At 44.5% G+C, this 144,179-nt stretch overlaps 3 protein-coding genes and 1 long non-coding RNA gene across 4 annotated transcripts; 1 reads left to right on the forward strand and 3 right to left on the reverse strand.

Annotated features, from left to right (window-relative positions):
- Positions 1 to 2,177: 2,177 nt before the first annotated feature.
- Positions 2,178 to 5,742, reverse strand: LOC138675178 (E3 ubiquitin/ISG15 ligase TRIM25-like). Its single transcript, XM_069763200.1, has one exon. The coding sequence runs from the start codon at positions 5,729 to 5,731 to the stop codon at positions 4,124 to 4,126; it is 1,608 nt and encodes a 535-aa protein (XP_069619301.1). The 5' UTR covers positions 5,732 to 5,742; the 3' UTR covers positions 2,178 to 4,123.
- A 1,514-nt stretch (positions 5,743 to 7,256) lies between these two features.
- On the forward strand, positions 7,257 to 88,734 carry LOC138673909 (uncharacterized). Its single transcript, XR_011320366.1, has 3 exons — positions 7,257 to 7,337; positions 85,466 to 85,549; positions 88,541 to 88,734. It is a non-coding gene; the product is annotated as an uncharacterized lncRNA (long non-coding RNA).
- On the reverse strand, positions 78,111 to 80,516 carry LOC138675179 (E3 ubiquitin/ISG15 ligase TRIM25-like). The gene has a single exon (XM_069763201.1). It carries the CDS (start codon positions 80,162 to 80,164, stop codon positions 78,557 to 78,559), a length of 1,608 nt encoding a protein of 535 aa, XP_069619302.1. The 5' UTR covers positions 80,165 to 80,516; the 3' UTR covers positions 78,111 to 78,556.
- Positions 88,735 to 97,858: 9,124 nt separating the features above from the next.
- LOC138675180 (E3 ubiquitin/ISG15 ligase TRIM25-like) lies at positions 97,859 to 100,388 on the reverse strand. The gene has a single exon (XM_069763202.1). The coding sequence runs from the start codon at positions 100,371 to 100,373 to the stop codon at positions 98,775 to 98,777; it is 1,599 nt and encodes a 532-aa protein (XP_069619303.1). The 5' UTR covers positions 100,374 to 100,388; the 3' UTR covers positions 97,859 to 98,774.
- Positions 100,389 to 144,179: the final 43,791 nt, after the last annotated feature.

Raw genomic sequence — 144,179 nt, forward strand, 5'->3', positions numbered from 1 at the left:
TGACTATGGGGTGCATTATACTGCTATATATGACTATGGTGTGCATTATACTACAATAGATGACTATGGGGTGCATTATATTACTATATATAACTAGGTGGTGCATTATACTACTATGGGGTGTATACATACACGATATAAAAAGACACAAATGCATGTTTTTCTCAATATCTGACATGAAATCAGAATAAACCTTTCCCGTTTTAGGTCACTTAGGATTACCATAATTATATTATTAATATTTGCTAAATGCCAGAAAATGAGAGAATGTTTTAAGGTATTTTTATTACTTACTGCAAAGTCAAAAGTTTACATACACTAAGATTACTATGCCTTTAAACAATTATTATTAATAATAATAATTTTATTTCTATAGCGACCACATATTCCATAGCACTTTACATTTTAGCAATTCTGGATTGTCCATATTGTCTGGCTCATCCTTGTGTAGAACTTCAAGATACTTGAAGGTACCTCGTTCATCAGTACAAACAATTATATGCAATTGCAAACAAGATGGGAATGTCCAGCCATGATACCGCTCAGGAAGGAGATGGGTTCTGTGTCCCAGAGATGAACGTGCTTTGGTCCGATATGTACATATCAACCCAAGGACAAAAGCAAAAGACTTTGTGAAGATGATGGCGAAAGTCGGTAAGATTGTTTCAATATCCACAGTGAAACGAGTACTGTATCATCATGGGCTAAAAGGCCTCTCTGCCAGGAAGAAGCCATTAATCCAAAACAATGATTTGGAGCGGCCATCACAAAGCCCTGATCTAAGTCATATTGAAAATGTATGGGCAAAGCAGAAAAGGCCGGTGCAAGCAAGGCGACCTACAACCCTGGATCAGTTACACCAGTTTTGTCAGGAGGAATGGGCCCAAATTCCGACCAACTATTGTGATGAAGCTTGAGGAAGGAAATCCCAAACGACTGTACCAAGTCATTCAGTTTAAGAGCAATGGAACCAAATTGTAATGTGTATGTAAACTTTTGACTTTGCAGTAAGTAATAAAAATGCCTTAAAGGGAACCTGTCACCCCGTTTTTTGAGATTGAGATATAAATACTGTTAAATAGGGCCTGTGCTGTGCGTTACTATAGTGTATGTAGTGTACCCTGATTCCCCATGTATGCTGAGAAATACATTACCAAAGTCGCCGTTTTCGCCTGTCAATCAGGCTGGTCAGGTCGGGTGGGCGTGTTCACAGCGCTCTTTTCTTCCCCAGCTTTCCGTTGGTGGCGTAGTGGTGTGCGCATGTCCAAGGTCCCTGCGCCCACGTGAAGACACAGCGCGCGATCTGCGCTGTCATCCCTTTCATCGGTGGGGGCGGCCATCTTCCTGGGGCCGCGCGTGCGCAGATGTAGTGCTCTGCTGCACGGGGGTTCAGGAAAATGGCCGCGGGATGCCGCGCGTGCGCAGAAGAGATCGCGGCCGCCATTTTCCCAAAGCCGAGATGCAATCTCAAAAAACGGGGTGACAGGTTCCCTTTAAAACGTTCTTTCTCTCATTATTCTGGCATTTGGCAAATATTAATAATTATGGTAAACCTAAAACGGGAAAGGTTTATTCTGATTTCATGTTAGGTATTGAAAAAAACATGCAGATGTCTCTTTTTATAAAGTGTATGTAAGCTTCTACTTTCAACTGTATTTGCATATTTATATATTTATTTATCTTGAAGTATATTTCCTTGGAAAACTATGTGTAAGTGACATTGCTCTATATAAAAGCTCATGTTAAAATCTCACTGCAATTGATTAGCATTCGCATGGAAATCGGATTGTACTCGCATGAAAATCACATGACACTCGTCCCACTTTTCTAGACAGAAATTGGACCGTTTTTTAAGGGTGATGGGTATGAGTCCTAAAACTACACGTCCCACAAGTATGACACGCATCCCTGATAACACTGGTTTTTCCAGTACTGGTAAAGTCAGAACTTGTGAAATTTGTCAAATACACAGCGATCGCTTTACTGCACCCCTTATTGGTAGGATATATATATATCAGTAACATGCTCCATAACGATGAGGCGAGAACTGTGCATGAACCATAGATGCATTCAGCAATGACGCTGTATAATCAAAGTGTGCAAAGAGAAACAACGTAATGTAACAATGAAGCACAATAAAAGAAAATAAAGACAGAAGAGCAAATTGATTTTATTATAATTATATTTTACTTACGGTAAATCTCAAAAATATCCAGCAGATACATATATAGATCTGATGTCCCCAAAAGTGATACAAAGTAGCATGAAATAAGGTACAGTCATTTGATTGCATCATTATGAAAACAATAAAAAATTTACACCCACAGTCGGGTTCAGGTGGTCAGAAATATCTGAGAATATATAATTCTGTTGTACAGGATAAAGATGGGGATCCAAATTTATAATGAGGAAATAGGAAATATACAATGTGGCTTCAATGAGAAGACCCCTATACACATCCAGCACTGCAAACAGAAACCAATAAACCCTTATTCCTCCCTATTGTAATTTTATGACCTTGGAATAAATTTGCTAATATTTTACGTCTTGGCGAGAGCTGGAAATTTCTCCTCTCTGCTCATAAGTATTCACTCATATGACTTACTCTGTGATCACATCCTGCACAATGACCTCTATGTATGAGAAATGTTAGAATCTGCAACAATGTAAAGTACAATGTAAGAATAGTATATTAACAATCACAATCTACTCACAGTATAGAAAGGTTTTGCATCAGATACAAATCTGCACAGCGCAGAATCTGTTGCAGAAATGTCACATTTTCACAGCAACTTTTAGGCTATGTGCCCGCGTTGCAGAAATGCTGCGGAAATGTCCGCAGCATTTCCACAACTCTCTGCCACGGGTAAAACGCATGCGGAATTCGCATGCGTTTTCCTGCAAAACACAAGCGTTTTTAGCTTGCAGATTGCTTGCGTTTTCCAAGTCATTTGAAGCATCGCTTGGAAAAGTGATTGACAGGTTGGTCACACAGGTTATCAGCATAGTGCTTGACAAGTGTGACCAGCTTTTCACTATTGATGCTGCCTATGGAGCATCAATAGTAAAAGATAGAATGTTAAAAATAATAAAAAAAATTAAAAAATATAGTTATTCTCACCTTCCGATGGCCCCCGATCTCCTCAGCGGTGCTCCTAGTACGTTCCGTAACCCAGGGATGCTTTGCGTGAAGGACCTTTGTGACGTCACGGTCGAGTGACCGCGATGTCATCCCAGGTCCTTCTTGCAATGCATCCCTGGGAACGGAAGCCGCCGAGTGCACAACTGAGAGGCGGGAGGACTCCGGGGGCCATCAGAAGGTAAGTATATCCCTATTTTTTATTTTAATTATTTTTTTTTACAGAAATATGGTTCCCAAGGGCCTGAAGGAGAGTCTCCTCTCCTCCAGACCCGGGTATCATCCGCACACGAAGCGCTCACTTTACGCATGGTGGGCATAGCCATATGCGTAAAGTGAGCGTTCAATGCAATCCTATGGCTGCAGAATCGCCGCGATTCCGCAGAAATAATGTACATGCTGCGGATTATACCGCTATGCGATTCCGCAGCGGGAAAATCCACAGCATGGGCACAGCAACTGCGGTATCCCATAGGATTGCATGGGAATGCGGTTTTTAAGCATTTACGCTGCAGGAAAAAACACGGCAGAAACGCATGAAAAAAAAAAAACGCAACATGGGCACACAGCCTTACTCACTGCTATGGAAAGACTAAGGTCCGCAGCCATACCTGTCGCAGTATTTGCAATAAAACACATTTTCAGGCAGATTTTCATGAACCTTTAGTTCAATGCGTAAATTTACCCTCATTTCAAAACATGTTTAAAATATAGTTTGTTTAGTACTCGAGGTATTACTAGGAATAATGGCTATGACACACAGGTAAATTATCCACAAGGACTATAAAGCCGCACATTGGCATCAGTCCCCAAACTTCCAATATCATCTCTAATATACAGCTAAATGTAATCACCAAGGGCCTACACAACAGATAATCCACCCATGTGATATAGTCATAGGGCCGCAGTCATATAGGGATCATCAAATGTAATCCTTTATATTAATCCCATTAGAGAATAATCCAGCAGTCTCTGGTGGAAATTTTAGATCATGAATGATCGTTTCTTCCAGTTTCTGCTTCCCCCCAATATCGTTATAGAATGATTAGATACATATAATGCAGCATGGAGGGGCTCAGAGAAGGTGGCAGTGAAGGTGTGTAAGTGTCTGATGGGGTCACACAGCTCATAAAAGGACAACTGCCCGGCCTCATAATCCAGACATATCCTGACTCCATCACTGGAGATCTCATCAGGTAACAGAATCTCTTCACTGTCATGTATAAATGAATACTTATTATCATAGCTCTCCAAACCCCAGGACTTGTTATTATTCCCAAGCAATGACTGACGCCCCCTCCTGTCCATACTGGGATAACACATCCCAACCCTCCACACCACTGCTCCACTGTCCTCCACATCCCAGTAATGTCGTCCTGAGGTAAATCCTCTCCTGCTCATCACCTGATTATCCTGGAATCTCGCTGCTGTTTTTGGACGTTTCTGATTCTCTCCTAGCCAGGTCGCAGTTTTCAGGTCGTCTGATATATGGAGATTATTATGAGCTGTGGTTACATCCAGTAATATGTCTGCAGGACTCACCACATAGATCCCGCTCCTTATGCCTGATATTACCTCACATAATGTGTGTAATGTGTGTGAGATCACAGCCACATCCAGGTCATCTCCATCATGGAGCTGTTTATCATGTCCTCCTGTGTCCTCATCACCTCCCTCCTCCTCAGGATCACACAAGTCACCGGTGTGTGGATGCTGTAAGACAGTCAGTGGATCCGTCATGTTACACAGCTCCTCAATGTGTCTCATCTTCCTGGACAGCTCGTCCTTCTTTATTTCCAGCTGATGGATCAGAGCAGACAGTGACAGTGACTCTTCCTTTTCCTGCCTGGAGATCTCACTCAGGACCTTCTTCTCCAGGTCGTCCACTCGTCTCCTGATGTCTGTACACAGGGCAGTGACTCTCTCGGCTTCTCCAGCTGCTTGTTCTTGAGCTTTTCTCCTGTGCTTCTCCAGACTCTGGACTTTCTCATCGATGTCATTGGTCTTTGTGATAAGTTTCTGGAGGACATTTCTCAGTTTCTTCTTTTTCTTCTGAGAGGCCTCATTCAGCATCTCTACTCGATGTTCCCGATGTTCTCCTGCTGAACAATAGACACAGATACAAGCCGCGTCCTCAGTGCAGTAATATTCCAGGATCTTCTTATGGACAGAACATTTCCTTTTCTCCAGAGAAGTGCTGGGATCAGATAAGACGTGTTTTGGTGATTTGCTGTGAACTCTCAGGTGTTTATCACACAGAAAAGCCTCACAGTGTAGACAGGATCTAACAGCAGGTACCGGAGAGTCCACACAGTAAATACAGAAGACCCCATTTTCCATCTGTGTTGGTGGAGTAAACAGCAATTTCTCCATTACTTTTCGCAGAGCTATGTTCCTCATCAGTGCCGGTCGCTCCTGAAACTCTTCTCTGCAGTCAGGACAGGAATAAACTCCAGACTCGTCCTGTGTATCCAGCACACGACCAATACAGACCCGGCAGAAGTTGTGTCCACATCTCAGCATTACAGGATCTGTATAAGTGCTCAGACAGATGGAGCAGTCCAGCTCTTCTCTCAGATCAGCAGACGCCATGGCTGACAGAGGAAGTGAGAAAATAAACTACAATTCTCCCGCTCAAAAGGGTGGGCTTTATATTGTGTACACAGGGGAGGGCTGAGGAGCAGGAGGTCACTTACTATTAACCTGTTAATGGACACTTGTGAAAATCACATCTTATAGCTGCTGTAAATTTCGTGTCTACATTGTGGTCACATGTAAAAGGATTGGATATATTGAAAGCCGACATGGACAATATCGATAATACATGCAATATGAATGACCGAACTCACAATTTGATCCACAAACACTGGATAGCACTAAGGCTATGTGCACACGTTCAGGATTTTTTGTGTTTTTTTCACTATAAAAACGCGATAAAACCACGAAAGAAGCGCATACATTAAGCATCCTATTATTAGAATTCAATCCGCAATTTTTGTGCACATGTTGCGTTTTTTCCGCGGCAGAATCGCGTTCCCGGAAAAAATGCAGCATGTTCATTCCTTGTGCGGAATCGCTGGGATTCCGCACACACAGGAATGCAATGATCCACTTACTTTCCACATGTGGCTATGCCCCCACATACAGTGACACACACACAGTGCCCCCACATACAGTGACACACATACACACACAGTGCCCACATACAGTGACACACACAGTGCCCACATACAGTGACACACACAGTGCCCCAACATACAGTGACACACACAGTGCCCACATACAGTGACACACATACACACACAGTGCCCCAACATACAGTGACACACACAGTGCCCCTACATACAGTGACACACATACACACACAGTGCCCACATACAGTGACACACACAGTGCCCACATACAGTGACACACACAGTGCCCCAACATACAGTGACACACACAGTGCCCACATAGTGACACACACACACAGTGCCCACATACAGTGACACCACACAGTGCCCCCACATACAGTGACACAACCACAGTGCCCTCACATACAGTGACACACACACAGTGACACACACAGTGCCCCCACATAGTGACACACACAGTGCCCTAACATAAAGTGACACACACAGTGCCCACACATAAAGTAACACACACAGTGCCCCACATACAGTGACACACACAGTGCCCACACATACAGTGACACACACAATGCCCACACATACAGTGACACACACAGTGCCCCCACATACAGTGATATACACAGTGCTCCCACATACAGTGCTGCCACATACAGTGACACGCACAGTGCCCCCACATAGTGATATACACAGTGCCCCCACATACAGTGATATACACAGTGCTCCCACATACAGTGATATACACAGTGCCGCCACATACAGTGACACACACAGTGCCCCAACATACAGTGATCAGGGCCACCATCAGGGCCTTACTGGAATATGCGGCCCGGCGAGTAGAGGGGGCCAGCAGCGGGCTCCCTCTCTTCTGCTCACCGGGGCCCAGCGGCAGAATCCTGCTGCTTCAGTTACTGATCGTGCAGTAGATTCCGCAGATTCCTCCCGCACAGCAACAGTTAACAGCCACCAGCCAATCACAGGCTGGCAGATGATGTCAGCTCGCAGTCGCTGAGAATGACGGTTCACATCTCAGATGAATGTAGCAGAGGACACAGTTGGACCTCGGCCAGGTAAGGAGAAACTTTAAAAAAAGCTGTACTATGGAGTGCATTATACTACTACTAGATGGTGGCCCGATTCTAACACATCGGGTATTCTAGAATATGCATGTTCACGTAGTATATTGCCCAGCCACGTAGTATATTGCACAGCCCACGTAGTATATTGCTCAGCCACGTAGTATATTGCACAGCCCACGTAGTATATTGCTCAGCCATGTAGTATATTGCTCAACCACGTAGTATATTGCCCAGTCACATAGTACCGTATATTGCCCAGTCACTTAGTATATTGCCCAGTCACTTAGTATATTGCCCAACCACGTAGTATATTGTCCAGCCACGTAGTATATTGCCCAGACACGTAGTATATTGTCCAGCCACGTAGTATATTGCCCAGACACGTAGTATATTGCCTAGTGACGTAGTATATTGCCCAGTCACATAGTATATTGCCCAGTCACTTAGTTTATTGCCCAGTGACGTAGTATATTGCCCAGACACGTAGTATATTGCCTAGTGACGTAGTATATTGCCCAGCCACGTAGTATATTGCCCAGTCACGTAGTATATTGCCCAGTCACGTAGTATATTGCCCAACCACGTAGTATGTTGTCCAGCCACGTAGTATATTGCCCAGACACGTAGTATATTGCCTAGTGACGTAGTATATTGCCCAGTCACATAGTATATTGCCCAGTCACGTATTATATTGCCCAGTCACATAGTATATTGCCCAACCACGTAGTATGTTGCCCAGCCACGTAATATATTGCCCAGTCACGTAGTATATTGCCCAACCACGTAGTATATTGTCCAGCCACGTAGTATATTGCCCAGACACGTAGTATATTGCCCAGTGACGTAGTATATCAGGGGTGTCAAACTGCATTCCTCGAGGGCTGCAAACAGGTCATGTTTTCAGGATTTCCTTGCATTGCACAGGTGATAATTTAACCCCTTCACCCCAAAGCCTGTTTTCACCTAAGTGACAGGGCCAATTTTTACAATTCTGACCACTGTCACTTTATGAGGTCATAACTCTGAAACGCTTCAACGGATCCTGGTGATTCTGACATTGTTTTCTCGTGACATATTGTACTTCATGATAGTGGTAAAACTTCTTCGATATGACTTGCATTTATTTGTGAAAAAAACAAAAATTTGTCGGAAATTATGAAAATTTAGCAATTTTCAAACTCTTAGTTTTTATGCCCTTAAATTAGAGAGTTATATCACATAATATAGTTAATAAACAACATTTCCCACATGTCTGCTTTACATCAGCACAATTTTGGAAACATAATTTTTTTTTGCTAGGACGTTATAAGGGTTAAAAGTTGACCAGCGATTTCTCATTTTTGCAACAAAATTTGCAAAACCATTTTTTTACGGACCACCTCACACTTGAAGTGACTTTGAGGGGTCTATATGACAGAAAATGCCCAAAAGTGACACCATTCTATAAACTGCACCCCTCAAGTTACTCAAAACCACATTCAAAAAGTTTATTAACCCTTCAGGTGCTTCACAGGAATTTTTTGAATGTTTAAAAAAATTGAACATTTAACTTTTTTTTCACAAAATTTTTACTTCAGGTCCTATTTGTTTCATTTTACCAAGGGTAACAGGAGAAATTGGACCACAAAAGTCGTTGTACAATTTGTCCTGAGTACGCTGATACCCCATATGTGGGGGTAAACCACTGTTTGGGCACATGGCAGAGCTCGGAAGGGAAGGAGCGCCATTTGACTTTTCAATGCAAGATTTGCTGGAATTGAGATCGGAGCCCATGTCACGATTGGAGAGCCCCTGATGTGCCTAAACAGTGGAAACCCCCACAAGTGACACCATTTTGGAAAGTAGACCCCCTAAGGAACTAATCTAGATGTGTGGTGAGCACTTTGAACCTCCAAGTGCTTCACAGAAGTTTATAATGTAGAGCCGTAAAAAAAAATTTATATTAATTTTCACAAAAAATGATCTTTTTGCCCCAAATTTTTTATTTTCCCAAGGGTAAAAGGATAAATTGGACCCCAAAAGTTGTTGTGCAATTTGTCCTGAGTACGTCGATACTTCATATATGGGGATAAACCACTGTTTGAGCGCATGGCAGAGCTCAGAAGGGAAGGAGCGCCATTTGACTTTTCAATGCAAAATTGGCTGGAATTGAGATCGGACGCCATGTCGCATTTGGAGAGCCCCTGACGTGCCTTAGCAGTGGAAACCCCCCACAAGTGACCCCATTTTGGAAAGAAGACCCCCTAAGGAACTTATCTAGATGTGTGGTGAGCACTTTTAACCCCCAATTGTTTCACTAAAGTTTAGAATGTAGCATTGTGAAAATTAAAAAATCATTTTTTCTTTCCACAAAATGATGTTTTAGCCTGCAATTTTTTTTTCCCAAGGGTAACAGGAGAAATTGGACCACAAATGTTATTGTCCAATTTGTCCTGAGTACGCTGATACCCTACATGTGGGGGGGAACCACCGTTTGAGTGCATGGCAGAGCTCGGAAGGGAAGGAGCAACGTTTGAAATGCAGACTTAGATGGAATGGACTGCAGGTGTCATGTTGCATTTGCAGAGCCCCTGATGTACCTAAACAGTAGAAACCCACCACAAGTGACCCCATATTGGAAACTAGACCCCCCAAGGAACTTATCTAGATGTGTTGTGAGAGCTTTGAACCAACAAGTGTTTCACTACAGTTTATAACGCAGAGCCGTGAAAATAAAAAATATTTTTTTTCCACGAAAATGATATTTTATCCCCTATGTTTTTATTTTCCCAAGGGTAACAGGACAAATTGGACCCCAAAAGTTGTTGTCCAACTTGTCCTGAGAACGCTGATACCCCATATGTTGGGGGGAACAACTGTTTGGGCACACAGGAGAACTCGGAAGGGAAGGAGCCCTGTTTTACTTTTTCAAAGCAGAATTGGCTGGAATTGAGATCGGACGCCATGTCGCGTTTGGAGAGCCCCTGATGTGCCTAAACAGTGGAAACCCCCAATTATAACTGAAACCCTAACCCCAACCCTAACCCTAGCCCTAACCCTAGCCCTAATGGGAAAATGGAAATAAATACATTTTTTTACATTTTATTATTTTTTCCTAACTAAGGGGGTGATGAAGGGGGGTTTGATTTACTTTTATAGCGTGTTTTTTAGCGGATTTTTATGATTGGCAGCCGTCACACACTAAAAGACGCTTTTTATTGCAAAAAATAGTTTTTGCATCACCACATTTTGAGAGCTATAATTTATCCATATTTTGGCCCACAGAGTCATATGAGGTCTTGTTTTTTGCGGGACGAGTTGACGTTTTTATTGGTAACATTTTTGGGCAGATGACATTTTTTGATCGCTTTTTATTCCGATTTTTGGGAGGCGGAATGAACAAAAACCAGCTATTCATGAATTTCTTTTGGGGGAGGCGTTTATACCGTTCCACGTGTGGTAAAATGGATTAAGCAGTTTTATTCTTCAGGTCAGTACGATTACAGCGATACCTCCTTTATGTAATTTTTTTTATGTTTTGGCGCTTTTACACAATAAAAACTATTTTATATAAAAAAATAATTGTTTTTGCATCGCATTATTTTGAGAGCTATAACTTTTTTATTTTTCTGCTGATGATGCTGTATGGTGGCTTTTTTTTTGCGGGACAAGATGACGTTTTCAGCGGTACCATGGTTATTTATATCCGTCGTTTTGATCGCGTGTTATTCCACTTTTTGTTCGCCTGTATGATAATAAAGAGTTGTTTTTTGCCTTGTTTTTTTTTTTTTTTTTTTTTGCGGTGTTCACTGAACGGGTTAACTAGTGCGATAGTTTTACAGAGCGGGTCGTTACGGACGCGGCGATACCAAATATGTGTACATTTATTGTTTTTTTTTGTTTTTTTTACATAAATAAATGGATTTATTGGGAAATGTTTTTTTTTTTTTATTTGGGGATTTTTTTTTTTTTTACTTTCTAACATTGTCCCAGGGTGGGACATTTCTGTATTAGATCAGATGGTTGATCTGACACTGTGCATAGCACTCTGTCAGATCAACGATCTGACATGCAGTTTAGCTGGCTTTCCAGCGCCTGCTCTCAGCAGGCGCCGGCTAGACAGGTCACTTCATGACCCGGAAGGAGTCCGGCGGCCATCTTGGATCCGGGGACTCCTTCCGGGTCACCGGAGCAACGCGATCTCATTGCATTGCTCCGGTGGGAGAGCGCAGGGAGCCCCCGTCCCTGCGCGATCCCCCTCTATGCCGCTGTCACTACTGACAGCGGCATCAGAGGGGTTAAATGCCCGCGATCGGTGATCGGTGATCGGTGATCGATCGGTGCGCCGTACTAGTACTGCTGCTGGCACTAATGCAGTGCCGGCAGCGCAGTACTAGTACGGCGCATGTCACGAAGGGGTTAATCACCTGCAGAGAATGATTCCAGCACCTTGTGCAATGCTAAGGAAATCTTGAAAACACGCATGGTTTGAGGCCCTCGAGGAATGCAGTTTGACACCCCTGTAGTATATTGCCCAGTGACGTAGTATATTGCACAGTCATGTAGTATGTTGCCCAGCCATGTAGTATATTGCCCAACCACATAGTATATTTCCCAGCCACGTAGTATATTGCCTAGTGACGTAGTATATTGCGCAGCCACGTAGTATATTGCCCAGTGACGTAGTATATTGCCCAGTGACGTAGTATACAGCACAGAGCCACGTAGTATATTGGCCAGTCACGTAGTATATTGCCCAGTTACGTAGTATATTGCCCAGTGACGTAGAATACAGCACAGAGCCACGTAGTATATTCCACAGCGAAGTAGTATACAGCACAGAGCCACATAGTATATTGGCCAGTCACGTAGTATATTGCCCAGCCAGGTTTGTCACAGGTTAAAAAATAAACATATACTCACCTTTCCGACGGCCCCTTGTAGTCCACAGCAGCTTCCGGTCCCAGGGTTGGTATGAGCGCAGGACCTGTGATGACGTCGCGGTCACATAACCGTGACGTCATGGCAGGTCTTTCTAGCGCAGGTGTGCAGGGCCTGTGATGACGTCACGGTCACATGACCGTAACGTCATGGCAGGTCCTTCTCACATACCATCTTTGCCACCGGAACCTGCAACAGAAGATGGCGGCCGGCGCGAGCGACTACGGAGGGTGAGTATAGCAGGTTTGTTTTTTTTAAATTATTTTTAACATTACATTTTTTACTATTGATGCCGCATAGGCAGCGTCAGTAGTAAAAAGTTGGGGACGCACAGGGTTAATAGCGGCGGTAACGGAGTGCGTTACCCGCGGCATAACGCGGTCCGTTACTGAGGGCGTTAACCCTGTGTTAGCGGTGACCGGAGGGGAGTATGCGGGCGACAGGCACTGACTGCAGGGAGTAAGGAGTGGTCATTTTCTTCCGGACTGTGCCCATCGCTGATTGGTCGCGGCAGCCATGACAGGCAGCTGCCGAGACCAATCAGCGAATGAATAACCGTGACAGAAAGGAAGGACAGACGGAAGTGACCCTTAGACAATTATATAGTAGAAGTAAGCTTCTACTTTCAACTGTATTTGTATATATATATATTTTTTTTTTTTTTATCTTGAAGTATATTTCCTTGGAAAACTATGTGTAAGTGACATTGCTCTATATAAAAGTTCATGTTAAAATCTCACTGCACTTGATTATCATTCGCATGGAAATCGGATTGTACTCGCATGAAAATCACATGACACTCGTCCCACTTTTCTAGACAGAAATTGGACCATTTTTTTTAAGGGTGATGGGTATGAGTCCTAAAACTACACGTACCAGAAGTATGACACGCATCCCTGATAACACTGGTTTTTCCAGTACTGGAAAAAAGTCAGAACTTGTGAAATTTGCCTAAGACACAGTGATCGCTTTACTGCACCCCTTATTGGTAGGATATATATATATCAGTAACATGCTCCATAACGATGAGGCGAGAACTGTGCATGAACCATAGATGCATTCAGCAATGACGCTGTGTAATCAAAGTGTGCAAAGAGAAACAACGGAATGTAACAATGAAGCACAATATAAGAAAATAAAGACAGAAGAGCAAATTGATTTTATTATAATTATATTTTACTTACGGTAAATCTCAAAAATATCCAGCAGATACATATATAGATCTGATGTCCCCAAAAGTGATACAAAGTGGCATGAAATAAGGTACAGTCATTTGATTGCATCATTATCAAAACAATAAGGGCAAGCCCCCAAAAATTTACACCCACAGTCGGGTTCAGATGGTCAGAAATATCTGAGAATATATAATTCTGTTGTACAGGATAAAGATGGGGATCCCAATTTATGATAAGGAAATAGTAAATATACAATGTGGCTTCAATGAGAAGACCCCTATACACATCCAGCACTGCAAACAGAAACCAATAAACCCTTATTCCTCCCTATTGTGATTTTATGACCCTGGAATAAATTTGCTAATATTTTACGTCTTGGCGAGAGCTGGAAATTTCTCCTCTCTACTCATAAGTATTCACTCATATGACTTAAGGTACCGTCACACTTAGCGACGCTGCAGCGATACCGACAACGATCCGGATCGCTGCAGCATCGCTGTTTGGTCGCTGGAGAGCTGTCACACAGACAGCTCTCCAGCGACCAACTATGCCGGTAACCAGGGTAAACATCGGGTTACTAAGCGCAGGGCCGCGCTTAGTAACCCGATGTTTACCCTGGTTACCATCGTTAAAGTAAAAAAAACAACCACTACATACTTACCTACCGCTGTCTGTCCTCGGCGCTCTGCTTCTCTGCTCTGGCTGTGAGCACAGCGGGCGGAAAGCAGAGCGGTGACGTCACCGCTCTGCTTTCCGGCTGCCCGGCGCTCACAGCCAGAGCAGAGAAGCAGAGCGCCGAGGACAGACAGCGGTAGGTAAGTATGTAGTGGTTGTTTTTTTTACTTTAACGATGGTAACCAGGGTAAACATCGGGTTACTAAGCGTGGCCCTGCGCTTAGTAACCCAATGCTTACCCTGGTTACCAGCGAAGACATCGCTGAATCGGTGTCACACACGCCGGTTCAGCGATGTCAGCGGGACGTCCAGCGACGAAACAAAGTTCTGGACTTTCTGCCCCGACCAGCGACATCACAGCAGGGGCCTGATCGCTGCTGCCTGTCACACTGGACGATATCGCTAGCCAGGACGCTGCAACGTCACGGATCGCTAGCGATATCGTCTAGTGTGACGGTACCTTTAGGCCGGGATCACACATGCGAGAAACACGTCCGTGTCTCGCATGTGAAATCCAAGCTCTGGCGCCGGCACTTGGGAGCGGAGCGTGCGCCTCCATGTGTTGCTATGCGGCCGCACGCTTCGCTCCCAAGTGCCGGCGCCAGAGCTTGGATTTCACATGCGAGACACGGACGTGTTTCTCGCGGTGCATACTAAAACCCTATGTGCCAAATTAACCTATACCTATGCCTATGGTAGATATTTTAGTCGTATTCATCTATACCTATGCCTATTTTAGATTTTTTTTTACAGTTTCATTTTCTTAATTTAGTTTTCTTTTCCACTTCACTCTATTTGAAGCAGAGTAACCAATTTATTTACATATGTATTTATTTTTATTTTATTTGCTATACATGAATGTAGGGGTTAAATTTTTTGGAAACGTAATAACGGTTTTAAGCTCCGTTTTTTTTAATTGGAATTAGTTCATATTAGTACAACAAGGTTATCTTCCAAGTTTCGTTAGGATCTTTTTAGGGATTCAGTCTTTATGCGCCATATTCTGCCATACCTATGCCTATGGTATTTTTTTTTCTAAAGTTGAATTTTTTTAATGTATTCTTTCCACTTCACTATATTTAAAAATAAATTAGCGGAGGTTAAACTTTAATTGCGTTTTCAACAAGGCAAACCCATACATTTCTATATAGTAACTTTAAATTTGAAATAAACACTGTATCCCTAAGAAGATCTTGATGCAACTTTGAAAATAAGTTTGTCATTAATATGAACTTTTTCCAGCAAGAAAAACAGAGCTTAAAAACGTAATTCTGTTTTCAACAATGTTAATTCATATATTCCTATATAATAACTTTACATTTCAAATAAACAGTGAATCCCTAAGTAGATCTTTATAGAAAAATTTTGCCTTTGGCCGGTCTCACACTAGCGAGTTTTACGGACGTTAGAGAGGTGCTGAAAATACGGATTGCATACGGTACATTAATTCTCTATGCCCCCTGCTCCTATCAGCCATATTTTACTGATCCGTATTATAAGGTCTTCTACGGCCGTAGAAAATCACAGCATGCTGCGTTTGTAACCGTATTGTGCAAAAAATACGCCAATGAAAGTCTATGGGGGCTAGAAAAATAAGGATTACACACGGACCAGCAGTGTGACTTGCGACAAATACGCAGCGGTGTTCTATAGAAAAGCCAGCAATTCAGTGCGGTGTACAGTAAAATCACACTGACAGGTTAGAATAGAATAGCTAAAAGAAATGTCTACACATAGTATAGGGGTGTGTATATATATATATATATATATATATATATATATATAATATATATATATATATATATATACATACACACACTAGATGGTGGCCCGATTCTTATGCATCGGGTATTCTAGAATATGTATGTAGTTTATTTCTGAAGATTTTAGAATAATACATTGAATACACAGGATTCGGCCGGGAGCGACCAATTAGCGAAACGTGGTTCAAATTCTGCGCCTATTCATGGCCGGACTGCGCCTGTCGCTCATTGTTTGCGGCCGGCCACGTAGTATATAGCACAGCCACGTAGTATATAACAGCCCACATAGTAAATAGCACAGCCACATAGTACTTAGCACAGCCACGTAGTATATAGCACAGCCCATGGAGTATATAGCACAGCTCACGGAGTATATAGCACAGCCATGTAGTATATAACACAGCCCACAGAGTATATTGCACAGCCACATTGTATATAGCACAGCCCACATAGCATATCGCACAGCCACGTTGTATATAGCACAGCCCACATAGCATATAACACAGCCACGTAGTTTATAACAGCCCACGTAGCATATAACACAGCCCACGTAGAGTATAACACAGGTCACGTAGTATATAACAGCCCATGTAGTGTATAACACAGCCCACATAGTATACAGCACAGCCACGTAGTAGATTGCACAGCCACGTAGTATATTGCACAGCCCACGTAGTATATTGCACAGCCCACATAGTATATTGCACAGCCCACATAGTGTAATGCACAGCCCACGTAGTATAATGCACAGCCCACGTAGTATATTGCACAGCCCACGTAGTATATAACACACCCTACGTAGTATATTGCACAACCCACGTAGTATATTGCACAGCCCACATAGTATATTGCCCAGTTACGTAGTATATTGCCTAGTGACGTAGTATACAGCACAGAGCCACGTAGTATATTGCACAGCGAAGTAGTATACAGCACAGAGCCACGTAGTATATTGGCCAGTCACGTAGTATATTGCCCAGTGACGTAGTATACAGCACAGAGCCACGTAGTATATTGGCCAGTCACATAGTATATTGCCCAGCTACGTAGTATATTGCCCAGTTGCGTAGTATATTGCACAGCGACGTAGTATACAGCACAAAGCCACGTAGTATATTGCCCAGTGACGTATACAGCACACAGCCATGCAGTATATTGGCCAGTCACGTAGTATATTGCACAGCGACGTAGTATACAGCACAGAGCCACGTAGTATATTGGCCAGTCACGTAGTATATTGCCCAGCTACGTAGTATATTGCCCAGCCAGGTTTGTCACAGTTTAAAAAATAAAAAATAAACATATACTCACCTTTCCGAGGACCCCTTGTAGTCCACGGCAGCTTCCGGTCCCAGGGTTGGTATGAGCGCAAGACCTGTGATGATGTCGCGGTCACATGACTGTGACGTCATGGCAGGTCCTTCTCCCATACCATCATTACCACCGGAACCTGCAATGGAAGATGGCGGCCGGCGCGAGCGACTACGGAGGGTGAGTATAGCAGTTTTTTATTATTATTATTTTTATTATTATTTTTAACATTACATGTTTTACTATTGATGCCGCATAGGCAGCGTCAATAGTAAAATGTTGGGGACACACAGGGTTAATAGCGGCGGTAACGGAGTGCGTTACCCGCGGCACAACGCGGTCCGTTACCGCCGGCATTAACCAAGTGTTAGCAGTGACCGCAGGGGAGTATGCGGGCGACAGGCACTGACTGGTAAGGAGCGGCCATTTTCTTCCGGACTGTGCCAGTCACTGATTGGTCGCGGCAGCCATGACAGGCAGCTTGCAAGACCAATCAGTGAATGAATAACCGTGACAGACAGACGGAAGTGACCCTTAGACAAATATATATATATATATATGTATGTCAGTGAGACACATATATGTATATATATTAATATTTCATACAGCGCTAGATAGGAGAAAAGCCGGTAATTCAATTGCCGGCTTTTGCTATCTCCTTCCCAAACCCGACATGATATGAGACATGGTTACATACAGTAAACCATCTCATATCCCTTTTTTTTCTTGCATATTCCACACTACTAATGTTAGTAGTGTGTATGTGCAAAATTTTGGCGCTCTAGCTATTAAATGAAAGGGTTAAATCGCTGAAAAAATTGGCGTGGGCTCCCGCGCAATTTTCTCCGCCAGAGTGGTAAAGCCAGTGATTGAGGGCAGATATTAATAGCCTAGAGAGGGTCCTTGGTTATTAGCCCCCCCCCTGGCTAAAAACATCTGCCCCCAGCCACCCCAGAAAAGGCACATCTGGAAGATGCGCCTATTCCGGCACTTGGCCACTCTCTTCCCATTCCCCTGTAGAGGTGGGATATGGGGTAATGAAGGGTTAATGTCACCTTGGAATGTAGGTCAATGACCTGTAGTTACCTTCAGTCGCGGTGATGCGCCCTCTGGATGTCCTCATATGAACTCGAGCGTGGAAAAATATTCTGAAAAGTTTCCAGGCTCGAGTTCATATGAGGACATTCAGCAGAGGGCGCATCACCGCGACTGAAGGTAACTACAGGTCATTGACCTACATTCCATTCATTCCCCGGGGTTTTACAGGCAGGAGCACAGCTGCATTAGCAGAGCTTCTGCTTATAAAATTAGTTAACCCCTTCAGATGGATTTACACCGTGGGACGTGACAGAACGACGAAAGGTATGGGATATTGTTGTTTTTTTATTTTACCTTTTTTACAGAACAAGGGTCTTCAGGTGGATTACCAGTATAATAAAATATTACAACAACCTGTGTATTTATTTCATTAAAATACTTTGTAATAATGTGTGTGTGTTTTTTAACCATTTCATACTATTGGATTAATAATGGATAGGTGTCATAATTGACGCCTCTTCATTATTAATCTGGCTTAATGTCACCTTACAATAGCAAGGTGACATTAACCCTTCATTACTCCATATCCCACAGCTACAGGGGAGTGGGAAGAGAGTGGCCAAGTGCCAGAATAGGCGCATCTTCCAGATGTGCCTTTTCTGGGGTGGCTTGGGGCAGATGTTTTTAGCCAGGGGGGGGGGGGCAATAACCATGGACCCTCTCTAGGCTATTAATATCTGCCCTCAGTCACTGGCTTTCCCACTCTGGTGGAGAAAATTGCGCGGGAGCCCACGGCAATTTTTTCCGCGATTTAACCCTTTAATAGCTAGAGCGCCAAAATTTTGCACATACACACTACTAACATTAGTAGTGTGGAATATGCAAGAAAAAAAAGGGATATGAGATGGTTTACTGTATGTAACCATGTCTCATATCATGTCGGGTTTGGGAAGGAAATAGGAAAAGCCGGCAATTGAATTACCGGCTTTTCTCCTATCTAGCGCTGTATGAAATATTAATATATATACATATACAGTATGTGTCTCACATATATATATTTGTCTAAGGGTCACTTCCGTCTGTCATGGTTATTCATTCGCTGATTGGTCTCGCAAACTGCCTGTCATGGCTGCCGCGACCAATCAGCGACGGGCACAGTCCGGAAGAAAATGGCCGCTCCTTACTCCCCGCAGTCAGTGCCTGTCGGCCGCATACTCCCCTCCGGTCACTGCTAACACATGGTTAATGCCGGCGGTAACGGACCGCGTTATGCCGCGGGTAACGCACTCCGTTACCGCCGCTTTTAACCCTGTGTGTCCCCAACTTTTTACTATTGACGCTGCTTATGCGGCATCAATAGTAAAACATGTAATGTTAAAAAAAATAATAAAAATAAAAAACTGCTATACTCACCCTCTGTAGTCGCTCGCGCCGGCCGTCATCTTCCGTTGCAGGTTCCGGTGGCAAAGATGGTATGGGAGGAAGGACCTTCCATGACGTCACGGTCATGTGACCGCGACGTCATCACAGGCTCTGCGCGCCTGCGCTAGAAAGACCTGCCATGATGTCACAGTCATGTGACCGCGACGTCATCACAGGTCCTGCGCTCATACCAACCCTGGGACCGGAAGCTGCCGTGGACTACAAGGGGCCTTCGGAAAGGTGAGTATATGTTTATTTTTTAAACTGTGACAAACCTGGCTGGGCAATATACTACGTAGCTGGGCAATATAGTACGTGACTGGCCAATATATTACATGGCTCTGTGCTGTATACTGCGTCACTGGGCAATATACTATGTGGCTCTGTGCTGTATACTACGTCGCTGTGCAATATACAGTACTACGTAACTGGGCAATATACTACGTAGCTGGGCAATATACTATGTGACTGGCCAATATACTACGTGGCTCTGTGCTGTCTACTACGTCACTGGGCAATATATTACGTGACTGGCCAATATACTACGTGGCTCTGTGCTGTATACTACTTCGCTGTGCAATATACTACGTGGCTCTGTGCTGTATACTACTTCGCTGTGCAATATACTACGTGGCTCTGTGCTGTATACTACGTCACTGGGCAATATACTACGTCACTGGGCAATATACTACGTTACATGGGCAATATACTACGTGGCTGCGCAATATACTACGTCACTAGGCAATATACTACGTGGCTGGGCAATATACTACGTGGCTGGGCAATATACTACCTGACTGTGCAATATACTACGTAACTGGGCAATATACTTCGTGGCTCTGTGCTGTATACTACGTCACTGGGCAATATACGTCACTGGGCAATATACTACGTCACTGGGCAATATACTACGTGGGCTGTGCAATATACTACGTAACTGGGCAATATACTACGTGGCTCTGTGCTGTATACTACGTCACTGGGCAATATACTACGTCGCTGGGCAATATACTACGTCACTGGGCAATATACTACATAACTGGGCAATATACTACGTGGCTGGGCAATATACTACGTGGGCTGTGCAATATACTACGTGGGCTGTGCTATATACTACGTAGGCTGTGCTATATACTACGTGGACTGTGCTATATACTACGTGGGCTGAGCTATATACTACGTGGGCTATGCTATATACTACGTGGGCTATGCAATATACTATGTGGGCTGTGCAATATAGTACGTGGGTTGTGCAATATACTACGTGGGTTGTGTAATATACTACATGGGCTGTGCTATATACTACGTGGGCTGTGCTATATACTACGTGGGCTATGCTATATACTACGTGGGCTATGCAATATACTATGTGGGCTGTGCAATATAGTACGTGGGCTGTGCAATATGCTACGTGGGTTGTGCAATATACTACGTAGGGTGTGTTATATACTACGTGGGCTGTGCAATATACTACGTGGGCTGTGCAATATACTACGTGGGCTGTGCAATATAATACGTGGGCTGTGCAATATAATACGTGGGCTGTGCAATATAATACGTGGGCTGTGCAATATACTACGTGGCTGTGCAATATACTACGTGGCTGTGCTGTATACTATGTGGGCTGTGTTATGCACTACATGGGCTGTTATATACTACGTGACCTGTGTTATACTCTACGTGGGCTGTGTTATATGCTATGTGGGCTGTTATAAACTACATGGCTGTGCGATATACTCTGTGGGCTGTGTTATATACTACATGGCTGTGCTATATACTCTTTGAGCTGTGCTATATACTCCATGGGCTGTGCTATATACTACGTGGCTGTGCTATGTACTATGTGGCTGTGCTATTTACTACGTGGGCTGTTATATACTACGTGGCTGTGCTATATACTACGTGGCCGGCCGCAAACAATCAGCAACAGACGCAGTCCGGCCATGAATAGGCGCAGAATTTGAACCACGTTTCGCTAATTGGTCGCTCCCGGCCGAATCCTGTGTATTCAATGTATTATTCTAAAATCTTCAGAAATAAAACTACATACATATTCTAGAATACCCGATGCGTTAGAATCGGGCCACCCTCTAGTGTGTATATAAATATATATTATATATACAGTATATATATATACACACACCCCTATTCTATGTGTAGACATTTCTTTTAGCTATTCTATTCTAACCTGTCAGTGTGATTTTACTGTACACCGCACTGAATTACCGGCTTTTCTCTCTAACACCGCTGCGTATTTCTCGCAAGTCACACTGTTGGTCCGTGTGTAATCCTTATTTTTCTGGCCCCCATAGACTTTCATTGGTGTATTTATTGTGCAATACAGTGACACACGCAGCATGCTGTGATTTTCTACGGCCGTAGAAGACCGTATAATACGGATCAGTAAAATATGGCTGATAGGAGCAGGGGGCATAGAGAATTAATGTACCGTATGCAATCCGTATTTTCAGCACCTCTCTTACGTCCGTAAAACTCGCTAGTGTGAGGCCGGCCTAAGGCAAAAATTTTCTATAAAGATCTACTTAGGGATTCACTGTTTATTTGAAATGTAAAGTTATTATATAGGAATGTCTGAATTAACATTGTTGAAAACAGAATTACATTTTTAAGCTCTGTTTTTCTTGCTGGAAAAAGTTCATATTAATGACAAACTTATTTTCAAAGTTGCATCAAGATCTTCTTAGGGATACAGTGTTTATTTCAAATTTAAAGTTACTATATAGAAATGTATGGGTTTGCCTTGTTGAAAACGCAATTAAAGTTTATCCTCCGCTAATTTATTTTTAAATAGAGTGAAGTGGAAAGAATACATTAAAAAAATTCAACTTTAGAAAAAAAAATACCATAGGCATAGGTATGGCAGAATATGGCACATAAAGACTGAATCCCAAAAAATATCTTAATGAAACTTGGAAGATAACCTTGTTGTACTAATATGAACTTATTCCAATAAAAAAAAACGGAGCTTAAAACCGTTATTACGTTTCCAAAAAATGTAACCCCTACATTCATGTATAGCAAATAAAATAAAAATAAATACATATGTAAATAAATTGGTTACTCTGCTTCAAATAGAGTGAAGTGGAAAAGAAAACTAAATTAAGAAACTGAAACTGTAAAAAAAATCTAAAATAGGCATAGGTATAGATGAATATGACTAAGGCTGGGTTCACATTGCGCTAGGTGTGTCCGTCTAACGGACTCGTTTTTAAGTAGTAAAAATGCAATGTAACGCACATACTAACGCGCCCATAGACATGCATTGTCTGACGCATCGTGACGCATCCCTAAATTGGTATGCGTTTGTCACATAACGTTTTTTTTCTGACGGACCTTCAACGCGGCTTGCAGCATTCTCGGGTCCGGCCAAGCTAACGCACTACTAACGGAAGCGTTCATTCTGCCATAGAAGGCTATGGCAAACGCAGTCAGACGCAAATCATGAAAAATTTCCAAATAGGACCACACGTTTTAATAGCGTTTGAGGGTGGTCACATGTGGTCATGTGACAGGAAATGTGATTTCGGCCATTAAAGGAGGAATATCCCACCCACACATTTAGGTCTACTGCACGTGACAGAGTGTTGCAATAGCTCACCGGAAATGTAAGTACATTTCTATATATATATATCTCTGTATACATCATGGGATTCTGTAATGTCCGTCGGATGTGTGTGTACTAAACATGTATTGCTTTGTTGCACACAGATGTCGGATACAGATGTCAGCAGCAGCAGCAGCGTGTCTGCGATTTTTTCGTCACAGTCGGTAGGCTTGCACTTTAAAAAACCACAATAATGTTGTGTGAAACTCCATTGTATTGAGCTAGGCATAACAATCCTGTTTATTGTTTTATTGTGAATAGGAGTCTTCTGAGCCCGAGGCTGCTAGACCTCCCCCCAAAAAACATGCTAAAACCACAAAGGTACATAGCACACATGTTGAATTTTTCAGGCATAAATTTATTGATCCAATGAATGTTAACATTATTTAATGTTAAAATATTTTTTTTTACATTTTACATACAAAATAGGTTGTGGCACACGGAGGACACAAAAGAAAAAAGGTCCCTAGACGTCTGTCGTCGCCACAACTGCCAGTGGTAAATATAAAACTAGAAATATTCTATCCAATATTTACCAACAATCTATCTATTCACTTTCTATCTACAATACTTATAAACTATCAACTATCTATCGCTCCATCTATTTGTCTATCTATATCTATGTATCTATCTATCTATATCTATGTATCTATCTATTTATCTATCTATCAATATCTATGTATCTATCTATATCTATCTATCTATATCTATGTATCTATCTATCTATATCTATGTATCTATCTATTGCTATATCTATGTATCTATCTCTGTATATATGAATATGGCCATCCAGTGAAATTGACACTATCAACATAACGTTTTGTGTTTACATAGTCCAAGTCAGCGACCAAAAAAAAAAGGATTGTCGTTGACGAAGAGCCATTGACTATCCACAACGAGACACTGATCAACCTTGTGGAAGCCAACCCCTCCATATGGGACCAGAGCGACAGCTCCCACCATGACATCGTGAAGAACCGGAAGTTGTGGGATCAAATAATTTGTCACTTTGATCCCCGATACATGGAGAAGTCGACAACCTCAAAGAAAAAAATTGGAAAATGTTAAAAAAAAAAAAAAATTTCTATCCTATCAACCTATCCACTTGTTGTCTATCTCTCAATTATCAACTATCTGTACACTATATATCTATCTATCTATACACTATTTCTAAACTATTTCTTATCTAACAACTATCTATCTACTATTTATATATCAACTATCGTAGCAAACTATGAACAATTTTTCCTATATCTTAAAACTATCTATCTACTATTTATATATATACAGTGGGGCAAAAAAGTATTTAGTCAGTCAGCAATAGTGCAAGTTCCACCACTTAAAAAGATGAGAGGCGTCTGTAATTTACATCATAGGTAGACCTCAACTATGGGAGACAAACTGAGAAAAAAAAATCCAGAAAATCACATTGTCTGTTTTTTTATCATTTTTTTTGCATATTATGGTGGAAAATAAGTATTTGGTCAGAAACAAACAATCAAGATTTCTGGCTCTCACAGACCTGTAACTTCTTCTTTAAGAGTCTCCTCTTTCCTCCACTCATTACCTGTAGTAATGGCACCTGTTTAAACTTGTTATCAGTATAAAAAGACACCTGTGCACACCCTCAAACAGTCTGACTCCAAACTCCACTATGGTGAAGACCAAAGAGCTGTCAAAGGACACCAGAAACAAAATTGTAGCCCTGCACCAGGCTGGGAAGACTGAATCTGCAATAGCCAACCAGCTTGGAGTGAAGAAATCAACAGTGGGAGCAATAATTAGAAAATGGAAGACATACAAGACCACTGATAATCTCCCTCGATCTGGGGCTCCACGCAAAATCCCACCCCGTGGGGTCAGAATGATCACAAGAACGGTGAGCGAAAATCCCAGAACCACGCGGGGGGACCTAGTGAATGAACTGCAGAGAGCTGGGACCAATGTAACAAGGCCTACCATAAGTAACACACTACGCCACCATGGACTCAGATCCTGCAGTGCCAGACGTGTCCCACTGCTTAAGCCAGTACATGTCCGGGCCCGTCTGAAGTTTGCTAGAGAGCATTTGGATGATCCAGAGGAGTTTTGGGAGAATGTCCTATGGTCTGATGAAACCAAACTGGAACTGTTTGGTAGAAACACAACTTGTCGTGTTTGGAGGAAAAAGAATACTGAGTTGCATCCATCAAACACCATACCTACTGTAATGCATGGTGGTGGAAACATCATGCTTTGGGGCTGTTTCTCTGCAAAGGGGCCAGGACGACTGATCCGGGTACATGAAAGAATGAATGGGGCCATGTATCGTGAGATTTTGAGTGCAAACCTCCTTCCATCAGCAAGGGCATTGAAGATGAAACGTGGCTGGGTCTTTCAACATGACAATGATCCAAAGCACACCGCCAGGGCAATGAAGGAGTGGCTTCGTAAGAAGCATTTCAAGGTCCTGGAGTGGCCTAGCCAGTCTCCAGATCTCAACCCTATAGAAAACCTTTGGAGGGAGTTGAAAGTCCGTGTTGCCAAGCGAAAAGCCAAAAACATCACTGCTCTAGAGGAGATCTGCATGGAGGAATGGGCCAACATACCAACAACAGTGTGTGGCAACCTTGTGAAGACTTACAGAAAACGTTTGACCTCTGTCATTGCCAACAAAGGATATATTACAAAGTATTGAGATGAAATTTTGTTTCTGACCAAATACTTATTTTCCACCATAATATGCAAAAAAATTATAAAAAAACAGACAATGTGATTTTCTGGATTTTTTTTTCTCAGTTTGTCTCCCATAGTTGAGGTCTACCTATGATGTAAATTACAGACGCCTCTCATCTTTTTAAGTGGTGGAACTTGCACTATTGCTGACTGACTAAATACTTTTTTGCCCCACTGTATATATATATATATATATTTTTTTTTTTAAATTTAAAGCCGATGCTGTCCATACCCGTTGGAAGTCCATTCGCGATCGCTTTGTCCGTGACTACCGGAACAGTCAGAATGCACCAAGCGGATCAAGTGGCAAACGGGTGACCCCGTATGTGCATTACGACTAACTGCTCTTTTTTCAAAAAACAGTGTCTCAGCGCTCGGAAGTACAAATAGGTCTGTGTGCGAGACAAAATTGTTTAAAGGAAAATAATTAATATTGCACGATATGCAGTACCGCTGCTCCTAGACCGACAGAGGAACTGGAGCCTTCTCCAGTGAAACCAACGCAACCTGAAGATGTGTCTGGCATCAGCGAGCCACGATCTGCGGATAGAAGCACTGTTGCTGCAGGTGTGAGTGCCCGGTTGCAATCACAGCGTGGACGCAAGCGAGCATCACAAAAAGATGAAGCTGATGCAATTATCGTGGATGGACTCCAACGGGTAGAGGACATGTGTCGCAGTGAGCTCAAAGACCTGAGGCGAGAAATTACCGAGCTGCAAGCACGCGAGTCTGTATACTCTGCTAATGAGTGGAAGCTACTTTTCTTATCCTATGTGCCTGTAGCACAAAATATCCCGGCACATAGAAACCTTATGTTTAGACAAAGACTGAGCGAGCTTCTAGAGGAGTTTGTGGGCCCCCAGGAACCCGCTCCATCGGGAACAAGAAGAATGGACATGCCGGCCTACAACCCTCAATATAGAGGCCGGGGTGAAAGGAGCGTGGAACCTCATAGACAATGTAGCAGTCCATCATATAGTTGGGCAGACAATACTCCCGTGCAGTACCAAAGTCTTTAGTACCGTTCACTGTCCCCAGCCAGGTGCAATTACCGCGTTGCAAGTTTTTTTTTTTTTAATGTTTTTTGTTGTAAATTTCTATTTTCCTTTTTTTTCATCCCTATGGGATATCATATGTTAAACCTGTGTACCAACAGTTTGTTGGAAAAATCCATAAACATTTAGTAAACTGTTTCAAATTTAAGATTCTTGTATGACTTTAACTTTTAACACAACATAACTTTTTACACGACATAAGGTAACTTTTTACACGACATCAGGTTAAACAACTTTTTACACGACATAAGGTAACTTTTTACACGACATCAGGTTAAACAACATAACTTTTTACACTACATAACTTTTTACACGACATCAGGTTAAACAACATAACTTTTTACACGACATCAGGAAGACTTTAAAATATTTTCACACGTATCTGTCTTGCCATGGAACCTGGCCTTCATGTGTGAAGTAATGTGCAAATTGATCACGAATCCTCATTATTTGTGATGCAGACTGAACTGCATTCGATTCAATGCTACTGAGGTTCGACTCACAATCATCGGGGTCTACCACCTGGGGTTCATGTCTCGCCACAAAATTATGCAGACAGATGCACGCCTTCACAACACGGTCCACATTTTCTGGTTGCAGTTGCATGCAGGTTAGTAAAATCCGCCATTTTAATGTCAAAATCCCAAAGGCACACTCCACATAACGTCTAGCCCGACTCAAGCAATAATTAAAAATGCGCCTGCTGGAGTCTAGACTACGGCTTGAGTAGGGCTTGAGGAGATTTTGTCCTAGTTGGAAGGCCTCATCACCAACTAAAACATAGGGCAAACTTGGGCCTTCGGTCCCCGGAAGAGGTCGTGATGAGGGTATGTTTAAACTTTGGCTGTACAAACATCGGCCCATGTTGGAGTCTCTGAAGACTCTGGAATCGTTAGTCCGGCCATAAGCACCGATATCCACAGCAACAAATCGGTACCTGGCATCCGCCATCGCCATCAATACTATAGAAAAGTGTTTCTTATAGTTATAGTAGAGGGAATCACTATGCGCAGGTTTCTGAATCCGAATGTGCTTTCCGTCCACGGCACCAATACAATTGGGGAAATTAGCCACATCCTCGAACTGTTGGGAAATCGCTAGCCACATTTCTGATGTTGGTGTTGGTAGCACAAGTGGTTGCAAGTTGTTCCAAATGGCATCACAAGTTTCCCGAACCAGTTGACAAATTGTTGACTTCCTAAGTCTAAACTGATAATGCAGTGACGCAAAAGTTTCTCCGGTAGCCAGATATCTGTCGACATTCAAAAACAAAAACAAAAAAAATTAGGATTTTAATGATCATCTAAAGGCTAGTTACAATAGAATATACAATTGCTAAATGAACATTAGGCCACACGATACCGAGATCTAGTCTTTGTCAATAGAATGATAAAAAAATGTATAATTACCTCACAGTCACTACTAAACGTTGCTCCGCACTGATGCTTTCACGAAAAGTGCTGCGATGATGATATATCTCATCCTTCACATGTGAGAGCAGAACATCAAAGGTCTCAATGGACATCCGTAGATAGCGTTGGAATTTGAAGGGATGATCCCGAAGCTGCACATACAGGGTGTGAAAGGCACCATATGTACTCCGCAAGAAATTCACTTCGTGGATCCAATATCTCCTTTGCGAACTACGCTTTCTCTGCCGAAGTCGCAACCGCATCAAGCGAAATCTGACGAGCTCAGACACAAAGATCTTGCTAGCAGAAGTTCACTCATTGCTTTCAAAATGGAGAATGAGTCTGTGCCCACACCCGACAATGACAAAAGGGGGAAAAAAAAAAAAAAAGAACAATTTTATTGACAGTGACAAACGCAGACAAACGGATACTTCGTAAACGGACATCAAAATGAAAAAACGCGATCACATGCGTTAACGCTAGCGTTACCGTGACGACGAATTTCACATATTTTTGCTCCTTTTCTGTACATGCGTTTAACGCATCCGTTTAACGCCATGTACTTGACGCAATGTGAACCTAGCCTTATAGGTGCACAGAACAATTGTAGTATCAATCGTTTTGTGTGAATAGATGTGCAGTCTGAAAACCAGGAGGCAGCTAGGGAAGTGTTGTCAGGCATTATTGCTCGGCTCCAGATGAAACACCTTAGGCCTCCTTCAGATGGCAGTGTGTCAGGTATGTGTGGTGAGAGTTTTCACACGTAGCGGAGACACTTACACACATAGATCTGTGCACGTGTCAGTGTTTTCGTGGACCATGTGTCCGCTGCAAAATATGCTGACTTGTCAGTTTTTTAACAGCAGCAGGGATCGCAAAACATCCCGCACACTGATGACACAAGGATGACATCCGTGTCTCATCAGTGTGACACGTACCGGCACCTGGGAAGCAGCGGTACTTTTAGTGCTGTACCCCAGTGCCGGTGCTTAAGACGGCTCTTATCATTCTCCCCTGCTCTGCCAGTGATCAGTGGGAGCAGGGAAGAATGTTGAAAGTTGTATTCAACTGATAATAATGACAGCAGGCAGCGGCTGATGGGACTACTACTCTCATCAGCCTACACCTGCTCAGGCTAATAACAGTGAGAGCAGACGCCGCCTGCGTTATAAATAAATAAATGTAAAAAACAGTGTGGGTTCCCCTGTATTTTTGATAACCAGCCATTCTCAAGGTGATTTGTGGTGAACTCACTGAGCTGATCTGTCGCTAACTCAATTACTTTTGTCACAGTGCTGAGGTCACTGCTGTTTAGTCTGGCTGGGATCACAGGCTCAGTGACCAGATGAAACCTTGATGATGTCACCGCTGATCAATGCTGGTGCTCATTCCTCAGAGGTTTTCAGCCTGGACGGTCGCAACTTGGAACAGAATGTCAGACAGGTGAGGGATGTTGTTTTTTATTTCTGTTTTATTACAGGAGACTAGGGCTTCAATGGAATGGGAGTTATGCGAGTATTACTGTGTTTGCTAGATTTAAATAAAAATGGAAAAATGTGTTTTGTTTTTATTTCAAATAAAAGACGTTTTACTCAAAGTGTCTTTATTTACCATACAACTATAGGATTAGTAATGGAGAGGTGTCTTATAGATGCCTCTCCATTACTAATCCGTGGGCTTGATCAACCCCACAAATATGAACCCCGCTTTTTATTCCCACAGTGCAAGTGGGAAGAGATGGGCAAAGTGCCAGAATTGGCACATCTAATAGATGACACTTTTCTATGCAGCTGCGGGCTGCTATTTTTAGGCTGGGAGGGGCAATATCAATGGCCCTTTACCAGCCTGAGAATACCAGCTTGCAGCTCGCTCACTGTCAGTGCAGAGAAGCACAGCGCCGGGGGACAGACACGGAATGTAAGTATGTAGTGTTTTTTTTTTTTTTACGTTTACGCTGGTAACCAGGGTAAACATCGGGTTACTAAGCGCGGCCCTGCGCTGAGTAACCCGATGTTTACTCTGTTTACCAGTGAAGACATCACTGAATCGGCGTCACACACGCCGATTCAGCGATGTCTGCGGGAGTCCAGCGACGAAATAAAGTTCGGGACTTTCTGTGCCGACCAACGATAGCACAGCAGGATCCTGATCGCTGCTGCCTGTCAAACTCAACGATATCGCTAGCCAGGACGCTGCAACGTCACGGATCGCTAGCGATATCGTTCAATGTGACGGTACCTTTATGGTGCCCCACTTGAAACACTTTTCCAATTGGATGTGCAACCATTTATTACCACTCTTTGAGTATGATCACTGAGCGAGTTTTGAACCTACCTAACCGTAGCCCTGACCATGCTTGTTCAATTTTTCAATAAGGATAATATGAGATGATTTATTAAATGCTTTGCTGAAGTCCAGATATACCATACCACATTTCCCAGATCCACCCAGTCAGTGATTCTATCATAGAAGGAAATTAGATTAGTCTGGCATGACTTCTTTTCTACAAACCCATGCGGGCTCTGATTAATTACTATATTTTTATCCAAGTACTTGCATACATGCTGTTTAATGATTTATTTAAATATCTTTCGTAGTATGGAAGTAAGGCTCCCTGGCCTATAATTTCCTGGCTCCGCTTTCTTTTCTTTTTTCGAAGATAAGGACAACATTTGCCTTTCTCCAGTCTTCTGGGACTTCTCCTGTTTTCCAGGATTTTACAAAGATTTTGGCTAGTGGTTCTGAAATTTCCTTTGCTAAATATTTCAGTACCCTAAGATTCAAATAGTTATAGCATATTTCCCAGAGCAGCATTGCAGCTTTAAGTTTCTTCATCTCGGCATGCTTAACATGTCACTCTCTGCAAGGAGAAATGTTACTACATGGAGTACTCTAGGATGTCATTCATCTGGACCATAAGATTTAAATTAATTTATATTAGCTCAGTGTTCCCTCACCATCTTTCTGTTTATGGATATTGTGAAATATTTTGCTCCTTCGATGGCACCGTGAAGATCAGTTGATGTTGCATTTGCTTTCTTAGAGAACACAGATACAAAATAGGAATTTAAAAATTCGGCCTTCTCAAACACCATATTTGACCACTTCACCCTTTTCATCCTGTAAAAATCCTATAGCATCTTTGACTTTTCTTTTGCTTTTGACATATCCCCAAAATCCTTTTTTGCTGTCTTTGGTCTCCTTTGTATGCCTTACTTCATTACCTGCTTTAGCTCTTTTAACACACACAGACACACAGACTCTGATATCTCCGGTACTGGTATTTCCGGTCCAAAAATATCAGTACCTGTGAAAGAGGCCTTTCAATTTGTCAAATGTCGGACTGGGTTACCAAGGGCCCACCAGTAACATTGACTTTGGGGGCCCACTTTTCACCTGTATACAAATATTACACGACCCTGGTTAACAAATATATAATGATAAATTGGGTAGATTGGATAATGAATGACGAGATGCTACTTTTTTGTGAAAAGAGTGAATCAAGTGAATTATGACAAGTACTGCCCATACAGTAAGGTTGGGGTCCCTTGATTTGCACAGGGGCCTACCGGGGGATTCCCCTGTACCCCTATGGGCCAGTCCCAGCCTGACTACAGGTGACAACAGTATATTGGATCTCCTCTATGCTAATGTTAAGAATGCTCATTCATTGTCTACCTCCCTTGGGGAATCAGACCACCATCTTATACTATTGTCACCAGTTTATCAACCAATTGTTAGTAAACAATCTGCTACAATAAAAAAAAAATCTGAATTTGGTCTCCAGTGGTTGAGGAGATGTTACAAGAACGCTTTGATCTTACAGACTTATTGTGTGGAACTGGGGGAGAGAATATTAATGAAGGTGATGTTAACGAAGGGGTTGATAGAATTACTGATTACATTAACTTTTGTACTGATATGCTGGTGACTGTTAAGGAGATTATGTGTTTTGCAAATAACAAGCCCTGCATAACAAAAGAATTAAAACACTAAAAAGGAAAAACCTGGCATTTAAAATGAGACAAAAAGATAATTAGAATGATACAAGGACAGTTGAAAAAAGAATAAAAGATGCCCGGGAGGCACCCAGAATAAAACTAGAAAATAAAATGTCACATAATAACCCCAAGGAGGTATGGTCATGAATGGAGCTAATGTTAAGGTCAGGGGGATTGGGACAGGACAGGCCTAAAGAAATGAATGAGTGTTTCAATAGATTCAGCAATACATGTGCAGAGCCAACAGGGATGGAGCTGGGAAAGATCAGCAACATTGATATTGGGGAATGAATGGACTGATTTCATAGTCTCCCAAAATGATGTGGAGACAGTTTAGGAAACTAAACAAAAGCAAAACAGCAGAGCTGGACGACCTGAGTCCACGTATCCATAAAGTGTGTGAAACCAGCTGTGTGCCGGCCTTCAGTACCTGTTTAACTGGAGCCTACAATCACAGACGGTACAAGTGTTACCAGCGTTATGGAAGACTTAAAGCTATGTGCACACGTTCAGTTTTTTTCGCTTTTTTTCGTGTTTTTTTCACGCTAAAAACACTATAAAAACTCATTAAAACGCATACATTATGCATTCTATCATTTAGAATGCATTCTGCATGTTTTGTGCACATGGATGCGTTTTTTCCGCGAAAAAGAACGCATCGCGGTAAAAAAATGAGCATGTTCATTATTTTTGCGGATTTTCTGCGTTTTTCCTGCAATTCTATGCATTTGGGAAAAAACGCATAAAAAAACGCACCAAAGACGCATCATAAACGCGGTAAAATCACGGTAATATCGCGGTAAAAACGCATGCAGATTTCTGGCAGAAATGTCCGGTTTTTGTCAGGAAAATTTCTGCAAGAAATCCTGACGTGTGCACATACCCTAATGCCTGGCTCCGATTCCTAGGACTGCTTTTCCAGCATCACGAAACAACTATCATCGTGTGGCCTTAAAGGGAACCTGTCACCTGAATTTGGCGGGACTGGTTTTGGGTCATATGGGCGGAGTTTTCAGGTGTTTGATTCACCCTTTCCTTACCCGCTGGCTGCATGCTGGCCGAAATATTGGATTGAAGTATATTCTCTGTCCTCCGTAGTACACGCCTGCGCAAAGCAAGATTACCTTGCGCAGGCGTGTACTACGGAGGACAGAGAATGAACTTCAATCCAATATTTCGGCCAGCATGCAGCCAGAGGGTAAGGAAAGGGTGAATCAAACACCTGAAAACTCCACCCATATGACCCAAAACTGGTCCCGCCAAATTCAGGTGACAGGTTCCCTTTAACATCACATGCTATGAAGTCCTTGGATAGAATACTGCCCGTCCCAGTCTACGCCGTAACCTGGAGCCCTCATTATCATAGGAATATGTCAGTTAATAAATTGTTTTTCTAAAGCTTATAGTGTAGTTTTAGGTCAGAGATTGATGGTTAGGGATGAGCTAGCAAGGTGCATGGACAGGTAGTGATGGCTACTTGCGGTTTTGCACTTGTGGTGAGATAAAAAACACTGCTGGCAGCATTTTTTTTCCATTGCTGCAAGTACCGCATTTGCCGGATCGCAGCAAAACCGCAAGTGCCGCACATGTCCGCAAGTCCCATAGGGAATTAATGAGGCCGAACGTAGTTGCCATAAGTGATCCGTTACGCGGCAGATGCGGAAAAACTGCCAGATCTGCTGCAAAAGGCTACTTTCACATCAGCGATTATTGCCAAAGTCACTGCCGATAGTGTCATACTCACCAATGGGGGAAGCAGCACTAAAAGTGCCTAGGGCAGCAGAAGCTCTAAATACGGCCCTGCAGCAGATACATATATAGATCTGGTGTCCCCAAAAGTGATACAATGTGGTATGAAATAAGGCACCTTTCATGTGACTGGGTCATTATCAAAACAGTAAGTAAATATTTACTCCCAAAGTCAGATTCCGGTGGTCAGAAATATCTGAGAATATTTAATCCAAAACAACTGACATGTGCCGGGAAAGATGTGGGCTCAGCGTTGGGGCCCACATCAAAGAGATGGATTCTAACTTGGCCGTATTAATATGTCCAACATCGAAAAGAGGATAAAATACTTCTAGTAGAGATGAGAAGTAGCACAACCCAAATAGTAGATCGCAGAGTTGGTCCTTTGAAGTAAAGTCAACCGTATTTAATAATTTTCTGATGTAAATAGGACAAAGGATCTTTTGTTCAAAGAAAGATTGTTCATCCATATTGATCCTTCTTTTTATGAATATTCCCAGAAATAGGAGGAAGATTCAGTCGTTATTTGTACTGGCTATATACATTATACTACTATATATGACTATGGGATGCATTATACAACTCTGGATGACTATGGGGGCAGTATAGAGAGACATGGGGGCAACATAGAGAGACATGGGGCAGTATGGTGAGACAAGGGGGCAGTACAGAGAGACATGAGGCAGAATGGGAGGACACTTGGGGTCCGGAATGGGAGGACACTTGGGGTCCGGAATGGGAGGACACTTGGGGTCCGGAATGGCAGGACAGTTGGGGTTCAGAATGGGAGGACAGTTGGGGTTCAGAATGGGAGGACACATGGGGTCCAGAATGGGAGGACACATGGGGTCCAGAATGGGAGGACACATGGGGTCCAGAATGGGAGGACACTTGGGGTCCAGAATGGGAGGACACTTGGGGTCCAGAATGGGAGGACACTTGGGGTCCAGAATGGGAGGACACTTGGGGTCCAGAATGGGAGGACACATGGGGTCCAGAATGGGAGGACACTTGGGGTCCAGAATGGCAGGACACATGGGGTCCAGAATGGCAGGACACATGGGGTCCAGAATGGGAGGACACTTGGGGTCCAGAATGGGAGGACATTTGGGGTCCAGAATGGGAGGACACTTGGGGTCCAGAATGGCAGGACACATGGGGTCCGGAATGGGAGGACACTTGGGGTCCAGAATGGGAGGATATTTGGGGTCCAGAATGGGAGGACACTTGGAGTCCAGAATGGGAGGACACTTGGAGTCCAGAATGGGAGGACACTTGGGGTCCAGAATGGGAGGACACTTGGGGTCCAGAATGGGAGGACACATGGGGTCCAGAATGGGAGGACACTTGGGGTCCAGAATGGGAGGACACATGGGGTCCAGAATGGGAGGATACATGGGAGCCGTATGTTTGCCATTATTACTGTAGGGGCTAATCCTGTAAAATGTAAGCCCGCCATGGCAGGGTTCTCTCACCTCTAGGTGCAAGAAGGAGAAATACAAGAAAACATTTGTGACTAATGCTATGGGGATATATAACAATTTCCTAAGGGTGAAAGATGACAATGATCTATGGCAGGTGCACTAATGACAATGTTCAGAGATTTTTAAGATTTATAGTACCTGCATTTACGCAAATTTGTTTGTTAGGTAATGTGGTTAGTCATGTGCAAGTTCTATGTCTAGGAATTACTTTATATAATGCTGTTTGTAATGTTGTAATGTTTGTAATGCTGTTTGTAACGCTGCTGTAATACCATCATTTTCCTCGGGATCAATAAAGTGTATCGTATCGCATCAGTCTGTCATTGTTAGTTTGTTTACTGTAAGTGATATCTGCAATTTGTATGTAGCCCCTTCTCATGTACAGCACCATGGAATCAATGGTGATATACAGTATAAATAAATAATAATAATAATTACTGGGCAGGTCGCTTTTTTTCTACATCTGGTGTAGTGTAGAGGTTGGGGAAAAATTGGGGAATCTGCTCTAGATAACTGTTATTTTCTGCAGAGACGAGTCCTGGCTGGAAGACATGATGGCGGTCTCTGCTGGAAAAAGAGTGACAAACTATATACATGTACTGGGAGGCCAGAAGGAGAGCTGCTCCTGTAAGGGATCGTAAGTGCGGTAAGTATGAAAACCTTTTTTTCTTTATAAAATGAATTAAATGGGCGAGGGGTGAAGGAGTACTGAAAATGATGAAGTAGGGGTGAGGGGGACTACAAATAATGAAGTGGGAACCAGGGAGACTGCAAATAATGAAGTGAGAGGGACCTCAAATAATGAAATGGGGAGGGGGACTGCAAATTATGAAGTGAGGAGGACTGGGAATGATAAAGTGGGGGAGGGGGACTGCAAATGATGAAGTGAGGGGGACTGCAAATAATAAAGTGGGGCAGGGGGACTGCAAATGATGGAGGGAGGGGAGAAGGACTGTAAATAATGATGTTGGGGAGAGGGACTGCAAATGATGAAGTGAGGAGGGATGGGGGACTGCAAATGATGAAGTGACGGGACTGGAAATGATGAAGTGAGGGGGTATGGGGGACTGCAAATGGAGAAGTGAGGGGGACTGCAAATGATGAAGTGGGGGGATGGGGGACTGAAATGATGAAGTGGAGGCGAGGGGGGACTGCAAATAATGAAGTGACAGGGGACTGGAAATGATGAAGTGAGGGGGTATGGGGGACTGCAAATGGAGAAGTGAGGGGGACTGCAAATGATGAAGTGGGGGGATGGGGACTGAAATGATGAAGTGGAGGCGAGGGGGGACTGCAAATAATGAAGTGAGTGGGGATTGCAAATGATGAAGAGGGCGATGGGGGACTGCAAATGATGAAGTGAGGGGGATGGCAGGGGGACTGCAAATGATGAAGTGAGGAGGGATGGGGACTGCAAATTCTGAAAAGGGGGACTGCAAATGATGAAGTGAGGTGAACGGAGGACTGCAAATGATGAAGTGGTGGGATGAGGCACTGCAAATGATGAAGTGAGGGGGGATGGGGAGTGCAAATTATGAAGTGAGGGGGACTTCAAATAATGAAGTGAGGGAGGGGGACTGAAAATAATGAAGTGAGGAGGACTGAGAATGATGAAGTGAGGGGGAGGAGGACTGCAAATAATGAAGTGGGGGGAAGGGGGACTGCAAACGAAGTGAGGTGGACTGCAAATTATGAAGTGAGGGGGATGGGAGAACTACAATACCCAGATAGATTAGCGAAATTAGGATTATTTAGTCTAGAAAAAAGACGACTGAGGGGTGATCTAATAACCATGTATAAGTATATAAGGGGACAATACAAATATCTCGCTGAGGATCTGTTTATACCAAGGAAGGTGACGGGCACAAGGGGGCATTCTTTGCGTCTGGAGGAGAGAAGGTTTTTCCACCAACATAGAAGAGGATTCTTTACTGTTAGGGCAGTGAGAATCTGGAATTGCTTGCCTGAGGAGGTGGTGACGGCGAACTCAGTCGAGGGGTTCAAGAGAGGCCTGGATGTCTTCCTGGAGCAGAACGATATTGTATCATACAATTATTAGGTTCTGTAGAAGGACGTAGATCTGGGGATTTATTATGATGGAATATAGGCTGAACTGGATGGACAAATGTCTTTTTTCGGCCTTACTAACTATGTTACTATCTTACTATGATGGGGACTGAAAATTATGAAGTGGGCGGTGAGGGGAACTGCAAATGATGAAGTGTGTGGGGACGGGGATGGCACATGATGAAGTGAGGGTGCATGAGGGACTGAATGGTGAAGTGAGAGGGACTGCAAATGATGAAGAGAGGGGGAACTAAAAATGATGAACTGGGGGGTGAGAGGGACTGCAAATGATGAAGTGTGTGGGGACAGGGATGGCAAATGAAGTGAAGGGGCATGGGGGACTGCTAATGATGAAGTAAGGGGGTGACAAATGAAGTGAAGGTGAGGAGGACTGCAAATGATGAAGTGAGGGGGGTGGGAACTGCAAATTATGAAGTGGGGGGATGGGAGACTACAAATGATGAAGTGAGGGTGATGGGGGACTGCAAATGGTGAAGTAAGGAGGGATGGGGACTGCAAATTATGGAGTGGGGGGATGGGAGCCTGGAAATGATGCATTGAGGGGGATGGTGGACAGCAAATGATGAAGTGGGGAAGGGCACTGCAAATGATGAAGTGAGGGGTGATGGAGGAATGAAAATAATGAAATGAAGGGGTATGGGGCTGCAAATGATGAAATGAAGGGAGGATGGGGGACTGCAAATGATGAATTGAATGTGGGGGGCAAGGAGATCAAATTATGACCTGGGGAGAGCAAATAATTATAAATTTTGAGGGTGGGGGGAGCAAATGATGTATTATATGTGGGGGAGAGCTGTTGATAATGAATAGAGTGGGGGAGGGAGAGAGATAAGACATGACAATGAATTGGAGCATTAAATATAATGAATCCGGGGAGCGAGAGGTACATAGTGGGGGGCGTTGAGGATGCAGTGACTGGTAATGAATTGGAGGAAAGAGTGCAGGTGCTAATAAATGTATATATTAGGTGGGGAAAGTGGCTATTTATAGTTAGTGGGTGCACAGTGGTGGATTATTTAATTTATATTTGGAATGGTGGGTTGCATAACAACCGTATATACTCGAGTATAAGCCGACCCGAGTATAAGCCGACCCCCCTAATTTTGCCACAAAAAACTGGGAAAACTTAATGACTTGAGTATAAGCCTAGGATGGGAAATGCAGCAGCTACCGGTAAATGTCAAAAGTAAAAATACTGTAGATACCAATAAAAGAAAAATTAATTGAGACATCAGTAGGTTAAGTGTTTTTGAATATCCATATTGAAACATGAGCCCCATATAATGCTCCATACAGTTCATGAAGGGCCCCATAAGATGCTCCATATTAAAATATGTCTCATATAATCCTGCATAAAGGTTAATAATGGCCCCATAATATGCTCCATAAAGATATTTGCCCCATATAGTGCTGCACAAACCTTGATTATGGCCCCATAAGATGCTCCATACAGACACTTGCCCCACATAATGCTCCACAAACATTAATTATGGCCCCATAAGATGCTCCATACAGACACTTGCCCCATACAATGCTGCACAAACATTGATTATGGCCCCATATAGACACTTGCTCCATATAGTACTGCACAAACGTTGATTATGGCACCATATGATGCTCCATACAGACACTTGCCCCATATAGTGCTGCACAAATGTTATGGTCCCATATGATGCTCCATACAGACAACTGCCCCATATAGTGCTGCCCCCATATAGTGCTGCACATGGCCCCATATAATGCTCCATACAGACACTTGCCCCATATAATCCTGCACAAATGTTGATTATGCCCCATAAGATGCTCCATACAGACACTTGCCCCATTTGCTGTTGCTGCGCTAAAAAAAATCACATACCTCTCCGTCGCTCAGGCCCGGCACTTTCAATATTCACCTGCTCCTCATTCTGGCGCCGCTCCATCTTCAGCGTCTTCTGCACTGATGCTCAGTCAGAGGGCGCGCACTAACTACGTTACCGCGCCCTCTGACCTGAGCGTCACTGCAGAAGACGCTGAAGATGGAGCGGCGCCGGAACGAGGAGCAGGTGAATATCGTGCAGCGCTCCCCTCCCTGTTATACTCACCTGCTCCTGGCGCGGTCCCTGCAGGTCCCTGCTTCCCTGGCGCCGGCAGCTTCTTCCTGTATTGACCAGTCACCGTTACCGCTCATTACAGTATTGAATATGCGGCTCCACCCCTATGGGAGGTGGAGCCGCATATTCATTACTGTAATGAGCGGTACCATGTGACCGCTCAGTAGAGGAAGAAGCTGGGGCGACGGGATGGGACCGCGCGAGGAGCAGGTGAGTATAATTAGACAGCCCCCGCTCCCCCTCCCGACCCCTGGGTATGGCTCCAGTATAAGCTGAGAGGGGGACTTTCAGGCCAAAAAATGGGCTGAAAATCTCGGCTTATACTCGAGTATATACGGTAATTATATATTGATGGTGGGTGCATGTCTGTATTCAGATGTGTAGTCTAGAAGAAAGGGAAAAAGTGAGGAATGTGCTCTGGAAGCGGTGCTCTAGATAACTGTGTCATTTTATGCAGAGAGGAGTCCTGGCTGGAAGAAGTGATGGCGGTCTGCGCTACATGTAAAAGAAAAGCAAAGATGAAATACTTCATCTAGAGACGTCACTGGTGGATCAGTGTGTTACCTGTACACTGACACTATACATTGTATACTATGTAAAGAGCTCCTGTGTATAATGTCACTGGTGATCACTGTATTACCTGTACACTGACACTAAACACAGAGCTCATGTGTATAATGGCACGTAGTATTGTTACTTTTTCTTATTAATAACCAATATTGTAGTACTCGGTCACTATGTGGTGGTAGTATATGGTCTGGCCAAAGCCAAGGGCACAGAAAAAATACAGCTGCCGGCTTTTTCCTGAAGTAGCTTTGTAAAAGAAGAATATTTCCTTGGAAAACTATGTGTAAGTGACATTGCTCTATGTAAAAGCTCAAGCTAAAATCGCACTGCAATTGGATCGCATTTGCATGCCAAATCGGATTGTACTCGCATGAAAATCGCATGACACTCGTCCCACTTTTCTGGACCAAAATGGGACCATTTTTTTTTAAGGGTGATGAGTATGAGCCCTAAAACTCAGTATATTCGCAAGGGAAACTGGCATATTGTGGATTTGAAACAAGCGAAAAAAAAGAAAAATGGGGATTGAGATTTCTGTTCTGTTCTGCAAAGGTAAAATTGTTTGAAAATTAAGAGGTGATTTTTCTATGCTTTTGATCGCTGAACTCCGTAAAAATATTGAAAAAATTTTATTCCGGTACGTTTCACGTGGACGGAACACAGGTGACACACACGTACCACAAGTGCTGTATGACACGCTGCCCTGATAACACTGGTTTTTCCAATGCTGGTCAAATCAGAACTTGTGAAATGGGCCTAAGATATAGCGATCACTTTACAGCACCCTTTATTGGTAGGATATATATATATATCTAACAGTAACATGCTCATGCTCATAACGATGAGGCGAGAACTGTACATGAACCATAGATGCATTCAGCAATGATGCTGCATAATCAAAGTGTGCAAAGAGAATCAAAGTAATGTAACAATGAAGAACAATATAAGAAAATAAAGACAGAAGAGCAAATTGATTTTATAATTACCGTATATTTTACTTAAATCTCCAAAATATTCAGCAGTTACATATAATAGATCTGGTGTCCCCAAAAGTGATACAAAGAAGCATAAAATAAGGCATGTTTCATGTGATTGGGTCATTATCAAAACAATAAGGGTAAACCCCCCAAAAAATTTTACACCCACAGTCAGGTTCAGGTAGTCAGAAATATCTGAGAATATATAATTATCTTGTACAGGATAAAGATGGGGATCCCAATTTATAATGAAGAAATAGGAAATATACAATGTGGCTTCAATGAGAAGACCCCCATACACATCTAGCACTGCAAACAGAAACCAATACCCCCCCCCCCCTTATTTACTAGGAATAATGGCTATGACACACAAGTAAATTATCCACAAGGAGTATAGAGCCGCGCATTGACATCAGTCCCCAAACTTCCAATATCATCTCTAATATACAGCTCAATGTAATCGCCAAGTGCCTACACAACAGATAATCCACCCATGTGATATAGTCATAGGGCCAGCAGTCATATAGGGATCATCAACTGTAATCCCGGCTTTTTTTTATTAATCCCCCTGGAGAATAATCCAGCAGTCTCTAGTGGAAATCTTAGATCATGAATGATAGTTTCTTTAAGCTTCTGCTTACCCCCAATATCTTTACAGAATCACTCATTACACATAAAGCAGCATGGAGGGGCTCGGAGAAGGAGGCAGTGAAGGTGTGTAAGTGTCTGATGGGGTCACACAGCTCATAAAAGGACAACTGCCCGACGTCATAATCCAGACATATCCTGACTCTATCACTGGAGATACAGTGAGGTAATCGGATCATTTTCTTGTCGTGTGTAATTAAATACTGATTATTATATCTCCACAAACACCAGGACTTGTCATTATATCCAATGTATGACTGATGCCCCCTCCTGTCTATACTGGGATAACACATCCCCACCCTCCAATCCCCTGATCTACTGCCCTCCACATCCCAGTAATGTTGTCCTGAGGTAAATCCTCTCCTGCTCATCACCTGATGAAACTCAAATCTCTCTGCTGTTTCTGGACCTTTATGATCTACTTTTGTCCCGGTTGCAGTTTTCAGGTCGTCTGATATAAGGACATTATCAGAAGCTGTGGTTACATCCAGTAATATGTCTGCAGGACTCACCAGATAAATCCCGCTCCTTATACCTGACATTACGTTACGTAATGCGGGTAATGTGTTTGAGATCACAGCCACATCCAGGTCATCTCCATCATGGAGCTGTTCATCATGTTCCCCTGTGTCCTCATCATCTCCCTTCTCCTCAGGATCACACAAGTCACCGGTGTCTGGTTCCTGTAAGACAGTCAGTGGATCCGTCATGTTACACAGATCCTCAATGTGTCTCCTCTTCCTGGACAGCTTGTCCTTCTTTATTTTCATCTGTAGGCTCAGAGCAGACAGTGACAATGACTCTTTCTTTTCCTGCCTGGAGATCTCACTCAGGACCTTCTTGTCCAGGTCGTCCACCCCTCTCCTCATTTGTGTACACAGGGAACTGACTCTCTGGGCTTTTCCAGCTGCTTGTTCTTGAGCTTTTCTCCAGCGCTCCTCTAGACTCTGGACTTTCTCCTCGATGTCATTGATCTTTGTGTTAAGTTTCTGGAGGACATTTCTCAGTTTCCTCTTCTTCTTCTCAGGGGCTTCATTCAGCAGCTCCACCCGATGTCCCCGATGTTCTCCTGCTGAACAATAGACACAGATAGTAGCATCGTCCTCAGTGCAGTAATATTCCAGGATCTTCTTATGGACAGAACATTTCCTTTTCTCCACAGAAGTTGTTGGATCAGATAAGACGTGCCCTGCTGCCTTGCTGTGAGACGTCAGGTGTTTATCACACAGAGAAGCCTCACAGTGTAGACAGGATCTAACAGCAGGTACCGGAGAGTCCACACAGTAAGTGCAGCAGATCCCATTTTCTGTCTGCGCTGGTGGAGTAAACAGGAAATTTTCCATTTTACGCAGAAATAAGTTCTCCATCAGTGCCGGCCGCTCCTTAAACTTTTCTCTGCATACAGGACAGGAATAAACTCCAGACTCGTCCTGTGTATCCAGCGCCTGATCTATACACATCCGGCAGAAGTTGTGTCCACATCTCAGCATTACAGGATCTGTATAAGGGCTCAGACAGATGGAGCAGTCCAGCTCTTCTCTCAGATCAGCAGAAGCCATGGCTGACAGAGGAAGAGAGAAACAAAACTACAATTCTCCTGCTCAATAGGGTGGGCTTTATATTGTGCACACAGGGGTGGGCTGAGGAGCAGAAGGTCACTTACTATTAACATGTTAATGGACACTTGTGAAAATCACATCTTATATCTGCTGTAAATTTCGTGTCTACAGTGTGGTCACATATAAGGAATGAATTTATTGAAAGCCGACTTGGACAATATCGATAATACATGTAATATGAATGACTGAACTCACAATTTGATCCCCAAAAACTGCATAGTGCTAAAGGTTTTCAAACATGAGCATATGAGGGATCATAAAACCTGTTAGGCAAGGAAGGCCATTGTGTATCCTGTGGTGTTGTGCTTTTTATTCTTATCTCCAGCCTAAATGGATTAGAACCAGTCCTCAGGCCTTTTTGACACAAAGACCTTTTGGCTATAAACAGTAGCTTGGGAATATATTCACCCCCTTGGCATTTTTCATGTTTTGCTACCTTTCAACCAGGAATTTCACTGGTTTTTTTTGAGGGTTTAAACATGCCTACAACTGTGAACATTTAGGGTATGTAAACACGGCAGGATTTCTTGCAGAAATTTTCCTGACAAAAACCGGACATTTCTGCCAGAAATCCGCATGCGTTTTAACTGTGATATTACCATGTTTTTCATGCGTTTTTGGTGCGTTTTTTTCCCAAATGCATAGAATAGCGTGAAAAATGCAAAAAATCCGCAAAATTTATGAACATGCTGCTTTTGTTTACCGCAATGTGTTTTTTTCGCGTAAACATGCATTCTAAATGATAGGATGCATAATGTATGCGTTTTTAATGAGTTTTTATAGCGTTTTTACCGCGAAAAAACCTGAACGTGTGCACATAGCCTTACCGTATATACCTGAGTATAAGCTGAGACACTTACTTTTGTCACGGAAAACTGGGTAAGCTTATTGACTCGAGTATTAGCCTGGTATGCATTGTCCCTTCATCCGTGTCCTGCTATGCATGGCTCCCCCTTCCCTGTCCTGGTATGAATGCCTCCCCATCCCTGTCCCTGTCTGCATGCCTCCCCTGTCCCTGTCAATATATGCATGCCTCCCTCTTCCCTGTCCTGGTATGTATCATGCCATTGGTATTGTCGACTATCAGGTACTAAGTACCTTCCCATGGGTCTCCGACCCCTCTCCCCAACCCTAAATAAAGACATGACTCCCAAATGGATATAATTGGCCACAGCGGCCTTTATTATAAACAAACAAAACATATAACAGTAAAACAAGCTGGGAAGGGGTCCTTGAAGCTAATAATCTGGTGTTAACCATATGATAAATTTGTGGACCGAGAACCAACCATAGTTTACTCTCAGCCGTTACCCCACTGGCTCGAGAGCACCAAAATTACACCGGAGAATTACCATTGTCCACTTCCAACTTAGGAATCTGCCCCACCGTTGCCAAGATTCCCCCAAATCACCAGACCTGAAACCAAAACTTATACCAACTGAAGAATCTATATCCCGACGGATCCCCCAGGGCCAATTTAGCACCAACTCCAAGGACCCCTCCCACTGCCACAACGAGGGTACTTGACCCCCTCAAGTACCCGAGACCTCACCACCTTTAGCCGCTATGGCTCTTTCAATTCCGGTCTGCAGCCCCAGGGCCCACAAAACACTGCCCACGGCGTTCAAATGGACACCATCGCCCAGAAGAAATTCGTCGCCTCCACGCTCCAACTCAAAATGACGAACTGCCAGGCCCCCATTCCGAACCACAAAATCCGACACTGCCCGATTCACCTTGATGCGGGCCTTATTAATCTTGGCCACCGACCTAGCATGCCTCCAAGATTTCCGCGGAACAATCTCCAGCCACACTATGGACATCTCCCGAAAAGAAACCCATAATCTAAGTAAGTCATGCTTGATGTCCCGAATCAACTCGTGACAAGGGCGAACTCCCAAGTCGTTTCCCCCAACATGCCACACCAAGATATCAGGCGGCCTGTCCAAACGAACTCCATTATGCACCTCCTGCATGACTCTGTTCCAGCCCAAGCCCCGAAAACCTAACCACCTGACAACAGCCACGTCCCTGGAAAAACCGAGCTGTCTTCCATCCTGTCGGACGTCTGCCCGCTTTGCGCCCCAATACACGTAGGAGTGGCCGACGATCCAAACCAACTGCGAGGTTGAACCTGGAAAATACAAACCACTTAAAACGTGCAAACAAAACACAAGTCAACCGATCAGCCAACACCTCTCAAGGCCTAACATAACTCCGATAACGGCCAGACTCCCACCGACCTATCCTCTGTACCACTGCAGGAGCCAAACCACCCAGCGCTGCCTCTGTAGCAGCCCCAATACGAAAAGAATGAGAGGCAAACCTGGAAGAGTCTACCCCGATGGCCACCAAAGCCTGCCGAAAAACCGCCACAAATTGATATCTGGAAAGAAAAGACCTGTCCTCGTGACACAACAAAGGCCCGTCTCTGCTCGGTTGAAAACTATCAAAAACCTGCCAACAACGGATAGGACACATATCCGAACCCGGAACGGCGCCCAATACCACCTTTTTACCTCGTCCGCCTGATCCGTCTTAGACCTCCAAATCCAAAATTGCAAAGACCCCCCGGTAGCGAAGACGTCCCTGACCCAAAGCCCCCCTTGTCGAACCATAGTAGGAGACATCAACTCCCCAACTCTCAAAGCTCTGAAAAATGCAAGGGAAAAAGCTAGACGAAATAAGGCAGCCTTGAAACTGGAATCACAGATATCAGCCAGCCGTGCACGTAACTGCTCCAACATCTCAAACATCTCAAATGACACCGGGCACCTACGATCACCTCGAGTACATGCTCTTCTCAACCCCTTCACCGCTTGTTTCACCAAAAAGGACTTCGTCAAATCCTGAAGACCCCGAAGCAGAAAACCAAATGCCAAAGCTGCTATTATCCTGTCAACCTTAGCCGCCGACCATCCTTGATCCACCCCATGTCTCAACCATAGCAGCAAGGCCCCCACTTGATACTGGCCCGTATTGGCAACCCCACATGACGCCAACCAAATCTCCCAAGAACCTCATACCGACCGATAAGCCGACCACGTAATAGGAGTCAAGGATGCCTGAATTAAAGGTTCCGCATCCCGGCCACCACGCTCCAAAGCTCCACCGGGCATTCCAGCCCCGTCTCCTCGGCGTCCGGACCGAAAACGCTCCCACTGAAAACGAGACAAAGAGTCAGCAATGCAATTTTGAACACTGGGCACATGAGATTCCGTAACATAAGCATTCATGGACAAACAAGACAGTACCAGCTGACGAAGAACCCTGATCACGGGGGGCGAGGATGTCGTCAAACTGTTAATGGCACATACAACTGCCATATTATCACAATTAAAACAAACCCTTTTATTTTTCGGAACTCATTGCTCCATAGATGCACCGCCACCAAAATCGGGAACATCTCCAGCAAGGTAATGTTCCTTACCAACCCGTGCGCAAACCATTCATCCGGCCATCTAGCAGCACACCAACGGCCCCCGAAAAAGTCCCCAAAACCAAAACCGCCCGAGGCGTCAGTAAAGAGATCCAGGTCAGCATTACCCACCACTTCTTCCATTAACAATGAACGCCCATTGTAACAAGCCAAAAAACGGTCCCAAACTTCCAAATCGGCCTTGTGTTCAGCCGACAAACGAACAAAATGATGAGGGGCACTAACCCAGGCACTAGCCAACCTGCGTGAAAAAACTCTCCCCATTGGGATAATCCTGCACGCAAAATTCAGTTTCCCAAGAAGGGACTACACTTCGCGCAACGGCAATTTCTTCAAGCGTCTGGCCCGGGCAACCTCATTCCTCAAACCAAACACCTTGTCGACAGGCAACCTAAACTCCAATTTCACTGAATTGATAACAATGCCTAAGAAGGACAGACTTGTACACGGTGTTACGTGTTATGAAACCACTCAGCACCCAGAATATGTTGTGCAGTTATATGTATGTATAATAGGTTCCATGTGAGATGCATGTCCCTAATGCATCAGCCCACAGGCTGTGCCCTGGGCAGAGGGGACACGATATTCCCCTTTTGTCCTCCCCCCACCTTTGTAATTCCCACAGTAAATATCGTCAGGCTCTGGCCACCTGCGGCTATTGTAATGTATGTCTGGCCTGCCACTTTTCTATTGGCCTGCCCTCTGTATCTGTGTGATATATTCTGTGTCCTGTGAGTAAAGTTTTGTCAGACTGGAAATACGTGGAGAAGCAGTGATCTTTTATATGCGCCCATGTAACCAAGCAATTCCAGCCAGCGTCCTTCATTCAGACTCCAGCCAAAGCAGAGTGGACCTCCTGAAACACAGGGTGGTACTGAAAGAGGTACCCCAGCTTGGTAGACCCCGTTAGACACGGACCCTCAATTATCCCCGGTGCCAGTGGGACCCCGAACCGCTCAGCTATCCAAACAACCGTCCTCAACAGGACCTCGCAACATTGAGACTGCTCAGGGCCTATGCACAAGAAATCGTCCAGGTAATGAATCATAGAATCCAAACCGGACACATCCCGAACTGCCCATTCAAGAAAGGAACTAAAGGCCTCAAAGTAGGCGCACGATAACGAACAGCCCATCGGCAAGCATCTGTCAACATAAAACCCGCCGTCCCAATAACAGCCTAACAACCTCAGGCTATCGGGGTGAACCGGCAATAAAGAAAAGCAGACTCAATATCGGTCTTAGCCAACAACGACCCTATGCCACAACTACGCACCCACCTAGCTGCCTCATCAAACGACGTATAAACCACGGAACAAAGCTCTGGATCGATCCCATCATTCACCGACTTCCCTTTCGGGTAAGAGAAATGTTGAATAAGCCTAAACTTGTTAGGCTCCTTCTTGGGAACCACACCCAAGGGTGACACGACCAAGTCGTCCAAAGGAGGAATGAGAAAAGGTCCAGACATCCTACCTAAAGCAACCTCTTTACTCAATTTTTCTGACACAACCGATGCATGCAACTCAACCGATCTAAGGTTTTTCAAACTCTGCGGTACAACAAAAGCAGGGGCGGGTATGCAAAAACCAACACTAAAACCCGCCCGCAGCAGCTCCGCCCTCTCCCTATCAGGGAACCTATTTAGATAGGGGACCATTGCATTCAACCTCACCGGTGTCGCCCCCTTTGGAATTACCATCTGGCTTACTTTTTTACTTAAAACATCTGGACACTCCATGGGAAGAACCGTTGCAGTGCGACCACAAGTGCTTGAACTTGCAAGTTGTTCCAAACTTACACTGGCCCTCGTTGAACTGCCAGCACACACCATGTTTTTGACCACCAGATTGTCCTGACTGACCCCCGGTTCCTGAGGAGCTGCCTTGCGAGGCGGCTTGGCCGGAAGCTCCGGCCCTGCTTTGAAAGGAATGACCAAACTTCGTAGGCGCCATGACACGCAACCACAACCCAATGTCTTTCTGGTCCCACCGGATTGCAGGACGAACCGCTTTCCGTTGTCTAAACTGTTCATCGTACCGCAACCATGCTTGGCCCCCATAGGCCCTATGCGCCTATCCTATCGAATCCATATAGCAAAACAAAGCAGAGCAATTCTCGGGGGCCTTCTCACCAATCACACTCGCCAAGATCGCAAATGCCTGAAGCCAATTCACAAAAGTCTGAGGAATAAGGCGCCATCTTCGTTTTTCCTCATCCTCCTTCTTACTATCCTCCTTCTTGTTCTTATCCAAATTAAATTTCTCCAACGGCAAAAGCGAAAAAATCTCCACGTACTCATCTTTCCAAATCTTTTCACATACCTCCTTGTTCAAATGCACCCCTAACGGCCCCTCAAAACAAACATATACCTCGCCACGTGCCTTATCATCCAAGCGAATGCCCCCTTCCTTCTCCTTCTCAGTCTGTACGGATACAGATATTGGCTCGGCCGACCTGTCCCGCACCATAGAACCGCTACCCGACAACTCAAGCCCTACATCAGAAGAGCTCACCCAGGCTGACAAAGGGGACGTTCCTGACCTAACACCGCCCAATTGCGACAATAGCTCCCGAACACCCGACAACAGCTCCCCCAACCCTTCACAACTCGCATCAGCCTGCACGCCGACTCCCTCACCCCGATCTACAGACCCCCCGACCCGGTCTACCGTAACTAATGGAGGCGTCGAAAACGCCGGCGACAAACGAGACACAGAATAATTCTCACCAGGCTGCAGGGGAGCTGTGATCCCCTCAGCCGCAGATGCTGTAGTCATCCAGCCATCCCTTGATCCCGATGCCGACCTCAGGCCCTCTTGGATGGGAATTTCACCTCTCAACGTAGCTCCAGCCGTTCCAGCCCCTGCGGAGGGCACAGTGTTGAATACGTCTGCCCCGGGTGCAGCCTGGTGAAATGGAGCTCCAGACCCAGGCCCGCCATCCGATCCACTGCCGCCCGTTCCTACCAAATAAGATGCAGACTAGACCGCAGATGTAATAAGGGAACTGCGATCCCTAGCCGTGTCCAGCGGCCCCGCAGCAACTGGGGCACTGCCTGCGGCTGCCTCAGGGAGATTCCCCCGCAGTCTCGTGTTGGTAGCAGAGGCAGGCTGCCCGGCCTAGTCATCACCGCTTGGCCTGGCACGACATCGCTCCGGACGTTGCTGGATCTGTCGCGCGCAGGCCCCGCCCCCCGGAGCAAGGGAGGAGAAGGCCTGACTGCCGCCGCAGGCCTCAGCGTGGCTGTTGGATTCCTCCCGGACCGCGGCCTGATTGGGCGTTTGCGAGCAGGCACATGGTCCGGAGGGTCCCTAGAGGGGCTCCTACGCCAACACTGAGACGCCTGGGACAAATCGGGGGAAAGGCACTCCGGCGGCCTTACTCGCCTGGACCGCCGCTCGCCGGGACCGGCCACCATAGGATCCCCACTGCTGCCACCCAGGATGCCGACCACCTGCGCCTCCAACCAGCCGGGGTGGCTGGGTCACCGCCGCCACCCGCAGCTGGGACAGCACATGATCTATGGAACTCATCCCAGTAAGCCCAGGTGTCCTGCTCAATTGGCTCCTGAGTGGGAAGTGACAGGCTCCACCCCCCCACCAATGATATAGCCACCTAATTCCCCACGAATTCCCTCCCCCTTATGGCATTAACCCCCGCCTTCCTTATTCCTGGCTCCAAACCCCTGTCATTACGGCTTCCTCGTACGCCGCCCGTGGGAGGGGGTGCGGCGGCTCGCTCCAGCCTGCTCTGGACTCAAAGGAAAGACCCAAAAGTGGACCTTCTGGGTTATAGTTCTAGAGCCCCCAAGGGCGAGCGGACCAGATGGGACCACCCCCTATACAGGGAGAGTTAGGGGCAGGCCCAAGTGAGATGGAACCACGACGGCTGGAGCCAAAGTGGCGACTAAAGATAAATAAAGAGAGGGAAGAGACTGGGGTATGAAGACGGTGGATGACGGCAGGGAACAAAAGGACTCTATGGAATATGGGTGGTAGATGGGACCAGGAGGACCAGAGTCGGAGCTGTGGCACGATGCTGGAAGAGAGGAATGAAAAAGGTAATAAAAGGAAAGTAAAAGAAATGAAAAAGGTAATAACTAGCAGGAATAAACAGAACTGGAAGGCATGAGTGGACACTGGGCAGGTATGGCAGAGACACTGAGCTGGTACGACAGAGACACAGGGTAGTTACGGCTGAGGCACAAGACAGGTACGACAGAGGCACAGGACAGGTACGACTGAGGTGCAGGACAGGTACGACGGTGGCACAGGACAGGTATGACAGAGGCACAGGGCAGAGCGAAAGGAGAAAGGGAGCCAGGGAGCAAGGGAGTACACCAGCAGTAAGGCTAGTGTAACCGCAAAAGATAACCAGGCGTCTTACCTGTGCAGACGCTGAGAAGAAATATCCGATGGGCGCGGCCATGATGGGGCGGAGCCAGCGGGTCATGACCTCCCAGAGGGCTAAGCGACGGGAAAAGCGTGACCACGCCTGCATGAAGTGCTGACGCACCGCGAGCCTGAGAAGACAGGCGGGGAGCGGCGAGGGACCCGGTCAGAGGCGCGCCAGAGGCAGGCGACGGACGGTTGAGTATTCGCCGACGTGACAGTATGAATGCCTCCCCGTCCCTGCCCCTGTCTGCATGCCTCCCCATTCAGTACCTGTATATGTGGCATCCCATGAGTCCGGTTGTCACAGTGACATTGCCTCCCTCACAGGGGGTGATGTCATGCCTGGAAGCAAGGAGGGGTCCCCTTACCAGGTAACACCAGCATCCAATACTTTTTCCTGACTCCAGACCAGAAGGGGGGAGCTCTAACACCTGGCTTCAAGGGAGCTTCCTTATAAGTTCTGGCCTGGAGGCGGAGTTAGGCCCCTTTCACACATCAGGTTTTTGCTGTCAGTCACAATCCGTGAAGATTGTGAAAAACTGATGCAACGGATCCGTTTTTTGGACGCATCCGACTAGCGGATCTGGCTAATTAGATCGGAGCATGCTCAGTTAAAAAAAATGGAATCCGTCACCGGATTCCGTTATTTGACAGATCTGGCGCCTTAGGCTTCTATTGTAGCAAATGATGGACGGCGATGGATCCGTCGTTGTCCATTTTCTCGACGGACACAAAAAACATTACTTTGTCCGGTGTCTCCGGCCGCTGGACAAACAATTTTCAACGGATCCGGTGAATGACAGATGAAACGTGAGGCCATACGTCGCAATCTGTCGCTAATAAAAGTCTATGAAAAAAAAAAAACGGATCCAGCGGCATCAGTCGCCGGATCCGTTTTTTTTTTCAAAATTCGACGTGTTGCGACTGAGGGCAAAAAACTGGTGTGTGAAAGGGGCCTTAGTCAGTCTGAAGGAGAGAGTGAGAGAAGAGGAGAGAAGTCTAGGAGAACCTGGGGAGTGGAGCTATAACCAAGCTCACCCCAGAGCTGAAACCGGACAACGGAGTCCGTGGTTGTGCGGGTACTGAAGTCCTGACAGCTAAATCCGGAGGGCATGAGACTGCAGCTCTTCCTGTGCTCAGGAAGGTCATGTGGTACCGCTCATTAAGGTGAGGAATATACGCTCCAACCCTATGGGAGTGGAGAAGCTTCCATATTCATCACCTTAATGAGCGGTACCACGTGACTGCTGAGCAAAGGAAGAGCTGCGGCAGGCTCAGGCGGCCGGAACAAGATGCAGTGCCAGCACCGAGGGAGCACAAGCAGGTGAGTATGATATGTGTTGTGAATTCTGTGGTCAAGCTCCCTCCTGTGGTCATGAGTGGTACTTCGGCTGGTTCTGTCTATGAGCTTCCTCTGGTGGATGTGAGTGGGGCTGCGGCTTCTGAGTTTCCTTCCTCAGGTGACGAGGTTAAGTCGTTAGGTGCTGCTCTATTTAACTCCACCTAGTTCTTTGTTCCTGGCCTCCAGTCAATGTTCCAGTATTGGTCTTGCTCTCTCCTGGATCGTTCTTGTGGCCTGTCTGCCCTGCATAAGCTAAGTTTTGCTTGTGTTACTTTTGTTTGCTATATTTTCTGTCCAGCTTGCTATATTGGTTTTTCTTGCTTGCTGGAAGCTCTGAGACGCAGAGGGAGCACCTCCGTACCGTTAGTCGGTGCGGAGGGTCTTTTTGCCCCCTCTGCGTGGTTGTTTGTAGGTTTTTGTGCTGACTGCAAAGCTATCTTTCCTATCCTCGGTCTATTCAGTAAGTCGGGCCTCACTTTGCTAAAATCTATTTCATCTCTGTGTTTGTATTTTCATCTTAACTCACAGTCATTATATGTGGGGGGCTGCCTTTTCCTTTGGGAAATTTCTCTGAGGCAAGGTAGGCTTATTTTTCTATCTTCAGGGCTAGCTAGTTTCTCAGGCTGTGCCGAGTTGCATAGGGAGCGTTAGGCGCAATCCACGGCTACCTCTAGTGTGGTATGATAGGATTAGAGTTCCCACGTCTCAGAGCTCGTCCTATGTTAGTAACTATCAGGTCACTTTGTGTGCTCTTAACCACTAGGTCCATTGTGGTTCTGAATCACCTGGTCATAACAGATATGCGCGCCGGCTCCTGGCACCTGCTGCTCCGCCGCCCCCCTCTCCCCGGCTTTCTGTACGGTGACTCGTGTATAAGCCGAGAGGGGTCATTTTCAGCACAAAAAAAGGGCTGAAAAACTTGGCTTATACAGGAGTATATAAGGTAGTTTTCATTGTGATGCAACACGAAATAGGACAAAATAACTGAAAACGTCAGTGTGCATTACTCTTCACCCCCTAAAGTCAGCACTTTGTAGAGCATTGTTTCACAGCAATTACAGCTTCAATAAGTCTCTATGAGCTTTCGACATCTTCTTGCCAGTGGGAAATTTGCCCATCCCTCAAGGCAAAACTGCTCCAGCTCCTTCAAGTCAGATGGTTTCCTCTGGTAAACAGCAATCTTCAAGTCATCTGACCACAGATTCTCAATTGGATGAAGGTCTGAACTTTGACTAGGCCACGCCAAAACATTTACAGGTTTCCCCTTAAACCACTCTTGCTGTAGGGTATGTTCCCACGGTCAGGAATGGCTCGGTATTTGCTCAGGATTTGACGAACGTGAAATCTGCACCAAATCTGCATCTGAGGGTATGTTCCATGGTCAGGAATGGCTCAATATTTGCTTAGGATTTGACGCAGGTGTAATCTGCACCAAATCTGCATCTGAGGTCACTGGCAGGTCACCTGCGTTTTTGATGCACTTTTTACATGCGTTTTTGATGCATTTTTTCTGCATGCGTTTTTGATGAGTTTTTTCATTGCATGCATTTTTTTGTCGCTTGAAATAAAGCTAATTGAAAGTTGACTTCTGAGAAGGAAAAAAGTGATTTCCTGTTTGCAGACATATTGGGGGTATGTTCCCACGGTCAGTAAACGCTGCGGGTAGGACTCTGCGTACATCTACAATGTCCAACCTGCAGCATCCAGCTGTTACAGCATAGTGGATGGGATTTCAAGAAATCCCATGCCCACTACATGTGCACCAATGCCCGTGGCTCACCCGCAGAGACGAACATGTGCCGCATCTTTCCAGACCGCAGCATGTCAATTTATGTAGTGGAGACTCTCCGTCTCCGCTGCGTAAATTACCCATACACTTTCACTGGATGCGGTAAAACCGCATTATCTTCCTAGTCACATGCGTATTAAATGCAGGGACGCCACTTACTACGCATGTGTACTAATTTACATAATGGTGAATCTTGTGACACAGCCAGAAGTACATCACACTGGAAGTGGAGGAAAGCACAGAGAGAGGTCCCCTCCTTTTTAATAAATAAATAATAATTTAAAAAAGTGGCGTGAGGCCCCCCTATAATTGTTAACCAGCCAGAGTACAGCAGACTACTGGGGCTGGTATTTCAGGCTGGTGAGAATCCAATATTTATGAACCTTACCAGCCTGATAATACCAGGCCACAGCAGTCTGCTTATCTTGGATGGTTAGCAAAAATAGTAGGATCCCCTCCAAAAAAAACAGCGTGGAGTCCCCTTATTTCTGTTAACCAGCCAAGGAAAAAGCAGACAGCTGCAGCCTGGTATTCTCAGGCTGGTGAGGCCCATGGATTTTGGCCCTCCCCAGCCTAAAAATAGCAGCCTGCAGCTGCCCCACAATTCGCACATCCAAAGATGCACCAATTGTGTCATTTTACCTGGCTCTTCACACTTGCCCTGTAGTGCAAATTTAGTTGCATTCTAGGGGGGGCACACGTGCAGGTCAGGCACGCGTCTCCCAGCAGCAAAGTATCACGGCAGCTAAGTATCGTGAAGTGCAGTTATTTCAGTGGCACAATGGCAGTTAGTCACGGCAAGAGTCAGGACCCCACTCGATGTATCTGTCTCTTTTGGGTATGTCTGCTGAATAAGCACTTCTTATTACTTGGATCTAGCTTTTCTATTAACCCATCTTAAGGTACCGTCACATTAAGCGACGCTGCAGCGATACAGACAACGATGCCGATCGCTGCAGCATCGCCAGTGTCGGACTGGAGTACCTTGGGCCCACCAGAGAAAAATCATTCTTGGGGCCCACCACGCAGTTTAAAAATACCACCCAGGATAGATCCTATATACCACACCACACGGGAGAGCTGACAGATCCTCTATATACTACACCACACAGGAGAGCTGACAGATCCTCTATATACTGCACCACACGGGAGAGCTGACAGATCCTCTATATACTGCACCACACGGGAGAGCTGACAGATCCTCTATATACTACACCACACGGGAGAGCTGACAGATCCTTTATATACTACACCACACGGGAGAGCCGACAGATCCTCTATATACTACACCACACGGGAGAGCCGACAGATCCTCTATATACTACACCACACATGAGAGCCGACATATCCTCTATATACTACACCACACAGGAGAGCCGACAGATCCTCTATATACTACACCACACAGGAGAGCCGACAGATCCTCTATATACTACACCACACAGGAGAGCTGACAGATCCTCTATATACTACACCACACGGGAGAGCTGACAGATCCTCTATATACTACACCACACAGGAGAGCCGACATATCCTCTATATACTACACCACACAGGAGAGCCGACAGATCCTCTATATACTACACCACACAGGAGAGCCGACAGATCCTCTATATACTACACCACACAGGAGAGCTGACAGATCCTCTATATACTACACCACACAGGAGAGCCGACAGATCCTCTATATACTACACCACACAGGAGAGCCGACATATCCTCTATATACTACACCACACAGGAGAGCCGACAGATCCTCTATATACTACACCACACAGGAGAGCCGACAGATCCTCTATATACTACACCACACAGGAGAGCTGACAGATCCTCTATATACTACACCACACGGGAGAGCTGACAGATCCTCTATATACTACACCACACGGGAGAGCTGACAGATCCTCTATATACTACACCACACGGGAGAGCGGACAGATCCTCTATATACTACACCACACAGGAGAGCTGACAGATCCTCTATATACTACACCACACAGGAGAGCTGACAGATCCTCTATATACTACACCACACAGGAGAGCTGACAGATCCTCTATATACTACACCACACAGGAGAGCTGACAGATCCTCTATATACTACACCACACAGGAGAGCTGACAGATCCTCTATATACTACACCACACAGGAGAGCTGACAGATCCTCTATATACTACACCACACGGGAGAACTGACAGATCCTCTATATACTACACCACACGGGAGAGCTGACAGATCCTCTATATACTACACCACACAGGAGAGCTGACAGATCCTCTATATACTACACCACACAGGAGAGCTGACAGATCCTCTATTTACTACACCACACAGGAGAGCTGACAGATCCTCTATATACTACACCACACAGGAGAGCTGACAGATCCTCTATATACTACACCACACAGGAGAGCTGACAGATCCTCTATATACTACACCACACAGGAGAGCTGACAGATCCTCTATATACTACACCACACGGGAGAGCTGACAGATCCTCTATATACTACACCACACAGGAGAGCTGACAGATCCTCTATATACTAGACCACACGGGAGAGCCGACAGATCCTCTATATACTACACCACACAGGAGAACAGTAATGTAGGTCCAGTGTGTGTAGTAAAATACTTACCGGTGGCCATATTCCACTGCAATGAAGACACAAGCAACGACACAGCGGCAGAAGACGGCGACTGCTGCGTATTTTATTGCACACAGGGAAGCTTTCTGTTGGGGGCGAGACATTGTTTTTATTAGTACGATTTTGGGATAGATGTGATATTTTCATCATTTGTTATAGCTTTTTTTGTGGAATTGTGGCAAACAGAAAAAAGGACATTTGGCATTTGTTTCTTTTTACGGTGTTTTCTGATCAAGTTAATTGTTTTTATAGTTTGATCAATCGGACTTTTCTGAACCCAGCAATACCAAATATTTGTTGTTTTTTATTTTTAAAATATATTTATTTTCAATGGGATAAAAAGGGTGATTTGAACTTTTAGGAATTTTTTTATTTTCTTTTTACCTTTCACTGGTACAGTTAGCCCCCTTAGGCTATGTGCACACGTTGCGGATTCTCTGCGGATCCGCAAATGATTTATAGTACAATGTAAATCAATGAGAAAAAAAAATGCCGTGTACACTTTGCGGAAAATCTGCTGCGGAAACGCTGCGGTTTAAAAGAAGTAGCATGTCACTTCTTTTTTGTGAACCTGCAGTGTTTTTGTACCCATTCCATTATAGAAAACCGCAGGGGTAAAAACCGCAGCAAATACGCAAGAAAACCACAGCAAAAACGCACAAAAAACGCTGCGGAACCGCACAAAAAAAATGCGACAAATCCACAGGTGTGTTTTCTGCCAGGAGAGGCAGAATCCGTACCAGAAATTCCTAAGCCTAATCCGTAACATGTGCACATAGCCTTGGAGGACATGAAGATGCGATCATTTGATCGCATGTGCTATTATATACAGTGATGCCACAGCATCCCTGCATATAGAAGAAATTATGGTCTCCTTTAAAGCTCGGCTACAGGAAGAAGACCCCTGGCTGTCATTAAAACCCATCGGCGACCCACGATCACCTCATGGGCACCAATGGGTGAGAGAATGATACGCACGCATGCTGGCATGTGTTATATGCTGCAGTCAGAGATTGACACTGGCATTTAACACGCGCCGTACATGTAAGGCAGATGTCGTAAAGGTGTTAATCACCTGAGGACCCCCTTCACCACTGTGTCACCCAATATCCTATGGGCCCCCTCCCCCACTGTTTCACCTCTATTTTCCTGTGGCCCCCTCCCCCACTATTTCACCTCTAATTTCCTGTGGGCCTGCTCAGAGAGTGAAAGGGGAGCCACAGTAAGGCTATGTGCACACGATGCGGATTTTGCTGCGGATCCGCAGCGTTTCCGCAGCTACGGGTCAGCAGGAGTTTCCCATGCGTTTACAGTACCATGTAAACCTATGGGAAACAGAAAACGCTGTGCCCATGCTGCGGAAAAAAACGCGCAGAATCGCAGCGGTTTACATTCCGCAGCATGTCACTTCTTTCTGCATTTTCCGCAGCAGTTTTACAACTGCCCTTATGGAAAACCGCAGTTGTAAAACCGCAGTGGAAAACGCAGAAAAACCGCTGTAAATCCGCGATAAATCCGCAGCGGTTTTCCACTGCGGATTTATCAAATCCGCTGCAGAAAAATCCGCAGTGGACCCAGAATGCGTGTGCACATACCCTAAAATAGAGGTGGTTGACACAATAGGGGAGGGGGCCCACAAGAAAATTAGAATATCACTGTGGGACCCCTCCCCTGTGTCACCTATAGGATGCATGGGACCCCCTCCCCTAACTGCCTCTGTGGCCGGAGATCTAGTCAGGGTGCCGCCATCATATAGTTATTTACTTACAGTCACACTGACTGCAGCCATCAGGACTCCCTCTGCTCCACTGCTGCTTGGGTAGGACTGCTGACCAATCACAGCACAGCTCCTTGCCTGAGCTGTGCTGTGAGCTCACACAAAGAAAACTAACGCTGATTGGCTGAATTGCAGCCAATCAGCGTTTACACTGCTGTCCAGGGCTTTGTGGATTGTGGAAGAGGAGCAGAGATAGGCAGCACAGGAAACAGGTGACTGTGGCCGGTCAGCTGTTATGTGCTGTCTCCTCTCAGCCTCACAGTCAGCTGTTCCTGTGACTGTGCTGGCTGTATTGAGGGTCGGCACTCTGCACACAGCTCTCCTGGCAGAGGAATGGCAGCGGCAGCAGGTGATGTGAAGGAGCTGCTCCTGCACTTCCATCACCTGTGCAGTCTGCCAGCCGCTGCCGGCTATATAATGTGCGCACTGCTGGGTCGGTGCACCCTACGAGCATGCAGGGCAGGCACAAATAAGGGAGGCAGGAGCTGGGGGCGGGGCCCACCGGAGGATTCTCCGGTGTCCCGGTGCCCCAGTCCGACCCTGAGCGTCGCTGTTTGGTCGCTGGAGAGCTGTCACACAGACAGCTCTCCAGCGACCAACGATCCCGAAGTCCCCGGGTAACCAGGGTAAACATCGGGTTACTAAGCGCAGGGCCGCGCTTAGTAACCCGATGTTTACCCTGGTTACCGTTGTAAATGTAAAAAAAAAAAAACAGTACATACTTACATTCCCGGTGTCTGGTCTTGTCCCTCGCCTTCAGCTTCCTGCACTGACTGAGCGCTGGCCGTAAAGCACAGCGGTGACGTCACCACTGTGCTTTACGGCCGGCCGGCGCTCACCAGTCAGTGCGGGAAGCTGAAGGCGAGGGACAAGACCAGACACCGGGAATGTAAGTATGTACTGTTTTTTTTTTTTTTTACATTTACAACAGTAACCAGGGTAAACATCGGATTACTAAGCGCGGCCCTGCGCTTAGTAACCCGATGTTTACCCTGGTTACCAGTGAAGACATCGCTGAATTGGCGTCATACACGCTGATTCAGCGATGTCAGCGGGAGATCAGCGACAAAATAAAGTTCTGATCTCTCCCCAGCGACCAACGATCTCCCAGCAGGGGCCTGATCGTTGGTCGCTGTCACACATAACGATTTCATTAACGATATCGTTGCTACGTCACAAAAAGCAACGATATCGTTAACGATATCGTTATGTGTGACGGTACCTTTACTCCTTCACCATGTTTACATATGCCCTTACCGTGCTGCCCAATTATCACCATTTATTTTCTCGGGTTTATAAAATCATAGCATGCTGCGATTGTCAGGGAGACTCGGCAGAGACTCGCCAATGAAAGGCTATGGGTGTAAGAAAAACATCGCACAGCACTAGGACCACGCGAGTGCTGTCTGATTTTTACCTACCCCTGTCCTTTAAAAAGCCGGCAATTCATATGCCGCATACAGCAAAATCAGACTGACAGGTTAGAATAGAATAGATAGAATAGATATATACACAGAGATACAGGGTGGACCAAAACTAGGTGGACAGAAAATAATAACATTTATATTGATTTATATATAAAACTAGCTGAAGAGCCCGGCGTTTCCTGGGCATAGTAAATATCTGTGGTTAGTTATAGCACCTCACTTCTCTTATTTTCCCATCACGCCTCTCATTTTCCCAATCACATCTCTCATTTTCTCCCTCACTCCTCTCATTCCCCCCTAACACTTGTCATTTCAACCTCACATCTGTCATTTTCTGATCACTCCACTATTTTTCCTCACTCCTCTCATTTTGCACTCACACCTTTTCATTTTCACCTCACACCTCTCATTTTCACCTCATCACCTCAGTATATACTGTACATGTTTGTCATCTCCCTTATATATAGTATACATCTGTATGTCATCTCCTGTATATAGTATATACCTGTATGTCATCTCCCCTGTATATAGTATATACCTGAATGTCATCTCCTTCTATATATAGTATATACCTGTATGTCATCTCCTCCTGTATATAGTATATACCTGTGTGTCATCTCCCCTGTATACAGTATATATCTGAGTGTCATCTCCTCCTGCATATAGTATATACCTGCATGTCATCTTCTATATATAGCATATACCTGTATGTCATCTCCTCCTGTATATAGTATATACCTGTATGTCATCTCCTCCTGTATATATATGTACCTATGTCATCTCATCCTCTATATAGTATATACCTGTGTGTCATCTCTCCTGTATATAGTATATATCTGTGTGTCATCTCCCCTGTATATAGTATATACCTGTGTGTCATCTCCTCCTGTATTAGACCTCGTTCACACGTTATTTGCTCAGTATTTTTACCTCAGTATTTGTAAGCTAAATTGGCAGCCTGATAAATCCCCAGCCAACAGGAAGCCCTCCCCCTGGCAGTATGTATTAGCTCACACATACACATAATAGACAGGTCATGTGACTGACAGCTGCCGTATTTCCTATATGGTGCAATTGTTGTAGTTTGTCTGCTTATTAATCAGATTTTAATTTTTGAAGGATAATACCAGACTTGTGTGTGTTTTAGGGCGAGTTTCGTTTGTCAAGTTGTGTGTGTTGAGTTGCGTGTGGCGACATGCATGTAGCGACTTTTGTGAGATGAGTTTTGTGTAGCAACATGCGTGTAGCAACTTTTTGTGTGTCGAGTTACATGTGACAGGTTAGTGTAGCAAGTTGTGTGCAGCAAGTTTTGCGCATGGCGAGTTTTGCGCGTTGCGAGTATTATGTGTGGTGCCTTTTGAGTATGTGCAAGTTTTGTGTGAGGCAACTTTTGCATGTGTTGCAACTTTTGTGCATGTGGCAATTTTTCCGCGTGTGCAAGTTTTGCGTGTGGCGAGTTTTTCATGAGGAGAATTTTGCACTTGTGGCGAGTTTTGCAAGAGCCTAGTTTTTGCATGTGGCGAGTTCTGCGCGTGGCGAGTTTTGAGTGGCGACTTTTGTGTTTTGACTTTTATGTGGCGAGGTTGGTGTATTTGTGGTGAAATGTGTGCTGAGGGTAATATGTGTTCAAGCACGTGGTAGTGTGTGGCGCATTTTGTGTGTGTTCATATCCCCGTGTGTGGTGAGTATCCCATGTCGAGGCCCCACCTTAGCAACTGTACGGTATATACTCTTTGGCGCCATCGCTCTCATTCTTTAAGTCCCCCTTGTTCACATCTGGCAGCTGTCAATTTGCCTCCTACACTTTTCCTTTCATTTTTCCCATTATGTAGATAGGGGCAAAATTGTTTGGTGAATTGGAAAGCGCGGGGTTAAAATTTCACCTCACAACATAGCCTATGACGCTCTCGGGGTCCAGACGTGTGACTGTGCAAAATTTTGTTGCTGTAGCTGCGACGCTTCCAACACTTTTCCTTTCACTTTTTCCCCATTATGTAGATAGGGGCAAAATTGTTTGGTGAATTGGAACGCGCGGGGTTAAAATTTCACCTCAGAACGAAACCTATGACGCTCTCAGGGTCCCGACGTGTGACTGTGCAAAATTTTGTTTCTGTAGCTGCGACGCCTCCAACACTTTTCCTTTCACTTTTTTCCCCATTATGTAGATAGGGGCAAAATTGTTTGGTGAATTGGAACGCGCGGGGTTAATATTTCACCTCACAACATAGCCTATGACGCTCTCGGGGTCCAGACGTGTGACTGTGCAAAATTTTGTGGCTGTAGCTGCGACGGTGCAGATGCCAATCCCGGACATACACACATACACACACACATTCAGCTTTATATAGTAGATTATATTTACTAACACTAGTATAACATTGACAATTACATTTTATTCTGAACAATAATACAAAAGCCCTTACATTTCATTAACGCAGGTGCTCAAACCGTTTTGCATCACAATTTGCACAGCTTTGAAGTCTGCCCTTACGCTTCGACAAACATTTTTGCACAAGTCTCTTTGGGTATTAATTTCTTGAAATCCATCTCTTATATAATTTTTCAAATCACAGACATTTTTTGGTTTTAGACTATAAACTTTGTCCTTGAGTACTCCCCAAAAGAAAAAAAAACATTGGGGTCAAGTCTGGTGAACGTGCCGGCCAATCAAGTGGGCCTCTTCGGCCAATCCATTTACAGTTAGTTCCATATATATTTGGACAGAGACAACATTTTTCTAATTTTGGTTATAGACATTACCACAATGAATTTTAAACAAAACAATTCAGATGCAGTTGAAGTTCAGACTTTCAGCTTTCATTTGAGGGTATCCACATTAAAGTTGGTTGCAGGATTTAGGAGTTTCAGCTCCTTAACATGCGCCACCCTGTTTTTAAAGGGACCAAAAGTAATTGGGCAGATTAAATAATTTTAAGTAAAATGTTCTTTTCTAGTACTTGGTTGAAAACCCTTTGTTGGCAATGACTGCCTGAAGTCTTGAACTCATGGACATCACCAGACGCTGTGTTTCCTCCTTTTTGATGCTCTGCCAGGCCTTCACTGCGGTGGTTTTCAGTTGCTGTTGGTTTGTGGCCTTTCTGTCTGAAGTTTAGTCTTTAACAAGTGAAATGCTGCTCAATTGGGTTGAGATCAGGTGACTGACTTGGCCATTCAAGAATATTCCACTTCTTTGCTGTAATAAACTTCTGGGTTGCTTTGGCTTTATGTTTTGGGTCATTATCCATCTGTTGTATGAAACGACGACCAATCAGTTTGGCTGCATTTGGCTGGATCTGAGCACACAGTATGGCGGCTCTGAAGACCTCAGAATTCATTCTGCTGCTTCTGTCCTGTGTTACATCATCAATAAACACTAGTGACCCAGTGCCACTGGCAGCCATGCATGCCCACGCCATCACACTGCCTCCGCCGTGTTTTACAGATGATGTGGTATGCTTTGGATCATGAGCTGTACCACGCCTTCGCTATACTTTTCTCTTTACATCATTCTGGTAGAGGTTGATCTTGGTTTCATCTGTCCAAACAATGTTATTCCAGAACTGTGCTGGCTTTTTTAGACATTTTTTAGCAAAGTCCAGTCTAGCCTTTTTCTTCTTGATGCTTATGAGTGGCTGCACCGTGCAGTGAACCCTCTGGATTTACTTTCATGCAGTCTTCTCTCTATGGTAGATTTGGATATTGATACGCCGGCCTCCTGGAGAGTGTTGTTCACTTGGTCGGCTGTTGTGAAGGGGTTTTTCTTCACCATGGAGATTATTCTGCGATCATCCACCACTGTTGTCTTCCATGGGCCCCCAGGTCTTTTTGCATTGATGAGTTCACCAGTGCTTGCTTTCTTTCTCAGGATGTACCAAACTGTAGATTTTGCCACTCCTAATATTGTAGCAATTTCTCGGATGGGTTTTTTCTGTTTTCGCAGCTTAAGGATGGCTTGTTTCACCTGCATGGAGAGCTTCTTTGACCGCATGTTTACTTCACAGCAAAACCTTCCAAATGCAAGCACCACACCTCAAATCAACTCCAGGCCTTTTATCTGTTTAACTGAGAATAACATAATGAAGGGATTGCCCACACATGTCCATAAAATAGCCTTGGAGTCAATTGTCCAATTACTTTTGGTCCCTTTAAAAACATGGTGGCACATGTTAAGGAGCTGAAACTCCTAAACCCTTCATTCAATTTTAATGTGGATACCGTCAAATGAAATCTGAAAATCTGAACTTCAACTGCATCTGAATTGTTTTGTTTAAAATTCATTGTGGTAATGTCTATAACCAAAATTAGAAAAATGTTGTCTCTGTCCAAATATATATGGACCTAACTGTATTAGGAAATGATTCATCAAGATACTCGCGGACTACTCTTGAATAATGTGGAGGGGCCCCATCTTGTTGGATATAAAGATCATTTGAATTGGGCTGTTGCTGTAACTGGCGAACAACTTGATTCATTAGAATTTCGAGATACTTATCTCTTGTGACTGTTCCATCAAGAAAAAAAATGGTCCAAAAACACCAAAACTTGAAATACCACCCCAAACCTTGACACCAGGCTCATTTAGTTGTTGCGCTAACGTTAAATGCATGTTCTCATTATACCAGTAAATACAATTCTGTCTGTTAATATGGCCAGATTATCGCTCCACATAATGTTATCTAAAATTACTGGATTTTCTTCAGTTTTGTGAAGCATAATCTCAGTAAATTGCAGCTGCCTTTCTGGATCATCCCCTAATAAACCATGAATTACATGTGGACGATAAGGTTTCCACCCATTAGATTTCAGGATTCGCATGATGGAAACTCGTGAAATTCCCAATTCTAAAGAGACTCTTCTGGTGGACTTTTTTGGACTCTGAACAAATGTTTCAGCAACAAGTTGTTTATTATTTTCTGCACAGGCTGTTTGGGTCGACCAGTTCTTGGAGCATTAAGGATTGAGACAGTGGCATCGAATTTGTCACAAATGCGGTAAATGGTTTGTCTCTTTGGTACACACAAGGACAGAGGTTGAGTCAACTTTAATCCATGTCAACTGGCTGCAAGTGTGATTTAGTTATTGCCAATAGGAGACCCAGGAAGACCCCACTTCTTACCCCGAGACATAAAAAAGCCAGGCTGGAGTTTGCCAAAACTTACCTGAAAAAGCCTAAAACGTTTTGGAAGAATGTTCTCTGGTCAGATGAGACAAAAGTAGAGCTTTTTGGGCAAAGGCATCAACCTAGAGTTTACAAGAGAAAAAAAGAGGCATTCAAAGAAAAGGACACGGTCCCTACAGTCAAACATGGCGGAGGTTCCCTGATGTTTTGGGGTTTCTTTGCTGCCTCTGGCACTGGACTGCTTGACCGTGTGCATGGCATTATGAAGTCTGAAGACTACCAACAAATTTTGCAGCATAATGTAGGGCCCAGTGTGAGAAAGCTGGGTCTCCCTCAGAGGTCATGGGTCTTCCAGCAGGACAATAACCCAAAACACACTTCAAAAAGCACTAGAAAATGGTTTGAGAGAAAGCACTGAGCAATGAGTCCAGACCTGAATCCCATAGAACACATGTGAAGAGATCTAAAAATGGCAGTTTGGAGAAGGCACCCTTCAAATATCAGGGACCTGGAGCAGTTTGCCAAAGAAGAATGGTCTAAAATTACAGCAGAGCATTGTAAGAAACTCATTGATGGTTACCGGAAGCGGTTGGTCGCAGTTATTTTGGCTAAAGGTTGTGCAACCAAGTATTAGGCTGAGGGTGCCAATACTTTTGTCTGGCCCATTTTTGGAGTTGTGTGTGAAATGAGCAATGTTTTGCTTTTTTCTTCATTCTGTTTTGTGTTTTTTCATTTAAGACAAATTAAATGAAGATAATAATACCAAAGAATTTGTGATTGCAATCATTTTCAGGAAGAAACTGAGTATTATCTGACAGAATTGCAGGGGTGTCAATAGTTTTGGCCACAACTGTATCTATCTAATATAGTGTATATACAGTACAGAGCAAAGTTTGGACACACCTTCTCATTTAAAGATTTTTCTGTATTTTCATGACTATGAAAATTGTACATTCACACTGAAGGCATCAAAACTATGAATTAACACACGTGGAATTATATACTTAACAAAAAAGTGTGAAACTGAAATTATGTCTTATATTCTAGTTTCCTCAAAGTAGCCACCTTTTGCTTTGATGACTGCTTTACACACTCTTGGCATTCCCCATAAAATGCTCCATAGATTATGCCCCATACAATTCAGCATAAAGGTTGATGGCCCCATAAAATGCTCCATAGATTATGCCCCATACAATTCAGCATAAAGGTTGATGGCCCCATAAAATGCTCCATAGATTATGCCCCATAAGATGCTCCATAGATTATGCCCCATAAGATGCCCCATAGATTATGCCCCATTAAATGCCCCATAGATTATACCCCATAAGATGCTCCATAGATTATGCCCCATAAGATGCCCCATAGATTATATCCTATAAAATGCTCCATAGATTATGCCCCATAAAATGCTCCATAGATTATGCCCCATATGCTGTTGCTGCGATTAAAATAAAAAATCACATACTCACCTCTCGTCGCTCAGGCCCCCGTCACTTGCGATATTCACCTTCCCCATTCCACCGCTGTACACTGCTCTGTCTTCAGGCTCTCTGACTGTTCAGGCAGAGGGCGGCACGCACTAAGTACGTCATTGCACCCTCTGACCTGAACAGTCACAGACAGAGAACATGGAAGACGGAGCGGCGCCCGGTGGTGGAATGGGGAATGTTGCCGCAGAGTGGATGGGATTTCAAGAAATCACATCTCCACTATGCATGCACAGCCACCTACGGCTTCCCTGCGGAGATGGACATGCCGCCCGTCTTTCCAGACTGCAGCATGTCTATTTACACTCCATCTCTGCTGCCTAAATTACCCATTCACAATATTAGATACAGTAAATTGCATTATCTTTCTATTCACATGCGTAGTAAATGCGGGAAAGCAGCTTACTACGCATGTGTACTAATTTAAATAAAGATGTACCTTGTTTCGGCCGGCAGTACAGCTACACTGCAGTTCTCACTATGAGCTGAAATGACCGTGAGAACTGCAGTGCACGTGACCACCTGGGACGGGGTTACCTCCGGACACTTGCCAAGTTCTTACGATCAGCTGACAGCAAGAAATGCAGTGCACGTGACCGCTGGGGAATGGGTTACTGTTGTGAATTCTGTGGCTGAATTCACTCCTGTGGTCACAAGTGGTGCTGCAGCTTCTGAGCTTCCTCCCTCAGGTGTTCTGGTGAGCTCGTTGACTGCTTCATTACTTAACTCCGCCTGATGCTGCTATCCTTGCTCCTTGTCTATGTTTCAGTGTTGGATCTGAGCTTCTCCTGATTGTTCCTTTGACCTGCTGCTCTTTATAGCTAAGTGCTTTTTGCTTTTTTGTTGCTTTTTTTCTGTCCAGCTTGTCTTTTGTTTTGCTGGAAGCTCTGAGACGCAAAGGGTGTACCGCCGTGCCGTTAGTTCGGCACGGTGGGTTTTTTTTGCCCCCTTTGCGTGGTTTTGCTTTAGGGTTTTTTGTAGACTGCAAAGTTCGCTTTACTGTCCTCGCTCTGTCCTAGAATATCGGGCCCCACTTTGCTGAATCTATTTCATCCCTACGTTTTGTCTTTTCATCTTACTCACAGTCATTATGTGTGGGGGGCTGCCTTTTCCTTTGGGGAATTTCTCTGGGGCAAGTCAGGCCTATTTTTCTATCTTCAGGCTAGCTAGTTTCTTAGGCTGTGCCGAGTTGCCTAGGTAGTTGTTAGGCGCAATCCACAGCCGCTTTTAGTTGTGTTTAGGATAGGATCAGGTGTGCAGTCTACAGAGTTTCCACGTCTCAGAGCTCGTTCTTGTATTTTTGGGTATTTGTCAGATCACTGTGTGCGCTCTGATCGCAAGCTCACTGTGTTTCTGGATTGCCTTCATAACACCTGTCATTAGCAAACATAACAGTACAAGGAGCCATACTAATGATTCTCAATAGAGGGAAAGAAAAAGTTCTGACATCATTTTTTTTTTTTTTTTTTTTCTGCTCTGTGTTCACTTTTTTTTTTCCCCTAGACATTTGGGTGATTCTGGACACAGGTGTGGACATGGATATTCAGGGTCTGTGCTCTTCAATGGATAATCTCGTTATAAATGTACAAATAATTCAAGATACTATTGATCAGAAATCTATGTTAGAACCAAGAATTCCTATTCCTGATTTGTTTTTTGGAGATAGAACTAAGTTTCTAAGTTTCAAAAATAATTGTAAGCTATTTCTGGCCTTGAAACCTCATTCTTCTGGTAATCCTATTCAACAGGTTTTGATTATTATTTCTTTTTTGCGCGGCGACCCTCAAGACTGGGCATTTTCTCTTGCGCCAGGAGACCCTGCATTGAGTAGTGTCGATGCGTTTTTCCTGGCGCTCGGATTGCTGTACGATGAGCCTAATTCAGTGGATCAGGCTGAGAAAAATTTGCTGGCTTTGTGCCAGGGTCAGGATGATATAGAAGTATATTGTCAGAAATTTAGGAAATGGTCAGTACTCACTCAGTGGAATGAATCTGCGCTGGCAGCTTTGTTCAGAAAGGGTCTCTCTGAGGCTCTTGAGGATGTCATGGTGGGATTTCCTATGCCTGCTGGTTTGAATGAGTCTTTGTCTTTGGCCATTCAGATCGGTCGACGCTTGCGCGAGCGTAAATCTGTGCACCATTTGGCGGTACTGCCTGAGGTTAAACCTGAGCCTATGCAGTGCGATAGGACTATGACTAGAGTTGAACGGCAGGAATACAGACGTCTGAATGGTCTGTGTTTCTACTGTGGTGATTCCACTCATGCTATTTCTGATTGTCCTAAGCGCACTAAGCGGTCCGCTAGGTCTGCCGTCATTGGTACTGTACAGTCCAAATTCCTTCTGTCCATTACCTTGATATGCTCTTTGTCGTCGTTTTCTGTCATGGCGTTTGTGGATTCGGGCGCTGCCCTGAATCTGATGGATTTGGATTATGCTAAACGTTGTGGGTTTTTCTTGGAGCCTTTGCGGTGTCCTATTCCATTGAGAGGAATTGATGCTACACCTTTACATAGTAACATAGTAACATAGTTAGTAAGGCCGAAAAAAGACATTTGTCCATCCAGTTCAGCCTATATTCCATCATAATAAATCCCCAGATCTACGTCCTTCTACAGAACCTAATAATTGTATGATACAATATTGTTCTGCTCCAGGAAGACATCCAGGCCTCTCTTGAACCCCTCGACTGAGTTCGCCATCACCACCTCCTCAGGCAAGCAATTCCAGATTCTCACTGCCCTAACAGTAAAGAATCCTCTTCTATGTTGGTGGAAAAACCTTCTCTCCTCCAGACGCAAAGAATGCCCCCTTGTGCCCGTCACCTTCCTTGGTATAAACAGATCCTCAGCGAGATATTTGTATTGTCCCCTTATATACTTATACATGGTTATTAGATCGCCCCTCAGTCGTCTTTTTTCTAGACTAAATAATCCTAATTTCGCTAATCTATCTGGGTATTGTAGTTCTCCCATCCCCTTTATTAATTTTGTTGCCCTCCTTTGTACTCTCTCTAGTTCCATTATATCCTTCCTGAGCACCGGTGCCCAAAACTGGACACAGTACTCCATGTGCGGTCTAACTAGGGATTTGTACAGAGGCAGTATAATGCTCTCATCATGTGTATCCAGACCTCTTTTAATGCACCCCATGATCCTGTTTGCCTTGGCAGCTGCTGCCTGGCACTGGCTGCTCCAGGTAAGTTTATCATTAACTAGGATCCCCAAGTCCTTCTCCCTGTCAGATTTACCCAGTGGTTTCCCGTTCAGTGTGTAATGGTGATATTGATTCCCTCTTCCCATGTGTATAACCTTACATTTATCATTGTTAAACCTCATCTGCCACCTTTCAGCCCAAGTTTCCAACTTATCCAGATCCATCTGTAGCAGAATACTATCTTCTCTTGTATTAACTGCTTTACATAGTTTTGTATCATCTGCAAATATCGATATTTTACTGTGTAAACCTTCTACCAGATCATTAATGAATATGTTGAAGAGAACAGGTCCCAATACTGACCCCTGCGGTACCCCACTGGTCACAGCGACCCAGTTAGAGACTATACCATTTATAACCACCCTCTGCTTTCTATCACTAAGCCAGTTACTAACCCATTTACACACATTTTCCCCCAGACCAAGCATTCTCATTTTGTGTACCAACCTCTTGTGCGGCACGGTATCAAACGCTTTGGAAAAATCGAGATATACCACGTCCAATGACTCACCGTGGTCCAGTCTATAGCTTACCTCTTCATAAAAACTGATTAGATTGGTTTGACAGGAGCGATTTCTCATAAACCCATGCTGATATGGAGTTACACAGTTATTCTCATTGAGATAATCCAGAATAACATCCCTCAGAAACCCTTCAAATATTTTACCAACAATAGAGGTTAGACTTACTGGCCTATAATTTCCAGGTTCACTTTTAGAGCCCTTTTTGAATATTGGCACCACATTTGCTATGCGCCAGTCCTGCGGAACAGACCCTGTTGCTATAGAGTCACTAAAAATAAGAAATAATGGTTTATCTATTACATTACTTAGTTCTCTTAGTACTCGTGGGTGTATGCCATCCGGACCCGGAGATTTATCTATTTTAATCGTATTTAGCCGGTTTCGCACCTCTTCTTGGGTTAGATTGGTGACCCTTAATATAGGGTTTTCATTGTTTCTTGGGATTTCACCTAGCATTTCATTTTCCACCGTGAATACCGTGGAGAAGAAGGTGTTTAATATGTTAGCTTTTTCCTCGTCATCTACAACCATTCTTTCCTCACTATTTTTTAAGGGGCCTACATTTTCAGTTTTTATTCTTTTACTATTGATATAGTTGAAGAACAGTTTGGGATTAGTTTTACTCTCCTTAGCAATGTGCTTCTCTGTTTCCTTTTTGGCAGCTTTAATTAGTTTTTTAGATAAAGTATTTTTCTCCCTATAGTTTTTTAGAGCTTCAATGGTGCCATCCTGCTTTAGCCAAGAATAAACCTCAATACTGGGCCCAGCTGACCATGTGCATGGCTCCTGCACATCAGGAAGTTATTCGCTTTCTGGTGTTGCATAATCTGCATGATGTGGTCGTGTTGGGGTTGCCATGGCTACAAACCCATAATCGAGTATTGGATTGGAATTCCATGTCGGTATCCAGCTGGGGTTGTCAGGGGGTACATGGTGATGTTCCTTTTTTGTCGATTTCGTCATCCACCCCTTCTGAGGTCCCAGAGTTCTTGTCTGATTATCAGGATGTATTTGAAGAGCCCAAGTCCGATGCTCTACCTCCGCATAGGGATTGTGATTGTGCTATCAATTTGATTCCTGGTAGTAAATTCCCTAAAGGTCGATTATTTAATTTATCCGTGCCCGAACACGCCGCTATGCGCAGTTATGTGAAGGAATCCCTGGAGAAGGGACATATTCGCCCATCGTCATCACCACTGGGAGCAGGGTTCTTCTTTGTAGCCAAGAAGGATGGTTCGCTGAGACCGTGTATTGATTACCGCCTTCTTAATAAGATCACTGTTAAATTTCAGTATCCCTTGCCATTGTTATCTGACTTGTTTGCTCGGATTAAGGGGGCTAGTTAGTTCACTAAGATAGATCTTCGTGGTGCGTATAATCTGGTGAGAATCAGGCAAGGAGATGAATGGAAAACTGCATTCAATACGCCCGAGGGTCATTTTGAGTATCTAGTGATGCCATTCGGACTTGCCAATGCTCCATCTGTGTTTCAGTCTTTTATGCATGACATCTTCCGTGAGTATCTGGATAAATTCCTGATTGTTTACTTGGATGACATTTTGATCTTCTCAGATGATTGGGAGTCTCATGTGAAGCAGGTCAGAATGGTTTTTCAGGTCCTGCGTGCTAACTCTTTGTTTGTGAAGGGATCAAAGTGTCTCTTCGGTGTGCAGAAAGTTTCATTTTTGGGGTTTATCTTTACCCCTTCTACTATCGAGATGGATCCAGTTAAGGTCCAAGTCATCCAGGATTGGATTCAGCCGACATCTCTGAAAAGTCTGCAAAAGTTCCTGGGCTTTGCTAATTTTTATCGTCGCTTCATCTGTAATTTTTCTAGCATTGCCAAACCATTGACCGATTTGACCAAGAAGGGTGCTGATTTGGTTAATTGGTCTTCTGCTGCTGTGGAAGCTTTTCAGGAGTTGAAGCGTCGTTTTTGTTCTGCCCCTGTGTTGTGTCAGCCAGATGTTTCTCTTCCGTTCCAGGTCGAAGTTGATGCTTCTGAGATTGGAGCAGGGGCGGTTTTGTCACAGAGAGGTTCTGATTGCTCAGTGATGAAACCATGTGCTTTCTTTTCCAGGAAGTTTTCGCCCGCTGAGCGTAATTATGATGTGGGCAATCGAGAGTTGCTGGCCATGAAGTGGGCATTCGAGGAGTGGCGTCATTGGCTTGAAGGAGCTAAGCATCACGTGGTGGTATTGACTGATCATAAGAACTTGACTTATCTCGAGTCTGCCAAGCGCTTGAATCCTAGACAGGCCCGTTGGTCGTTATTTTTTGCCCGCTTCGACTTTGTGATTTCGTACCTTCCGGGCTCTAAAAATGTGAAGGCAGATGCTCTGTCTAGGAGTTTTGTGCCCGACTCTCCGTGTTTATCTGAGCCAGCGGGTATCCTCAAGGAAGGAGTCATTGTGTCTGCCATCTCCCCTGATTTGCGGCGGGTGCTGCAAAAATTTCAGGCGAATAAACCTGATCGTTGTCCAGCAGAGAAACTGTTCGTCCCTGATAGGTGGACTAATAAACTTATCTCTGAACTTCATTGTTCGGTGTTGGCTGGTCATCCTGGAATCTTTGGTACCAGAGAGTTAGTGGCTAGATCCTTCTGGTGGCCATCTCTGTCACGGGATGTACGTACTTTTGTGCAGTCCTGCGGAATTTGTGCTAGGGCTAAGCCCTGCTGTTCTCGTGCCAGTGGGTTGCTTTTGCCCTTGCCGGTCCCAAAGAGGCCTTGGACACATATTTCGATGGATTTCATTTCTGACCTTCCCGTTTCTCAAAAGATGTCAGTCATTTGGGTGGTCTGTGATCGCTTTTCTAAAATGGTCCATCTGGTGCCCTTGGCTAAATTGCCTTCCTCCTCTGATTTGGTACCTTTGTTCTTTCAGCATGTGGTTCGGTTGCATGGCATTCCTGAGAATATTGTTTCTGACAGAGGTTCCCAGTTTGTTTCAAGGTTTTGGCGAGCCTTTTGTGGTAGGATGGGCATTGACCTATCCTTTTCCTCGGCTTTCCATCCTCAGACTAATGGCCAGACCGAACGAACCAATCAGACCTTGGAAACATATCTGAGATGTTTTGTTTCTGCAGACCAGGATGATTGGGTGTCCTTTTTGCCGTTGGCTGAGTTCGCCCTTAATAATCGGGCCAGCTCGGCTACCTTGGTTTCTCCATTTTTTTGCAATTCTGGGTTCCATCCTCGTTTCTCTTCAGGACAGGTTGAGTCTTCGGACTGTCCTGGTGTGGATTCTGTGGTGGATAGGTTGCAGCAGATCTGGACTCAGGTAGTGGACAATTTGATCTTGTCCCAGGAGAAAGCTCAACTTTTCGCTAATCGCAGACGCCGTGTGGGTCCCCGACTTCGTGTTGGGGATCTGGTTTGGCTATCTTCTCGTCATATTCCTATGAAGGTTTCCTCTCCTAAATTTAAACTTCGTTTTATTGGTCCGTATAGGATTTCTGAGGTTCTCAATCCTGTGTCTTTTCGTTTGACCCTCCCAGACTCCTTTTCCATACATAATGTATTCCATAGGTCGTTGTTGCGGAGATACGTGGCACCTATGGTTCCATCTGTTGAGCCTCCTGCCCCGGTTTTGGTGGAGGGGGAATTGGAGTATATTGTGGAGAAGATTTTGGATTCTCGTGTTTCTAGACGGAAACTCCAGTATCTGGTTAAATGGAAGGGTTATGCTCAGGAAGATAATTCCTGGGTTTTTGCCTCTGATGTTCATGCTTCCGATCTTGTTCGTGCCTTTCATGCGGCTCATCCTGGTCGGCCTGGGGGCTCTGGTGAGGGTTCGGTGACCCCTCCTCAAGGGGGGGTACTGTTGTGAATTCTGTGGCTGAATTCACTCCTGTGGTCACAAGTGGTGCTGCAGCTTCTGAGCTTCCTCCCTCAGGTGTTCTGGTGAGCTCGTTGACTGCTTCATTACTTAACTCCGCCTGATGCTGCTATCCTTGCTCCTTGTCTATGTTTCAGTGTTGGATCTGAGCTTCTCCTGATTGTTCCTTTGACCTGCTGCTCTTTATAGCTAAGTGCTTTTTGCTTTTTTGTTGCTTTTTTTCTGTCCAGCTTGTTTTTTGTTTTGCTGGAAGCTCTGAGACGCAAAGGGTGTACCGCCGTGCCGTTAGTTCGGCACCGTGGGGTTTTTTTGCCCCCTTTGCGTGGTTTTGCTTTAGGGTTTTTTGTAGACTGCAAAGTTCGCTTTACTGTCCTCGCTCTGTCCTAGAATATCGGGCCCCACTTTGCTGAATCTATTTCATCCCTACGTTTTGTCTTTTCATCTTACTCACAGTCATTATGTGTGGGGGGCTGCCTTTTCCTTTGGGGAATTTCTCTGGGGCAAGTCAGGCCTATTTTTCTATCTTCAGGCTAGCTAGTTTCTTAGGCTGTGCCGAGTTGCCTAGGTAGTTGTTAGGCGCAATCCACAGCCGCTTTTAGTTGTGTTTAGGATAGGATCAGGTGTGCAGTCTACAGAGTTTCCACGTCTCAGAGCTCGTTCTTGTATTTTTGGGTATTTGTCAGATCACTGTGTGCGCTCTGATCGCAAGCTCACTGTGTTTCTGGATTGCCTTCATAACACCTGTCATTAGCAAACATAACAGGTTACCTCCAGTCATTTGCGAAGTTCTTACGATCAGCTGACCATAAGAACTGCAGTGCACGTGACCGCCGGGGATGGGGTTACCTCCAGTCATTTGCCAAGTTCTTACGATCAGCTGACCATAAGAACTGCAGTGCACGTGACAGCCAGGGATGAGGTTATCTCCGATCGCTTGCCAAGTTCTTACGATCAGCTGACTGCAAGAACTGCAGTGCACGTGACCGACAGGGACCACGTTATCTCCTCCGGTCCGGCGATCATCTTCAAGCTCTGAAGTGTTCTGGATATCAGGCTGAGTGCTGGCATAAAGACACCGTTCAGCCATAGGCATCCAGATGTAGCAGACATGGACTCGTGGGACAGTATGTATATCTTCTCGGCAGACAGGTATGGTATACTAACACTCAAAAAAATATCCCAAAATAAGATAAAGGACATGAAACTCAAAACATATTCAGTATCAACCAAAGAATAGGTGCGGGGCAGCGGGGACGGGCTTCCACCGGCACAATGCCTGTTTACATTGGTAAGATATGTCGTATTTTCTGTAACCTTTGGGCCATATGGTGTTGCGGTTTTGTTTGGATAACTTGATAGGCATTGGCACTTTATTATTGTATCTTAATTCTTTCTATGGACTACCGCTTGCCTGAGATTATTAGTTATACTAACGGCCCATGGGACACATGATAAATTCAGCCATCATTTGCTTGTGGTGAGTAATCCTTTCTGTATATGCGTCATTATAAATACTTAAATGGCTTTTATTGTGCAGTGGTGTTATCCTGTCCCTGATTATATGGTGTCCAGTAGTTCTAGTTTCTATGGTATTAAATTTTAAACTTTATTAATAAAGATACTATTTATGGATTATACTTAGTTTGTGGTCTATCTGCAGGTATGGTATACTGTTGCTTTTTTATTTTATTTCTTAAAGGAGATCGAGGGCTTCAGTGGAATTAGGCGATGCAGTAAGTATGGTTTAATTAAGATCTATTAAAGGAGTCTGTGTCATTATTTCAATTAAAGGACTTTATTCAGGCTGTGTCTTTATTTACCATTTAACTATAGGATTATTAATGTATAGGTGTCTTATAGATGCCTCTCTATTACTATGCCATGGGCTTGATGTCACCTGACAATAAAAGGTGACATCAACCCCACAAATATTACCCCACTTGCCACCACTACAGTGCAAGTGGGAAGAGTCCAGTAAAGTGCCACAATTGGCGCATCTTTGTATGTGCCAATTGTGGGGCGGCTGCGGGCTGCTATTTTTACGCTGGTGAGGACCAAAACCCATTGGCCTCACCAGTCTGAGAATACCAGGCCGCAGCAGTCTGCTTTTCCCTTGGCTGGTTAATAAAAATAGGGGGACCCCACGCTATTTTTTTTTAGGGGATCCCACTATTTTTGCTAACCATCCAAGGTAAACAGACTGCTGCGGCCTGGTATTATCAGGCTGGTAAGGTTCATGGATATTGGATCCTTACCAGTCTGAGATACCAGTCCCAGTAGTCTGCTTTACTCTGGCTGGTTAACAAATAGAGGTGGACCCCACATTATTTTTTTAAATTATTATTTATTTATTATAAAGGAGGGAACTTCTCTCTGTGCTTTCCTCCACTTCCAGTGTCATGTACTTCTGGTTGTGTCACAAGATTCACCATTATTTAAATTAGTACACATGCGTAGTAAGCTGCGTCCCAGCACTTAATACGCATGTGATTAGGACGATAATGCGGTTTTATCGCACCTAATGAAAGTGTATGGGTAATTTGACATGCTGCGGTCTGGAAAGACGTGCCGCATGTCCGTCTCTGCAGGTGAGCCACGGGTATCGGTGGACGCATAGTGGGCATGGGATTTCTTACAATTCCATCCACTATGGCTGTAACAGGTGGACGCTGCAGGCTGGACAATGCGAATATACGCAGCGTCCAACCCACAGCGTTTACTGACCGTGGGCACATACCCTCAGATGCATTCAGCAATGATGCTGGAAATTCCCCCTGAGCACGCTGCATAATCAAAGTGTGCAAAGAGAGACAATGTAATATAACAATGAAGCAGAATATATAAGAAATAAAGACAGAAAAGCAAATTGATTTTATTCTTATATTTTACTTAAATCTCAAAAAAAAATCCAACAGTTACATATATAGATCTGGTGTCCCCAAAAGTGATACAAAGAGGCATAAAATAAGGCACGTTTCATGTGATTGGGTCATTATCAAAACAATAAGGATAAACCTCCCCAAAAATTTACACCCACATTTGGGTTCAGGTAGTCAGAAATATCTGAGAATATATACCATAATTATCTTGTAGAGGATAAAGATGGGGCTCCGAATTGATAATGAAGAAATAGTACATTTACAATGGGGCTTCAATGAGAAGACCCCCAAACACATCCAGCACTGCAAACAGAAACCAATACCACCCCCTTCCCCCATACAATTCAGTGCTGCTCAACAATATACTTCGAAAACAGATACAGTCCATAAATACTTATAAGGATAAGAAAAAATTCCATCTCTCACCAAAACGTTAAATTGGAGCAAATTTATTCCAAGGGCAAAAAATTACAGCGAGGGGAATAAGGGCGAGGAATAACAATAACAGTTGCTTTCTGTGTATTATTCCTCGCCCTTATTCCTCCCCACCGTAATTTTATGCCCTTGAAATAAATTTTCTAATTTTTTACGTTTTGGTGAGTGCTGGAATTTTATCCCAAGAATTCACTCATATGACTTACTCTACGATCACATCCTGCACAATGACCTCTATGTATGAGAAATGTTAGAATCTGCAAATGAAAAACTACAACAATGTAAAGTACAATGCAAGAATAGCATATTAACAATCACAATCTACTCACAGTATATAAAGGTTTGGCATCAGATACAAATCGGCACAAATCTGTGGCACAAATGTCACATTTTCACAGCAACTTTTACTCACTGCTATGGAAAGAGTAAAGTCCGCAGCCATACCTGTCGCAGTATCTGCCATAAAACACATTTTTGAGCAGTCATATAGGGATCTCAGCTGTAATCCTGACTTTTATTCATCCCAGTAGTGGAATAATCCAGCAGTCTCTTGTGGAAATCTTAGATCATGAATGATAGTTTCTTCCAGTTTCTGCTTTCCTCCAATATCTTTATAGAACCTTTATATACGTGTAATGCAGCACGAAGGGGCTCGGAGAAGGCTGTAATGAAGGTGTGTAAGTGTCTGATGGGGTCACACAGCTCATAAAAGGACAACTGCCCGAGGTCATAATCCAGACATATCCTGACTCTATCACTGGAGATTTTGTGAGGTAACAGGATCACTTTACTGTTATGTATCACTGAATACTGATTATTATTATATCTCCACAAACACCAGGACTTTTTATTATATCCAAGCACTGACTGACCTCCCCTCCTGGTTATAGTAGGATAACACATCCCCACACTCCACCGTCCTGATCTACTGATCTTCACATCCCAGTAATGTCGTCCTGAGGTAAGTACCTCCATGCCCATCACCTGATATTCCTTGAATCTTTCTGCTGTTTCTGGACGTTTCTGCTTCTCTTCTGTCCAGGTCGCAGTTTTCAGGTCGTCTGATATACGGAGATTATTACCAGCTGTGCTTTCATCCAGTAATATGTCTGCAGGAATCACCACATAGATCCCGCTCCTTATACCTGATATTACGTCACATAATTTGTGTAATGAGTATGAGATCACAGACACATCCACGTCATCTCCATCATGGGGCTGTTTATCATGTCCTCCTGTGTCCTCATCACCTCCCTCCTCCTCAGGATCGCACAAGTCACCGGTGTCTGGTTCCTGTAAGACAGTCAGTGGATCCGTCATGTTACACAGCTCCTCAATGTGTCTCATCTTCCTGGACAGCTCGTCCTTCTTTCTTTTCAGCTTCTGGATCAGAATAAATAGTGACAGTAACTCTTCCATTTCCTGCCTGGAGATCTCACTCAGGACCTTCTCCTCCAAGTCATCCACCTGTCTCCTGATGTTTGTACATAGGTAAGTGACTCTCTCGGCTTTTTCAACTGCTTGTTCTTGAGCTTTTGTCCTTTGCTCCTCTAGACTCTGGCCTTTCTCCTCGGTGTCATTGATCTTTGTGATACATTTCTGGAGGACATTTCTCAGTTTCCTCTTCTTCTTCTCAGAGGCCTCATTCAGAAGCTCCACCCGATGTTCCCGATGTTCTTCTACTGAACAATAGACACAAATACAAGCAGCGTCCTCAGTGCAGTAATATTCCAGGATCTTCTTATGGACAGAACATTTCCTTTTCTCCAGAGAAGTGCTGGGATCACATAAGACGTGTTCTGGTGATTTGCTGTGAACGCTCAGATGTTTATCACACAGAGAAGCCTCACAGTGTAGACAGGATCTAACAGCAGGTACCGGAGAGTCCACACAGTAAGTGCAGAATACCCCATTTTCCATATGTGGTGGAGTAAACAGGAATTTCTCCGTTACTTTTCGCAGAGCTATGTTCCTCATCAGTGCCGGCCGCTCTTGAAATTCTTCTCTGCAGTCAGGACAGGAATAAACTCCAGACTCGTCCTGTGTATCCAGCACATGACCAATACAGAACCGGCAGAAGTTGTGTCCACATCTCAGCATTACAGGATCTGTATAAGGGCTCAGACAGGTGGAGCAGTCCAGCTCTTCTCTCAGATTAGCAGATGCCATGGCTGGAAGAGAGAAACAAAACTACAATTCTCTCCTGCTCAATAGGGTGGGCTTTATATTGTGTACACAGGGGAGGGCTGAGGAGCAGAAGGTCACTAACTATTAACCTGTTAATGGACACTTGTGAAAATCACATCTTATATCTGCTGTAAATTTCAAGTCTACATTGTGGTCTCATGTAAGGAGTGAATGTATTGAAAGCCAACAAGGACAATATCGATAAGAAATACATGTAATATGAATGACTGAACTCACAGTTTGATATCCACAAACTGGTTAGGGCTAAAGGTTTTCAAAGAGATAAGGCCCCGTCACACTTAGCGACGCTAAAGCGATCCCGACAACGATACGACCTGTCAGGGATCGTTGCTGCGTCGCTATGTGGTCGCTGGTGAGATGTCAAACAGTGAGCTCTTCCCAACGACGCAGCAGCGATGCGGCGACCTGTAGCGACCTGTACAACGATGTCGTTGGTCGTTGTGACCCTGTCACATGGCAGCTATTATGACGATTCAGACCTCGATGAGGGACGTCCTGTGTGACGTTGTAGTCACACAGGCGTGCATTTGCGTTGCCTTTTCCGCGCCCATTCAGTTCCGATTGGTGGTCGCTACTGCGTTCTGATTGGTGGCGGCCTTGCCTTATGAGGCGACACAATAGCCCTTCGGTGGGAACGCATTTGAGACCCCAAACGATACCTACCGTGCACAAAAGGTGTCAGAAGAACCGTTGAAGAATAGATAAATCGAAGAGGAGTCGCAGGCCAGAGAACTCTACAACGATCTGCAAACCACCACGCGGTCAGGAACAAAGGATGGAAGCGCTACTAAGTCGCCTTCTGTTGAAGGCATGACCGCCAATCAGAACGCAGTAGCGACCACCAATCGGAGCGGAGGGGTGCGGAAAAGGCAACACAAATGCATGCCTATGTGTTGGTGTCTGAGTCATCAACGAGGTCGTTGGTAAGGTGTCAAACACAGCGATGTGTGCTACCCAGCGGGACCTCAACGATCAAAAAAAGGTCCAGGCCATTCTGACACGACCAGCGATCTCACAGCAGGGGCCTGGTCGCTGCTATGTGTCAAACATAGCAAGATCGCTACTGAGGTCGCTGTTGCGTCACAAAACTTGTGACTCAGCAGCGAGCTCGCTAGCGACCTCGCTTAGTGTGAAGGTACCTATGCTGTAGAAGGTGCTGTGGGGGGTCATAAAAGGCTCGAAGGCAATTGTGTGTCCTGTGGTGCCTTTTGTTCTTATCTCCCATCTAAATGGAATGAATTTGAACCTGTCCTCAAACCTTTTTGACACAGAGACCTTTTGGCTTACACAATGGCTTAAGGTACCGTCACACATAACGATATCGTTAACGATATCGTTGCTTTTTGTGACGTAGCAACGATATCGTTAACGAAATCGTTATGCGTGACAGCGACCAATGACCAGGCCCCTGCTGGGAGATCGTTGGTCGCTGGGGAAAGTCAGAGACTTTATTTCGTCGCTGGATCACCCGCTGACATCGCTGAATCAGCGTGTGTGACGCCGATTCAGGCAGGGCCGCGCTTAGTAACCCGATGTTTACCCTGGCTACCATTGTAAAAGTAAAAAAAAAAACACTACATACTTACATTCCTGTTACGTTCCCCCAGTGTCAGCTTCCCTGCATCCCCCAGTGTCAGCGCCGGCCGTCCGTAAAGCAGAGCACAGCGGTGACGTCACTGCTCTGCTTTCCGGCCAGCGCTTACACAGTGCAGGGAAGCTGAAGACGAGGGATGCGACAGGAATGTAAGTATGTAGTGTTTTTTTTTTACTTTTACAATGGTAACCAGGGTAAACATCGGGTTACTAAGCGTGGCTCTGGGCTTAGTAACCCAATGTTTACCCTGGTTACCCGGGGACTTCGGGATCGTTGGTCGCTGGAGAGCTGTCTGTGTGACAGCTCTCCAGCGACCAAACAGCGACGCTGCAGCGATCGGCACCGTTGTCTAGATCGCTGCAGCGTCGCTAAATGTGACGGTACCTTTACAATACACCCCTTTGCCATTTTTCAGGTTTTGCTACCACACAATTTGGAATTTCACCATTTTTTTTGTTGATGGGCTGCATTAGTTCATGTTATGAACATGCCTACAAAATTTTAGAAACTTTGGAAGACCTTATGGGAAGATTCTTAATAGTTAACATAAAAATAGAGGGGACTTCATACTGTCTTGTAAATCTATATGCACCCAATGGCCCAGACTTACGGTTTCAATCTCAGGGATCCAAGAAGTATTGTTTCTCCTTGCGAGAGTGACATGTTAAGCATGTCGAGGTGAGGAGACTTAAAACCGCAATGCTCCTCTGGGAAATATCAATCTCAGCAACTCACTAAATTAACGAACTGGAATGCATCCAATCTAATTGTTGGAGGCGATTTTAATGAGTTATATGATCCGTCTATGGATGGATCAGGCTCAGGTGGTCATGGAACTAACAAGTGGTGGTCTCATACAGAAACTGATAGACCACCTGGGGCTGACGGGTGTATGGAGATGGCAACACCCTACAGAAAGGGACTTTTCCCATTATTCTAATGTTCATAATTCCCATGCAAGATTAGACTGTTGGTTACTGGGCTTATCAATGGTGCCACTTATTGTTCTGACAGATATCTTGGATATTCACGTAGCCAATCATGCCCCGGTGGTCTTTAGCTCTAGATTGGTAATTCCAGTTTGTAAAGAGCGGAGGTGGAGGTTCCCTTCTTATCTATATTCGTTTGATGATTTTAAGGCTTCTCTACAGATGTCATGAAATATATACATAGAAGATCAAAAGGAACATTGTAGTGATCCACATTTGTTTTGGACAGCCTCTAAAGCGATATTGAGAGGTCAAATCATCTCTTATGTTGGGAATAAACGGAAAAAATTATTGGAGCCTACTTTAGTAGCACAGGGAAAAGTAACTCAGGCTTATAAAAATTTTAAGCTGTTCAACATGTCCGTAAATAAACATAGATTCGTAGAGGCCAAAGAGATAGCCGAAAATATTGAGCATGAAAGAGCACTATACAGCTTAGACTGCCAGAAACACAGGTATTTCAAATGCGGAAACAGGCCAGGGAAGCTACTTGCCTCTCTTACCAAACCATACAGCCAAGCAACTGGAATTAATAAGATTTGTAAATGAGGTGGGGAAATTACATCAGACAGTAAACAAATAATAAAGGAATTTGGACTTTTTTTTAGCTCTCTGTATGCAGTGGGAGGAGAGAAGGTGGAAGGGGATTTGTGTTTTCTTCAGAGTGGGGTGGTTCCTAGCATTACAAAGGATCAAAGGAACTTAGTAATTCATCCATTACCATTGCGGAGGTACTACAGGCTATTTCTACTCTTAAGATTTCTAAAGCACCGGGTCCAGACGGATTTAGTGGCGAATATTATATAATTCTGGGTTCTTCGGTGGGTCCACATTTATGCCGATCATTCCTGAACTAATCTCACCACATCAGACGGGGTCTGTACATGGGAAATCAATAACTTACAACATAAGAACAGCAATTGGCATAATATCTTGTCGTAGACTTAATAATGGTAAAAAAAAAAATATTGGTAGGTTTTGACGCAGATAAGGCCTTTGATAGGGTCTCCTGGAACTATTTACATAAATTGTTAGAAATTAAAGGGTTTGGGTCATGGTTTTGCACGGCTATTAGACTGATATACAAAGACCCCACGTCTAGGCTCTTTATAAATAATACTCTATCATTACCATTTAATAGTCGAATGTGTACAAGGCAAGGTTGCCCGCTGTCTCCATTATTATTTAATCTGGCGTTATATCCTCTATTAAGAACTCTTCAAAATTCATCTGATTTTCAGGGGATACGTTCAGGGAATGTGGAGACCAAACTATTAGCTTTTGCCGATGATTTTCTGCTATTTATTGCGAACCCCGAACAAGTTATTCCAACCATAATATCGACAATTGAAAATTTTGGAACTTTCAAGGGATTTAAGATTAATTACAATGAATCAGAAGCTTTGGCAGTATTCAGATCGGGTAGAAAATCTGAGGGTTCATTTCTATTTCAATGGAAGGGTGAATCTATTCGATATCTGGGCATTCGGTTGCCAGCAGATCCACCTAACTTATATAGTCTTAATTATAGACCCATTATTCTTAAAGTAACTAATCTCCTAAGTTCACTCTCGGGGAGGTGTCACCTACTTAAAATGATAATATTCCCAAAGTTATAAAATTTATTTAAAACATTACCACTTTTATTATCCCATTCGGACATCAATCTATTGAATATTTTTCGACAGTTCATTTGGGGAATAAGAGGTCATGCAGGTATTGGGCTATGTAAACTACAATTGCCAAGATCGGAGGGAGGTATTAATCTCCCTGACATTGGTAGATATAATATAGTGGCAAACTAGGTATGTTATAGATTGGTTACGAGGGTCATCTCACTTTGCCAATGTTCTCTTGGAAAGGCAGATCTATCCTCATATATCTTTAATGGCCTTGATACAGCTGACTAATGAGGAGCTCCCCAGAGATATCAGAGAACATCCAATACTATGGCACACTATTTTGTCTTGGAGACGAGGAAGGAAACTATGTAATCTAAGGGATGGACGATCACCCTTCCAACCTTTGCTAGAGAACCCACTATTTTTAAAGGGTAATCCTCCTAAGATCTATAGGTCCCTGGTGCAGCAAAAATGTGTCTCAGTGATAGATCTATTGGATCAGTGTTTTACTATGATAACTTTTGATGGGACAACATGATGTTTTAACTTGTTTGGAGGAAGACCATTCCTGTTTCTTCAGGCACGCAGTCTAGCCCTCAAATATGTAAATAGTAGACAGGGAAGGGATATGGGTACTAGATTAGACATACTCCTTAGAACAGGCAGATCTCAGCTGATGTCAACCAGTGCCATATACTCTATCCTGCATAAGAAATGGTCTTGGGATGCTAAAAACACAGGTCCAGTGAGATGGATAAAAGACATTGGGGGATTGGAGGTTCAGGAACTTTTGGAAGCTACTATGGCACAAAGGAAGATTACTCCTTATAGCAGCTATACCGATATGGCTTTACTGCTTTTGCATAGGGTTTATATTACCCCTTATGTCCAATTCAAAATGTCTCCCTTGAACTCTTATTTATGTACAAAGTGTGGTTTACATAATGCTGACATATTTCATCATATGTGGAGTTGTACTAAGATTCCAAAGTTATGGCATGATATTCACTCCGAATTGCAACAATTAAGTGGGGTCAAATTTCCTCTTACCCCACAGCGGACAATTTTCAATGTCCTGGAGGATACACAAAGAGCAATACCTAAGCATGTGAAGGCCATGTTGGTGATTTGGGCCTCAGCGGTAAGGAAAAGTATTTTACATCAGTGGTTAAATTCGAATAATCCGTTGAAATAATTGATATTAACAAAGATTAATTTCCTATTTAAAATGGACCAGTTTGAGACTCTGGCCAACAAAGAAAAATTGACTGAATTTTTTTTTACTAGATGGTAACATAGTAACATAGTTAGTAAGGCCGAAAAAAGACATTTGTCCATCCAGTTCAGCCTATATTCCATCATAATAAATCCCCAGATCTACGTCCTTCTACAGAACCTAATAATTGTATGATACAATATTGTTCTGCTCCAGGAAGACATCCAGGCCTCTCTTGAACCCCTTGACTGAGTTCGCCATCACCACCTCCTCAGACAAGCAATTCCAGATTCTCACTGCCCTAACAGTAAAGAATCCTCTTCTAGGTTGGTGGAAAAACCTTCTCTCCTCCAGACGCAAAGAATGCCCCCTTGTGCCCGTCACCTTCCTTGGTATAAACAGATCCTCAGCAAGATATTTGTATTGTCCCCTTATATACTTATACATGGTTATTAGATCGCCCCTCAGTCGTCTTTTTTCTAGACTAAATAATCCTAATTTCGCTAATCTATCTGGGTATTGTAGTTCTCCCATCCCCTTTATTAATTTTGTTGCCCTCTTTTGTACTCTCTCTAGTTCCATTATATCCTTCCTGAGCACCGGTGCCCAAAACTGGACACAGTACTCCATGTGCGGTCTAACTAGGGATTTGTACAGAGGCAGTATAATGCTCTCATCATGTGTATCCAGACCTCTTTTAATGCACCCCATGATCCTGTTTGCCTTGGCAGCTGCTGCCTGGCACTGGCTGCTCCAGGTAAGTTTATCATTAACTAGGATCCCCAAGTCCTTCTCCCTGTCAGATTTACCCAGTGGTTTCCCGTTCAGTGTGTAATGGTGATATTGATTCCCTCTTCCCATGTGTATAACCTTACATTTATCATTGTTAAACCTCATCTGCCACCTTTCAGCCCAAGTTTCCAACTTATCCAGATCCATCTGTAGCAGAATACTATCTTCTCTTGTATTAACTGCTTTACATAGTTTTGTATCATCTGCAAATATCGATATTTTACTGTGTAAACCTTCTACCAGATCATTAATGAATATGTTGAAGAGAACAGGTCCCAATACTGACCCCTGCGGTACCCCACTGGTCACAGCGACCCAGTTAGAGACTATACCATTTATAACCACCCTCTGCTTGGTGGTGATTCTTTATTCCTTCTCTAGACATAGAATCTGAGAACAGACTTAAAAAGCAATTCGAAAACACTATCTGGTATCTACTACAAAGCACTGGTGGACACGTTCCAGTTTAAAGATATTATTTAAATCATGACCCGATGTAGTAAACATCGGGTTACTAAGCGCGGCCCTGCGCTTAGTAACCCGATGTTTACCCTGGTTACAAGTGAAGACGCCGATCCAGCGATGTCAACGGGTGATCCAGCGACGAAACAAAGTTCTGGCCTTCTAGCTCCGACCAGCGATGTCACAGCAGGATCCTGATCGCTGCTGCGTGTCAAACACAACGATATCGCTATCCAGGACGCTGCAACGTCACGGATCGCTATAGTTATCGTTCTAAAGTCGCCCAGTGTGAAGGTACCTTTATGGTACCCCACTAGAAACACTTAAAAATTCCATCATATGCTACGTTCACATTTGCGTCTTTGGGCGCAGCGTCTTCGACGGATACCGACGCATGCGTCATGCACCCCTATCTTTAACATGAGGGGCGCATGGACATGCGCCGGTATGCGTTGTGATGCATTGTACGACGCATGCGTCATTTGGGTGCACCAGACAGGGCGCGGGCGACACTACATGTAGCATTTTGCCTGCGCCAAATTTCCAATCAAAAACGCATGTAACGCACTTGCGTCGTACATGCGTCAAAAAAACACATTAGCGTCTATGATAAACGCATAGGGCGCAGGTGCCTGCGTTGACCTGCGTTGTACAACGCATGCGCCTTTTGAGAAAAAAACCATTGATGAAGTGTCTAGACAGTAAAAGCATTTGAAGACAACACATGTGTCAAAAAACGCTGCGTTGTGTATATGCGTTTTGCATTGCGTCGACGACGCTGCGCCCAAAGACGCAAATGTGAACGTAGCTATAGAAGGAATTAAATTAGCCTGGCATGACTTGTTTGCTTGAAACCCATGCTGGCTCTGGTTAATTACTGTATTTGTATCCAAGTACTTACATACATGCTGTTTAACAATTGATTCAAATATCTTTCCTAGTATAGAAGTAACGCTGACTGGCCTATAATTTCCTGGCTCCATCTTCTTTTCTTTTTTTTTTTTTAAGACATGGACAATATTTGCCTTTCTGCCGTCTTCTGGGACTTCTGTTTTCCAGCATTTTTCAAAGATTCTGGCTAGTGATTCAGCAATTTCCTTTACTAACTCTTTCAGTACCCTAGGATGTAAGGCCCCTTTCACACGTCAGTTTTTTGCCATCAGACACAATCCGTTGGCTCTACAGATCGACGGATCCGTAGCAGATCGTGAAAAACTGAAGAGACGGATTTTTTTTTTTTTACGGATCCGACTAGCGGATCTGGCTAGTTGGATCCTAAATAAATCGGAGCATGCTTAGTTTAAAAAAACGGAATCCGTCTCCGGATTCTGTCATTTGACGGATCCGGCGCGCATAGGCTTTCATTCAAGCAAACAACGATCCGTCGCTGGCCGATTTTTTGACATACACAAAAAACGTTACTTTGTCCGTTGTGTCTTACTGCCGGAAAAACAATTTTCGTCCGTCGCTAATACAAGTCTATGAGCAAAAAACGGATCCGGCAGCATCAGTCGCTGGATTAGTTTTTTTTCAAAATTTGACGGATTGCGACTGATAGCAAAAAACTGATGTGTGAAAGGGGCCTAATTCATCTGGACCATAAGATTTAAATTCATTTAAATTAACTCAGTTTTCCCTCACCATCTCTCTGTTTATGGATAGAGTGGATTATTTTATTCCTTCGATGGCACCGTGAAGATCAGTTGATGTTGCTAGCTGCAAAGAGAAAAGTAGTCCGAACCTCCTGCACCAATTGGACCACAGACACACACAGTATATAACAGCGTGGAAGCGCGAAATGGCCGTCGTCAGTTTGCAGTTCACGTGCTCCCGTGTTACCCTGCCGTTGACTTGTATGTCACAATAAAAGACTGGATTTTTTTAAGGATGGTGAGTGATCTTCTTTTCCTCTTTCCTTTTCAGTGGATGTTGCATTTACTTTCTTAGGCCTGTTTCACACGTCAGTGTCTCCAGTACGTGAGGTGACAGTTTCCTCACGTACCGGAGACACTGACACACGTAGACACATAAAAATCACTGCATCTGTTCAGATGTCAGTGATTTTTTGCGGACCGTGTTTCCGTGTTTGGCCGTGTGCCAAACACGGAGACATGTCAGTGTTCGTGGGAGCGCACGTATTACACGGACCCATTAAAGTCAATGCCGTGTGCCGTGCAGGGGACAGCGCTACATTAAGCGCTGTCCCCCCCACTGGTGCTGAATCGGCGATTCATATCTTCCCTGCAGCAGCGTTTGCTGCAGGGAATATATGAATAATACTGTTTAAAATAAAGATGTATCTTCCCCCCGTTTTTATACGGTAATGGAATTATCTGGACGTGTGAAACCGGCCTTAGAGAACACAGATAAAAAAGAGGAATTTAAAAATTTGGCCCTCTAAACATCATTTCTTACCACTTCACCCTTTTCATCCTGTAAACATCCTATTAGCATCTTTGACTTTTCTTTTGCTTTTGACATATCCCCAAAATCCTTTTTTGCTGCTTTTGGTCTTCCTTGCAAGCTTTACTTCATTATTGGCTTTAGCTCTTCTAAAGGTACCGTTACACTAAACGATTTACCAATGATCACGACTAGCGATACTCACATTCCGGTTTCTGTCACGTCCCCCGGCATCCGCTTCCCTGCACTGTGTAAGTGCCGGCCGTAAAGCAGAGCGGTGACGTCACCGCTGTGCTCTGCTTTACGGCCTGCCAGCGCTGACACAGTCAGTGCGGGAAGCTGACGGCGGGGGACGTGACAGACACCGGAATGTGAGTATGTACTGTTTTTTTTTTTTTTTTTAAATTTTACAATGGTAACCAGGGTAAATATCGGGTTACTAAGCGTGGCCCTGCGCTTAGTAACCCGATATTTACCCTGGTTACCAGTGAACACATTGCTAGATCGGCGTCACACACGCCGAATCAGCGATGACAGCGGGTGATCAGCGACCAAAAAAAGGTCCTGATCATTTCCCAGCGACCAACGATCTCCCAGCAGGGGCCTGATCATTGGTCGCTGTCACGCATAACGAATTCGTTAACGATATCGTTGCTACGTCACAAAAAGCAACGATATCGTTATGTGTGAAGGTACCTTAACACACACAGGCTTAGATATATCTGGTACTGATATTTCCGGCACCAGATATATCAGTAGGTGTGAAAGAGGCCTAACTTTGATTTCTGGGAATTTTTAGTATTTTAGTTAAGCTTGGATCTCAAGTGCTTTACCAAAGTTCTTTCAATTTGTAAAATGTACTACAGGTGACAACAGTATATTGGATCTCCTCTATGCTAATGCTAAGAATGCTCATTCATTGTCTGCCTCCCTTGGGGAATCAGACCACAATTTTATACTATTGTCACCAGTTTATCACCCAGTTGTTAGTAAATTGAAAAAATCAGAATTTGGTCTCCAGTGGTAGAGGAGATGTTACAAGAACGCTTTGATCTTACAGACTGAGACTTATTGTGTGGAACTGAGGGAGAGAATATTAATGAAGGTGATGTTAACGAAGGGGTTGGTAGAATTACTGATTACATTAACTTTTGTACTGATATGCTTGGTGCCTCTAAAGGAGATTAGGTGTTTTGCAAATAACAAGCCCTACATAACAAAAGAATTAAAACACTTACTAAACATGAAAACCCTGGCATTTAAAATGAGGGACAAAATGAAAATTAAAATGATACAAGGAGACTTGAAAAAAAAAAAAAAGAATAAAAGATGCCCAGGTGGCACTCAGAACGAAACTAGAAAATAAAATGTCACATAATAACACCAAGGAGGTATGGTCATGAATGGAACTAATGTTAAGGTGAGGCCAGATCAGGGGGATTGGGACAGGACAGGCCTAAAGAAATGAATGAGTGTTTCAATAGATTCAGCAATACATGTGCAGAGCCAACAGGGATGGAGCTGGGAAAGATCAGCAACATTGATATTGGGGAATGAATGGACTGATTTCATAGTCTCCCAAAATGATGTGGAGACAGTTTAGGAAACTAAACAAAAGCAAAACAGCAGAGCTGGACGACCTGAGTCCACGTATCCATAAAGTGTGTGAAACCAGCTGTGTGCCGGCCTTCAGTACCTGTTTAACTGGAGCCTACAATCACAGACGGTACAAGTGTTACCAGCGTTATGGAAGACTTAATGCCTGGCTCCGATTCCTAGGACTACTTTCCCAGCATCCCGAAATGTCTATCATCCTGTGGCCTTAACATCACATGCTATGAAGTCCTTGGAAAAATTAGTGCTTGCTTGTTTACTTGAGTCCGAGGGTAAAGGTACCATCACATTAAGCGACGCTGCAGCGATATAGACAACGATGCCGATCACTGCAGCGTCGCTGTATGGTTGCTGGAGAGCTGTCACACAGACCGCTCTCCAGCGACCAACGATGCCGGTCCCATGGTAACCAGGGTAAACATCGGGTTACTAAGCGCAGGGCCGCGCTTAGTAACCCGATGTTTACCCTGGTTACCATTGTAAATGTAAAAAAAAAAAACACTACATACTTACATTCTGGTGTCTGTCGCGTCCCCCGGCGTTCTGCTTCCCTGCACTGTGTAAGCGCCGGCCGTAAAGCAGAGCGGTGACGTCACCGCTGTAATCTGCTTAACGGCAGGCCGGCGCTGACACAGTGCAGGGAAGCAGAACGCCGGAGGACGCGACAGACACCAGAATGTAAGTATGTAGTGTTTTTTTTTTTTTTACATTTACAATGGTAACCAGGGTAAACATCGGGTTACTAAGCCCTACCCTGCGCTTAGTAACCCGATGTTTACCATGGTTACAAGTGAAGACATCGCTGGATCGGCATCACGCACGCCGATTCAGCGATGTCAGCGGGAGATCTAGCGACTAAATAAAGTTCTGGCCTTCTAGCTCCGACCAGCGATGTCACAGCAGGATCCTGATCGCTGCTGCGTGTCAAACACAACGATATCACTATCCAGGACGCTGCAACGTCACGGATCGCTATCGTTCTAAAGTCGCTCAGTGTGAAGGTACCTTTAGGGCTTTTGCTGACCCCCCTACAGTTTGCTTACCAGCATAGATTGGGGGTGGACAATGCTGAATACCTTACATCCAATTTTACGATGCAAAAATATGACTGAAATGAACGCACGGTTTCACCCTTTCCTTTCATCTTGTATACCTGCCTATGCGGCATCAATAGTAAAAAATCTAATGCTAAAAATAATAAAAAACAAAAAACCTGCTATACTCACCCTCCGTTGTCTGCCGAGGAGCTCGCGCCGGCCACCATCTTCCGTTCCCGGCGATGCATTGCAAAATTACCCAGAAGACTTAGCGGCCTCGCGAGACCGCTAAGTCATCTGGGTAATTTCGCAATGCATCCTGGGAACGGAAGATGGCGGCAGCCGCGCACTCATCGCCTGCGCCAGATCCGAAGGTGAGTATGTTACAACTACAAGGGGCCCTCGGATCCGAAGGGGAGTATGTTTATTTTTTAACCTGTGACATACGTTGTTGTGCAATATACTACGTAGCTGGGCAATATACTACGTAGCTGGGCAATATACTACGTAACTGGGCAATATACTACGTAACTGGGCAATATACTACGTAACTGGGCAATATACTACGTAGCTGGGCAATATACTACGTAGCTGGGGAATATACTATGTAGCTGGGCAATATACTACGTAGCTGGGCAATATACTACGTAGCTGGGGAATATACTACGTAACTGGGCAATATACTACGTAACTGGGCAATATACTACGTAGCTGGGGAATATACTACGTAACTGGGCAATATACTACGTAGCTGGGGAATATACTACGTAACTGGGCAATATACTACGTGGCTGGGCAATATACTACGTGGACATGCATATTCTAGAATACCCGATGCGTTAGAATCGGGCCACCATCTAGTATATACTGTATATAATTTGTAAAGGGCACAGTGGTGGGCATTAAGAGGAGCAATGTTATTGTACCACACACCAGATGCAGTAATAGGGCATCATATGGCAGGATGAAGAGTTTGTGCAGGTTTGGACTAAATGGGGATGGGCTGGAAATGTGAGAAGTAAAATGTGTATTTGTTGTAATTTCTGCAGATCAGTCGTGGCTGCAGAAGTTGTCATGTTGGTCTGTGCCAGACGGAAAAAGTGAACGACTCCATAAGAAAAAAATGTCAGCTGTAAGTCACCATCTATAACTGTACTGTGATCAGTTGTATGGTATCTACCACTATACGATCATTGTATGGTGGTAATATCAGTTCTGGTCTTTGTACAGAGATATGTTTTCAGCCTGGTCACCTGCTTAGGTTCCCCTATACCCACAATTGGAGTGTGCCATCGTAGTTTTTACCAGGACCCACTCAGAAGTTTCACCACGTCCTGAGCTAAAACCATAGTTAAGCCTATACTCCAGGTATAAGCTGAGCAACGAGGATGTTTGATTTGAGAACCTTTGGTCTAATTTCAGTAATGTCAGTATCCCGCGCTTTGATGTGGGCTTCGGCGGTCAGCCCACCTCAAAGCCGACACATTTCAGCTGTTTTGAACAGCTGACATGTGCCCGCAATAGCTGCAGGCGGAATCACGATCCGCCCGCAGCTGTTAACTAGTTACATTCCGCTGTCAAACTCTGACAGCGGCAGTTAAATCTCACCTCTGGTCATCGGGCCTTGAATACGCGCACCGGTGACCCCCATCACATGATCGGGGTCATCGGTGCGTTAGCATAACAACCAGAGGTCTCCTTGAGACTTCTATGGTTGTCAGTGCCGGATTGCTATGAGCGCCACTCAGTGGTCGGCGCTCATAGCTACTCAGCAATTCAGCTACATAGAGGCGATCTGAACACTGACTATGTAACTGAGCCGATCAAGTTGTGCCAGCTTCTAGTCTCCTATGGAGACTATTGAAGCATGGCAAAAGTTAAAAAAAAAACAAAACAAAAACCTTAACGTGTTTGGTATCTATGAACTCGTAATGACCTGGAGAATCATAATGTCAGGTCAGTTTTAGCATTTAGTGAACCTAGCAAAAAAGCCAAACAAAAAACAAGTGTGGGATTGCACTTTTTTTTGCAACTTCACCGCACTGGGAATTGTTTTCCATTTTCTAGTACACGACATGGTAAAACTAATGATGTCGTTCAAAAGTAAAACTTGTCCCGCAAAAAATAAGCCCTCACATGGCCATATTGACAGAAAAATAAAAGTTATGGCTCTGGGAAGGAGGGGAGCGAAAAACGAACACAGAAAAACGGAAAATCCCAAGGTCATGAAGGGGTTAAGTAAGAAAAAATGCTACAAAATCTGTAGCTGTCACTTTACTGCTTTGTCAGATTATAAAAATCACAAATTTTCAGATTAGGCTATGTTCACATTTCCGTAACAAAAAACCCACAAATTATAATAGTAAAATATTACATTTTATCAAATCTTATTAAAAACATTCCAATATTCGAAAGCAGCTACAAGAAAAGGATGTACAAATGGTGTACAAATAATAATAATAATAATAATAATAATAGTAGTAATAATCGAATAACCAGCTCTCAGTTTTTTTTGAGACGGACAAAAGTTGTGTCTGCACAAAAAAAAAAAAAAAATTGCCAACAGATTGCTGCCGAATCAGTCCTAAAGGATGACAATTGGAAATATGATTTTAGCCTTAAAGGATTTCACTGTATAAGTTTTATCTGCTGATGTTTTTAATAGTAGTTTATGGAATCTATAATGTCCGAAGCCGGTATAGAGCGAGACTGTGCCTGCACAATGTGGTTGGAGTCAGAAGGACACATCCAGACCGAGAGGATAACAAGGCTGGAGGAGTGTGGTGCTGCCGAGATCGCGGTGTGCGCAGGCACTGACCTCATAACACGATCTGCAGCACCATGAGGACATAGCACAATCTCCTGCGAAACTGGAGGAATGTGGCGCCTTAGTCGGTGTCTGCGCATAGTGTGATCTATGGCCCCATTGTTTTAAAGACAAATTTGCACACAATGTCTTCAACAAAATGGCGTTCGGATAGCGCGGTATGCACACGCACTGACTTTGGTGCCATTTTAAATATTTAACACAGGGGAGCAGGGGAAAGGTGCGTAAGAGTGTTTTTTTTGTATGCAATAACAGCAACATATATAGGAGCATATACTAGGATGGGTGACCAGGATGTGAGAGCATATATCAGGATGGGGGACTAGGATGGGAGAGCATTTACCACACTGGAGGAGCATATACCAGGATGGGGAGCATATACCAGGGTGGGGGGCTAGGATGGGGGGAGCATATACCAGGATGGGGGACTAGGATGGGAGAACACATACCACACTGGAGGAGCATATACCAGGATGGGGAGAATATACCAGGATTGGGGACTAAGATGGGGGAGCATATACCAGGATGGGGGACTAGGATGGTGGGAGCATATACCACACTGGGGGAGCATATACCAGGATGGGGGACTAAGATGGGGGAGCATATACCAGGATGGGGGACTAGGATGGTGGGAGCATATACCACACTGGGGGAGCATATACCAGGATGGGGGACTAAGATGGGGGAGCATATACCAGGATGGGGGACTAGGATGGTGGGAGCATATACCACACTGGGGGAGCATATACCAGGATGGGGGACTAAGATGGGGGAGCATATACCAGGATGGGGGACTAGGATGGTGGGAGCATATACCACACTGGGGGAGCATATACCAGGATGGGGGACTAGGATGGGGGAGTATATACCAGGATGGGGAGCATATACTAGGATGGGTGACCAGGATGTGGGAGCATATACCACACTGGGGGAGCATATACCAGGATGGGGGACTAGGATGGGAGAGCATATACCACACTGGGGGAGCATATACCACACTGGAGGAGCATATACCAGGATGGGGAGCATATACTAGGACTAGATGTTGGCCCGATTCAAAAGCATCGGGTATTCTAGAATATGTATGAATGTATGTATGTTGCGCTGTCAGTGGTGTTTAAATCCCGCACTAATTGGCTGATATCCGAGACAGACAGACAATTAGACCCTTAGACAACACAATGGCGGCACTTGACAGCAGTGGAGGACAATGATGATTCCAGAATTCGCGGCAGACTGTGCCCGTCGCTGATTGGTCGAGGCCAGCTGACCTCAACCAATCAGAGACTGTGCCCGTTGCTGATTGGTCGAGGTGACCAGGATGTGGGAGCATATACCAGGATTGGGGAGCATATACCAGGATGAGGGACTAGGATGGGGGGGAGCATATACCACACTGGGGGAGCATATACCAGGATGGGGGAGCATATACCAGGATGGGGGACTAGGATGGGAGAGCATATACCACACTGGAGGAGCATATACCAGGATGGGGAGAATATACCAGGATGGGTGACTAAAATGGGGAGAATATACCAGGATGGGGGACTAGGATGGGGGAGCATATACCAGGATGGGGGACTAGGATGGGGGAGCATATACCAGGATGGGGGACTAGAATGGGAGAACACATACCACACTGGAGGAGCATATACCAGGATGGGGAGAATATACCAGGATGGGGGACTAGGATGGGGGAACATATACCAGGATGGGGGACTAGGATGGGGGAGCATATACCAGGATGGGGGACTAGGATGGGAGAACACATACCAAACTGGAGGTGCATATACCAGGATGGGGAGAATATACCAGGATGGGGGACTAGGATAGGGGAGCATATACCAGGATGGGGGACTAGGATGGAGGAGCATATACCAGGATGGGGGACTAGGATGGAGGAGCATATACCAGGATGGACTAGCTATTGAACTCGTTCTATGCCTGGCATTTTTATTGGTACATTTTTGTGTTTTGTTAAAGGGAATCTGTCAACAGAAATAATGCTGTTAATCTGCAGTTACCAGCGTTATGCTGCCCAAAACCTGCGTGCAGCCGAATGCAATGGGGAGAAGAAAATTAACTTTCTTCTCCCCACCCGCATTCGATTTCAGTCATAGGGTCGGGCCGACGCCGGTTCACTCATTGCTCTGAGAATACAGAACGGCCACTGTAACCGCATCCCCGACTGACAGCATGCCTCAAGGCAGAGCCAGTGCCAGACAGCTGCTTTGTCCCGAACCGGCAACGTCCTCGCCTCTGTGACTTTTCTTCCCATTGCATTTAGCTGCATGTAGGCGCCGGGCAGCATAATAATGATATTAACCTGCAAATTAATTGCATATCTGCAGGTTAACAGTGTTATTTCTGGTGACAGGTTCCCTTTAATTTTGTAGTACAATACTTAAATAAAATGGCGCCGAAGTCAGTGCATGCCCATACTGCGCTATTCAACGCCATTTTTTTTAAGACACAGTGTCTATGAATTCGCATATACAGTGTCTTCAAAAACAAAGTGGCAGATAGTGCTGTATGCACACGTGCTTACTCTGGCGCCATTTTTTTTTTTTTATTCAATTTTTATTGAAAGGTTAAATAATTTTCAATCACAAAAATACAACAAAAAGAATAGAATAGCTAGGACAATATCAGCATCAGTATATCATAGAATATAAGTATAATGTCCAATAAAACATCAAGTTATAGGAAGAAAAAAAGAGGGAAGGGAACATTTTAGGCCATCAGTAATACAATTATGAAGTTACTAGAATCCAATGGAAACCATACATAGCGCAGTCAAGCGCGAACCAACATGGAGCACAATCACTCTGGCGCCATTTTATTGAAGTAACGTACTATAATGTCAACATAGCAGTACGCATGAACCAACCATTGCCATTATCCCCATGGCTGGTGCCTAAAAAGCCTAAAAAGCTCGCCACCCGGGCGTAGAACAGCTTCAATAGCTAGCACATCACTATAAAATGGAAAAATACATAACAGTAAAGGTAAAGTTTCAGGTCATGTTTGGATACGGTACGCCCAGTCAGCTTCAGGTGTTTAAAATGTATGAGTCTAGGCCAAAAAAATGAATGAGACTACCACATGCTGCAAATTTATTTTTTTGGTTCATTGGGAAAAACGTTCACGTGAACACTCTGATTAACATTGGCCTGTGTATTGTCCATATGTGGCCTGTCACTTTGTAACCAGTGCAAACAAATCATCCATTCCAGATACTACATAGGAGGTGGAAGGCGCTGGATGCACTATAATCTAGGTCAAATGTTTTCTGTATTTACATCGTATAACACTAGGCAACTTCTAAGCAGAAAGTTTTAGTAGATGGATCATAACCGGGAGAAACGGAGTAATACTCAAGACACATAGGTGGATTATCCACATGGAACACAAAGGTTAAGCCGCAGTCAGACGGCCATATAAATTGGACCAAGATTGGAACGCAATGCTCGGACTGGCCGGCGGGTCTCCCAACCCGAGCTTGACAGCTGCATTTGTTTTTATGAAGCCATCACACTTGGACGGAAGAGGCGCCAGTCAGCATTGCGTTCCGATCTCGGTACAATTTATACGATCTCTGTCCAATTTATATGGCTGTCTGACTGCGCCCTTAGGGAGAATTATCAGAAGATGACATCCTGCAGAGGAGAGCATCCATCAGTGTGATCTAGTCATAAGCACAGCTGTCAGGGGAATCTTCACCTGTAGCCCTGACTTTTCATTCACCCACCAAATTCTGGTTTCTGTCAACACACTCTGGCTAAGTTTCTTACATTATGATGGTTTCTCCCTGTTAAGGTCTCCAAACACGTTAAACTAAAGTGAAAAGGTGGGAAATATCAACTGATTAGCCTCCAGTCATCATTCAGGTAAGATAAAGATATAGCAAATACAATGATCGATTTGTTTTTACTTGAGATAACAGCTTTGTCCACTATGCACTTTGAAAATACATGGACTATTTGGGGATAGCTATCTAATGTATATGGCCAGCTTAACTGTTTCCTCCTAATATTGTTATAGAGCCATCCCATATGCATAATGCAGCATGAAGGGGCTCGGTGAAGGTGGTAGTAAAGGTGTGTAAAGGTCTGATGGGGTCACACAGCTCATAAAATGACAACTGCCCGGCCTCATAATCCAGATGTATCCTGAACCTATCACTGAGAATACTGCCAGGTAACTGGATCACTTTCTTGTTATGTATCACTGAAGTCTGATTATTAAACCATGTCCTCCTCCTCAAACTCCAGGACTTGGTATTATTTCCGATATACGACCGATCTCCACTCCGGTCTATACTGGGATAACACATCCCGACACTCCAACTTCCTGATCTACTGCTCTCCACATCCCAGAAATGTCGTCCCGAGGAAAAGATCTCGCTGCTCATCACCTGATTGTAATCCTGGAATCTTTCAGCTGTTTCTGGATAATTTTGGTTCTCTTGTGTCTTAGTTGCAGTTTTCAGGTCGTCAGATACATGGAGATTACTAGCAGCTGTGGTTACATCCAGTAATATGTCTGCAGGATCCTCCACATTGATCTTTCTCCTTAAACCTATTATTTTGTCACATACTGTGTGTAATGTGTCTGAGATCTCAGCCACATCCAGGTCATCTCCATCATGGAGCTGTTTATCATGTCCTCCTATGTCCTCATCACCTCCCTCCTCCTCAGGATCACACAAGTCACCGGTGTCTGGATCCTGTAAGACAGTCAGTGGATCCGTCATGTTACACAGCTCCTCAATGTGTCTCATCTTCATGGACAGCTCGTCCTTCTTTATTTCCAGCTGATGAATCAGAGCAGACAGTGACAGTGACGCTTTCTTTTCCTGCATGGAGATCTCACTCAGGACCTTCTTCTCCAGGTCGTCCACCCGTCTCCTGATGTCTGTACACAGGGCAGTGACTCTCTCGGCTTCTCCAGCTGCTTTTTCTTGAGCTTTTCTCCAGCGCTCCTCCAGACTCTGGACTCTTTCCTCAGTTTCCTCTCTATTTGTGATCAGTTTCTGGAGAACATTTCTCAGTCTCTCTTTCTTCTTCTGAGAGGCCTCATTCAGTATCTCCACCTGATGTCCTCGATGTTCTCCGGCCAAACTGCAGGACACACAGATACAAGCAGCGTCCTCAGTGCAGTAATATTCCAGGATCTTCTTATGGACAGAACATTTCCTTTTCTCCAGAGAAGTGCTGGGATCAGATAAGACGTGTTCTGGTGACTTGCTGTGAACTCTCAGGTGGTTATCACAGAGCGAAGCTTCACACAGCAGACAGGACTTAACAGCAGGTACCGGAGAGTGAATGCAGTAAGTGCAGTAGATCCCTGTGATCTCCTCTTGATGTGGCTCAGAATGCAGGAAATTCCTCACAATGTTGCTTAGAGTGAAGTTCCTCATCAGTGCCGGCCGATCCAGAAACCGTTCCCTACAGTCAGGACAAAAATAAACTCCAGACCCATCCTGTGTATCCAGCGCTTGATCTATACACATCCGACAGAAGTTGTGTCCACATCTCAGCATTACAGGATCTGTATAAGTGCTCAGACAGATGGAGCAGTCCAGCTCTTCTCTCAGATCAGCAGACGCCATGGCTGACAGGAAGAGAGAAACAAAGCCAGGGCTCTAATGCGCAGAAGCCAGAGGGTGGGTAAATTACAAACCAGAGGGTGGAATCACTACACATCTACAGGAAGGGCTGAACAACAACATCAGCCACAATTAACCTGTTAATGGACACTTGTCATAATCATCTAGCCCAGGGGTGTCAAACTGCATTCCTCGAGGGCTGCAACCAGGTCTTGTTTTCAGGATTTCCTTGTACTCCACAGGTGATAATTTAATCACCTACACACATAATGATTGCAGCACCTTGTGCAAAGCTAAGGAAATCTTGAAAACATGGTTTGCGGCCCTCGAGGAATGCAGTTTGACACCCCTCATCTAGCCTGCTGTCAAGGACCAGGTAGTGTGTACAATGTGTTGACATAGGGTACCGTCACACTATACGATTTACCTACGATCACGACCAGCGATATGACCTGGCCGTGATCGTAGGTAAATCGTAGTGTGGTCGCTGGGGAGCTGTCACACAGCCAGCTCTCCAGCGACCAACGATGCCGAGGTCCCCGGGTAACCAGGGTAAACATCGGGTAACTAAGCGCAGGACCGCGCTTAGTTACCCGATGTTTACCCTGGTTACAAGCGTTAAACTAAAAAAAAACAAACAGCACATACTTACATTCTGGTGTCCGTCAGGTCCCTTGCAGTCTGCTTCCTGCACTCACTGACTGCCGGCCGTAAAGTGAAAGTGAAAGCACAGCCGCTGTGCTCTGCTTTCACTTTACAGCCGGCAGTCACAGTGCGAGAAGCAGAGACGGCAAGGGACCTGACGGACACCAGAATGTAAGTATGTGCTGTTTTTTTTTTTTAGTTTAACGCTTGTAACCAGGGTAAACATCGGGTAACTAAGCGCGGTCCTGCGCTTAGTTACCCGATGTTTACCCTGGTTACAAGCGAACGCATCGCTGGATCGCATCGCTAGATCGGTGTCACACACACCGATCTAGCGATGACAGCGGGAGATCCAGCGATGAAAGAAAGTTCCATACGATCTGCTACGACGTACGATTCTCAGCAGGATCCCTGATCGCTGCTGCGTGTCAGACACAGCGATATCGTAACGATATCGCTGGAACGTCACGAATCGTACCATCGTAGCGATCGAAATGTTATAGTGTGACGGTACCCATAAAGACAGCTCCCTTCTTAACTCTAGCAATGAATTTTAAAGCAACAGTCAAGATTGTTTAATACTAACATAAAAGCTTATTTCCACCATAAAAAAAACCCGTAGTTTTTTTTCTTTAAACTTAATCTAATCTATTAGAAATAACACGTAATACCCACACACACACACGTGTATGGTGTCTGGTGTCTTGCGCGTGCGCAGTATGCTTTGCCCAACTGCGCGAGAAACATTTGACTGCGCGGGCGCGATATCTCACAGTGATCTGCATCATCCACATCAAGGGCTGCATGCAGCAGCCGAGGAGAGGGGTGGGGTGAGCGAACCGAAACCACGCTCATCGGACCGGACGACCCTATTAACATACATCGTGGGAGAAATATCAAAGGTTTTTATGGGTGAAACATGGAGTCGGAGTCAGGGGGTTACATAAGTATTTAAAGGGAAGGTGCCATCAAAAAAAAATTTTTTCAGAAATTGTAAAAATGTAAAGAATTAATGATTACATTTTCTTAAAAAATATTATCATTTGTTTATAATTTAGTAAAATATGAAAAATAATTTGAAAAGTTTTGGAATTTCCACTTTTAAACACTAGGGGGAGCAGCTGCTGAAATTTCAGAAAAACCTAGTGTACAACTAGCTCACATTACTGCACTGCAGTAATTATGGGCGGAGTCTGCTGACGTGTGTGATGTCTCCTTTCCTCCCCTTCTGGGTGTTTGCTAAGGGATTAGAGAGGATGATATTCAGGAACCCGGTGAGCAGCCATTTTGTTGGTGACTGCAGAGTATGGCTGCCGTCACACTAGCAGTATTTGGTCAGTATTTTACCTCAGTATTTGTAAGCAAAAACCAGGAATGGAACAAATAGAGGAAAAGTATAATAGAAACATATGCACCACTTCTGCATTTATCACCCACTCCTGGTTTTGGCTTACAAATACTGAGGTAAAATACAAACCAAATACTGATAGTGTGAAGGCAGCCTTATACTGACAAGTAGACAGTCACCGAGGATGGCAGGCAGCAAGGATTCTGGCAGATATGTGGTGGAGGGAGCAGGGTGACAGCAGCACAGAGTATTTCAGGAGAGCAGTGTGCTGGTCTATAGGGGCCCCCTGTTTGGTGCGCGGAGCAGCCAGGGATTGTACATAGAGCGCTGTCTTTTATACACATGGATGGACCGTCTGCTCCACAGAAATCCAGGAAACATTTCTGCGGATTGATGGCCTGGTCTGATCCAGACTTTGCATGCAGACCCCATTCCCCTCCTCAGATCCTGTCTTCCCCATCCTGTCCTGGCAATATGTGAAAGCGAGGTGACAGGCGCAGTACGGGGTGACGCTGGGAAGGAAATGTAGCCATATAGTAACAATAAAAATGAGACCCCTCTCTTCAGCCGCCTCACCAGCCTTCCCCTGACTGCACCTAACTGGAGGTCATGCTGCCCCCTCTATTACCCCAGACCCGCGTGCAGGTGCTCAGCCAGAACCACCATAGAATGGGTCCGCTTTCTGAAGATAATACTGCCATAGTGTTCTCACATAATACCGCCATATAGATCACACATAATACCGCCAGTGTTCTCACATACCACCATATAGATCACACATAATACCGCCAGTGTTCTCACATACCACCATATGCTTCTCACATAATACCGCCATATAGATCACCCATAATGCCGCCACATAGATCTCACATGTATTGTAAATAAAGACTCGGCCAGAATAAAGTCCTTTATTAATCTTTTTTATACCATACCGAACGTATAATCCTCGACTCCCTCATCTCCCACAACAAAAATAATAAACCACAATGGGGAAAGACACGCAGGGGGAGAGGAGTGCATAGGAGAGGATTAGATACTGACTGCTGAGCCGTGTATCTAATCCTGTCCTGTGTGATACTGTGCTGCGCCGTGTATCTAATCCTATCTTGTGTGATACTGTACACAGGACAGGATTAGCTACACAGGACTAGATTAGCTACACAGGACAGAGGTAGCAGTGGTAGATGGTATGTAGAGGCAGGCAGCAGTGGTAGATGGTATATAGAGGCAGGCAGCAGTGGTAGATGGTATATAGAGGCAGGCAGCAGTGGTAGATGGTATATAGAGGCAGGTAGCAGTGGTATACAGGGGCTGGTAGCAGTGGTAGGTGGTATATAGGGGCTGGTAACAGTGGTAGGTGGTATATAGGGGCTGGTAGCAGTGGTAGGTGGTATATACAGGCAGGTAGCAGTGGTATATAGGGGCAGGTAGCAGTGGTATATAGGAGCAGGTAGCAGTGGTATATAGGAGCAGGTAGCAGTGGTATATAGGAGCAGGTAGCAGTGGTATATAGGAGCAGGTAGCAGTGGTATATAGGGGCAGGTAGCAGTGGTATATAGGGGCAGGTAGCAGTGGTATATAGGGGCAGGTAGCACTGGTATATAGAAGCAGGTAGCAGTGGTATATAGGGGCAGGTAGCAGTGGTATATAGGGGCAGGTAGCAGTGGTATATAGGGGCAGGTAGCAGTGGTATATAGGGGCTGGTAGCAGTGGTATATAGGAGCAGGTAGCAGTGGTATATAGGAGCAGGTAGCAGTGGTATATAGGGGCAGGTAGCAGTGGTATATAGAAGCAGGTAGCAGTGGTATATAGGGGCAGGTAGCAGTGGTATATAGGAGCAGGTAGCAGTGGTATATAGGAGCAGGTAGCAGTGGTATATAGGGGCAGGTAGCAGTGGTATATAGGAGCAGGTAGCAGTGGTATATAGGAGCAGGTAGCAGTGGTATATAGGGGCAGGTAGCAGTGGTATATAAGGGCTGGTAGCAGTGGTATATAGGGGCAGGTAGCAGTGGTATATAGGGACAGGTAGCAGTGGTATATAGGGGCAGGTAGCAGTGGTATATAGGGACAGGTAGCAGTGGTATATAGGGGCAGGTAGCAGTGGTATATAGGAGCAGGTAGCAGTGGTATATAGGGGCTGGTAGCAGTGGTATATAGGAGCAGGTAGCAGTGGTATACAGGGGCAGGTAGCAGTGGTATACAGGAGCAGGTAGAAGTGGTATATAGGGGCAGGTAGCAGTGGTATATAGGGGCAGGTAGCAGTGGTATACAGGAGCAGGTAGAAGTGGTATATAGGGGCAGGTAGCAGTGGTATATAGGAGCAGGTAGCAGTGGTATATAGGAGCAGGTAGCAGTGGTATATAGGAGCAGGTAGAAGTGGTATATAGGGGCAGGTAGCAGTGGTATATAGGGGCAGGTAGAAGTGGTATATAGGGGCAGGTAGCAGTGGTATATAGGGGCAGGTAGCAGTGGTATATAGGGGCAGTTGGCAGTGGTATATAGGAGCAGGTAGCAGTGGTATATAGGGGCAGCTAGCAGTGGTATATAGGAGCAGGTAGCAGTGGTATATAGGGGCAGGTAGCAGTGGTATATAGGGGCAGGTAGCAGTGGTATATAGGAGCAGGTAGCAGTGGTATATAGGAGCAGGTAGCAGTGGTATATAGGGGCAGGTAGCAGTGGTATATAGGGGCAGGTAGCAGTGGTATATAGGGGCAGGTAGCAGTGGTATATAGGGGCAGGTAGCAGTGGTATATAGGGGCAGGTAGCAGTGGTATATAGGGGCAGGTAGCAGTGGTATATAGGGGCAGGTAGCAGTGGTATATAGGAGCAGGTAGCAGTGGTATATAGGAGCAGGTAGCAGTGGTATATAGGGGCAGGTAGCAGTGGTATATAGGAGCAGGTAGCAGTGGTATATAGGGGCAGGTAGCAGTGGTATATAGGGGCAGGTAGCGGTCGGAGCCCGACTGTTGGCTCCTATGCCCATGGCTGCCGTAAGTGAGGTGTGCAAGTGTCGTGCCCAGACACTTACACCCACACTAATGAAAATGGCGGCCTCCAGTGGCAAAAGTAAAAATGAATAAATAAAAAAGTATTAAAGTAGTACATTTACTTTTGTATTAAAAATAATTGATTATATAATCAATAATTATTAATACAAAAACTAAAATCACGGCACCCTCCCTTTAAGAAATGCATAGCTGACACTGAATAAAATTATATTTTTAGCTGGCAGGACAGAAAAGTGGTGACAGGTTCCCTATAACCCCTTAATGACCAATGGTATTTTTGGTTTTGCATTTTCATTTTTTGCTCCCCTTCTTCCCAGAGCCATAACTTTTTTTTTATTTTTTTTGGTCAAAACGGCCAAGTGAGGGCTTGTTTTATGGGGTCGAGTTGTACTTTTGAACAAAACCATTGCTTTTACCATGTTGTGTAATAGAAAACAGGAAAAAAATTCCAAGTGCGGTGAAATTGCAAAAAAAAAAGTGCAAGCCCACACTTGTGTTTTTTTTTTTCTTTGCTAAATGCTAAAAACGACCTGCCATTATGTTTCTCCAGGTAATTACGAGTTCATAGACACCAAAAATGTCTAGGTTCTTTTTTATCTACGTGGTTAAATAAATGTCAAAGTTTGTAAAAAAAAAAAAAAAGTTGCCATTTTCCGAGACCCATGATGCCTCCATTTTTCAGGATCTGGGGTTGGGTGAGGGCTTATTTTTTGCGTGCCGAGCTGACAGTTTTATTGACACTATTTTGGTGGAGATACGTTCTTTTGATCGTACGTTATTGCATTTTATTGCAATCTTGCAGCGACCAAAAAGAAAAAAAAATTCTGGCGTTTTGATTTTTTTCTCGTTATGCCATTTACCAATTGGAATAATTCCTTTTATACATTGATAAATTGGGAGATTCTGAATGTGGCGATACCAAATATGTGTATGTTTGATTTTTATTATTGTTTTATTTTGAAAGGGGGGTGATTTGAATTTTTATATTTTTATTTTTTTTTTATATTTTTTAAAACATTTTTTTTTTTTACTTTTTACTTGCTTCAATTGTAAGGGAATTAAGAAGTAAAGGAAGCCGAGTATCTGTGGGTGAACACCGCCATCTGTTGGTCAAAGCTGAAAGTAAAGAAAGAATTACAGTTGTGCTGAAAAGTTTACACACCCCGGCAGAATATTTGTTTTCTTGGCATTTTTTCAGAGAATATGAATGATAACACCAAAGCTTTTTCTCCACTCATGGTTAGTGGTTGGGTAAAGCCATTTATTGTCAAACTACTGTATTTTCTCTTTTTAAATCATAAGGACAACCCAAAACATCCTTATGACCCTGATCAAAAATTTACATATCTTGGTGATTTTGGCCTGATAACATCCTCACCTGTGACCTGTTTTCTTGTAATCAGTGTGTGTGCATAAAAGCTGAGTGAGTTTCTGTGATCCAGACAGACTCTTGCATCTTTCATCCAGCTACTGACTTGTCTGGATTGTGAGTCATGGGGAAAGCAAAAGAATTGTGAACGGATCTATGAGAAAAGGTAGGTGGGCTGTATAAAACCGGAAAGGGATACAAAAAGATATCCAAGGAATTGATAATGCCAGACAGCAGCGTTCAATCTGTGATTAACAAATGGAAAATCAGGGGCTCTGTAAAAATAAAACCACAGTCAGGTAGACCAATAAAAAATGTCGTCCACAACTGCCAGAAAAATTGTTCGGGATGCAAAGAAAACCCCCCAAATAACATCAGATGAAATACAGGACTCTGCGAACTAGCGGTGCGGCTGTTTCAAGATGCACAATAAGGAGGCACTTGGAGAAAATGGGACAGAAGAAAGCCATTACTGCGCAAATGCCACAAAGTATCTCACCTACAATATGCAAAACAGCACAGAGACAAGCCTCAAAACTTCTGGAACAAGGTAATTTGGACTGATGAGACTAAAATTGATCTCTTTGGCCACAACCATAACCTTTACATTTGGAGAGAGGTCAATAAGGCGTATGATAAAAGAAAAACCATTCCTACTGTAAAGCACGGAGCTGGTTCGCTGATGTTTTTGGGATGTGTGAGCTACAAAGGCACAGGAAACTTGGTCAAAGTTGAAGGAAAGATGAATGCAGCATGTTATCAGCAAATACTGGAGGCAAATTTGCAATCATCAGCCCGGAAGCTGCGCATGGGACGTACTTGGACTTTCCAACATGACATCAATCCAAAACACAAGACCAAGTTGACCTGTTATTGGCTACAGCAGAGCAAAGTGAAGGTTCTACTGACCTCAATATCATTGAGCCACTCTGGGAAGATCTCAATCGCACAGTTCATGCTAGACAGCAAAGGAATTTACAGGAACTGGAGGCTTTTTTGCCAAGTAGAGTGGGCAGTTTTACCATCTGAGAAAATAAAGAGCCTCATCCATAACTACCTGTGCTGCTCAGTTTATTCTGATAGACTTTCAGTCATACATGGACATTTATGTAGTGCTAAAATGCCTGGTTCTATAATTTGTTGTATTTGTTATACTTTGCTGCCATCTACTGCCCGTTGCTATATCACACTGTAATATTTGTTATGGCATTTTTCCCACAACACCTTCCTGTCTTTAGCTCCTCCTATCTTTTTCCTTCTCTTCCTGTTTTGTACTCCGTGCCATCTTGGAATACACATGTGCTGCAGAGCTGGAGAAGGATTCTCTTGTTACCTCTAACCTGAAGCTTCTATTCTCTCTATCTGGTGATTCTGTAACAGCTCTAACCTACAGTCCTCACTCTCACCAAGGTACTGTAAATAAACCTGTTGAATGTATCACTGCAGCATCCTTCCGGATCACCACGCGCGTCTGATAGAGACTGGTGGCACAGGTTGGCGAGTAACGCTACCTGTCATTGTTTATATAGCGATTTGTGATCACATCCCTCAGACACATCTCATCCACGTATATCGGTGGCAGAATACTACCAACAAAAGACTTCAAGCTGTCATTGATGTTAGAGGGGTCAATACATGGTATTAAGAAATGGGCTATGTGAACTTTTGATCAGGGTCATTTGGATGTTTTGGGTTGTCATTATGATGTAAAAGAAAAAAAACAGTAGTTTGATAATAAATGGCTTCATCCAACCATTAACCATGAGTGGAGAAAAAGTTTTGGTGTTATCATTCACATTCTATGAAAAAAGGCCAAGAAAGCAAAAAATCTGCCTGGGTATGTAAACTTTTGAGCACAACTGTATAGTAATAGGAACCTAATAGAGGGAACCTGTTCCCACAAGAAGGAGATTGAAGATGCCGGCGGGTCTGGTGACACCTGTGTCGCAGTTATTAATTATGTAAGGCCTGGGTGGGCAGAGAAGGGATCAGTTGACACCAGAACCTGGACCAGGCAGGTCATATGGCTGCAGAGTGAACTTACAGTCACCATCACCACAGAAGGGTCCGAGAGTGGTCAGATGCCAGAGAAAGCCTGAACAGCACCAGTAGAAGATCCATGAGCAGTGCAGGTGGGCTATTTATATGGATACAACTAAATAAAATGGGAATGGTTGGTGATATCAAGTTCCTGTTTGTGGCACATTAGTATATGCAAGGAGGAAAACTTTTCAAGATGTGTGGTGACCATGGTGGCCATTTTGAAGTCGGCCATTTTGGATCCAACTTTATTTTCTTCAATGGGAAGAGGGTCATGTGACACATCAAACTTATTGAGAATTTCACAAGGAAAAACAATGGTGTGCTTAGTTTTAACGTAACTTTATTCTTTCGTGAGTTATTTACAAGTTTATGACCAATTATAAAATGTGTTCAAAGTGCTGCCCATTGTGTTGGATTGTCAATGCAACCCTCTTCTCTCAGGGTATGTGCACACGTCCGGATTTTTAGTGTTTTTTTTGCGGAATTTCGCCATAAAACGCTATAAATCCGCTAAAAAACGCTAACATTATGCATCCTATCATTTAGAAGGCATTCCGCATTTTTTGTGCATATGGTAGCGTTTTTTTCCACAAAAAAAACGCATACCGCAAAAAATCCGGACATGCTCTATCTTTTTGCGGATTTTCTGCGGATTTCCTATCAAAATGGACATTTCGGAAAAATCCGCAAAAATTCCGCAAAAAATCCGCACAAAAAAACACGCAAATTCCGCGAGAAATCCGCGCAAAAAAAGCACGCAGATTTCTGGCAGAATTCTCAGGATTTTGTCAGGAAAAAATCCGGACGTGTGCACACACCCTTACTCTTGACACACTATAGCAACACCGCAGAAGAAAAGCTAGCACAGGCTTCCAGTATCCAGTTTTTCCGATGCTGCACATCTCGTATCTTCACAGCATAGACAATTGCCTTCAGATGACCACAAAGATAAAAGTCTAACGGGGTCAGATCCAGAAACCTTGGTGGCCATTCAACTGGCCCACGATGACCAATCAACTTTCCAGGAAACTGTTCATGTAGGAATGCTTGGACCTGACACCCAAGCTGGTGCACCACCACATTATGGTGGTTCCACGATGATCTCCCCTATAGAACGCTAACATCAGGAGACGTGACAGCTCTATAGGCCTCCAGTGACACACTGACAAGAAACAATGGCTCCTGCAGTGTTATCACTGAGGGTTCAATGGCCTCTCACTTTACACCACTGCTGCGTGAGAATTTTCCCACGCAGCGGTGCCGCAAGTGACAGTATGAACTATACTGTTTTCACAGCGGCGGAGGGATACAGTGCGGACGGATACCTTCCGTCATTGTATCCTGGAGCTCCTGGAGAGCAGTTGCATCTGCCGATGTGACAGCTCTCCACGGGGGATCGTCGTGGGACACTCGTTAATACATAATTACATCTAATCAGTGAGTATACTGTTACATAGTAACATAGTAACATAGTTAGTAAGGCCGAAAAAAGACATTTGTCCATCCAGTTCAGCCTATATTCCATCATAATAAATCCCCAGATCTACGTCCTTCTACAGAACCTAATAATTGTATGATACAATATTGTTCTGCTCCAGGAAGACATCCAGGCCTCTCTTGAACCCTTCGACTGAGTTCGCCATCACCACCTCCTCAGGCAAGCAATTCCAGATTCTCACTGCCCTAACAGTAAAGAATCCTCTTCTATGTTGGTGGAAAAACCTTCTCTCCTCCAGACGCAAAGAATGCCCCCTTGTGCCCGTCACCTTCCTTGGTATAAACAGATCCTCAGCGAGATATTTGTATTGTCCCCTTATATACTTATACATGGTTATTAGATCGCCCCTCAGTCGTCTTTTTTCTAGACTAAATAATCCTAATTTCGCTAATCTATCTGGGTATTGTAGTTCTCCCATCCCCTTTATTAATTTTGTTGCCCTCCTTTGTACTCTCTCTAGTTCCATTATATCCTTCCTGAGCACCGGTGCCCAAAACTGGACACAGTACTCCATGTGCGGTCTAACTAGGGATTTGTACAGAGGCAGTATAATGCTCTCATCATGTGTATCCAGACCTCTTTTAATGCACCCCATGATCCTGTTTGCCTTGGCAGCTGCTGCCTGGCACTGGCTGCTCCAGGTAAGTTTATCATTAACTAGGATCCCCAAGTCCTTCTCCCTGTCAGATTTACCCAGTGGTTTCCCATTCGGTGTGTAATGGTGATATTGATTTCTTCTTCCCATGTGTATAACCTTACATTTATCATTGTTAAACCTCATCTGCCACCTTTCAGCCCAAGTTTCCAACTTATCCAGATCCATCTGTAGCAGAATACTATCTTCTCTTGTATTAACTGCTTTACATAGTTTTGTATCATCTGCAAATATCGATATTTTACTGTGTAAACCTTCTACCAGATCATTAATGAATATGTTGAAGAGAACAGGTCCCAATACTGACCCCTGCGGTACCCCACTGGTCACAGCGACCCAGTTAGAGACTATACCATTTATAACCACCCTCTGCTTTCTATCACTAAGCCAGTTACTAACCCATTTACACACATTTTCCCCCAGACCAAGCATTCTCATTTTGTGTACCAACCTCTTGTGCGGCACGGTATCAAACGCTTTGGAAAAATCGAGATATACCACGTCCAATGACTCACCGTGGTCCAGCCTATAGCTTACCTCTTCATAAAAACTGATTAGATTGGTTTGACAGGAGCGATTTCTCATAAACCCATGCTGATATGGAGTTAAACAGTTATTCTCATTGAGATAATCCAGAATAACATCCCTCAGAAACCCTTCAAATATTTTACCAACAATAGAGGTTAGACTTACTGGCCTATAATTTCCAGGTTCACTTTTAGAGCCCTTTTTGAATATTGGCACCACATTTGCTATGCGCCAGACATGCGGAACTTATTTCCTAAAAATAAGAAATAATGGTTTATCTATTACATTACTTAGTTCTCTTAGTACTCGTGGGTGTATGCCATCCGGACCCGGAGATTTATCTATTTTAATCTTATTTAGCCGGTTTCGCACCTCTTCTTGTGTTAGATTTGTTGGTTTATTATTTTTAATTTTTTTACAGGTGATCGAGGGTTTCGGGGATTAGCTGTATGGAGAGTATGTACTGTGTACACATATAATGTGTACATGTCTATAATGTGTGTATGTGTTTTTTTGTTGTGCTTTTTTTACACTTGAACATAGTAGCCGGATGATGGGACTACTACTGTCCCATCATCCGGCTACCTGTCACTGTAGAAGGCATAGAAGGATGGGACTAGTAGTCCCATCGGACGATGAATGACACACACACACAGCCACGCATATACACACAGCCCCGCACACATGCATACAGCCCCACACACTCACGCGCACACACAGCCCCGCACACACATACAGCCCCACACACACACACAGCCCGCACATGCGCACACATACAGCCCCTCCACACCCACACACACACACACAGCCCAGCACACACACACATACAGCCCCGCACACCCACGCACACACACAGATACACACAGACACACAAACACCTACACACAGCCCCGCACATCTTCTCTGCACACATACAGTCTCTGCCCACACACACTTCCCCCTTCCGAGCTGCAGCTTTTCTCGCAGGCACATCCACAGCAAAACTGCAGATCTATTTTAAACCTGCGGTTTTGCTGTGGATTGCCCTGGCACAATGGAAGTCAATGGGTGCAGAAACACTGCAGATCCGCAAAAAGAGCATGTGCACACCAAATGTAATTTTCACATAAACTAACATTGCTTGTGCACTACACTGCGGATTTGAAGGAATTCCGCGTGTCCAAAAACGCTGCGTATCAGCATCAAAATCCGCAACGTGTGCACATAGTGTTAAGCTGAGACATAAACGCATTAAGGGTATGTTCACACGTGGCATTTTTGCTGTATTTTTGTCATGCTACCTGTGTCTCTTGCACATGCAGATAAGGCTTAGTGAAAAAAAAAAACCCCAAATATTCTACTTCATAAGGTTTGGTCATAAAAAACGCATCAAAACCTGATACCTGCGTTTTTAAGCATTTTTTCACCACCAATTGCTTTCAATGGGTGGAAAAAAGCCGAAAGATGTGACATGCTGCACTTTGCAAAAACCAAGCAAAGCGCAAAATACTAAGGACAAAACAAACAAGCTGTGTGCATGAGATTTCAGAAATCTCATGTAATTTGCTGGTACTGTAAAACGAAGCTGAAAATTTGCATAAAAAAAAATGTAGCAAAAACGCCACATACCCTATTAGTGGTTTAACTGGTAGATAATAAGAACAGCGTATATACTAGAACGTTTCAAAGATATTATATTTAGTCACATCGCTGTGCGTAATATACTAATAGTAATAGTAATAGTGTCATAACATACTGTATTGACCTTGATACTGTGGCATCCCAGGAGTTCGGTTACCACAGTAGTGCTGAATTCCTCTCGGGGAGGGTAGTGTTATGCCTGGAGACAAAAGGGATCCCTTTGGCAGGTTGTCTTACACACAACACATTCTGACTCCAGGCCAGGAGGGGGAGCTCAAAACCCTGTTTTAGGGGAACTTCCCTGATATCCATCCCGGTCTGGAGGAGGAGCTAGACAGTTGGTCCCAGGAGACCAGTTCAGTCTGGAGCAGACAGGAAAGGAGCAGAGGAGATATTGAGGGCTCAAGGAGGCAAAGATTAGGCCTCTAAGAGCCGGAGCGCAGAAACCGGGCATCGGGAGCCCGAGGTTGTGGATAGCTGTAAGGTCCACAGCAGAGCCGGAGGGCATAGGACTATAAGTATACTGCCCATACCATACCTGAGGCACAGCAGCAGATAGAGCCTGGAGTCACCGTGTCAGAGACCCCCAAGAGTACAGCTCAAGCTGCCTGCCGTGCAGGTTCTGTCCCAGGACAGGAGAGAGAAAGGAGTACTGTGCCAGCAAATCACAGGTAGCAAGGTACGAGAAACCCAGCACATAGTGGAAGGCTCCGAACCTGACCTGCCAAGGGGATTTCCACTTGTTTTCGGGCTGCCTGGACTCCTTTTGTACCTGTGGCCAGAACCCTGGACTGTGGCCTACTACCACCAGTAAACCAGGTAAAGACTTTACAACGCTGTGTCCCCCACTTATTCATCGGCATACACCATCCTTGCCACACACCTTGGGAGCTCTGGGGACCCCACTTCACCTGTGGGAAGCGTTACCATCTTGCTGCAACAACATCACCCCAGAGGACCCCTAACCACAGGTGGCGTCACGAACAATAGATTTTATCCACAATTCCCTTTAAAAGACCTTTCCTCTTTAAGACCGGACCCGGTACCGAGTACCCCATGGCCCATGTGGGTGACTCAATACTGTTACCCATAAAACATTGCTTACTTGTGTGTATATGTCTCCTCATTGTCTGGCCTGTTGCATCCAAGTAACCTGCTTAGACAGTTAACATAGTAACATAGTAAGGCCGAAAAAAGACATTTGTCCATCCAGTTCAGCCTATATTCCATCATAATAAATCCCCAGATCTACGTCCTTCTACAGAACCTAATAATTGTATGATACAATATTGTTCTGCTCCAGGAAGACATCCAGGCCTCTCTTGAACCCCTCAATTGAGTTCGCTATCACCACCTCCTCAGGCAGTTATCCAATTTCAGCACTTAAAGGCGTTGTCCAACTACTAGGACAAACCCCTTCTTCAACTAAATGTTTGGCCCTGATAAAATAATAAATTGTGGCACCCCAGGAGTCCAGTCGCCACGGTGGAATTTCCTACCTTACAGGGGGTGATGACATGCCTGGAAGCAAGGACGGTTTCCATGACTAGATAACAATTACATCCAACATCCTTCCTACTCCAGACCAGAATGGGGAGCTCTAACACCTGATTTCAGGGGAGCTTCCTGATACAAGTTCTGGCCGGGGCGGAGTTAGTCTGAGGAAGACAGAAAGGAAGTCAAGGAAGAACATGAGGAGTGGAGCTGTAGAGATAAGCTCACCTCAGGGCTAAGTGCTAGAGACTGGACGCCGGAGTCCGTGGTTGTGCGTGTACTGAAGTCCCGGCAGCTAAATCCGGAGGGCAGGGGACTGCAGGTCTCCTGGCCAATCACAACACCTGAAGGCACAGCAGCAAATGAGAGCTCGGAGCCACCACGAAGGAGTGACCCCTGTAATAGGCTCAAGCTGCCTGCCATACAGGAAAGTACTACAGATAAATAAAGAACACAGGACTGAGCATAGCTTTAGGCAGCAAGGACCTTAGAGGACAGCGCAGTAAGGAGGCCTCAAAACCCATCTAGCTAGCAGATCCTAAGTTGCTTCCAGGGTCCCCGGACCTCCATTGTCATCTGTAACTATTGCCCTGGCCTGCACAAACTGTGAGTAAACTGTGGAAACTGCACTCTGCTGTGTCCTCTGAATTATTGCTGCGCCACCTGCCCTGCATCACCATATTCACCATCATTGACTTTAACACCATGGTTGCCCTGAGGCCCAGCTCTACCCGTGGAGAGCAGTAACAACTCTGCTGCATCATCATCAGCCCCAGTGGTCCCCTTAAGCAGCGTCGGCCACTCAATGCCAAACAACACGGGTGGCGCCACGAACAACCTCCCCATAAACCTTATTCCCCTTCATTTCATCATTTTTATTGGATGCCCAGGGCCACGGACCGGGTCACTGCTGCCATGACACTTCCCTTTGAGAACCGGCCCGGTGCCGTGTATCCCCATGGACCTGGCAGGCGCTCCAAAAGCCTATACTCACCTTCCATGACAGCGCTGTTCCCAGGGTGTCGGCACTAGCGATCACAGGGCTGTGATGAAGTGGAATGACATGTTACGCCCAGTGCAAAATCTAAGGCATCACTGTCCCCACCTTTAGACAAACTGAACATGATGAGAAAGTCCGAGCTGCAGCTGCCCTCTAACTTCCTCTTGATGTTTAGTTTGTATGAAGGCGGGCAGAGTGACACCAGTGTTGATTGGGGCATTATGTGTCAAAACACCGTATGAGAGCCCCAAGACTGCAAGTGCTGACACCGTGGAATGGCATCGGCACGGGAGGTGAGTATAAGGCCGGGGTCACACTTGCGAGTGTGATTCGAGAAACTGGCGCGAGTCTCTCGCATCAATACCGTTGGCACTCGGGACCGGAATGTGCAGCTTCATGTATTTCTATGCAGCCGCATACTCTGGTCCCGAGTGTCGGCGGCACCGAGTATTGATGCGAGAGACTCGCATCACAATTGTAAGTGTGACCCCGGCCTAAGCTTTATTATTTTATCAGGGCCAAACAATTAGTTCAAGAAGGAGTTGTCCTAGTAATGGACAACCCCTTTAATAACCTCTCAGTGAACTTCCCTATCTAGCTTTTAGCTCAGGCTGTTCCTCCATTTTGACACACAAAACTGTGGCATACGTCGTTTGATCACGTGATTTAATTGGAATGCATGACATATTTAGTACTCTGATGAACCTTCTATACTGCTATGTATGGCCGGTCCTTGAATGAAGGCAAATTATTTCTCCAAAACTGACAATGATAGTCTACATTTGCAGGTGTTCTTTAATCTTTCTTTGGATTGGTTAATCTATGCATAAATATGTTTGATACCAGCACTCAACCACCCCTGGATGAAGCTTTCCAAGTGAAATGTATGTCAGGAGCCATTGTTCTTTGATGATTTACTATGGTTCACCATGTGGTATAAGTGATAAGACAACTAGGCGGGGTTAGTCAGTCAGTCAGAGACAGTGAAGGAAGAGGAAGCAATTAAGGAGAATCTGGGGCACTGGAGCTGTGACTGAGCTCACTCCAGAACTGAGCGCCAAAGACCGGACATCGGGGTCCGTGGTTGTGTGGGAACTGCATGCCCAGCAACTGAATCTGGAGAACAGGAGATTGCAGGTTTCCTGAAAAAGGCTCGAGCTGCCTGCCATGAGGGTAGTACCATAATCCATTTATGGGACAGACTTAGAGAGGGACTAGAATAAAGCATCAAGAACCTCGTGAACAGCGCAGTCGGAAGGCCTAAACATTCCACCAGGCTAGGTGGATCCTGAAACGCTTCCCAGCTGCCCGGACCTCTAAGATCACCTGTCACCACTGCCTCGGACTGCATCTGCAATTATAGGTAAAAAAAAACCTACAGTCCCTGTGTCCTCTCATCATTCCTGCACCCCAACATCCACAACCCCTCATAGACTGTTCCGGTAGCCTTGGGGACCCCCCCTTTGGGGAGTAGAACCATCTCAGCTGCATCACCATCGGCCCCAGTGGTCCCCTTAAGCAGTGTCAGCCATTTATAGCCGAACACCACAGGTGGCGTCACGAACAATCCCCCACAAACATTCCATCATCCCTTTTAATGGCGCGCACAGGGCCGCGGACCAGGTCACTGCTGCCGTGACCTCCCCTTTAAGAACCGTTCGACCCGGTTCTGAGTACCCCACGGCCCTAGCGGGTGTTGCATACTGTATATACCATAGTTTATGTTTTGCTACTATCACATACTAAAAATATTTTTGTTTTTTTAATAAAAGAGAGTTCTCTTTTGTGTCCATATTCTGAGAGCTGTATTTTTTGCAAACAGAGCTGATTTGCGCAGCAAGTTGGATATTTTTTTGTATCATTTTGGGGCACAAAACATATTTTGATCGCTTTTAATTCAGATTTTCTAGATGTAGAATGAATAAAATCAGCAATTCAGCTATTGTTTTTATGTTTTTTTTTTTTTCGTGTTTCACAGTGCGGTAAAAGTGATAAAACAGATTTGTTTGAGACAGTATGATTACAGCGATACCAGATTTACCCAGTTTTTTATGCTTGGCTACTTAAGGGGTTAATCAATCCCGATCGTCTACATCACACACAGAGGGAAGTTTTACCTCAGACACTGTGCTCCTCCATTATCTACCTCATATACTAGTGTAGTGTCATCTACATCACACACAGAGGGAAGTTTTACCTCAGACATTGTGCTCCTCCATTATCTACCTCATGTACTAGTGTACTGTCATCTACATCACATACAGAGGGAAGTTTTACCTCAGACATTGTGCTCCTCCATTATCTACCTCATGTACTAGTGTAATGTCATCTACATCACATACAGAGGGAAGTTTTACCTCAGACATTGTGCTCCTCCATTATCTACCTCATGTACTAGTGTACTGTCATCTACATCACATACAGAGGGAAGTTTTACCTCACACATTGTGCTCCTCCATTATCTACCTCATGTACTAGTGTACTGTCATCTACATCACATACAGAGGGAAGTTTTACCTCAGACATTGTGCTCCTCCATTATCTACTTCATGTACTAGTGTAGTGTCATCTACATCACATACAGAGGGACGTTTTACCTCAGACATTGTGCTCCTCCATTATCTACCTCATGTACTAGTGTACTGTCATCTACATCACACACAGAGGGAAGTTTTACCTCAGACATTGTGCTCCTCCAAAATCTTACATCATGTACCAGCATACCTCTCAACTTTTGAAGAAGGCAAAGCGGGACAAAATTTTAGGCCACGCCCTGACCACACCCATTTCACAACTAGTCACACCCATGTTCACGCCCCAACTGCACCCAAATGGTGCTAAATAGCACTGCTGATCACACTGTTTCATAAACAATAAAGGTCAAATTACCATATTCAAATTTTATAGACTGCTCATAGACGTAGGCCCATCAGAACATTATATGGGTAGCAAGTCCTAGCATCTAAGGGATACAAGTGCAGTGTGCACATCCTAAAACGGTCACTCACTACATAGTACATGTCCAATACATAGTAACCACATTATTGCACTCAACCCTATAGCCTATAATTACATATATATCCCATAGGACAATCTGGCTAAGATAGCAGTCATATTGTACCTGCAGTCATGGTGGTCTTAGTGTGGTCCAGTAAAAAGCTGCACCTCGACGCGCGTTTCACCACATCCGTGGCTTCGTCAGGACCTCTATGTATTGAGGTGACCGTTTTAGGATGTGCACACTGCACTTGTATCCCTCAGATGCTAGGACTTGCTACCCATATAATGTTCTGATGGGCATACGTCTGTGAGCAGTCTATAAAATTTGAATATGGTCGTTTGACCTTTATTGTTGTGGTCGTGTATATTTTCTTTTTCTGCCAAAACTTGTGTATAGATGGATCAAACCATCTGAATTGTACTCTCTCCACTATATGTGCATATAATAAATTGTGCACTGTAATAATTTTATAATTAATAAATATTGTTATACTGGGAATTGCTCCTTCAATCGTCTCTCTATTGGCATACTAGTAGGAAAGGAACAGTCTGGGGCAAGGGGCATGTCACATAGATGATGGGCCACTATGGAGAATATAGTGTTACTCATGTCTAGCTTCTTGCATACAGGTTATTAATCCCCCTCCATGTATATAGTCTACATGCTGCATACGGATGCTGTATACTGATCTAAGATGCCATGTTATCAGTGCTGTATAGTTACAGATGCTGCTGTGTGCAAGGTATCAGTCCCCCTCCATGTATATAGCCTACATGCTGTATACGAATAATGCTGTATACTGATCTATTATCTCTCTGCAGGAACTGCGTTTCCGCAAACTGCAGTACAAGTACGGTGGCACAATCGCACGATCTCACAGTGAGCACCGCTGCGATCACATGAGGATGTCAGCTGTATGTGACACTGATACCCTGTAGCAATGTCCACAATCGGTGCTAGCGCCGCTCACGGGCATTTAACCCTCCGATGCCGCTGTCTGTAGTGGCCGCAGCATAGAGAACAATCGCACAGGGAGGGGGCTCCCTGCGTTCTTTCACCGAAACAATGAGAGGTGAATACGTTGTTCCGGTAGTCTCCATGGAGACCCCTGGCTCCAAAATGGCCTCAGGGTCCTTCAGTGAGGTAGCTTGTCAGCACCTGCTGAGAGCAGGGCCGGCAAGACTCCTACACTGCCTGTCAGACCACTGATCTGAAACAGTACTATGCAAAGTGTCAGATCAGAGATCTGACTTTAACCCCTTCATGACCTTCGGATTTTCCGTTTTTCCATGTTCGTTTTTGGCTCCCCTCCTTCCCAGAGCCATAACTTTTTTTATTTTTCCGTCAATATGGCCATGTGAGGGCTTATTTTTTGCGAAACAAGTTGTACTTTTGAATAACATCATTGGTTTTAACATGTCGTGTACTAGAAAACGGGAAAACGATTCCAAGTGCAGTGAAATTGCAAAAAAAGTGCAGTCCCACACTTGTTTTTTGTTTGGCTTATTTGCTAGGTTCACAAAATGCTAAAACTGACCTGCCAATATGATTCTCCAGGTCATTACAAGTTCATAGACACCTAACATGACTAGGTTATTTTTTATCTAAGCAGTGAAAAAAAATTCCAAACTTTGTAAAAAAAACAACAAAAAAAATGCGCCATTTTCCGATACGTCTCCATTTTTCATGATCTGGGGTCGGTTGAGGGCTTAGGGTATGTTCACACGTTCAGGATTTCCATCCTTTTTTTTTCAGGACAGTTTTTTTTTAAAAACTGCAGCTCTTGGCAGAAAACGCAGGTCCTTTTTTTGTCCTTTTTTGATGCGTTTTTTGATGCGTTTTTTTATCCTTTTTTTACTGTGTGTTTCCTAGGAAGCTTTTTAGGGCTAAAATGGCTGAAAATACCCTAACCCTACCCCTAACCCTAACCCTACCCCTACCCCTAACCCTACCCCTAACCCTATTCTAACCTTAGTGAAAAAAAAAAAAAAAAAAATTCTTAATTTTTTTATTGTCCCTACCAATGGGGGTGACAAAGTGGGGGGGGTGTCATTTACTATTTTTTTATTTTGATCACTGAGATAGGTTATATCTCAGTGATCAAAATGCACTTTGGAGCGAATCTGCCGGCCGGCAGATTCGGCGGGCGCACTGCGCATGCGCCCGCCGTTTTGCAAGATGGCGGCGCCCAGGGAGAAGACGGCCGGACGGACACCGGGACGCCGGGTAAGTATAAGGGGGGGAGATTAGGGCACGGGGGGGGCATCGGAGCACGGGGGGCGGGATCGGAGCACGGGGGGCAGCCACACTCCGCCCACGCACTTCCGCCCGCTCCCCCGCACTTCCTGCTGCAGCGGTTCTGCACATCAAATCGCAGTAAAACCCGCAGATATATTTTTGATCTGCGGGTTTTACTGCGATTTTGACCTCACAATGGAGGTCTATGGGTGCAGAACCGCTGCGGTTCAGGAAAAAGAATTGACATGCTCCTTCTTTTTTACCGCGGCTATTCAGCGCGGCTTTTTACACTAAATTCCGGATCATGTGCACAGCAGTGACTGTTTTCCATAGGGTTACATTGTTATGTACCCTGCATGGAAAACAGCTGCGGAACCGCAGCGGCAATACCGCTGCGGTTCCGCAGTAAAAAACGCACTGTGTGAACATGGCCTTATTGTTTGCATGCCGAGCTCACGTTTTTAATGATACCATATTGGTGCAGATAGGTTCTTTTGGTCGCCTGTTATTGCATTTTAATGCAATGTCGCGGCGAACAAAAAAAAGTAATTCTGGCATTTTGATTTTTTTTCCTCGCTACGCTGTTTAGCGATCAGGTTAAAGCTTTTTTTTTTTTTAATTGATCGGACGATTCTGAACGTGGCGATACCAAATATGTGTAGGATTGATTTTTTTTATTTTTATTTTGAATAGGGCAAAAGGGGGGTGATTTAAACTTTTATATTTTTTTTTTTTACTTTTGCCATGCTTCAATAGCCTCGATAGGAGGCTAGAAGCTGGCACAACTCGATCGGCTCTGCTACATAGCAGCGATCATTAGATCGCTGCTATGCAGCAGAAATGCAGGTGTGCTATAAGCGCTGACCACAGGGTCACAAGGACCTCTATAGTTACTATCCTGATGCATCGCTGACCCCCGATCATGTGACGGGGGTCAGCAATACGCTCATTTCCGGACGCCCGGAAGCGCCGGTTAAATGCCGCTGTCAGCGTTTGACAGCGGCATTTAACTAGTTAATAGCGGTGGGTGAATCGCGATTTCACCCGCCGCTATTGCGGGCACGTCAGCTGTTCAAAACAGCTGACATGTCCCGGCTTTGATGCGGGCTCACCGCCGGAGCCCGCATCAAAGCGAGCGTTCTGACCTCGGACGTACTATCCCGAAAGGGGATAAATAGTAATGTTCCAACATATAATATATATTTTTAAATCCCCAAATAAAAAAAATTAAATATTTTTCCAATATATCCATTATTTATGGAAATTTAAAAAAAGCAAAAAATAAAAAATAAGTACACATATTTGGTATTAACGCGTCCGTAATGAGCCGTTCTATAAAACTATCCCACTAGTTAACCCCTTCAGTAAACACTATAAAAAAATAAAAAACGAGGCAATAAAGAATGGTTTATCATTATACCGTCAAACAAAAAGTGCAATAAAACGGGATCAAAAAGACGGATGAAAATAAAAATGGTACTGATGAAAATGTCATCTTGTCCTGCAAAAAAACAAGCAGCAATACAGCTCTATCAGCAGAAAAATAAAATACCGTAGTTATAGCTCTTGGAATAAAGCAATACAAAAATAATTATATTTTCTATAAAATAGTTTGTGTAAAGGAGCCAAAGCATGAAAAAAAAAAAAAAATAATGATATGAGGTACCACTGTAATCATACTGACCCGAAGAATAAAGCTGCCTTATCCTTATCAATTTTGCCACACGTGGAACGTATAATAAAAAAAAAATTTATACAAAGAAAAAAAAAAAATCCTGAATAGCTGGTTTTTGTTCATTCTGATCAAAAAAATGTAATGTGCCAAAAATGGTACCAGTAAAAAAGTCAACTCATCCCGCAAAAAAAAAACCAAAAAAAAACAAACCATGACCTCACAGGACGCGGTGGGGGAAAAAAAAATATGGATATATTATAGCTCTCAATGTGGTGATGCAAAAACTTTTTTTTTTTTTGCAATAAAAAGCTTCTTTTAGCGTGCGACAGCTGCCAAACATAAAACCCCGCTATAAATAGTAAATCAAACCTCCTTTTATCACCCCCTTGGAAATGGAAAAAAAAAATGTATTTCTTTCCATTAGGGTTGGGGCTAAAGTTAGGATTAGGTGTGTAGTTAGAATTGGGGGGTTACTACTGTTTAGACACATCAGGGGCTTTGCAAACGCAACATGACGCCCGCAGACCATTCCATCAAAGTCTGCATTTCAAAACGGCGCTCCTTCCCTTCCGAGCTCTGCCATGCTCCCAAACTGTGGTTCCCCCCACATATGGGGCATCAGCATACTCAGGACAAATACTTTTACAGTCCTCCTGTTACCCTTGTGAAGATTAAAAGTTGGGGGGGAATTTGTGAGTTTATTTTTTTTATTTTTACGGCTCTACATTATAAACTTCTGTGAAGCACTTGGTGGGTCAAAGTGCTCACCACACATCTAGATAAGTTCCTTAGGGGGTCTACTTTCCACAATGGTGTCACTTGTGGGGGGGTTCCACTGTTTAGGCACATCAGGGGCTCTCCAAACGCGACATGGCGTCCGATCTCAATTCCAGCCAATTCTACATTGAAAAAGTCAAATGGCGCTTCTTCCCTTCCAAGCTCTGCCATGCGCCCAAACAGTGGTTTACCCCCACATATGGGGTATCGACGTACTCAGGACAAATTGCACAACTTTCAGGGTCCAAATTTTTCCTGTTACGCTTGGTAAAATAAAAAATTGGATCTGAAGTAAATTTTTTGAGAAAAAGAAAAAAAAGTTTTTGGTTTTTTTTTTTAAACATTCCAAAGATTCCTGTGAAGCACCTTAGGGGGTTAATAAACTTCTTGAGCGTGGTGTTGAGTACCTTGAGGGGTGCAGTTTTTAGAATGGTGGCACTTGGACATTTTCTGTCATGTAGGCCCCTCAAAGTCACTTCAAGTGTGAGGTGGTAAAAAAAAAATAAAATAAAAATGCTGGTCAACTTTTAAGGCTGTGTGCACATCCGCAGTGGAATTTTTCTACGGAGAAACGCTGCAGTTCCGCAAAGTGATTTACAGTACAATGTAAATCAATTGGAAAAAAATAAATTGTTGTGCTAATGGTGCCGAAAAATCTGCATGAAAACCGCTGCGGATCAGAAGTAAGTAGCATGCTACTTTTGTGCGGAACTGCAGCATTTCTGACCCCTTCCATTATAGAAATCTGCAGGGGTATTAAAAAAAACAAACAAAAAAAACGCATCAATTCCGCAACAAAAATGCACAAAATCCACGGCAAATCTGCACCTGCGTTTTCTGCCAGGAGATGCAGATTGTGCGGAAAAATTCTGCACCCCAAACCGCAACGTGTGCACATAGCCTTAACCCTTATAACATCCAAAATAAAAAAAAAAATGTAAATTTAATGTTTCCAAAATTGTGCTGTTGTAAAGCAGACATGTGGACCACCCTGTGGTCGGCGCTCATAGCAATGCTGCTACATAGGGGTGATCTGAGCATCGCCTCTATGTAGTAGAGCCGATCAGGCTATGCCAGCTTCTAGCCTCCCATGGAGGCTATTGAAGCATGGCAAAAGTGAAAAAAAAACCTCCAGGGGTTAAAATTAACAGTTGCTGTCTGGTTACAGCCTATGTTCCTTCTGTGTAGGTAGGTTTGTGTTTACTTACTGGCTTAGTAATGACTGTGTAGGTCTGAAAGTGAGCGTGTGTACACCTAACCCCCCCCCCCCCACCACCACCACCCTGCTCTCCTGAAATCCTCTGTGCCCCTGTCACCCTGCTCCTTCCACCATATATCTCCCAAAATCCTTGCTGCCTGCCATCCTGTGACCGTCTACTTGTAAGTATATCTTTGCAGTTAGCAACAAAATGGCTCTGCACTGTGTTCCTAAATGTCATCCTCTCTTATCCCTTAGCAAAGACTCAGAAGGGGAGGAGAGGAGACAAGTCAGTAGATTCAGCCCATAATTACTGCAGTGCAGTAATGTGAACTAGTTCTACACTAGGTTTGTCAAATTTCAGTAGCTGCTCCCCCTAGTGTGTAACAGTGGAAATACCAAACCTTAAAAAAAAAAAAAAAAAAAAAATCATATTTTACTACATTATAAATTCTTAAAAAATATTATTTGAACATTAATTCATTATATTTTTTCAATTGCTGTAAATTTTTTTTTTGATGGCACCTTCTTTAAGTAAAGAGCTGCATCATCCTTAGGCCGGGGACACACACACAACGTATAAAAAAACGGACCGTTTTTGATGGACGAGAATCGCACAAATGTTACCAAAACATTGATCCCTGTGCAGTGTGAGGATGCGATTTTCTCGCATCAAATGATCCGTGTGACATCCGTATGGCATCCGTACTGCGTGTTTTTATCGCAGGCTTGCAAAACCAACATACGGCAATACAAGGGATCCATGTGACAAAAAAATATATATACTGTATGTATATGTATATATATATATATATATATATATATCAGTAGACACATATGTATATATATTAATATTTCATCCAGCGCGATATAGCAGAAAGCCGGTAATTCAATTACCGGCTTCTGCTTTCTCCTTCCTAAAACCCGACATGATTTGAGACATGGTTTACATACAGTAAACCATGTCTTCTCCCCATTTTTTTTGCATATTCCACACTACTAATGTTAGTAGTGTGTATATGCAAAATTTGGCCGTTCTAGCTATTAAATTAAGGGGTTAAATGGCGGAAAAAATTGGCGTGGGCTCCCGCACAATTTTCTCCGCCAGAGTAGTAAAGCCAGTGACTGAGGGCAGATATTAATAGCCTGGAGAGGGTCCATGGTTATTGCCCCCCCCCCCCCCACCCCCCCCGGCTAAAAACATCTGCCCCCAGCCACCCCAGAACCGGCACATCTGGAAGATGCGCCTATTCTGGCACTTGGCCACTCTCTTCCCATTCCCGTGTAGAGGTGGGATATGGGGTAATGAAGGGTTAATGCCACCTTGCTATTGTAAGGTGACATTAAGCCTAATTAATAATGGAGAGGCGTCAATTATGACACCTATCCATTATTAATCCAATACTAGTAAATGGTTAAAAAAAAAATACACAAACACATTATTAAAAATTAATTTAATGAAATAAACACAAAGGTTGTTGTAGTAATTTATTCTACTCTCAATCCACTCACTGAAGACCCTCGATCTGAAAATAAAAAAAAAACATAATAAACCAACAATATACATACCTTCCGAGGATCTGGCACGTCCAACGATGTAGATCCATCTGAAGGGGTTAAACTATTTTGCAGACACGAGCTCCGCTAATGCAGGATGCTCATTTCTGCAAAACCCCGGCGAATGAAGCTAAATATAGGTCAATGACCTATATTTACCTTCATTTGCGGTGAGGCACCCTCTGCTGGCTGTTCCTAGATCGTGGGAACTTTCCTAGAAAGCTCCCTTGCTCGAGATCATATGAGGACAACCAGCAGAGGGCGCCTCACCGCAAATGAAGCTAAATATAGATCATTGACCTATATTTAGCTTCATTCGCCGGGGTTTTGCAGAAATGAGCATCCTGCATTAGCGGAGCTCGTGTCTGCAAAATAGTTTAACCCCTTCAGATGGATCTACATCGTTGGACGTGCCAGATCCTCGGAAGGTATGTATATTGTTGGTTTATTATGTTTTTTTGATTTTCAGATCGAGGGTCTTCAGTGAGTGGATTGGGCGTTAAATAAAATATTACAACAACCTTTGTGTTTATTTCATTAAAATAATTTTTAATAATGTGTGTGGTTTTTTTTTTAACCCTTTCATTCAATTGGATTAATAATGGATAGGTGTCATAATTGACGCCTCTCCATTATTAATTAGGCTTAATGTCACCTTACAATAGCAAGGTGGCATTAACCCTTCATTACCCCATATCCCACCGCTACACGGGAATGGGAAGAGAGTGGCCAAGTGCCAGAATAGGCGCATCTTCCAGATGTGCCTTTTCTAGGGTGGCTGGGGGCAGGTGTTTTTAGCCAGGTGGGGGCCAATAACCATGGACCCTCTCCAGGCTATTAATATCTGCCCTCAGTCACTGGCTTTACTACTCTGGTGGAGAAAATTGTGCGGGAGCCCACACCAATTTTTTCCGCCATTTAACCCCTTAATTTAATAGCTAGAACGGCCAAATTTTGCATAGACACACTACTGACATTAGTAGTGTGGAATATGCAAAAAAAAAAAAAAAAAAAAAAAAAAAAATGGGGAGAAGACATGGTTTACTGTATGTAAACCATGTCTCAAATCATGTCGGGTTTTAGGAAGGAGAAAGCAGAAGCCGGTAATTGAATTACCGGCTTTAAAGCTGTCTAGCGCTGGAAGAAATATTAAATATATATATATATATATATATATATATATATATATATATATATATATATACATACACACACACCTATTCTATGTGTACACATTTACTTGACCTATTCTATTCTAAGCTGTCAGTGTGATTTTACTGTACACCGCACTGAATTACCGGCTTTTCTCTCTAACAGCGCTGCGTATTCCTCGCAAGTCACACTGCTGGTCCGTGTGTGATCCGTATTTTTGGGGCTTCCATAGACTTTCATTGGCGATTCTCGGCCGAGAAACGCTGACAATCGCAGCATGCTGCGATTTCACTCGGATCCTGAATACGGCCGAGAAAATATCGGATGATGGGAGCTGCCCCATTGATTAACATTGGGACGAGTGCTATGCGATTTTTTATCGCATTGCACTCGTCCGTATTACGGTCTAGTGTGACCCCGGCCTTAGGCCGGGAATCACACATGCGCGAGATACGTCCGAGTCTCATATGGTAATCCCCGGCCCTGCCGCCCGCACTCCGGAGCGGAGCGTGCGTGCGCTGCATAGCAATACATGGAGCCGCACGCTCCGGAGTGCAGGGTCAGGGATTACCATGCGAGACTCGGACGTATCTCACGCATGTGTGATCCCGGCCTTAAGGTGAGAACTGTAGATTAAGCCAAGGTGCTTTATAAATCAATAATATGGAAAAGCAACAATGACAATATAAGAAAATAAGACACAGGAGCATGGATTACATTCTTCATTTTTAATGAACTCCCCAAAATATACAGCAGTTACATACACTGGTCTGACGTCTCCAAAAGTGATACAAACTGGCATTAAATAAGGCACATTACATGTGACTGGGTCATTAACATTTACCATTCTAAAACAGGTTTTAAATAGTGTTTAGTAGCCGGGGTATCACTAGGAATAATCCCCAAACTTACAATACTGTCAAATGTACAGTTGCACTAAAAGTAAATCACCAAGCACCTACACAACAAATCCACCCATGTGATAGTCATACAGAGATCAACTTCTTTTTAATGCCTTTGGTAGAAAGATGTCGCTGTCTCTGGTGGAATTTTAAGGTCATGGTGGTTTCTTTCAGTTTCCGCTTCCCCCTAATATCGTAATAGAACCATCATATACATACAGTGCAGCATGGAGGGGCTCAGAGAAGGAGGCAGTGAAGATGTACGAGTCTGATGGAGTCACACAGCTCATAAAAGGACAACTGCCCGGCCTCATAATCCAGACATATCTTGACTATCACTGGAGATTTCGCCAGGTAACCAGATCACTTCACTGTCATGTATCACTGAATACTGATTATTATATCTCCTCAAACACCAGGACTTGTTATTATATCCAATCACTGACTGACGCTCCCTCCTGTCTATACTGGGATAACACATCCCCACCCTCCAACACCTTGATCTCCACATCCCAGTGATGTCGTCCTGAGGTAAATCCTCTCCTGCTCATCACCTGATAATACTGGAATCTCTCTGCTGTTTCTGGACGTTTCTGCTTCTCTCGTGTCCAGGTTGCAGTTTTCAGGTCGTCTGATATAAGGACATTATTATCAGCCGTGTTTATATCCAGTAATATGTCTGCAGGATCCTCCACATAGATCCCGCTCCTTATACCTGATATTACGTCACATAATGTGTGTAATGTGTGCGAGATCACAGCCACATACAGGTCATCTCCATCATGGAGCTGTTTATCATGTCCTCCTGTGTCCTCATCACCTCCCTCCTCCTCAGGATCACACAAGTCACCGGTGTCTGGATCCTGTAAGACAGTCAGTGGATCCGTCATGTTACACAGCTCCTCAATGTGTCTCATCTTCCTGGACAGCTCGTCCTTCTTTATTTCCAGCTGATGGATCAGAGTAGACAGTGGCAGTGACTCTTCCTTCTCCTGCCTGGAGATCTCACTCAGGACCTTCTTCTCCAGGTCGTCCACCCGTCTCCTGATGTCTGTACACAGGGCAGTGACTCTCTCGGCTTCTCCAGCTGCTTTTCCTTGAGCTTTTCTCTTACGCTCCTCCAGAATACAGATTCTTTCCTCAGTCTCTGTGATCAGCTTCTGGAGAACATTTCTCAGTTTCTCCTTCTGCTCAAAAGCCTCATCCAGCGTCTTGACTCTATGTTCTCCTGCTGAACAACAGACACAAGCAGCATCCTCAGTGCAGTAATATTCCAGGATCTTCTTATGGACAGAACATTTCCTTTTCTCCAGAGAAGTGCTGGGATCAGATAAGACGTGTTCTGGTGATTTGCTGTGAGCTCTCAGGTCAGGTGTTTATCACACAGAGAAGCCTCACAGTGTAGACAGGATCTAAGGCTACGTTCACATTAGCGTTGCGCCGCCCTGCGTCGGCGACGCAACGCGCGACGCATGTTAAAACGCGCGCAAACGCGCGCAAAAACGCGCGCGTTTTGCGACGCGTGCATCGTTTTTTACAAAAATCGGACGCACAGAAAATGCAACTTGTTGCATTTTCTTGCGTCCGACGCTAGCGTCGGAAACGACGCACGTGGCGAAAAACGCCACCCAAAAAACGCACGCGTCCCCTATGTTAAACATAGGGGCGCGTCGCCGCTGCGTCGCCGACGCAACAGCGGCGCAACGCTAATGTGAACGTAGCCTAACAGCAGGCACCGGAGAGTCCACACAGTAAGTGCAGCAGATCCCGCTTTTTGTCTGTGCTGGTGGATTAAACAGGAAGTTTTCCATTATTTTACACAGAAATAAGTTCCTCATCAATGCCGGCCGCTGCTGAAACTCTTCTCTGCAGTCAGGACAGGAATAAACTCCAGACTCGTCCTGTGTATCCAGCACACGACCAATACAGACCCGGCAGAAGTTGTGTCCACATCTCAGCATTACAGGATCTGTATAAGTGCTCAGACAGATGGAGCAGTCCAGCTCTTCTCTGAGATCAGCAGACGCCATGGCTGACAGGGAAAGAGAAATTAAGGGTCAATTCACACCAGCTCACAAACCAAAAGGGAGGTTTTAAGGGTATGTGTACACATTGCAGGTTTCCTGCAGATCAGCAGAATTTTTTTTTTCCCCACGCAGATTCACAAGTGATTTATAGGACAATGTAAAAAAATAAATATTGGTGTGCTAATGGTGCAGAAAAAAAAAACCACACACACATATATATATATATATATATAATCATGGCAATTCTTTTTGCGGATCTGCACCCATTCCATAATAGAAATCTGCAGGGGTTAAAAAAAAATGAAAATAAAATCCACAAAAAAATATATATATCCCGCAGATTTTGACCTGCATTTTCTGCCAAGAAATGCAGAATCTGCACATAAAATTCCACAGTCTAATCCACAGCATGTGCATACAGCCTTAAACTTATGCTCAAGGGGCAGGGCTGAGAAGCAGATGGTCAGTTACTATTAACCAGTTTATGGACACTGAATATTACATCTTATAATCGCTGTAAATTTCAGGTCTACATCATGCTAACATATAAGGAGAAACCCACCACAAAAAAAAAAAAAAAAAGAAGACAACAATGCTTACCTGCCTAGGCCTCCAAACAAATGCACTATCAGGGTGCAGTGGACCCGATTAAATAAGGCAGCAACACAGGTGCAGCGATACTGATGAAACAGCCACTCTCAACCTACCAATCCATGGAGGGGGTCCTGGCTGTTTGGTATATTAGTGCACAAAAGATACTAATCTGTATGCAGCGTCATTCACATCAGGTGATGCAGAGCATCTGGCTTACAGCCTATTACTGACGCCCATACTCTTAAGCTAGGTTCCCATTGCGTTAATGGGACAGCGCTAACGGACAGCGTTGCACGGCAAAATTAACGCTGTGCAACGGGTCCGTTAGCGCACCCATTGACAGCAATTTTATTTGTTTTTGTAGCGCATCGCTAGCGCTTGCCATTTTTATCCGCCATTTAACCCTTTATTTTAATAGCTAGAATGCCCAAATTTTGCACATACACACTACTAACATTAGTAGTGTGGAATATGCAAAAAAAATGGTGATATGAGATGGTTTACTGTATGTAAACCAGGTCTCGTATCATGTCGGGTTTGGGAAGGAGATAGCAAAAGCCGGCAATTGAATTACCGGCTTTAAAGCTATCTCGCGCTGTATGAAGTAATAATATATATACATATATGTGTCTACTGACATATATATATATATATATATATATATATATATATATAGACAGTATATATGTTTTTTGTTTTTTTTAACACATGGATCCCTTGTATAGCCGTATGTCGGTTTTGGAAGCCTGCGAGAAAAACACGCAGTACGGATGCCATACGGATTACATACGGAGGATGCCATGCGCAAAAAACGCTGAAACACCCTGCCTACGGAGGAGCTACGGACCACTATTTTGGGGACTTTTAAGCGTATTACGGCCGTAATATACGGACCGTATTATCTTACGCTGAGTGTGACGCCGGCCTAAGGGTATGTGCACACGTCAGGATTTCTTGCAGAAATTTTCCTGACAAAAAACGGACATTTCTGCCAGAAATCCGCATGCGTTTTTACCGCAATTTTACTGCGTTTTCACGCGTTTTTGATGTGTTTTGTTGCGTTTTTTGTGCGTTTTTTCCCTAATGCATAGAATTGCTGGAAAAACGCAGAAAATCTGCAAAAATAATGAATATGCTCATTTTTTTACCGCGATGTGTTTTTTCGCGGAAAAAAACGCATCCATGTGCAAAAAACATGCAGAATGCATTCTAATGTATGCGTTTTTAATGAGCTTTTACAGCGTTTTTAGCGCGAAAAAACACGAAAAAAACGTGAAAAAACCTGAACGTGTGCACATAGCCTAACGCCGCATACAGATTAGTATCTTTTGTGCACTTGTAAGCAGGTGCTGAGATGCAGTACGCAGAGCGGTACGGTATAACCAAATTATATAATGTAAGAGACAAAATTAAGGGGTGATCTCCTCGCAGGGAGTTAATAAACAATGAATCAGAGTTGAAGGAACAGTCCTATATTCAAATAACACTTATCGTGGCTCCCGCTAATGCTCCTTAAGGCTATGTGCACACGTTGCGAATTAGGCTTAGGAATTTCTGGTGCGGATTCTGCCTCTCCTGGCAGAAAACGCACCTGCGGATTTGTGCGGTTCCGCAGCGTTTTTTGTGTTGTTTTTGCTGTGGTTTTCTTGCGGATTTGCTGTGTTTTTTTACCCCTGCGGTTTTCTATAATGGAATGGGTACAAAAACGCTGCAGATTCACAAAAAAGAAGTGACATGCTACTTCTTTTAAACCGCAGCGTTTCCACAGCGAATTTTCCACAAAGTGTGCACAGCTTTTTTTTTCTCATTGGTTTACATTGTACTGTAAATCAATTGCGGATTCAGCATTTCTGCACCTCAAAAAATACTGCAGATCCGCAGAGAGTCCGCAACGTGTGCACATACCCTAAGTCACAGTCCAATGGGGGTAGTAGTGCCGGCAACGGCCGGTGTAGAGCCCTCCAATTGGGACTGAGAATCACGATCCGTCTTCTGGTGGCAGTGGGCGGTCTCCGGTTTTACCCACTGAGACCCCAGTTTATGAGCCCGATCAGTGAGGGACAAAGCAGTAGCAGAAGACTCAGTAGCGCACGTGAGCTGATGCACGCTGGTCTGCTGGGGAAGACGCGCCCCAGAGTCTTGCAGCTGACACACACTCCTCCGTATGAACACCGCCCGGTGCTTATCCGGGAGCACAGCGCTCTCCTTAGGCTACTTTCACACTTGCGTCGTTCATTCCCCGTCACAATGCATCGTTTTGTAAAAACGCATCTTGCAAATTTGTCCTCAGGATGCGTTTTTTTTACATAGACTTGTATTACCGACGCATCGCGACGTATGGCCACACGTTGTGTACGTCGGGCACTGGTTGCGTCGGATTTTGGCGGCCCGTCATCTTGGAAAAACGTTCAAGGGAACGTTTTTCTGTATGTTGTATCCTGCTTTTCCGTCTGTGCATGCCCGGCAGGAAATCTCGCACTCTGTCTCTTTCCTCCCCGGGACTGCAGACGCAAATGTGAAAGGACACACTTCCGTCAGGACGTCGCGCCAACGCTTTGTGACGGCCGAGTACCGACGCTTTCACACTTCCGTCTTTTAGAATCAGTCACAATCCGTCAAAGTGTTGAAAAGACAGATCCTGTGCAGATTGTAAAAAACGGATGCACTGGATCCTGCGTTTTGACGGATCCGTCGATGCAGCAGCTGCAGGAAAAATGGGTTAAATTAAAGGAATAGAAATCCTTCCAGGCATGCTCAGTGTAAAAAAACGGAATCTGTTGCTGGATTCCGCCATTTGACAGACAGCAACGGATCCTGCGCCCATAGGCTTCCATTCTAGCCAACGACGGACGTCGCAGGATCCGTCGCTGTATGTTTTTTCACCGCAGACAAAAAACGTTACATTGAACATTTTTTCCAGACGACGGTCCGCCAAAACACGACGGATCTGTCGCACGACGGATGCGACGTGTGGCCATCCTTTGCGATCCGTCACTAATACCATTCTATGGGAAAAAAACGCATCCTGCGGGCACATTTGCAGGATCCGTTTTTTTCCCCAAAACGACGCATTGCAACGAATCTGAAAAGATGGAAGTGTGAAAGTAGCCTAGTCGGTGAGCTCTTTTTTAACATATAAGGAGCGAAGTTGTTACTTGCAGTTAAGATTTTTTACTGAGACACTCAGGATTGTTTGGTAGAAACAATAACGTAAGAGTATAAGGGTATGTTTCCACGTGCAGGAAACGCTGCGTGTCTGACGCTGCATAGAGCCGCAGCGTCAGACACGCAGCGTCCAGATGTTACAGCATAATGGAGGGGATTTAATTAAATCCCGTCTCCACTATGTGTGGTAACACGCACGCGGCGGCCCTGCGACTCCGGACATGCTGCACGTCTTTTCAGAACGCAGCAAGTCCGTATATCTTGCGGCGACGCTGCGTCGCCGCAAGATATAGCACAGGGCCCTATGCGATGGGTGCGATGATGCTGGATGTGTGCTATGAACACATCCGGCATCATCGCGTCCCAGAAGGGGGCGGGGCTTACCGCAGAGCGGCAAAGCCACTCCGACGATACCGCCTGCCATCCTGAAAGTGGACACGCAGCCTTATTGTCTACTAAAAATTAGCAGGAATGATGCTCAGAAACTTGCTCATCTCATAAGGCTGCTTTCACACATCAGTTTTTTGCCTTCAGTCGTAATCCGTCAAATTTTGAAAAAACGGATCCAGCGACTGATGTCGCCGGATCAGTTTTTTTTCATAGACTTATATTAGCGACGGATTGCGATGGATGGCCTCACGTTTCATCCATCGTTCGCAAAAATTGTCGGGCTGGCGGCTGGAGACAATGTACAAAGGAACGTTTTTTCACAATCTGTGACGGATCCGTTTTTTTCAAAATTCGACGGATTGCGACTGATGGCAAAAAACTGATTTGTGAAAGCAGCCTAACTCATTTTTTTCTTTAAAAATTGTTTTTGGAAACCCCTGATATTTTTAGTACTAGATGGAACACAGCCCACGCAGTATATAACACAGCCCACGTAATATATAGCACAGACCACGCAGTATATAGCACAGCCCACGCAGTATATAACACAGCCCAGGCAGTATATAACACTGGCCACATAGTATAACACTGCCCACGTAATATATAGCACAGCCCATGCAGTACATAACACAGCCCACGCAGTATATAACACAGGCCACGCAGTATATAGCAGTCACGCAGTATATAACACAGCCCACTCAGTATATAACACAGCCCACGCAGTATATAATAGCCCACGCAGTATATAACAGCCCACGCAGTATATAGCAGCCCACCCAGTATATAACACAGGCCACGCAGTATATAACACAGCCACGCAGTATATAGCAGCCACGCAGTATATAAAACAGCCCACGCAGTATATAACACTGCCCACGTAATATATAGCACAGCCCATATAGTATATAACACAGGCCATGCAGTATATAACACAGCCCACGCAGTATATAACACTGCCCACGTAGTATATAGCAGCCACTCAGTAGAACACAGCCCACGCAGTATATAACACAGTGTGGACACCGTATCCCTGTTAAAAAAAAATAATTAAAATAAAAAATAGTTATATACTCACCCTCCGCCGTCCAGCGAAGCTGTCCCGATGCACGCGCTGCTGCCGCCAGCTTCCGCTTCCAGAGATGCATTGCGAAATTATCCAGATGACTTAGTGGTCTCGCAAGAATAGCCGATTTGTTTTTTTATTATTATTTTTAACACTAGATCTTTTTACTATTGATGCTGCATAGGCAGCATCAATAGTAAAAAGTTGGTCACACAGGGTTAATAGCAGCGTTAACGGAGTGCGTTACACCGCGGCATAATGCGGTCCGTTAACGCTGCCGGTAACCCTGTGTGAACGCTGACTGGAGGAGCGTATGGAGGGGGCACTGACTGCAGGGGAGTAGGGAGCGGCCATTTCGTTTGGCCGCGACCAATCAGCGACTTGGGATTTCCGTGACAGACAGACAAACAGACGACCATTATATAGATAGATATTTCCAGTAGACCTGTAGAGATGAGCAAAATAAAGTCTTCAGGTTCATGGCAAATTCAGAAAGTTAATTTGGTAACTAGTGAACAAACCTGGCTTTGCCAAAGACAGAATGTTAATTAAAGAAGGTAGTCAGCATTTTAGGTCCAATTTATTATTGAATTTGTGCCTATTTTTTGTTATTTTTAGTTTTTGGTATATTTCACCCGTTTTTCCTTTGCACATACTTCTTAATTTAGCAATTCTATTTTGCATGTTTGCCTGTTGTTTTTCTACTGTTCGCTATTGTGGATGGGGTTTGGCATTTCCAGATGTTTTTGGCCCCAAATGTGTTCCAGAAAAAAAAAACACACACCTCCAACACCCAGAGTAATTTTAAGTACACAATATATTTTGGCGCAGATTTTACGACATTTTGTAAGACTTGAGCTTTTTTGCACTAAAAAGTAGCAAAACAGGTCATAGACAAAAATAAAGACAATTTTTTACTTTTTTTTACACAAATATTGTGTCCTCCATTATCTACCTCATGTGCTAGTGTAGTGTCATCTACATCACATACAGAGGGACGTTTTACCTCAGACATTGTGCTCCTCCATTATCTACCTCATGTACTGGTGTAATGTCATCTACATCACACACAGAGGGAAGTTTTACCTCAGACATTGTGCTCCTCCATTATCTACCTCATGTACTAGTGTAGTGTCATCTACATCACATACAGAGGGACGTTTTACCTCAGACATTGTGTTCCTCCATTATCTACCTCATGTACTAGTGTACTGTCATCTACATCACATAAAGAGGGAAGTTTTACCTCAGACATCGTGTTCCTCCATTATCTTACCTCATGTGCTAGTGTACTGTCATCTACATCACATACAGAGGGACGTTTTACCTCAGACATTGTGTTCCTCCATTATCTACCTCATGTACTAGTGTACTGTCATCTACATCACATACAGAGGGAAGTTTTACCTCAGACATTGTGTTCCTCCATTATCTACCTCATGTACTAGTGTACTGTCATCTACATCACATACAGAGGGAAGTTTTACCTCAGACATTGTGTTCCTCCATTATCTTACCTCATGTGCTAGTGTACTGTCATCTACATCACATACAGAGGGACGTTTTACCTCAGACATTGTGTTCCTCCATTATCTACCTCATGTACTAGTGTACTGTCATCTACATCACATACAGAGGGAAGTTTTACCTCAGACATTGTGTTCCTCCATTATCTACCTCATGTACTAGTGTACTGTCATCTACATCACATACAGAGGGAAGTTTTACCTCAGACATTGTGCTCCTCCATTATCTACCTCATGTACTAGTGTACTGTCATCTACATCACATACAGAGGGAAGTTTTACCTCAGACATTGTGTTCCTCCATTATCTTACCTCATGTGCTAGTGTACTGTCATCTACATCACATACAGAGGGAAGTTTTACCTCAGACATTGTGTTCCTCCATTATCTTACCTCATGTGCTAGTGTACTGTCATCTACATCACATACAGAGGGAAGTTTTACCTCAGACATTGTGTTCCTCCATTATCTTACCTCATGTGCTAGTGTACTGTCATCTACATCACATACAGAGGGAAGTTTTACCTCAGACATTGTGCTCCTCCATTATCTTACCTCATGTAACCACCTCATATATTGCCCCTGTATTCACACTGCAGATATGGCTGACATCTCATATAGTGATGCTATTATACCGCACATGTAATCATTGCAGCTTCTCATAGCCGTGGTGTGATGGTGACTGTGGGGAGTGTGTGACAGGAGGAGCAGTACAAGGACAGTCATTTTACTCTGCTCAAGATGGAGTAGCAAGGAGGACACATGTGTTACAGACATTAGTGGGAAAGAAGCAGCCTGGGGCCAGGAGTATGTCACATACATGATAGGCCAGTATGGAGAATATACAGTTCTCATTATTCATGTCTGGCCTCCTGCATCATTCTACATGCTGTATATGAGTCGCCCGCCAGGGCCGTGCGGTACTCGATAGCGGGTCTAGTACTTAAGGGGACGTGTCACGGCGGCGACCCAGTCCGTGGCCCTGGGCGCCCATGTAAAAGGGGAAATTTGAATAAAGTTTATGTTCGTGACGCCACCTGTGGTATTCGGTCAGTGGGGACCGACGCTGCTTTAAGGGGTCCTCTGGGGTGATGTTATGGCAGCTAGATGGTATACTTTCCCACAGGTGTGGGTATATCCCCAGGGCTTCTGGTGTGTAGATGGAAGATGGTGAGAAGTGCAGTGAAGAACGAGGACACAGGTTTGCAGTCTTTTTACCTGGTTTACTGAAGACTTCAGGCAGCAACAGTCCAAGGTACCAGATCACAGGGCAGGCAGGGTCCGGCCGGCATGGAGGCAAGTTAGGAGTCTATGTCTAGGTGGAGATCAAAGCTTTCATCTAGCGCGGTGTTGTTGTAGTTCCTTACTGCCTGGCTTCATATAGGGTCCCCACAGATGTTCTCTCTGTCCCCCGTATAGGATAGGACATAACCTGTATGACTGGTGACTTGAGCCTTTTTTTTTTTTTAATTCAAATAAATTTTTATTAAGAATAACAAGGCAATTAACATGTTACATTTACATTTTCAATATAGAGTATTTCCCCCCCCCTCCCCCTTCAAACAGCCCCCTTCGATCCCAAAGCCCCCCACCCCCACCCCACAAAGCAGCTCATCTTGTTAATTACTACCAGGGCCACCATCAGGGCATGACAGCCGTGACTGGCGTATGGGGCCCGGTGAGCAGAGGGGGCCCGCATTGGGCCCCGTCTCATCTGCTCACCGGGCCCCCCCTGCAGGCGCTGCGGGCGGCACACTATTGACGTGCGGGCCCGCGCCCGCACGTCAATAGTTAACAGCCGCCAGCCAGTCTGAGGCTGGCAGCTGAATAGGGCCCCGGCCGCAGTGCGCACTCGCCGGCGTAGCCGGTGTCTGACGTCATTGTCAGCCGCCGGGCCCGGCGAGTGCGTCTGTGTGGAGCCAGGGGGGATCTTCGCCCGGCGCTGGAGCATGGCCAGGTAAGAAGTCGTGTTTTTTTTTTTTCTGAGAGCGGCATCCAGGGGGGCCCGGGGGGCAGAAATGCTGGACACACAGGGGCAGAAATGCTGGACACAGTGGGGCAGAAATGCTGGACACAGTGGGGCAGAAATGCTGGACACAGTGGGGCAGAAATGCTGGACACAGTGGGGCAGAAATGCTGGACACAGTGGGGCAGAAATGCTGGACACAGTGGGGCAGAAATGCTGGACACAGTGGGGCAGAATGCTATAGACACAGTGGGGCAGAAATGCTGGACACAGTGGGGCAGAAATGCTGGACACACAGGGGCAGAATGTTGGACACGCAGTGGGGCAGGAATGCTGGACACGCAGTGGGGCAGAATGCTGGACACACAGTGGGGCAGAATGCTGGAGACAGTGACAGGGGCAAAATGCTGGAGACAGTGGGGCAGAATGCTGGAGACAGTGACAGGGGCAAAATGCTGGAGACAGTGACAGGGGCAGAAATGCTGGACACAGTGACAGGGGCAGAATGCTGGACACAGTGACAGGGGCAGAATGCTGGACACAGGGGCAGACTGTGAGACCCAGGGGCAGAATGCTGGACATTGGGGCAGAATGCGAGACACGGGGCAGAATGGAGATACGGGGCATGATTGGAGACACGGGGCAGGATGAAAGACATGGGGGCATGACTGGAGACAGATGGGGCAGGATTGGAGACAGATGGGGCAGAATGGAGACACAGGGGGCATGATTGGAGACAAGTGTCAGGATTGCAGACATGGGGGCATGGTTGGAGACATAGGGGGCAGAATGGAGACATGGGGCATGATTGGAGACAGAGCGTGCAGGATCATGGGGCAGGATGGATATGATGGAGACAGATGGGACCGGATGGAGAGATCACATGGGGCGATCATATGGGGCAGGATGGGGAGATCATATGGGGCAGAATGGATACTCATGAGGGCAGGATGGGAGAAAATCTGGCTGACGCCAGGAATGAGACACACAGGGCCAGGATGGGGGATATTATTAATACCATAGGGGCTAATTTAGGGATATTATTACTGCAGTGATGTATTTATTTTATTTTTTGAGTATACTGTTTTAAATGGGGGGCAGTCCTGTTACTGTATAGAGTGATACTATGTCGCCTTCTTCATGTGGTGTAATGTAGAAGTTGTGAAAAATTAAGTAATGTGTTCTGCAAGCGGAGCTCGAGATAACTGTGTTATTTCCTGCAGAGAGAAGTCCTGGCTGGATGAAATGATGGCGGTCTGTGCTGGATGAAAGATGAAGGACTTCACCTAGAGACGTCACTGGTGAGTCAGTGTGTTACCTATACACTGACACTATACACTGTATACTGTATACAGAGCTCCTGTGTATAATTTCACTAGTGATCACTAATTATCTGTACACAGACACTGCTTACTAATTACAGATCTCCTGTGTATAATGGCACTTATGGTGATAGTATGGTGCTTTTTTTTAAATTACTGATCAGAATTGTAGTATTCAGTCACTATGTGGTGGTAATATGTGGTCTGGACATGGTGTTGTGGTATTTGTTCCTTGTATGTGATATTATTCGATCCCTGTGGTGGTAATATGTGGTCTGGTCATGGTGTTGTGGTATTTGTTCCTTTTATGTGATATTATTCGATCACTGTGGTGGTAATATGTCATCTGGTCATGGTGTTGTGGTATTTGTTCCTTCCTTCCTTTTAAAAATTGAAAAATAAATAAAAATATACCTAAATTGTATTGCATATTTTAACAAATATTTAATAGGTTACAGCAGAGTAGGGCCCGGCCAAAAGTGTCTACCTTGTTATGGTGGCGGCTTAAAAAATATTTTGGCCAAAACAAAAGCTGCCGGCTATATGTGCGATCTGGTGATGGGAACTGTCAATGTGTGATAGGTGAGAAGTGGAGATTTTCCAAGAGAGAGCGGTGGGACTGTGGACAGTTCGAGGGGTGGAGCCTGGAGACGGGGCTGGGGTGGAGCCTGGAGGCGGGGCTGGGGTGGAGCCTGGGCGGAGTCTCAAGGGGGCCCCGAAAATTTTGCCAGTATGGGGCCCCAAAATTTCTAGTGGCAGCCCTGATTATTACCATCATTAAAACAATAGAGTATCTAATCCCTCAACCATTCGTATAAGCCACACTTCACATTACTATCCCATAGCAATCCATGGAGACCACATTTTATTGAACGTTTCAGTTTTCCCTTTCTTCTTATAAATCCCCTTTTCCAGTGTCAGGCCCTGTTTCACATACTGGAGGAACTCTCCTCTTGACGGCGGCTCTTCCCTAATCCAGTTTCTAGCTATCACCTTCCTAGCCATATACAACAATCTGGCTATAGCTATCTTTAGGTGTTTATCCACTCCAACCTCATCCACGCATCCCAACAAACAGACAACTGGATCCCTTGGCACCGTGCACCCATACGCACCTTCCATACGACTCAAAACTACCACCCAGAAGGCAGCCAACCTCGGACATGTCCACATCATATGGAAAATGTCTGCATCCGTAGACTTACACCTCGGACATTCAGAGTCATTACGCAATCCTGCCTTATATAGCACCATCGGAGACCTATAAACTCTGTGTATCACATAGAGCTGTGACAGTCTATACGGTTCACTCAGCGACAGTCTTGGGATCCATTCCAACACCGACTCCCAAGTCTCGTTATCTATTGGGCCCAAATCCCTTTCCCATTTAGCTCTTGCCATTATTGGAAACCCCAATAGAAAAGTGTGCAACAGATCCCTGTACAGAGTGGATATGACTCCTCCAGTCGTCCCATCATTACACACATACTCCAGTACTATATCCCTTTGAATCCTAATACCTCCGTTCCTACCCTGAGCTCCAAAGGCATGCCTCATCCGCAAATATTGATACTCCCCCGCAGTCCCAAGACCAAATTCCGCCTGCAATTAGGAAAATTATTTCAGTTCACCTTGTTCAATTATTTGATACACATACTGAATCCCTTTGCCCAACCACTCTATCAGTACCCCCAATGCCTCAAATTCTTTCAGATTGTTATTATGCCATAGCGGCGAGTATCTAGTCAAGTCCGTGATCCCACGTATGAGCCTCAATCTACTCCACAGCTTGCGTATCAACAGCAAAGTCGGATATAGCTTCCCCAAACTCTCCAAGGATCCATCCTCCAAACATTGCACCACTGGCCTTCTTTTTGTCACCACCTCCATCAACCGCTGTACTGCCCCAGATGACCCCTCATGCGCCCAGCCCCTTAAATGCTGACTCTGGGCTGCAAGAAAGTACAACTCAGGGTTAGGCAATGCCAGACCCCCATCATCCTTGGGTCGCTGAAGTGTCTCCAGTTTGATACGCGAATGCTGCCTCCCCCAAATCAGATTCCTAAACAGAGAGTTGATCTGTCTAAATTTCCCACGTGGTATCCAAACCGGCGCATTGTGAAGAATATACAGTATTTTCGGCATCAGAATCATTTTGATAAGATTCACCCTGCCTACCACAGACAAATGTAGCTTAAGCCATGCATCCGCTTTTGCCTTGAGGGCACCCAAGATTGGAGTCAGATTCTCATGTATATAGTCAGTGACCGGCATAGATACCCATATTCCCAGGTACTTAAATTTACTCGTCACCTCCAGTCGCCCGTCCTCCAATGGCTCCCCATCCACATCGTCCACCTTAAACAAGATAGACTTACTCCAATTTATCCTAAGTCCCGACACTGATCCGAATCGTTCAATAATCCCAATGGCTCCCTCCAAGGATGCAACCGGGTCAGCCAGAAACAACAAAATATCATCCGCATACAACGCCACCCTTTCTTCAATCACCCCATATTTAAACCCCGTCATCTCATCAGACTGTCGAAGCGTAGCGGCCAGTGGTTCCACCGCCAGAGCAAACAAAAGGGGGGAAAGCGGACACCCCTGTCTCGTCCCTCTAGCCAATTGTATGGTCCGTGACAACTCCCCGTTTACCCTAACCCTGGCCATCGGCATCGAGTACATTAATTGAATCCATGATATGAACTGCGGTCCAAACCCCATTCTTCGCAACACCTGCCAGAGATACCCCCACTCCACACTATCGAACGCCTTGTGAGCGTCTAAAGATGCAATAACTCTCTGGCCACAGTTATCGGCTTTGAGTTGCAAGTTCATATACAGCCTTCGTAGATTAATCGCAGTTGACCTATCAGGCATAAAGCCAGACTGGTCTGAGTGTATCAGGCCAGAAATAACACTTGTCAACCTCATCGCCAACACCTTAGCCAGGAGTTTAACGTCGATAGTAAGCAAAGAAATTGGCCGATATGAATCCGGCTGTGTCGGGTCTTTCCCCTCCTTTGGAATCACCACTATTGTGGCCTCCCGCATAGATGCCGGTAGCCTTCCACCATTCGTAGCCTCTTCCAAGACCGCCTTCAATTTAGGGATCAACACTTCCCCAAAGCTTTTATAAATTTCGGCAGGAAATCCGTCTACGCCAGGCGCCTTCCCATTAGCCATCGACTGCAATGCCCGTCTCAGTTCCTCCTCCGTAATGGGAGCCTCCAAATCCTCCCTAGCTGTGTCACTCAGCCTCGGGAGCTCCAACTCCTCAAGGAACGCCACCGTGTCCTCCATTGACCCATCTACCCAAGAGGAGTATAAGTCTGCGTAAAAATCTGCAAAAGTCTCCAAAATTTCTGAAGTCTCAGAAACAGCAACACCACTCCCATTCACCAAAGAGTGAACAAAGGAAGTATTTCTCTGGGCAGATGCCACCAGCGACAGCAAATGACCCACTGATTCACCCTCCTGGTAATAGGCCAAATTCATGAATTCCCTCTTCCTTTCAGCCTTACTCAGCAAGACCGCCTCTAGCTGGCTTTGAGCTGCCTTTAACCTCCTCCCAGCCTCCAAAGTACCCATTATTACCATCTCATCTTCAGCCACCCTCAGCCCATCTATCGCCAACCTCTCTGCCTCTCTCGATTACCGCTTCCTTTCCTGCTAATATCCCTAAACAACAGCCCTCTCAAGTACGCTTTCATGGCTTCCCACACAGTAAGCACATCTACGCTACCCTCATTTATCTCAAAAAATTCCACCAATTCCTTCTTAATCTTCTCCAAGTCTATACTGTGTAGCCAATTAGGGTGAATTTTCCACTCCCTTCTGCTCCCGTTCCGTGTCCCCACTGATCGAAATTCCACTTCAACTGGACTATGGTCTGAGAGAGCCCTAGGTAAATATCTCACATCCCTTACCATCGTATCCAGTAAATGGTTACCCAGTGCCAGATCAATCCTAGACAAAGTACCATGAGCTGGCGTGTAGCATGAGTACCCCCTCTCCCCGATATGCCTAACTCTCCATAAATCAA

The sequence above is a fragment of the Ranitomeya imitator genome, chromosome 4 (genome assembly GCF_032444005.1).
Source record: "Ranitomeya imitator isolate aRanImi1 chromosome 4, aRanImi1.pri, whole genome shotgun sequence".
Taxonomy (NCBI): domain Eukaryota; kingdom Metazoa; phylum Chordata; class Amphibia; order Anura; family Dendrobatidae; genus Ranitomeya; species Ranitomeya imitator.

Excerpts from the sequence above, each read along its gene's own strand:
- LOC138675178 (XM_069763200.1), bottom strand. The coding sequence starts at position 5,731 with ATGGCGTCTGCTGATCTGAGAGAAGAGCTGGACTGCTCCATCTGTCTG.
- LOC138675179 (XM_069763201.1), bottom strand. The coding sequence starts at position 80,164 with ATGGCATCTGCTAATCTGAGAGAAGAGCTGGACTGCTCCACCTGTCTG.
- LOC138675180 (XM_069763202.1), bottom strand. The coding sequence starts at position 100,373 with ATGGCGTCTGCTGATCTGAGAGAAGAGCTGGACTGCTCCATCTGTCTG.